This window comes from Erithacus rubecula, assembly GCF_903797595.1.
Source record: "Erithacus rubecula genome assembly, chromosome: 11".
NCBI classification, from domain to species: Eukaryota; Metazoa; Chordata; class Aves; order Passeriformes; family Muscicapidae; genus Erithacus; species Erithacus rubecula.
The window spans coordinates 7,371,313-7,494,828 of NC_136663.1; the positions used below are offsets into that span (position 1 = coordinate 7,371,313).

At 40.3% G+C, this 123,516-nt stretch overlaps 1 protein-coding gene and 1 long non-coding RNA gene across 4 annotated transcripts; both read left to right on the plus strand.

Moving 5' to 3' along the window:
- Positions 1 to 56,373: 56,373 nt before the first annotated feature.
- Positions 56,374 to 57,234, plus strand: LOC306806304. Its single transcript, XR_013775444.1, has 3 exons — positions 56,374 to 56,473; positions 56,577 to 56,676; positions 57,104 to 57,234. It is a non-coding gene; the product is annotated as an uncharacterized lncRNA (long non-coding RNA).
- Positions 57,235 to 59,785: 2,551 nt separating this feature from the next.
- On the plus strand, positions 59,786 to 120,011 carry ATP11B (ATPase phospholipid transporting 11B (putative)). 3 transcript variants are annotated; one of them, XM_079314858.1, is made up of 31 exons: positions 59,786 to 60,048; positions 74,568 to 74,684; positions 75,488 to 75,577; positions 78,543 to 78,623; positions 82,688 to 82,795; positions 82,913 to 83,041; positions 83,166 to 83,269; positions 84,485 to 84,532; positions 86,256 to 86,320; positions 86,875 to 86,956; positions 87,668 to 87,818; positions 89,828 to 90,025; positions 90,301 to 90,459; positions 90,758 to 90,930; positions 91,312 to 91,380; positions 92,306 to 92,379; positions 92,466 to 92,569; positions 92,718 to 92,899; positions 93,615 to 93,818; positions 94,070 to 94,223; positions 96,878 to 96,980; positions 97,218 to 97,363; positions 98,136 to 98,195; positions 98,460 to 98,587; positions 99,439 to 99,577; positions 102,802 to 102,867; positions 103,141 to 103,244; positions 103,889 to 104,054; positions 107,798 to 107,883; positions 115,204 to 115,337; positions 118,923 to 120,011. In XM_079314858.1, exons 1-30 carry the CDS (start codon positions 60,022 to 60,024, stop codon positions 115,304 to 115,306), a joined length of 3,420 nt encoding a protein of 1,139 aa, XP_079170984.1. In that variant the 5' UTR covers positions 59,786 to 60,021; the 3' UTR covers positions 115,307 to 115,337; positions 118,923 to 120,011. The 3 variants fall into 3 exon arrangements, with proteins under 3 accessions (XP_079170984.1, XP_079170983.1, XP_079170982.1); XM_079314857.1 differs by lacking the exon at positions 107,798 to 107,883; XM_079314856.1 differs by lacking the exons at positions 107,798 to 107,883; positions 118,923 to 120,011 and having other exon boundaries at positions 115,204 to 116,763.
- Positions 120,012 to 123,516: the final 3,505 nt, after the last annotated feature.

Genomic DNA, 123,516 nt, shown 5'->3' on the forward strand with positions numbered 1-123,516 from the left:
CAGTTTTGGCTCTTCAGCAGGCAGCATCCTTTCCATCAACATGAAACAGCATGTGTGGGAAATGGGGGAAATGGGGAAAAGGGAGAAAGCAGAGACATTGTAGGAAATGTTTCTTACCTGCTCTGCAGGAAGAGTCACCAGAGGCATAACTTGTCCATGGGAGCTCTCCCTCGTGCACTGCTGGCCGCTACTCCAAGTGCAGGGCACAAAAGGCTGGAGGAATGCAGAGGGCTGGAGTCTCTTTGACTGGGCCCAAAGTATCTAAACTGGGCCAGATGCAAGAATGCAAACTCAATGCATGTGCTTGGGAGTTCAGTGTGAGCACAACTGTGCTTGTAGAAAAACAGGTTGGGAGAAAAACCAGGAGACTGACACCTGAAGAACTGAGAGCATGGACATGGCCTCTGTGAACAGACAGACCCCATAATGGCACAAAATGCTGCTTGCTGAACTGAGACCAGGAACTCTGGCCTTGCTGCAGAACACAGCATCATCCCAAACCACTGTGGTAATGTGAGGGCACAACCTGGTAGTCCAGGGCCAGACTACAAAGGCAGATAGGTCAGTTGTAGATTTTGAGAGAAAAAAGCACTAAAAAATCTCTCAGTTCTATTTAAAGACTTGCTGTTTTGGAGAGCCTGGGTGAGAAGTTGCTTGTACTTTCCCCTGTACTTTACCTGCTGGTACATTCCAGGTCAGAGGAGGTTTGTATTTTTGTCATATTGCAATACTTGCCTTTATGTAAGTGCTGCTAAGAATAAAATTAGCAGTGGGAGAAAAACATCAGTTTGATGTCTAAATTTGGAAAACTTGATGAATAAATCTATTAACTTCGTTGTAGGGAGAAAAAAAGAATAGCAATCTTTTGTTTAAAGAAAAGATAAAATAAATATTAAATAAGGGCTAATTACCCTCTCTGGTTTTCTTAGGTGGGTTCTTAAACACTCTCTTGTACCCTTCAGAGGATAAATACGAATTGGCTCTGATTTGTGGGGCTCTAGTTTGAGAAGATATGGTCAGTTGGTTCTGAGAGGCTTTGGCATGATTATCAAACATTCTCAGTATTTGTGAAGGGAAGGAGCCAAGGGGAAGTAGGGTTTGTCCTGCCAGGTGTTGGGCAGCACTGTGTCCTCACTGGCCCAGGACACCAATTAATCAGCCAGGACAGCACTGGGCAGGGAGAATGCCAGCCTCAAACTGCCCCAAGCACCACCAGTTTGTTCCTGAGCCTGCAGCCCAGGCTGTGTGGGACTGTGTGCTCCAGCCAAGCCCCACGGTGATCACAGCACACCTAAGAGTTTTTTGGCTTTGTCCAGAGCTCTGGGGTCACTGCCATCTGCACCTTGCAAGCACCTCTTTCTACCTGCCCCAAAGTTTAGCACAAGGCAGTCAAGTCCCTGTCACAGACCACAGCATTTTATGGCAAGACCTCTCTCCTATTGCCCAGTGTCTCTGCAGTTGTACCCATCACTTTCTTGACATACCCAGAACAGGTCACTTTTATCTTTATTGGTAAATTAGAGATTATTGATCAAGCAACTGAGGTTGAAAACAAGAGGCTAGAAATTAAAGTATTTATTAGTCAGATACTAGGCTAGTACAGTCGTTGTCAATCTTAAGAGGTGGATAATTTTCTGGTCATCTTGTTTGTTCACTCCTCTAAATCTTTCTGGAGTAAGAAGCTGGCATGTAAACGTGAATGTCCTGTTTAGTTCTTCTTCCCAAGGGGTAGCCTTGGGTGGTTAACAACCATTTCCTTCTCCTCTTTTGTACTTAATTGGCTAGACATGGAGGAGAGACAGTGCATAAACTTAGCAAATACTGTTTATATTCTTCCTGTAGCAGCTCTTTGGACACCTATAGGTCATTAATTCCTTTGTTTCCAGTCATCCTGCCAGGAGCAGCTCTCCTGCCCAGTATGAGCTGTTCCCTCCATGTGCTGACCCATTCCCACTGAGCCACGCCACCAGACATGTTCAGGAGGGCTCAGGACCCCTGGGACATTACTAGCTTTCTGCTGAGACTAGAAGAGATATAGATGATATGGCAATAATACAGACAACCAGAACTCTCTCTGTTTTCCCAACGTACCCTCCATATACTGACAGATTTATCTAAAAGAGTGATATTATTAATTTTGTGGAGACATCAGCCTTGCTAGCAGGTGGATGCTGCTGCTGAAAAGGGAGTGAGAGCTACACTGTGATTATGGTTCTATCACACTAAAGCCCAAAGCTGTTACTGCACCCTCCAAGAAACAGCCTCTGGTGATGGAAAGAAAATCAGTGTCATCCCATGACGCTGCTGTTCCTGTAGGTTGTGAATTTAAAAAGAGGCAGGCTGAGGAAGGGAGTTTGGAAATCCCTGATCAGCAGTGAGACTATTTTTCTCCTTTAAGAACATTTGCTCAGCTTTTTAATTTCCAATGTTTCCAGTTGCCATATCAACCTGAGAAATTCACCTGGCAATTGATGGCATATTTTTCAATGGAAGATTGAAAAACTTAGTTGCACCAGGTTCAGCATTTGTTTGCTAAAATTTCACTTTGTTATTTTACTTCATTCCCAGTATTTGCTTTCCATGTTAGCAGATGATCAAGGATCCCCACACTGCCTTTGCCCAAGCACATCTCAGGTTCAGGAGTCCATGAGCAGAAGTCAGAAGCCGGGTCAAAATGCAGCCCACATCAGTAGCTGGGAGAAAGCCTGTGGGACACATCCTATAGGCTGGGAAAGGCTATAGCATGGGCAGAAACACTCTGGCTGAGGGCAAGTGGCAGTTTCATCTTTTTTGCTGCTCTGGAGAGCAGTTGAAAGGAGGCAGAGTGGAGGGAAGGGAGGCTGCTCCTGGCTTTGCTGTTGAGCAGTGCATTGGTGTTCTGAGAACCTGCATCCAGCACCATCGAGGTGGGGAAGGAGCCTGCACCCACTCCCAGTGGTACCCAGAAATCTCTGTCCCCCCATCTGTTCACCCATGTCCTCTCTCCAGCCCATCCCTGGCCATGCATGGGTCACTCATGCTAATGGGGACTAATCTGCCCCAGTGCAGATGAATCTGCAGGGACTTTTCTGTGGTGAATATATTGTTTGATTTGTTGTGTGGTTTTTGTTTTGTTTGGTTGGGGGGTTTTTTGTTTTTTGGTGGTTTTTGGGGGTTTTTTGGGTTTTTTGTTTTTTTTTTTTTTTTGTTTAAAAGGAATAAGAATGGAAAACAAGAAAGTCAAAAAGCCCTGAATCTTTACCTTTTTAAAGTGGAGACACTGCCACAGCAGGACATAATGGCTCGCTGTGGTGGTGGTGGTTTGCCTGAGAGCCTGGAGATTTATGTAATGAGAAACACAGTTCCTGCAAGGAACATTGTTAAATCTTTTCAAAATTTCAGCTATAAGCCATTTTATTGCTAATAATATGGCTAGATTCTTCTTTTGAAGAATCTGGGAATGTTTGACAAGTGGGGAAAATGGAGAGGACTTGAGGCACCATAATCTGTATTTTCCATTTACCTTGCTTGAAGCTTGAACAACACATGTGCCACAAATGATTTGTTTATTCCTAAGCACCCCCAAGGAGCCCAGTCTCCATTCTCAGGCATATAATGGCTATTCAAATGAAAGCTTTAATAGGTTGTTGCAGAACTGATACCAATGCAGCGAGAGAAAGAGATATGCAAATATTCAAAATTAAACAAACTAGCTCCTGCTCTTTGCCTTCAGAGGTGCAGTCTCAGGTCTGGATGGTGTCACCAGTGCAATGAAACTGCTAGACTCAACTTACTGGACAATGAGTTCCTTCTTCTCCTTTCCCACCCCAATCTCTACTTTGCCTTACAAAGCCTTCACTTGAAAGCAAAAGTTATTTTGCTTGAAATATTTTCTGTCCGTAGCACTCATGGGGAGGGAGAGCCCCAGTGAGGGCTGAAATACACAACACGTTCAGATTTGAGCCTGAGGAACATTGCTGGGAAAAGCTCCTCTGTGCTGGTTAGTTCCTCATCTTAAAACAGGGCCCTCAACCTCATTGTCTTCTCCTGGGCATTTCTTCATGCTGCAGCAACAATTTTGGAAGAGTGATAGACAAAAGTCCCATTAGGGGTTACAGTCTAAATAACATCTGCTTCTGCCCACACCACAACACAAATCAGGAGCTTCACTAGTTCTTCACCCCAGTTCTTCTGTTCCACTTTTGCTCCATGTATTGTGTATATGAGTCAGGCCCCAAAGTCACTTCAAAAAAGTGAAAATAACACATCATCCACCTAACCATTGAAACTGTGCCAGCAGCTACTGTGTGCACTGAACAGCGGTGAAAAATAATAATTTTACATCAAAAACACTATAAAAGTTTTTCAGTGCCTTCCAGGTTCTTGTAAAACTACTATTATCTTGTCCAACCCTCAAGGCTTTTTGCACAATTATCAATTAGTTCTGTGGCTGGTTTTCAAAAAGGCAGTGCTGGAAAGAGGGGCCATGCAGCAAATCACACAGATGGAGGTGGAAGTGCAGCTGTGACTCCTCCACAGGATGTTCATGCACACCTCAATTCTGCTCCTGCTTCAGGGGCACAATCCCTGGAGCATCCTTGCACTTCTCTTGCCCTCCCATCTTCTGTGCTCTGATCACAAGAGCTTTGGAGTAAAGCTTGCATCTTCTTCCATCATTATTGCTGGTGAACCAGACTTTGTCAGCAATAAAATATCTCCAGAGATCTGCAACCATGTAGAAAAGCCCTGAGCTACAGGGGTTCAGCTGAATCAGACATGAGAGGGAGAGCCCCATGCTCAGGAGAAGGCATGAGAGGGATCTTACTTTGGGTGGGGTATTTGGACAGTGTTCTGGCTGTAGCAGGTACCAGAGTGTGTTGGAAGTAGTAGGAAGAGGGTTTGCACCTCAGAGATTTGAACTCTGCCCCACTGATGTTAACCAGGGCTGGACACCTCGGAGTTTCAGGGGGCAGGATCTGATGAAGGCAGATGAGGAAAAGGGCTTCAGAAAATAAACACTCAACTTTGATTTAGCTGGTGCTTTCCTTCAAAACCCAGGAGGGGCAAGCCCAGTAGCCAGAATGACAGGGGAAAGAAGATCTTTCCTTGCAAGTGTTCCCCAAATGTTCCCCAAATCTGTGTCTTGTGAGACTGATTGGAGCTGCAGCCAAAACCTATATTTGAATGTGGCTAGACAGTGGAATTAAAGGTGATCTCTGGCCATGTTTAAACATGAACTGGGCCACAAGCTACTTATGGGCTGTGGTTACAAAAAAATAGAAAGGGCTGACTCACAGTGGGCGAGCGTGAGGTTGGAAGGTTCACATGCAATCAATCCTCCTGTGCTCTGGAGGTGCCCAGCCTGTCCCAGGGATCCCATCCTCCCCAGACACCTCCCTTGACACTTGCAGGTCGTTGGCATTTCTGAAAGCCTGACTTAAAGGCTGAAGATGAGAAGTGTTTCTTTTGGCCTGTCAGCAGGACAAATGAGAAGAAAGAATGGAATTCTCCGAAGTTTTTCCAGAATGTGTGCCCAATTCAAACAGACTCACCCGCCTTCCTTGCAAGTGTGATTCCCAGATCACAGCTAAGTCTAGCACAGACTTCCCTAACACCATCAACACTGACATTAGTGTGAAGAAGCTGATTTGTATTTTCCTAATTAAAAAATATTAATTAAAAGCTGATACATCTTGTGGGAAGCTCTTGATTTTAGCTCGCCTAATTTTCAGTTTGAAACATTTTTACTTGGTCAGCATTTCATCATGAAATACATTATTTTTCAAAGAGAAGCATGTGATTCTATAGGGGAAAATATATTAAGGATAAAATAATTTTTAAGCATTAAACAAATCGGCATCTAACCAGCTGTTGTTTCTTTCAGGCCACCAATTTTCAGAAATTAAGATTACCAATTCTGGTCCTATATATGACTGGGGAGAAAATGCAAAATTCTGAAACGTCTGCAAGGTTAGAGAGCAGTTTTCCACCGAGCTCTCCTCAGATGAGATTGCAGAAATTCTTCTGTTTTCTGCTTCCTGCTTGGCTCTGCCACCAGGCAATTCTGTTCACACTGTTCTCCAAGACAAAATCTGAGCCAGGCTGAGATTTGTGCTGATGGTGAGTGCCTGTCTTTCTTTCTATTTTTCTTTCTTTAAATAAAACAATTTCCTAAGGCTTTGAAATGGGGTTGATAAAAAGCAGCTTTTAAAATGCATTTTAGTAAATAGTTTGAAACCAGACCATAAAGTCTCATAACTGTAGGTTTGCCCTTAATTATACCTCACTGACAGCCCATTTTCCTTCTCCTCTGCAACCAGTCTCCTTTTTCTTTAAGAGCAAAACATATTGTATGCTACTTTTGAAAGATTTGTGGAGTTTCACACAAATTCGACAAGATCTGTAGGTAAACAGTGTCACCTAGTGGATAACTGGCATCGATTTTCCCAAATTGTGGAAGAAGTTTGGCTGTGTGGTTTTTCCATTTTGTCCTAGAAAAAAATATTATCTCAAATTGGAAGAAGCCCTGTACTGAGAAATGGGATTGCTGCCAAATGGCTGCAAATCCAGAGGCTCAGGATTTGATGGCCAGCACTGAGTGGGACATTTGTCATGAGCATGGGCACAGATCCAGTCCCATCACCAGCTATAAAGGGGAAGAACCAAATCTCCAGCTCAGTGCCTGAAGAACAAATGGTTACAGCAGCACATCCTGAACTATTTATTTCCTGCATGTGCAAAGGTGATCAGCTGAGGCTTATGAGCAGTAAAAGTTTAAAAACCCCAAAACTGCAAAGTCCTTGGGGTAGGAGATTTGGCAGAGTGTTGGAAAGCAGGAGAAAGAGTATTAGCTCCATGGAGAAATCTCTCGTCCCGAGAGGGTGGGATGGCAACTTTGGGGATGTGGTGGCAGGTATCTATGAGAAATGATTCCTAGAGAAAGCAAGAGATAAGAGAAGCCTTGGAGAGCTTCTGAGTTAGAAGTAACAGGTTAGAAAATCAGGACATGATATCTTCAACCAAGAGTAAAGTGCTCCAGAAGGAAGAAGCACTGCTGTTCCTGAAAACAAAACTGATGACCACTTGCAGCACTTAGGTTTCTGCTTTCTAACTAACTTTACTGTCAGGATCCCTTGGAGTCAAGATGGATTTGAACCAGAGCACTGGAGGAAGAAATAAATATAAACAGAATTGAGACAAAAATGGAAAAGAGCTCTTCAGAGTCATGTAAACTCCTGGGGGAAATAAAGAGGTAGAGTTTAAGTAGCAAAGGTGAGAACTCAGGTAACTTGGTTTCTAAACAAATGAAAGACCAGCATTCAGCTGGCTTTGTGCAGGTTGGTTGGGAAGTGGAGGGTTTATGTTCCACTCTCACTGCCCATCCCTGGTCTTCCTTCCCCTGTAAAATCATCACTACAGTTTGTTACAATTGCATTTGAGTTGGGTTTTTTTCAGGAAACTTTCTCAGCTGAGCATACACTGTGTGTCCAAAACAAACACTGGCATAACTGTATTTGCTCAGTTTCAAGCAGTTTTCCTCCAAACTATTTCATGTTCCTTTTTTATATCAGTCTTCTTGGGCCAGTTCCCAGTGGCTGAATCTGAGAAGGCACCATCTTCTACTGGTCCCAACTGTGGGCATTGGCAGGTACAAACTTTGTTACATCACTTTGTGTTACTCTTTGTGTGCCTCAGTTTACTCCTCCATTAATCAGTTCTACACTGACTTTCCCACAGTGCCTTGATCCTTGGGACCTCTGAGAAATTCTCTTACCTATCCTCTCTCAGACAGTCAAACCATTACTAAATCAGACAGTTATCACATTTCCCTTCTCAAAGAAAAGGTGATAATGATTCCTTGCTCGATAAAGTATAACTGGAGAGCAATTCTGCTAAGTGATACTATGAGGTGTAATAGCACTGTATGAGGTCAGAATGTTCCCATGTGAGTTACAAGCCCAAAAAACAGTGAGTCAAAAGCTTGACTAGGTCGAAGATCCCACTCCTGGGAACTACAGATGGAAGCAATAAAAGTAGCACCTGGAAAATGCTGCTCTCATCAAGAGTGGCATCCTCCCCTGTAAATATCTGCTAACTCTAATATTAAACAAACCAAAATTTACTTATTCTGTGGAATCTGTTTCTTTTTTATACAGAGACACTTGGAGAAAATTCACAATAATTTTTAAAAGTAGCTCTTGTTCCACCAGGAAATTGTAATTTCTTTATCCAAGAACATCTAGTCTGGAGTTTGAGGAGGGCTAGCATTCTTTGCAACAGTGTGCAATAGCCAAACATCTTAAGATTCCCAGGCTGGAAGCATCCCCGCTGTCAGCAAACCCCTTGGAGGCTCTGCTTGGCCCCCTGGCAGCATGTGCTCCCAAATCCATGTGCCCTGGTGGGCTGCCAGGTCCCAGGGGCTGCAGGTACAACCTAAAGAGAGATTTTTCCAGGCAGCCTGCCTGAAGTGGAGAGTGCTCTTGTCTACATGAGAAATTCCCTTCTTCGAGTGCTCCAATGCCCTGTTTGGATCCCTTTATACAAACGTGCACCAAAAGGTGGGAGAAGGCAACTGTGAGAGCAAATGTTGAGCCAAAAAGGCAAATTGCACTGCCCAAGTAAATGAGGAATCTCTGGCAGCCAGGAAAGGATATAAAAATATAGATATAATCTCTTCAACATACATCCCTCAGGCTGTCCAGGCAAATGAAGATCCAGGGAAAGCAGCAATCTGAGGAAACAAGCTGGTTGTAGAAAACTCTGTGTATGTGCACAATATGCTATATTTCTACTCATTGAAATGATCAACATCATGAACATTTAAAACAAAACTGATAAAGAAAAGCCAAACCCAAGTCTTCCAGTCTCTCTGTCTGCATCCCCTCCTTCAAGGTGGCCACTGAGTAGTCACATTCCTGAGTACTGGGGAAATTTGAAGAGCTAATCATTTCCTCTGACTCAAAAAGGAAAAAACAGAAAAGCAAAAACAAAACAAAGCCCACTCATCATCTTTCTGAAGCTCCCTGTTTAATTCTGCTTTTCACTTGTGCAGTATTCACTTACCTCACAAACTGTTCCTCAGAGTGACTCAGCTTAGGGCATCGGATGGTGTGAGCTTGAGGACCTCAATGAATTTGAATAGAAGGTCTGGAGAAGCTGTGAAAGACTCCATGTTTCCTCAGCTTCCCTCCCAGCTGCTCAGATTTTCAGGAGTGCTATGAAATAAGCTTTTTATTTCTATTACTAGTTCACATCCAGTCCTGGAGGAGTTTGTGCCTTACAGAGAAAACATCTGGAGATTTGGGAGCTGCTGCCTCTCACACAGGGCCCATTAGCAGATCTCAGGTCATTTTCACATGAAACAACCACGTGAAAAGCCATCACTGCTGCTGGCTTTACTGGTTTAACACTGACTGGCTGTAGACTCTAATTTGCCCCCTTGTTCCTTGGGGTGGGCTGGCAGGGTAGGAAATTAATGAGGCAGCCAGGAAGAGGTGGCACCACTTCTGTATGTGTGCAACTTCAGTCTACAATGGTTTCATTCCAGCACCTCTCCCTACAGTAAATGCAGTGAATATTCTTATTCCTGTTCTAAAAGCAGCACTAAATGGGATGGTTAAGCTGAGAATATTTTCCCAGCTCCTGGAAAGGGTTAGACACACAGCCCTGAGGTGGGCAAAGTGTGTGATTGCCATCAAACTAAGCAGCTATGCTCAGCTTGTCTTGGATTTCTTTATATGAGACAAGGGATGAGTCATAAAAGCAAATGCTGAGGCCACACAGTTTGTCAAGGCTCTAGTCTAACCAGGTGTAATGATTGAGGTTTTGCAGACGAGCTGCAGTTAAGGCAAAAAAATAACAGATCGTGGGTCAAATCCATCCCTAGTGTAACTCCAGCATCATCAGGAGGAGTTACCCACGAGTGAATCTGGCCCCATGTTCCTCACTCATACAATGCAGCAAGATCCCTCCTGCAGAAGAATCAATTGGAAGAAGGAGGGAAAAAAATGCTTCTTTCTTGACCACATTAAAAATAATCACTTTTTTTGTTGCACAATGGGGCAGAGAAAACCAGTCCTAGAAACCAGAGTACAATTTCCTCAGCATGTTACAGGAAGGGAGAGAGGAGAAATTGGCATTTTTTTCATCTCTGTTCAGTTCTAAATGATGCAGGGAACAGGGGAAAGCACACCTAGATATCTGTATATCTATACCTATCTATGTTCATCTGTATCTATACAGGTATCTAGATGAGCTTTTTCCTCTTCCCTCTATCTGTAGCTATAATCTATACATAATATATGGATATCTATAGATAATTACATAGCTTCCAGAAACACAGAATTATTTAGGAAAAAAAAAAAAAAAAGGACTATCTTCTTTTTGATGACTAGACTTGATGTTTAAAAATAGTAAAATAAAAAAAGATAAAACATAGTGTTTGGTGTCTCAGCTTTTCCTTTTCATTTGGCAGGTTGTGTGTACTTGTGAGCTCTACAAGAATGCAGAAAAGTCAGAGAGAAAATTGCTAATCACACTAAACAAACACCACTGCAAGGTTTTTGGGTATACAAAGATGAAGTTTTTGTTCTTTCCCCTTTACCCCCTCTCTTCTTCAGCTAATGATACAGATGTGCAAACTGCAGGATATGACATCCTACTAAGAGTTAGGTGCAGTGTTTTGCAGGTGACAGGATCCAGGTCTGAGTCCAAAATAAAACCACAATAGCCTGAAAATTTTCTACTGCACACTTTACAACTTAAATGGCAGGAAAAGCAATTCATACAGTCAGAGAATAATCTTTCCAGCCAAATTTGTATTCCAGCAGCAGTGAGGTTCCTTCTGAGACTGTGGCCTTGGTGCAACTGCCCATTAGAAGAGTATGCAAACTAATCACATGAGCCAGAAAATTGGAAGATATCACTTGATCTGGAATTTTTACAGCTAGGAAACTTTGAGTGCTTGGGACCTCTCTGGTGGAAGTAGAAACTAGAGCCATTCCTGCATCCCAGAGTCCCAGCCAGAGGAGTCTGATGCCTCCCATCTCTCTTCTCCCAGCACCACTCCTCTCAGAAGGTTTTTGCTGATACATCCAGGGAAGGCAGAGCTGTTCTTGTACCCATTGTACTTCAGCAAACCCATTCACACCTAAACCTGTTCATTTGTCTTTGCCAAAGATGCTCCTCACACATTTCACTGGTGAAGTCCCTTTTCCTTGGCACAGCAGCAGCAGAGCACAGGTGGCAGCGAGGGGCTGCAGGTTCTGGTGTTCAGCTCCTTCTGCAGGAGGACACCCCACTCCTCTGCTCCAGCCCCCTTCATGCCATGTGTCCCACTGAGGGGATGGATGAAGGTGACAAACTTACCTTATTTTCAGGTAATGACCAACAACTTTATTGTGATATAGCTATGGATCCTCCACCTCTGAAGAGGGCCCATTTAATTTATGTTCACACATTGGGGTTTAATTCTGTGGACTATATTTAGGCCTTCTTTGCAACAAATTTTTATTTCTGTCCTGTTTCCCTCTGAGTTTTTCCTGCATCTGTGAGTACAGCAGACATCCTCTAAAGCAAGCAGAAGCACAATGTAGTTTTTATGGCTGCTCTAAACTAGCCTGAAATTCATCTTTTTGGGTCAGCTGTGCTCATTCACATTGCAAAACACAAGAGCCTCTCCGGAGCATTTTTACTACACTAAAGAAATAATGGAAAACCAAGAATCATTCCTAGCGATAGGATAGCATGAAGCATGAGCAATGTCTGGCTACAGTTCCACTCCTGATCTCTTCTCTGGACAGAACAAAGTAGGACAGTGCACTTAAAATCCATCTATTTTACGAGACTAGTAGCTGCTTTGCTGCAGTGACAAGCAGTGATATTAAAATTCTGTCACTGAGCTTTAGGATTAACACCTTGTGGGAAGCACCTTGAGTAGCTTGCACTGCTCAGCTCTGTGGCTGCTGGGGAGCCCTGCCCACACCAGGACTGCAAAGGGCTTTGGTTCGTGGCTTCTACATCACTGAGTGTTTTGCCTTGAAATACTTTGCCTGTAGAGAAGACACACTGGAATTTTCTGTAGCAGAACATGGTATTACATAAATCTGATGTTTTGACACACTGATATTTTTAAGCTTGCATAATTCACTGAATTCCACCCAAGTATTTAATTTCATCTTTTTTTGGTCAGTTTTAGGCTTCTTCAGAAAGAATTTTTTTTTTCCATTGCTCCATTCCCCAGGGGTCTCAACAGAGTTTCCATGGAGGATCCTTAGCATGAGAGGCTGGTGATGACATGGGTTTTGTCAAAAGTGATTATAAGGATCATGCTGTAAAGTTGCTGTTTTGTGGCCAAAACATGGCCTTGCAATTATCCACCAGCAATAGCTCCTGGCATCTGTGGGAGAACACAGCCTTGCAATGAGGTAGGTTAGTACTAATTACAAGATGTTTATTCAGTGTAAGTAAAATACACTGTATTTTACTCATTAGCACCCAAAATGGCACATGCAATTGGAGCAACATACTAATCCAAATAGGGGATTACAGCTAAGCAGGGTGCTGAACTGTCTGCAGTTAATTTATAGTTAACCAAGATGCTCATTTAGCCTGGTAAGAGCTCACACCCACCCAGCAGTGCTGGGAGACAAGGATCTCATCATGCTTAGAGAAGTATCTTTTCCTGCAACAAACACATCAATGCCAATAAGGTCAGATAACACAGGAGAAGACCCAGCTTCTTTATTGGTATTAATGTGTTTGCTATAGGAAGAGATACTTTTTCTTTACCCACTTAGGGATACAATGGCCTTTCTCAACTCAGCTTTTCTTCAGCTGATCACCTAATAACTAAAGCACAGTACAAATACAGTCTATTTTCTCATGTCTTGTGTTTGCTGAATCTTTCCCATGTCCATAATCAGGGCTGATCCTCAACTAGTTTATAAGAGATTTATTATGAGATCATAGCCTGGTTTCAGAAAACTCACGCCCAAGTGAATGGACATTTTTATGACTGATGAAGCTTGAAATGATTAGGAAGCAGTCTCAGCTCAACCTGAAATGGTTATTATAATCCAAGATTAAAATGTTTTCTCAGCAGTTTATGCTATTGAAGTTCCTGTGTACATTCATCTGCCAACCCCTTGCTGTGCATTTCACCAAGCTACCTGCAAATCAGATGGAGAGCACTATGAGTTCGCTGAGCCTTTTAATTGCTCTATTGAAAATGACTGAGGAAGAAGAAGACTGATAGAAAAAGAGGGTGCTGGGCTTATTAACCCACAGGTGAGGTCACTTTCTATGTATCAGCATAGAGGAGAGGCTATGAAAGGAGGAGTGGAAGGCATATGTGTCAGAAATGAGCATGAGTAGGAATAATTTGAGACAAAAAGAAATTTAAAAAGGTAAGAGTTATTGAATGGTATTAATTAATTCACTTGGTTTACAGGTGTTTTTGTTTGGGGTTTTTTTTAAGTAGTAGTTATTTGAATTTTAACCTGTTCTTCCCTTTTTTTGACAATAGTTTTACTTGTCTTGGTCTAAGGTATATTTTTGGAGTAAACCACATTTTCTAGGGAGCTGTGGAGCTTTTTTTTTTTTTTTTTGTACTTTTAGCATTTAGAGCCCACTGCTGAGCTTTCTGTTAGATGCTCACCAAGTTACTCTCTTACTGCCTCTCCTGAATGGAGTAGGGGAAGAAAGCATGGTGTAAAAAAAGCTTATGGGTTAAGATAAAGACAAGGGGGACTGCTTGCCAATCAGCATCACCAACAAAACAGAAAGCAGTAGGTTTTAGGGAAAATAGATTAATCTATTTTCAATTTAAAAGTAGAGAAGGAAAGTAAGAAATAAAAACACCCTCTCCACCTCACTTGTGCTCCCCAGCCTCAACCTCACTCCTTCATTACCAACTCTTCCACTCCCTCCACTGTGCCACACAGACCAAATGTCCTAATTCATTCACTATGGTTTTGTGATTGAGGAGGGGGGAGGGAATCCTGAAATCATGCTCATATCTGTTCTATGTTTATGCTTGACTACATTTAGTCTCTTGACTAAACACATGTTCTTGTGCACACTCTGTAAGCTCATTTTAACAGCTGTTTCTTCCTAATAGGTGTTCATACTAACAGGTATTGCTATGCAGTGAAATCTCATCATAGCGTTCTGGGCTTTTTATGTGGCTGGTCACTGTGCCCTAACCCTAGATGTATGTGCTGAATAACCCCATTGTTCATTTATAATGTCCTTGGCTTTTCTATAGCCCTGTCCCTATGATATTACTTGTGGACACAGTGGGCTGGATTGAAGACAGTGAAGTTAAAAGTGGTGATGTATGCAGCTATGTAACTGTGAGAAGAAATGTATTGATTCCCCATACCTCCTTTTCTAACCTGCTGTAAGGTGTTTCATCATGTAGGACATCATGGAGATCTTATATTTGTTACTTAACATACATTGAAAGGTCTGACTTCTCTTCCTTGCTGGCTTTCTGAATGGGAAAAGCTGTTGTTAACATGTCTTGTGTGTCAGAGATCAGGCTGCTCATGATAGCTCATGAAGCTTTGAACGTATATAGTAATAGAGGGGAATGGCAAACTGTTACATTAATGTAGCTGAAGCACAAAAAGTGAAACTATTGACCTTGCCAGCTCTGCATTTGGGGCAAATGTTACTGCAGTGAACAGAGTAACTCTAGCTGATGTCAAATAGAAGTTGTTTTGAATTTTGTTTTGTGTATTTATCATTGGTATAGATAAACATGAATACCTGAGAAGGGCTGAGGAAATTGCTCAAGACAATTGCAATTTTGCACATGTTGAAATTTATTTTTGTGAAAATTTTACTTGTAGACAAAGAGGCCAGTAATGGCCTAGAAACAAAGATTATTTCCATGGGTTCCTAAGTCACTGAAAAAGTGTTTGTTAATCAACTACTTTTTCTGAAATAATGCTCTTTTAAATCAACAAAACAAAAACGCTTTTACTATCACTCTTGCATGGCATAGAATTGGTATTCCCCAAATGGAACCAGCAGGTATCCAGTAGGTCATTCAGCACAGCTCCTGACCTCCCTCAGACAAAAGAGCCTAAGATTTACAGTGGCTGCTACCTGGAGTATATAAAACACACTGCAAAAATATTTGACAAGAGATATTAATAAGGTTGTATTGAGAGGTATGTATGAGCTACAGGGAGAAGCAAAGTGTTTAGCTGCTTTCCATTCCTTTCACCCAAATCCAGTATCAAAATCGGCTTTGCAGGGCAGTGTATAGGGAGACACAGCTTATCAATAGGCTGCTTCCCAGAGGTGTTATTTGCCTGCCCAAGGCCCCTATTTCATGGAAATACCTCCTGCCCCATAGTTGATATCCATGGTCTTTCCACTGTGTGCAGCATCACATTTGCTGAAGCAGGGATGAAGATATCGGGGAGAGAGGTGCCCAGACCCCACACTTGGCCAGCCAGTGGGTTTGTGTGGTTTGCATTGCTGGGGGCAGCCCAGAAGCCCTGTCCCTGCCTCCTGCCCAAGGGAGAGGCTGTGCAGCTGAGCCCTGTGCTGTTTGCCAGCCCAGCCCGGGTCCCTCAGCCGTGTCCAGCAGCCCTGGCTCGCGGATCCGCGGGCGCGGCATAGGCAGCGTTCCGGGGAAGCCCGAGCCGTGGCCATTAGTGCTGTGCTGACAGCAGCCTCTGTGGATAACGAGAAGCCCTTCTGCCTCACTGCTATTAAACTGCTGCCTTTTCACGAGAGGAATCCTGAATCTTTCCTCAAACCTAAACAAAAAAGTCAGTCTTTTATTCGTTTCATCATTATCTAGGGCTGCCACATTCAAATGATGCTCCAGCAGTCCCTTCATTTCCGAGTGCACACGTCGAGAAGGGATTGGAAGCCTTTTGATTAAGAATAAGAGGTGATGACACTACAACCAGTGCAGGGTTGTCATCATTACCATGTACCTGCACTTCCACAGAGCTCTCGCTCTGGGTTGCCTCTGATATAAAGCTGCTGTACTCTGTGCCCTAATTGAATGGAACTATTTTATAAACACGCATTCCCTGAATCCCAGAAAAGATCCTTTTAGAGGGGAAGATATGGGGAGGGTGGTGGGGAGGTGAGGAGCTAGATGGGCTCAGTTCCTGGCAGACCAATTTTGTCTGTGAGAGAGATTTCTTTGTTCTCTGCAAAAGTGCTTGTCGTCTATGAGCAGATATCGTGGGGTTTTATTCCCCTGCAAGTCAAATGAATGATCTGACCACCCACTTTTAATCCTGTGATTTTCTGCTTTTGGCCTGGATTACAAGTCACCTATGGCCACCTTTAGAGCGTAGCAGGCTCTAAGTTTACACAAGGCACCTAAGGGAAAAACATCCCTTCCTCCCTGGCCCTGTTTGTTAAGTTTCATATCTGACAATTTAGCTGAGTGACTTGGTCACAGTAATGACCTTTAGGTAGCAGCACAGGGAGGAAACCTGCTGTCCACCCACCAGGATGCTCCCACATGTTTCGTGAGGTTGTATTCATGTTGCATCCTAAACCCACACTGCTGATTGTGGGAGTGACACTCTGCAGAGACTTGTTAAGCTGTGTCCCTCTTTTCAAGCCCTCTGTGCTCACACTCTGGAATACCCACTGGTGATCTACTGTTTTCCAGGTTAACTTTTAAGTGCTGATTTTGACCCATATTCCTGTCCTGGCTCTTTCTCTGTTCCTGCATGACACAACTGCAGCTGTAGTAGGTACAAGTGTTGTACCTGAGCCTCGAAGGATGCTGGGCCAGTGCCTTGGTGCAAGCTTGTCCCCCACTTGCAGTTCAACAGTTAAACTAATTCTCTGTTATCTGTGTGTTTAAAGGTGAAAGGCTTTTATTGTTAAACAAGCATTCCCTGGAGCCTACATTTTAGTAAAAATACTCTAAAACTGCTGTATGAAATTATATTAATAGACAACAAAATTACAGCCAATTTCTGGTACTATTTCAATAGCTGTGTATGAAATTTACTGCATAAGGGATGTTGAGTTAAAAGTGGTCAGAGGAGCTACTTTTATCTTGGCTTACATATAGCATTACATTTACACCTGAACACAGGGTGAATTATCATCCAGAGGAGTTGAGAAGGAATCTCTTTTCTCTGGGAATGGCAATTATATTTGATTAGGTACATGGGAGCTTTTTCCTCTCCTGGCCAAGGAGCTGAGGGCAGTGCTTTGAAGACACCCAGCCTCATGATCAAGGTGTAAAGCATAATGACAAATGTGAAGTTCCTGCAGGGTCAGAGTCAGCTACAATAGTTCAGGGGAGAGGGCATCGGACTGGGACTTAAGAGGCTTGACTTGACTGCCCTGTTCTTCCACTGGGCTGCAGGACAAATCACTTCCTTTCTGTGCCACAGTTTCCTTATCTGTGAAATGGTGGTAATGAGCCTTTCTTGTTCATTTCTCTTTGTAATCGCTCCAAGAGCTGCAGGTAAAACATACTATACAAGCACTTGGTATTACCGTGTTTGATTTGTGGGATTTTTCTGTGTGATATCCTAACGCAGGCAGTTGTTCCAGATTTGCACACATGAGCTCAAGGGCTGTGGTGTTTGTCATCCTGCTGTTAACAGCTCTTCCCTGAAATCATTTGGATGTAAAGGTAGTATCCTGGGTTTGTTTTTGTTAGGATATCTGCAGCCTGCAATCTTAGTGCAACAGGATTTGTTAGTGAAGCATAGCCCTCAAACAAAAGCACCCAGAGGATGTGCCTTGTCAGATGCTCTCCTTTGCACAACGAACCCCCAGGTCCTTTTGCCTCTGGTGTCTGCTGGTCCCCTGTTGAGAGCCTTCCATGCCTGTGGTCATCAACAGTTTGCCAACATGATGAGGAGGAGGGGGAGGAAAAAAATTCCCCCTGACATGTGTAGTAACCTAAGCCTCATTCCAAATGTGTTTGCTCAAGCATTGCTAAGGTTTCCCTTCTTCCCATCCCCACCACTTCTCCCCTCAACCTGCCTTTGTTTCAAGATGGGAGGAGGCTTCTGGAGGGGTGGGGGGTTTCTGGGCAGTGCCTGCTGTGATTGGGGCACCCTTTGTTTGACAACGTGTGCAGAACCCTGGCAACCTCTTGCTAATGAAATGCCTGGAGAGGCAGAGTCCTAATTGTGAGGCGATACCCAGCGAATGTCAGAGCAGGCAGGGTGTGCATGATGCTCTTTAGTTTGGGTCATTGGAAGTGATGGATGCAGGAGGATGGTAGATTAGTTCCTGCTGAAACCTGAGAACCTGCCTGTGCTGGTGAATGTCATCCATTGCTCAGCAAATGCATTCAGACAAAATCACTGCAATCTTGGGTTTCAGGCCTAAGTGACCACAACAGGCACTCGTAGTTCCTGCCTGTGGAATAAACATGTGCTGCACACATTTCAGCGTAGTAATACTTAGTGCAGCAAGCAATCTCTCACCACCCTCTGTCTCTCCAGTGTTGTGACAATCCAAAGGCTACTCAGAAGACAACTATGTCAATAGCTTCTGGAATTGTTTTATTAATAGGTTGTGTAACTTCCCTTGGCCAGATGTCAGGGTGCAATATTTCCTTGTTGAGTGTATTTTTATTTATTGTGGTGTTTTCCCCTGTCTGTTCTGTGGAGCTGGACAATAGGGCAATAATAGGAGATGCAGGACATGCAGCCTTTCTACTATTGCAATATACAAAAAGCACTTGGTGTTATTGGTGACCTGAAATATAAAAAAATTTGTCCAAGGACACGTTTCCTCTCCTCCACACATCCAGCTCATCTGCTGAGCACTATTTTGGAGTAGGAGCTGTACAACGTTGACTAGTGCTGTGGGGTAAAAGATCTTGCTCTGATGCAAGGAGATTTTTAGTGGTAAATAGAATCTCAGGATGTTCAGCAGAAAGCACTACTTGCAGAGTGAGGTCTGGAACCAAGTCTCTTGACTCCTAGCCCAGTATGTCACCTGCACCTTGTTCCTGGAGCTCCAGCACGCTACTGCACTTTTATGCCAGAGGACTGCTTGGAGCAAGGAGTGTGTTTTGTGAAAATGAAGCTGTGGCTGTAGAATAGTCATAACAAAGTGAGGACAATGGACAGTACTATGGCTTCAGGGTTATGAATAACAGCAAGTGCTTCTTTTGCATCTTTAAGGCCTTTCTGCAGTATTTAACCCTCAAATCAAATTTCCCCTCCCATTTCCAAAATTTACAGAGCCGACCATAAAATTAGGGATGTGTCAACTGGAAATAAGGAAGCATTTGACTTTGACACTAAAATTAATTAAACTGTTATTATATTGATCTCTGCAGCATCTGTTCCACTTGTATGCAGCAATGCTGGTGTGCGCTACGGGGCCATTTCATACTGGTGGAATTGGATGCTGTGATCAGCCATATGCTGATAAAATTATTCTTTTGTCAGCATGTCTGCCTGGAATTGCTTCAGGAGCTGGAAACATTCAAAGCAACAATGCTCAGTGCTGAGTGCTTAAGATTTCTGACGTGAAAGGGACTTTTGGTGTAGTTCCACACTCCACATGCACTTCGTGCCTCACAGGTTGGCAAGCCTGTCCCTGTGTAAGCAGCTAAAAATGGACTTTTAAAACACTTCAGTTTTGATATCAAAATGTTTACTGAATTAGTTATAACTTATGTTTGCAAAGTTCCATTCAAGTCCAGTCCAGTTAAATCTGGTTCTGTTTGAGGGAGATTGGGTTGTACCCCAGAGAAGCTGGGGTAGAAGAAAGCTGATGTAAAAACCCAGGTGGAAGGTGGAAGGTATCAGTAATTAGGTTTATTTGTTGGATGGTCCTTTGTGACCTGTGTTTTGTTTCTGCAGCTTATACAGAGATCAATCCCAGGCAGCAAAATCCATCAGAATATAAGGTTTGTGAGACAAAAAGAGCTGCATTCACACTTTGCCTTCCTCTATGGTTTCCATCCAGAATTTGCAATGAGTCCCTGTTTCTCAGTGCACAAAGAATATGAGATCAATCAGATGCTGGGAGGGGAACTGGAAAGAGGAAAAGTGAACCAGCCACTGCAATGGTTTGTAAAGTAATGACAGAGGAGCTGACTCAGTCCTGAGGTCATCTGCATTCCTCCCAGAGTGGCCAGCATTGCACGTGGAGCCCTGTTGTGATTAAAAAAAATAATAAATTATGTGGCCCAATTCCATCCATGGGCCAAGACACCCTGATGATGAGCAGACCCTCATCTGATTATCTGGGTAATGTCCATATCAGTAATTAATTCTTGAATATGCACCTGAAACACAGCTGTTGCAAGCTTTTTTTTTTTCTTTTAGAAAAAGTGGCCATTTAAAGATGGGTATTGTGCTGGAGAATTTTCATAGTTTCTGTTTACAGTTGAAAGCAATTCTCTTCAAGCCTTGAAAAGGATGTAATTATTTGCTTTTACAATTAAAGCCATACAAGCAGTGAGCTATTGTTGCATGCTCCTTGAAAATGTGCTATCACTTTTGATGACTGTGATATCTTTAATCAGTTAATTATCATCACTGCTCTAGGATAAAAATGCCCAAGTAAACACAAACTCCTGCTCTTTAAGGAATTCATCTGAACACTTCTGGGTGTTTTGCACTTGTTGGGGCTCCAAGTCCTGAAAGGTTGGTGCTTTGTAAAGACTCCATCAGATGTCACCACAAGGTATTTGTCTGCCAGCAGTGGCCAGCTGAGTGATTAGCTGACACAGCTCCTCACTCCATGGGTCACTGGCAAAACAGACAGGCTCAAAAATTTAAGACATTTGTTCCAACTCCTCCTGCATGTCTTGCCTGCTTCATTCAGCTATCAGCTCTCTTGTCTTGTGCAGGAAAAATAACACATGTTGACACTTAAAACAAGCTGCTCAAAAATAGCAACTCAGCCCATGGTGGGCAGAAATACTGAAATTTTTTGAAGGGTTTTTTTATTTTTTTTTTTTTTTGCCTTACTAGGGCTTTTTGCTGTGTCTGGTAGAAGGAATGGAGAGGCAGCTCCATCTTGCATTGTGAGGACTGTGTGTGCCCTCCCTTGCACCAGGGTTACCTAACAACTACATTGACTTCCTGAGTTCTGACTTAAATTTTGTGTCCTGATTTCACAGTGGTAGGAAAACCCACATTAGCCCACAAGGCTGGTTTTAAGAGACTGATATTTTGTGTCCAGAAGTGCAGCTATCTGATTCCACACTGAGATGGGAAATTTGATTTTATGAAATTGCATTTCAGGCTGGTCCCTCCCACCTCTTTTACTCAAGCAGAACCTGTGTGAACAATAGCAAAGGGATTATTTGCTGGTTAAAAAAAAATAGTAATGTTGTAGCCCTGTAGATAAGAAATATAAATGAGTGTTATGATTGTGAGGTGTAACTAGCCATAAAAAGCTAATGCCCAAAGACAGTAATAGCAAATACCAAAGACCTATAATGGAGCTGGTGGCTTAAGAAAGAGCCAGCACAAGAAAAAAGATGATCTGCTTTGCTTAATTAAAGTTGCATTTGGCACTTAGGTTAGAAGTTGCTTTCCATTTAACATTCAGTTTCTTTGAGAATTACCTCCATGATGCTACATTGCATTTCAGGGCTCGTTTTCTTGTACTGCCTCCCCTGCACTCAGTGCATGTTATTCTCTCTTGAAGTATGAATGGCTGGTGATGAAAGCTAAGGGTGGGCCCAAGGTGATCCTGCTGGCCAAAAATCTTGCCTACATGGAGGAAGGTAAAGAGCAGTTTTCATGAAATATGAAAGAGGCAAGTGTGGTTGAAAGTCAGGGGATATATTTAGATAGAACAGGATCGTGTCCTGTGTCTAGTTTCCATGGTGTCAAAGTCTTAGCTAAATCCTCATATCATAAAAATAAAACTAGACAGAAATGCACTGTTTTAATGTGTCAGAGGGGCAGTAGGATTTGAAGATCTTGTCAACAGAAAAAACAGACGAGTATTATTCTTTTGTAGGAATCAGCTCACAAAAGATCCTACTCAGTTGACCACAAATACAAATGTTGAGAGACACAAGTCAAAGAATGTTTTGTGCCATGTGTGTAAAGGACTTTATGTAGCATACACTGGGCTTAAAATACCCTGAGAAAGGCCCACATTCTCCTAATATTAAGGGTTTAACTTTAGGGTGAGAGGGAGCCAAGTTGTTTAGATCCTTAAAGCAAAATGTTCTGCTGTATTGGTTGTGAGAAAAAGACATGCAGCATCCTACTGAGAAGTATGGCAGAGGAAAATACATCTACCACTCCTCCATGCAGAACCCCAGTCAATTTACCACTCTTTTTCATAAATCTTAGCAAATATCAGTGGCTGAATTTCAACATACCCCCTTTTTTTTTCTTTCTTCACATCCAGAAGATGTGAACACCATGAAATGCACAAATACTTTATTCCCCTTCTTTTAAACCTGAAGAAGAGGAGAAAATTAATCACAGGACACATGGTTGCTTATTTCCATGTGTCTGTGAGCACAGTTGAAAGCAAGGATGGCCATATTTTGATGCAACCCTTGTGTGCACACTGCAGTATTTCAGCAGTGCTGTCCTCAAGACTGCTGGAGTTACACAAGTCTGGGGATGCCAGCGACTCTGCAGTAACAAGCCATGGCTTTGCACTGGGGCTAATTACTGCTGGAGTCCAAGGGAGCTGGATTATTTCCTGCCAGAAAGTGCTTGAGCTGCAACAGAAAGAATTCTGTGTGCAAAGCCATTTGTGTGAGTTTTACTGTTTTCCATCCTGAATCCTGAAATTGAGGCAGAGCAGAAATTAAGCAATTTGCCAGAGGCTGAAGAGAGGCTCAGACTACAAGGGGAGAGGGGTGGGGCTGGTGACTCCCAAGACACATTCACCACTTGGCAGATTGTGCTGTCCTACCAGCATGCATTGCAAGGAAAATTAACTACCTAAATGAAATCATTTTGAAAGGACTTTTTTTAGCATCTCCCTCTGCTGTTTTTTCGGTAGATGAAAATATGGGATGTTAGCCAAAACTGTGTTCCTGCAACGGCCAAATGCTATTCAAGCACCATTACTAATGAGAGCAGGATTTGTCCTTCTGTTTGCCCTGTGCTCTTCTCCCTGCTCTATAATATGTGGTGGTGGATCAGGTGTTACTCACCACTGCTCAGAAGAAAACAGGAGAGGCATATTCACAAGAGAAGACCTAAAACTCATTGAATTCACTGCTAATTACAGAGAGGAGAGAGCCCTGTGCCTAACCCTTGCTAAATTCTTGCAAGAAAAAGTCCAGCTTCAGTAGTAAGTAAAGTATATTTAAATTTTTACTGCCAACTTAAACCCTTGCACAAGAAAAAAAAAAAAATCTTACAATGGAAATGCTGACAGGTCCTTAACTATAGTAGCAGTAGCAGTCCCTGTTATAATAAAGATGTTGCATGTTATCAATAATCCTCTTTTTGCCTGAATCCCTGTCTTTCTAAAGAGAAAGGGCTTACTGACTGGGCAAATCTATTTATAAATTTTGTCTTGGCACAAGAGGAGCATATCTCCAATGCAGTGGAGATCTGGGGAGGCAGCTGGCCTGACTGCACGCAAGCAGCAAGCTGAGTGTCAAAGCAGGGCACTTAAATTTTCTCTCATTCCTTTAAAAGAGGGAGCTGGAGGAATTAGGAAAGGGGAAAAAAAAGCTTTCTTTTGAACAAGACAGGGTCAGAGGAGCTACAAAAGATTGAGTAAACTGTCACCCTTGGCTCACTGAAGAGCTTTGAAGGGCTTTCACAAGCTGCTCACCAGTGGATGGAGTCATCTGAACTGGGAGCCAGGGTGTGCCTGCATTTATAGCACAGGCACGTGTGCCACGGCAGCCCTGGCTGATAAGGACAGCTCTTCCTGCAGTTTGCTGACAATTTGCTTTGCATAAAACCATGGAGGAGTGAAGCTGGAAGGGAAAGAGATAAGATCTCAAGAACAACACTTCTTTTCCCTTCTCTTGTCATTTTAAAAGGGTGGGGTTTTTTGGATATGCTGTGATGGGTTTTACATCTGTTCACTCCTAAGCAAAGTCTTGCAGAGAAGATCTATTTAATCAATAGCACAAACTAGCAAATAAAAAAAGAAAGTTGAAGTCCTGTCCTTTACCCTCTTTTCACATTAGTAGTAGTCTAATAAAATTTGACATTTTCCCTTCAAATGGTAAGAAACAGAGATGGCAGTATTCCTTAATGTTCCTGTATACCTGCAGCCATGCAATACCAAATAATTGTCCTATTTTCCCAGGACTTAGGTCCAGTCCAGTGTGATAGAGAATAAAGCCTCGTGGATATTTGCTAAGTGACTGTATTTGTGGGAATCAAAGCTTTGTGAGTTTATTCTTTCTCCTTTCTGTTGTTATGAATGGTTTTGAAAATCCCACTCTGAATGTATATGGCTGTCCTCTATTACATGGATGTCAAATTTCCCTCTTCTTATACCCAAAGGCTAAAGTTTACCCAAAGCAAAGAACAGCAAGGATCACATTGCTCTCTCCAAAATAGCTTACAACATGCACCCAATAAGTAGGTCACTTATCTGAATGGGATGCTGCCTAAGTAGCATGTTTGCCACAAGAGACTTATGAGCAAGTCCCCTATGGTGCACATATAATAGTGTGTCAGTCTGATTCAATTCCCACTGCTGTCTCAACTAGACCTTGGTTTAAATGGGGCTGGATCCAGGGTGTGCATCACGTGTGAACTGTGGATGGGCCTTTTTCCACAAGGCCTTGCTGAAGTCACTGGGGATGTCACAAAAGGCCAGAACTGATTGTATAACTTTTTTCAATCTTCACAAACTACTTGAATGATCCAGACATATTCCTGCAGAAAATGCAGGGGAGGAGAATAATGCACATGGCAGCATTAGCTTGGGGCATTGATGAACTCTTCAAATCTTGAAGATGACCTGACTCTGACCCTTTTAGCAGAAAGAATTTCTTTTAGGTTTGTCTCCATTCTCTGCTGGCTTTGGAAGAATTGCTCAAAGTTAGGAGGAAAACGATAGAGACAAAACTCCCAACTAAAGCAAAGGAATTCTTAAAGTCTTGCTAGAGAAGCTGTAATTTGGGGAATTATCTGCTGGCTGCTTTTGCAAATGGAGCACATTACATCCAAGAGCAATAGTTTGGGGAAGGAGTTGTGATTCCATGCTTGAAGCTGCTGAAATTGTCTTCCAGTGCTGTGTGTTTCAGCAGCATTAGAGGAAAACCTCCCTCCCTCTGCAGTGAAATTCCATGTAGGGAAGAGCATGACCCAACATGTTTAAGTTTAAATTTTGACATGACTTACGTGGAAGATAACCTTTGACTGCAAGGGCCCAGGAAAACACTTGCTGCAGGAATCATCCAGCTGAAATCTCAGCTTCCCTCTGAGTTTTGAAGACTGTGACTATAATTAGGAGGTGCCTCTGATGGATTCCACCAACACCTCTTCTCGAAAAGGACAGAAGTCAGACTTGTGTGGCTAGTGGGAGATCAAGTGTGAAAGCCAAGACTCCAACTTTACTGCACTGAAAAACAACTAAGAAGGGGTCAGCATCATCATTAATTTCAAATTATTTAAAGTGCTGATAACAAGACACAGAGAAAGAATTGACACTGACAAAAGATTGTTCTTCAAAGACAAGTTAGTTCTTCTGCAGTTTTCATTACAGGAATTGTCTTGTTCTTCAGTGGTAGAGTACAACATTTTTGAGTGATTTTAAAAAACACAACAACAGCAAAAAAACCCAGCTTTCTTATCCCTTTTTGTAATTGCACATGTTCAAAGTTTGGTGGGTCAGTCTTGGGTAGAAGAGTTGAGCATTGAACAGAATGGAACAAGAGCAGACTGCTGGACTGGACACTCTACAACCACCAGCTGCTTTATAAGGGAGAGGAGATGCCTCTGGATTCAGTGTATAGTATATATACCCTGGGTGTAGCACCCAGAGCTATCTCATTTCAAGGAACATAGAAAAGAAGAAAAGAGTTGTCCCTTATTAGATGCTCCATAAACACCTTCCTGATTCCACCCTCACCCCTCACATTGATGTTGCTCTCCCTACAGGCAGCACAGGTTTTATGCAGGTCTAGCTTTTGCCCTTGGACTTTGCACAAAATTTCAGTGCTGAAAAATATGTTTAAACCAACTGTTCTGGTTAAAGTGTAAAATTAACTGTGATTGTCACTCAGGCCTGGACCAAGATACTTCACTTCAAGGAGCACACTGTTGTGTGCAGAACTCTCCATCACAAATTAGGTGTATGTGGGTGTCAGAGAGAAGGAACCTGTGACCAGGACCTTCCTTAGATGGCAGATTTCCACATTAAAATGAACATTAGCAATTTCAGTCTCAAAAACACTTCTAAAAACAGTTAAAAGACACTGAGAGCAATAAAATATTAATCATTAGTAAGAAGGTAAAATCATTTCCCAAGGGGCATCTTGTGGTTCTACAGCTTTGCACAGCTCCTATCTCACACTTCCTTCCTCATTAGGTTGGCATTGGGATAAAAGAGCAGAATGGGTCAGGAGGTCCTGTTCCAAGTAATTAGAGAGTTGCTTCTTTTATCTAAGTGTACCTTGTTAAAGTATATCAGTGTCAGACAGGTTAATTGGAACTTTAATACATAATTGATGCTAATTTATGGTCATTTTTGTTCCAGGATGCTGATGCAGACCCCAAAGTTAGGATACAGTTTTCTTGTTATTAATTATATACTGAAAACAAATATCCCATTGGAAAGAGACCTATAATTTATTATATTCTATATATTTTCTGCCCCAAATCCCCTTGGTTCACTTGTTTCATGTTTGTTTTTAAAAAGCTCCTATTTCGCCTCAGGGAAAAAAAAAAAAAAAGTAAATGTTTATTTCTGTTTTCACCCATCAACTTACTCAGTAGAAATGTCCAACTGTGCTGCTGTGAGGAGGGCAGGAGTCCAACTCTGTAGCTGAACTGTCATTCCTAAAAAATGCTTTTCCTCCTCAAATTGATAAAATATCTGTGAAGAAGTAAATGCTCTTGTTGCATTTTAATTAATTTTAAAAGTGGAATCAGAGCTGTGCATTGGTGGATCTATGAGGAAGAAACACCTAAAAAAGGCAAATGAGAGCCAGGTGCCCTGAATCTTGGAAGCACATAGATTTCCCTGCCTGGGATTGGACTGCCCATGGATGGGGGTAGCAGCTTTCCCTGAACAGCTTTATTTAGTGTGCTTGGAGAACTGAGATTTCTATGGTGGTGTTTCATCTGAACCACCTGGGAAGTACAACAGAGGGGGTATGGGTCAGTCTGCAGGTCCCATGTAAGGCAGGAAAATCACAGGAGGTGTAGGATGGCCAGATCATTCATTTGCCTCATAGTTTGAACATCTCAGATTCAATGTCTATGGGCTTTCAGTACTTGTGCAAGCAAAACATGAGGGATGCTTTTCTCTCTTGTCAGTTTAGCTGAGATTTTAGTCTGATTTTCTCTAAAGAGGGTTCTTGTAGCATCTAAGTACAGCAGGGATTGCACAGATGATATGCTGTTATAAGTTGTTCCTGCTTAGACATATCAAAAATAATGCTGTTTCTGGGGTTAATGATGGTCCTACAAGTACACTGGAAGTTCACCTGCTCCTGAATGTTGCCAGATATTTGAACTGGTTAGATCTGAGACATGTACAACTGGTTCCTCCTTTAATTTGCTCCTCAGCTGATTTTGTTCTCTGGAAACCAGATGTGGCATAACATGATAAAATACCTGTACTGGGTTATGCTGGAACATGACACAACATGTGTCAAGTTTCTTTTGAACCTTTCTGAGATCAGGTATCAGTCAAAAGGAGGTCATTTTAATTACCAATGATTAATTAATTAGATGATTGTTGGACAGATGAATCCAAAGATTAAATAGCACTCTTAATCAGTGTCTGTAACCTAGAAGAAAAATGAAGATTTGTTTTTAAGATGAAAGAATGGAAAGATTGTTGCTCAAAATGTCAGTTATTTGTGTGATGTTTGTGTAGCATTTTAAAAGTGAGGAAATAAAGTATCATCTCAGTACAACCTCATGAACAGTGGCAAACAATTAGGAATCACTCTGCATTTCAGAAACTACCTCTTGATTTAAATATATTCCTAGCCTATTTTGGTTTTTAGATGTCCAAACTGAACTATTTTTATTCATGCTGCTATTTAGGGATTTGAGTGCTGTGCAGAGCTGGGCTGCACCAGCAGTCCTTGCCCAGTTATTCCCTGTGGATCTTCCTGCTGCTGCTGGCTGGGATGGCTGGGGACCTGCAGGGTGAAGTGATCCTGATCAAATCAAGTCAATTTAACTGCTTTCAGAATCAGCACTGATCACAGAAGATGAGGTGCAGGCATTGGAATGGGGGTGTTTTAGCTGCAGAAAAATCCTTTTGTTTAGATCTGCTGTTTTCAATGACACCTTGGTGTTCCACAGCTCCATAAATGCTGGTGCTCCTTGCTGAGCAGGGCAGTGGCCAGTTCAGCTCACTCATGTACACAGCTCAAACTTTGGTACAAGAGCAGTTCTTTGACAGGACAGCCTTTTGGAGACCAGTGTACTCAGGGAGGAGCAAAGGGGATTTTAGCACTTGGCTTCCTTCAGTATTTCAGTGATGCAGCATTTGCTTTTGCCACATGTGAAATGTTCACATTAGACAAAGATCCACCAACGCCCCATACATGGTGCAAATCACAATGGGAGGAGCAACAAGAAAGTCTGGAGGGCAGACTTTCATCAGCAACAGGAAAATGCAGAGGCACAACTGAGCTCCAGCTGCTGATGAGTTTGGACCTTTGCAGTAACAAAACTCCATTTGTGAGTGCCCAGTCAGCAGAAACTGTGGCAAAGAGGAAAGAGGATTTGAGAGTTTATTGAGCTCAGTGTTGCCTAGATGGCTCCATAGGCTGGTGTTTAACATGCCAATCTCCATGTGTCTATAACCACTCAAATTTCCTTGCACTCAATACTGTTTGCATGCCAGGCTGTAAGAGGGAAATCTCTTCACAAGGGTTTGGGATCTCGAGTGGTTCTGGTAACTCACATGGTGTTGCACTGTAGTTTTCTGTGTAGTACTTCAAATATGGCACAGACTGGGTGGTCTTGGCAAATTAAAAGTGCAGCTCAGTATTTGAGGTTTTTTATTTAAGGAGCAATTTGAGTATCTAGCAGCATACTTTCCAAAGATGGTGAGACTGAGACAAATACCATTAAAAACTGAAGCAATCTTGAGGCTATAAGGATTGCATAAAAATCTCCCTTGGCTTTTTATCTCCTTATTCTTTCCTGTCTGAGGATTTCACAAGAGAGGACTGAGTGGAATCGATTAACCTCACAGAAACTCCAGCAAGACTTAATATTCTCAAAGGAAGGTCACCAGGTTTCAGTTTGTGCCAGCACTCACTGTCCCGAGGTATTGAAGGCTGGGGAGCTGGAAGTGAACCCTGGTCTCCAGCAAAAGAACTGGAGAAATGTGCCAAGTGATTTGAATAGAAATTGATGTGGCAGTAATTTTTTTTTCCTTCTTTCTTTTTCTTTTTTTTTTTTTTTTTTTTTTTTTTTTTAGATTTTGGAAGTTGCTCCTGTTTTCAGGACTCTGCTCACCTCAGAAAGGAGGCTGGGAAATAAGGGAATAATGCTTCACATGGCTGATTGTCATTGCTTTGGTGGCACAAAATAAACAGAATGGGGAAGGCAGCAAGTGCATTAGGGCAGGGGAAATAAAGAAGCATTTCTAACCTCTCACAGCAATAGGCAGCAGGGCACATAATGAGCTCTGCTGTACTTGTGTGAACTAAGGGAGGTTGTTCTTTCCCACCTCCCTCCTGATGGCACATCTCCTCATGCCCTGTGGAGAGCAGTCAGCCAGGGTTAGCTGCAGGTAATCCTGTTTTATTAAGTGCAGGGTCTGATTTTAGGAGTTTTCTGTTGGATCTGATTGGAGGATTTTATTGTCCCTAATGGCCAAGTAATATTCCAACCATCCACTTGGAGTTGGCTGGGGTTTTTCCAGAGTTGGGATATAAACTGTCCCTTATCTTCATTGTCACTGCAGCTGCTCAGGTGAGGAGCCAGAGCCCTCAAGGAAAACAACCCCCCTTTTTTCCTGTAAATGTTGTCAGTAATTATAAACAAGTGAATCATGAGTTGTCTGGAATACCCATAGCTTTGCCTCTATACAGGCACAGGATTGGCATGGCAGACAGGCTAGTGGTGGGAATTTTCTTCCTCTCAGGCATTTCTCAGCTATTTCTGAGACTGCCTGCTTGCCCCTGCTGCTTTCTGGACCATGTGTATTGCTTTGCATAAACTAAAAAATCATCATGAATATATTATTGACTTGTGAGTCTCTTCGAGACAAATAACATGCAGAAAGTACCTCAATGTCACCTATTCCTAAGCAATCCCCCAAAGAAGTCCATGGGGGTTTGTTGGGTTTTTTTTGATAGGAAAATTCTGTAGAAAACAAAGTATTTCATGTCTTCAAAAACAGTTAACTCCAGCAGTGACTGAACAAAACTGACTAATCAGAGCTCCCTCAGGAGGGCCAGCAGAATTGGAAAAGGTAGCACTGCTCATACCAGAAGAGTAGCTTTTTTAGCTTCATCACCTGCTAGAAACACTTGAAGTGAGAAATATTCTCCTGCCTGGGCCCCAGCCCTGTAAGCAGGGCACTGCCTTTGAAGGTCCTTCCAGGTGTTGATTTTTATCCTCAGGGACACTTGAATTCGGAGGCTGTGCTTGCCATGCAGCAGATGCTGTTCCCTGGGGGGTCCTGCTGCTTGGTGCTTAAATAACACTGCCACTGCAAGACAATCAGGTGTGGGAGTTTTTGGTTTTTTTTCTTTTTTTTTTTTTTTTTTTTTTTTTTTTTTTTTTTTTTTTTTTTTTTTTTTTTTTTTTTTTTCCGTGGTGTTTTCCTGGTCTCAGGAGCCCAGGGATGTTTCTGCTGGACTGCCCTGCTTACCTGTTGCAGCGTTTTGGGTGCTGATTGCAGTGATGATGCTGCAGGGACCCGAAGCTGCTGAGCTCTGCTGTGAAAGGGTGATGTGCTCGGCAAACACTGCCTTTGTGACTGAAATGTTCTGGTGTTATACAGCACCTCTTCAAAGCCAATCACATGAAATAAGTGGAGGTACTTTATTTCAGGCGTGTGTTTCTGTTGTAAGCTGTATGTGATGCGCAGCTATGTTTCTAAAGTCTCAAGCTTCAAAAATTGATGAAGTATTGGGGCTTTATTGAGCCTCTCTTTGCAAGCTTAGGCTGTAAATACTTTTTATAGCAATTACAGAATTCGGCTCGAAAGTACAATATATCTTGAAGACATTCCCAGGAAATACCCAGTGAAATAGTGCATATCTCACGTTTAGCCACGGTGTGCCCAGCTCCCCAAAGCGTTTGTAGCTGCTGTGCTGCAAACCTGAAGCGGAGGAGCAGATTTACGTTTCGCAAATGACCCTGTAAATGCCCCATTAATTCCATGTACCTGGTTAGTGGAGGAGGGAAGAGAACGGGTTTGGTGACATTTGAAGGCGGAGGCAGAGCCGAGCTCTGAGCCTGGAGCTCCCTTTAGCGACAGCGGCGGGCAGTGCATGGCCCCGGCATCCTGCACAGCTGATGTATCCTGCACAGCTCCTGCATCCTGCACAGCTCCTGCATCCTGCACAGCTCCTGAATCCTGCACAGCTCCTGTATCCTGCACAGCTCCTGAATCCTGCACAGCTGATGTATCCTGCACAGCTCCTGCATCCTGCACAGCTCCTGAATCCTGCACAGCTGCTGTATCCTGCACAGCTCCTGCATCCTGCACAGCTCCTGCATCCTGCACAGCTCACGTATCCTGCACGGCTCCTGCATCCTGCACAGCTCCTGAATCCTGCACAGCTCCTGAATCCTGCACAGCTGATGTATCCTGCACAGCTCCTGAATCCTGCACAGTTCCTCAATCCTGCACAGCTCCTGTATCATGCACAGCTCCTGAATCCTGCACAGCTCCTGAATCCTGCACAGCTGATGTATCCTGCACAGCTCCTGAATCCTGCACAGCTGATGTATCCTGCACAGCTCCTGCATCCTGCACAGCTCCTGAATCCTGCACAGCTCCTGCATCCTGCACAGCTGATGTATCCTGCACAGCTCCTGAATCCTGCACAGCTCCTGCATCCTGCACAGCTGATGTATCCTGCACAGCTCCTGAATCCTGCACAGCTCCTGAATCCTGCACAGCTCCCGTATCCTGCACAGCTCCTGCATCCTGCACAGCTCCTGCATCCTGCACAGCTCCTGAATCCTGCACGGCTCCTGAATCCTGCACAGCTCCTCAATCCTGCACAGCTCCTGTATCCTGCACAGCTGCTGTATCCTGCACAGCTCCTGTATCCTGCACTGCTTCTGCATCCTGCACAATCTGGGACTTCAAATGACTTCTTCCTGCTTTGGTCAAGCAGATTACAAAAACAAGTGTGCTGTTGTTAACTGTGGGCTCCAGTCAGGGGCAATGGAAAACCTCAGGACACAAGAATTTAGCTGTGGAGAGTGAAAGAGGCCAAATGACCTCTTCAGCCCATCAAAAGCAAAAGATGGGTGACGGGGAAGAAATAGACTCTTCTCTCCACAGTGTGGCCTGCCACAACGAGGACACCCTGTAGGACTCTCACATCTCAAGTGCTGAGTGTGTCACTCACTGGTTTCACCTTCCCTCTCCCCCACAGCTGGGGTGGATCACCTTGGCCATTTGGAGCACTGTGTCCTATGGTCTCTTTCCCTCTTTTGACCCCCTGGGCAGACTGTGCTGGCTTCTCTGGAAAAGCAGATTATGGTGGTTTTCTCTGGTCTGTGAGCTCTGCTCCCCAGAGCCCCTGCTTTGGGAGTGGGTGCTATCAAACCTCTCCTGTACCCCCTGCCTGTCAGTGTGGTGACATGGGGCAGATAGCAGGTTTGTCTTCCAGCCTGTTCCCAGCAGCTTGTGAGCATTGTCCTCAAATCCTTGATGATGTAGGGTTCTTTTGTTGTTGCACTGCAATCCCTGGCATAATAGATTTTCAAGGAAGTAATCTATAGCTCTGATAACAAATCTTCAGAGGGCACTGATAAGTTTCTTCCCTGAAAATATATCTTTAAGGAGACTTTAAGTCCAGTCTCCATATCCATTCAGTACAGATAAACCAAAACCAGTGCTCCACATTGCTGGCAGCCTATTCTGAACTTAGACTGATGGTCTGGATGTAAAAGGTTTGATTTCAGTATCAACTGGTAATCTGGGCTGCAAAAGCTTTTCTTTGCTATCCTTCACAGTGATGTGATGGAAAAGTCCTGATAACATGCAGAGATGTTAGAGTAAAAATGCAAATTTCAACCCCCTATATTATAGGAATTTGGTGTGTTAGATAAAGAAGTGTGTTAGAAGATAAAGAATGAATGGCTTCCTCAGGAGCAGGAGCTAGTGTCCAGCTTTGGAGCAGAATCTAAATTTCCTAAACTCCAGGAGTGGTCAGATCTCGTGTTGCTCGGCTTCCAGCACACTTCAGGGTAGACAAGTTGCATGAGGCAGCACATCCAGCAAATGGGCAGCAAATCAGCAGCAGCTCTAAGTGACTTTGAAAGATGGGGAGCTGGCAGAAGGGAGCGAGAGATAAGATCTTGACAACATTGCAACTTTCCAAAAACTTGTTTTGTTTCATTCCATGCTTTTGAACATATGGTGCATCAACTTCTCATAAGCATTTAAATTTCATTTCCTAGTGTGACTGAGGGATAGTTATTAATGCAGGGTGGCGGGAGGTGTGTTCAAAAATCCGTTTATCAGATAATGGGATTAATACGAATACCTCCCGAGCCCTGCTTTGGAAACTTACTTCTAAATCTACATATTCAGCCACTACAGCAGCCACATTACAGCACAACAAATGAAAGTGCTGGACAAGCATTTTAAGGCCTTCTCTCACAATTCTGATAATAAAGCTGGAGCCCAAGTGAGGGACAAACTCTCTTCTTACTAAGTGGGTTGGAGGATGTGAGCTCCTCTGCTACTGATAACGTGAAACAAATGCAGAGGAGATTGCAGCTGTGCTTGAAGCAGAAAAGAGCAGCACCCAAACACTGAAGGACACTGTCCTCTGTCCTTCTTATTTCAGCAGGAGACATAATAGGTGCAGGCAGAGAAGAGGAAAGATGCAGATGTTCAAAGATAAGACCCGACCTAAACTGTCCTATGTGTGTCTGGCCATGCCACAGCCTGTCTGTTTGCACACACTAGCATATTAAGACTTTTTGTGGTTTTATATCTTATCCCACACAAATTCTAGGCTTTGGGTTTTTTTCCTACTTTCTCCTATATTCTTTAGTTAATTGCTTTTTTTAATACATACATTGGAGTTTGAGGTGTTTCTTGTCTGCAGAAAAGCCTCATCTTTAGAAACAGTTCTTTGAGTTTCCACTGCATTTTTACTATTGCAAGCATTTTACTTTCCTTTAAAATAAAAATACAGGAAAATGCATCAGAGGTTCTCTATATGAATAAGCAGAAGTATGTTCTGTTCTACAGGGAGAAGGGCCTTACTTAGAGTGAACTTCTGTTTTATATTTGACCTGCCACAAAGCTTCAAAAAATTATTTCCATGCACATATACAGTTTAATTCAAACATTTTCTCTCTTTAAAAGAAATCCTTGAATGGAAAAATACTATTGTGGGGTTTATTCAAGGAAGAAATGGTAAGTTTCTCTTTATGTTTGCTGGCAGAGACTTGAACAAAACTAAAGCTGACACTGTGAACCTGTAAGTGTTGTCAACACAACCTGTGGCTTTGTAGCACTGGCCTTTACAGTTCTCTCTCTGCTTGTTTCATTTTTGCAAAGCAGAGATGAAGGAGCAGTTTCAACGTGCAGAGAGCATTCACCAGTTGCAGAATGAGGTGGTTTCTAAGAGATGCTGGTTTCTACATATGTATCATCCTAGTTTTGGTAAGAAAGCCCTGTTAAAAATTCCCCTTCCCTATACAACCTGCTGCATCTCCCTATGCCCCTGCTGCAGGTGCTGCCCCAGTCCTGTGGTGCTGATGGTGCTGCTGGGGTGGGCATGGGTGGAGGAGACTTGTCTTACCCTGACTTTGCAGCTGGAGGCAGCACATCCAGCATCCCCGAAGTGCAATGCTCACCCAGTGCTTGTGTTTATGTCCACCTACTGAAGAACATGCACAAATTTAAAAGATAAGCAGTAGCACAGAAAAGTATATTGTGAGATAGGAGATGGAGTTTTATGAAGGAAAAGGATTAGTAGATATTGCAAAAAGCTTCTGCAGTAAAAGAAGTGCTGAGATTTTAATAACCTAAGGTATTAAGTTTTTATCTCCATTTTTCTAAAGCTCTGCATCAAGGTTTTTTGAGGCATAGGGAGGATTTACACACATGCATCATCTATTAATGGAACCCTGAAGTCAAGCAGAAACTCCAGGCATCTTGAGACAAATCAGGCTCAAATTTAGTAGCTCTTCTCATTATATGAGTCCAGGGTGCAGTGACAGGGTCACTGTTCTGTTTTGGCTCCTCCAAATGACAAGGTAGGCTGGATCTGTGTGAATCCAGTTTCTCCCTTTGTACAAGTAGAACACTGAAGCTGTTTACTCTTCTTACTCCTAGAAGTAACACTGTCACTGCATGCCAAAGGGGGCTTTCCTGCCCTGCTCTGATAGGGGACCATGGGGCCAAATGAACAAAAGCTGTTCCTTAACTCTGGCATGGTCAGCCTGTGCCAGGCAGCACATGGTCTCTGACAGGGGAGGGCTGTAAACAGCAGTAAGAGCATGTGAGGAGCTCAAGGTGGATATGGCAGGAGCAAGGGAGAGTAAAGTGTATGTGCAGGGAGCCTAAATCCTTAAGTCCCAGTAGGTAGACAGGGCTTTTTTTCCTTTCTTCCTAGCCTTATTTTGTCAGTAATGATTATACCCTAACTCCTTTTGAAAGAGAAAAGAGATCATTCCCTCCCAGGGAATCCAGTCCATACCCCAATTTCTTTTTTCCTTAGTGCATATCACTCTCAACAACCATATGTCCAAATCTGACCTTGCATGGATTTATTTTCCACTAGATGGAGCTTGAGTATTTCCTCACCAAGCATCCCTGCAGCTCCCTACATCCATGCTCTGGCACCAGCATCCAGCAGTGCAGTTCTGGCTCTTGGCCTACACTATTGGTATCATTCTTGCCACATTATATCATTAATGATACATTTCTTTTCCTCTTCTGAAATGCATGAATTATTTCTTAATTGAAAGCCAGAGACCTCACAAGCCAATTCCTTGTAGGAGGACTCCTGAAGTCACACACTTGTTTGCAGAGCAGCACAGTCCTGCAGATAATCTGAGTGCTTTTATTGTGGAAGACTTCAGTGTAGCTGTGTTTCATCATAAGCTTTGGGTTTTGTGCTTTGGGAAAGAAACTTCCAAAATCTGACTGGACTGTGTTCTGGTTCAGTGTGGTTTGATTACAGAATTGTCTGAATCCACAGTGCTGTAGAGATGATGGTGTGTGCAGGAGCAGCCACGTGGGCTGGTCAGGCTGTGCTGTATTTTGGCTCTGAAGGTCAGTCACAGTAGGGTTCATGTCACTACTAAAATTCACTGCAAATGGTTCTAGACAGATATGAAAACTGTTCTGTGAGGGGGTCTGTGAAGACCAGATAATCATTGGTGTTTTGTTGAAGCCTGATAGGAATGAGAAGTTTAATAGTATTTCCTGAAAAAAATCTGATTTCCCAGTCCACAAAGAAAAATTTAAAAAACCCCCAAACATCCCTTTCCTTCTATCTTCTGAAAATCAGCAATAAGCCTACTGGGTAATTTTCTGAGGTTTAATATTGTGTATGTGCCCTTCTCAGCCCACTCATATGCTAATTTCCACTGCTGTTATACTTGTATTCCATGAGCAAAGTCTTTGAGCTCTCTGAATGGGAAGGGAGTTTCTGTTATCGAGGGAGGAGGGAGCTACCAGCTGCAGAAAGAACTCAGTGCTAAGGGCAGTAAAGCCTAAAGTGAAGTTGCTGATTTCCTCAGTCCTGGGACTCTACATCTCTGAGGGGATGATATAAATCAGTCTTTTAAACCAGCTCATATAGGTGAAAAATGGTCCTCTCCTAAGTATTGCTTCCCTAGACAGTTAGGAAAGACTTATTAATCTGTGTCTGTGTTAAATCTGTGACATAAAACTGAGGGCAAGAGATGCGTCTGTAATTTTTATCAATTCTGACTGAACACCTGGAGCAGTATGACTAGACTGAAATGTCTTGGAAATCACAGCAATACCAAAGGGAAGTGTGAATAAACATGAGGTACACTGAGGAAGCAGGATTCCTTAGGGAAACATCAGATAGCAATAATACATTCAGGCTATTTTGTTTAAATTGAGAAATTTTAGCTGCCAGACAATTTATCAACTGAAAAATTCAAGATGCTCCTTAAAATCAAGTTTGCTGATCATCATTAAACTCTGATGAAGAGCCATTTTCTCTCCTCCTGAACAGGAAAATTGGAAGCTTGTTCTTGAAATAGCAGTTATTTGCTACCAGATTTTGGCCAAAAATACACCAGTCATCCCTGAAAGCCCAGGCGGGTCTGGGGTCTGACAAGCTGCTCAGCTCTGAGCCTTCCCCAGGCACTGGCACAGCTCGATGTGGGTGCCAGTTTTCCAACTCCTCCTGCTATTGTGCTTGAGCCCCAAATGATCAGTCAGTTGTGCATCCCAGCAAAGGGTGTTATTGGTTCCTGCTGCACTAGCTCCCCCAAAATACTGATTACAGGGATAAACAGTGTATGCTGGGAACTACCCAAAGTGATGGGTGAGCTTTTTGGAGCCTGCCTCTGTTGCACGTTTCAGTCACAAAAGGCATTGCCTTTTTATCTCCTCTTGTTCTCTGGCTATTTTGAAAGTGTGTTTGGTTTCCAGAGCTAATGGTGACATTGTTTGCTTGCCAGTCAGCTGATTAGCCATTGTACTTTCAAATCAGAGGGATTTAAACTAATGTTCTCTAACTGTTCTGGAAAAAATGTAACTTTACAACTAGACTCCAATAGTGGCAGAGAGCAATTCCACTCACTATTGCAGGAGGGCTGCTTTCAAAATGGGCTGTGGCTGCAGTGGGGAAAATGTTGACTGGCAGCTGGTAATGAAATGATGCAGCTGTTTGGATGATGCTGTTATAGCTGGTTTGTCAAGGGCACCTGAAGAGTCAACTATTGCACTGGGAAAGAAATTGAAAAGTTATCCTTTGAGCACTCAGAAATGAATATATCACCATTTCAGGGTCATCCTTGCAGCATTGCTTTGCATTTCCAAGACTCATTTCTGAAGGCAAGAGCACTTGGGTGATATTGCTTGATTTTGGAGTTCCCAAAGGCCTCTCAGTGGGTTGGGTGCTGTGTCAAAACTGAGGCTGGCTGTATGATTTAAGCCTCTGTAAGTCCTGTCTGAAAATTGGAGAAACAAGTGCAATTAGGGCTGAAATCAGAAAAAGTCCAAGATGTGTTCAAAGGGAGGTAAGAAGTCTGTCACATACCCAGAACACGTCCTCCCTGTGGAGCACAGGAGCTGTCAGACACATCTCTGATCTGATTATTTACAGCATCCTCACACTCCAGGCTTTTTTATTTGTATTCACAGAGAGGGACAGAGAACGATGCTTCTGCTTCCAAATGAGGCTAGAGCAGGAGAGTAGAAAAGTGTTCCTAGTGCTGCTTTTCATCTGCCAACTTTCCACCTGCCTGCCTGCAGTAATCATAATGCCCAGGGGATTTGCACCTCTGAGCTGGAGCAGGAGAAGTCCTTGGAGCCCAGGGAGGAGGGGGAGGCTCACTGTTTCAGAAGACACCAGAAATAAAACTGCCAGGCTCCAGGGGAGCCCAGATCAGAGACATAGATTCGAAGAGTTAGAAGGAGGGGAGCAATTCACCTGTGGGGATTAAGGATCCAGCTGCAGGCCAACAGCAGTGCCAAGGATGAATGTGGAAGTCAGAGAGAGTAGCCACAGCCACATAGCAGGTTCCTGGGCTGTTCTTCAAAGGCTGCCATCTCCTCTGGAGGGGAGCACTTCATCTCGCAGTCGGTGCGTTCCTCTGTCAGCTGCCTTCACACCCAGCCCTCCCACGCTCTGCTGTGACTTCCTGAACCCTCTGATGCTCCTATGCTCAAATGTACTTCCTTATTATTTTCCCCTGAGATGAATCTCTCTTGTCACTGCACTTCAGGCTATGCTCTAAGTTGTTTTTTCTTTTTGTTCTGTTACTCTCTGTAAGTGCTGGTGTATAACTGAGCTGTCACAAGGACAAATCAGCAAAATAATTGTCTCTGACGGGGTGTTCACATCATGTAAATGCCAGTGTCTGGCACAGATATTCAAACTAGCCAGAGAAACTTCTCTGAATCACAGGAAGGCTTTGACTTTTGAATATGTTGTAGGTCTGACTGTTAACTGCCCATCTTATCTCACCCTTGAGGTCCCACTCCTACCTCACCCCACCCCCCAGTTTGGAGGCAGCCTTTGCATTGCCATAATTCCAACCTGGAATATGAATTAAATCTGTGAAAGATTGAGAAAAAAACACAACTGCCTCAAAACAAGCCTCCCCATATCTACTACCCTCAGTCCTGCTTAGTGGCTCCAATTCACACTCAGGAATTGAGGATCTGATTTAGGGGTGGGGCTGGTTGAGCCCAGGATGGCTGGTGGGGTTCCTGCTGGTCCATCCACTCATGCTCCTGGAAGCTGGAATGGTTGTGGGTGAGCTCCAGCCCATCTTCAGCCTCCAGCTCAGCACTGCAAAGCCAGGCAGAACTGATAATACCAGGGAAGAGATGAGAAACACTTCTCACACGGGCATCTCATTTAGGTGCACAAAAAAGGGCTGTTTACATGCTGGATTGTAATTTATCCTGTTTTCCCTTTAGTTTGATCACAGAAGGAACAAAGACTAAATTTTATGAGGTGTGTTCAGGTATTTAATGATGTAATTAGGAAATGCAATTTGAAAGTCACACTAATTGCCTGTCTACACCATTAGCCATTTAAATAGTTTTAAAAAATCTATCCCCTTAGTACTTGACCCTGTTTCATAGAGCAATTCCTTCTACATGTGCACCCAGCCAGTATCCTGGTTGCAAAGACAAGTGAGTGACACGGTGCAGGGGAATCTGCCTTTAAGAAAAGGAGTCTCTCCTGCAGCCTTGGGGTTTCTTTCTCCTCCCATTTCATCTGTATTCTCACTCCACTCCTCGCAGACAGATTGACACTAGCCATGAGCAAGGAAAATACATGGCAGTAAAATAGGGAGGCTAGCTGCAGTGGAAGTGGTGGTGGAGAAATTTAGGAAACTGAAAGCCCTGAGGTTCCTTTGACTCCCACATAGCCAAGATCATTTTCAAAATCACTGACCTGCAGAATACAGTCAACTACAATGTCCAAATATACTGCCTGAAACCAACACCAGATTACCAGGAGGCCTCCCTGAATGTGTCCCTCATTCTTAGTCTCTTTCCCTAATCTGCTGCTGACTATTTTGGAAGACTGATTCAGGCCAGCTGTTCATATGTATGTATTTATACACAGAAATATTTTCATCTGTGCTTGCTTTATGGCTATGCCTGTTAGATTCAAGAAAGCTATCAACTTCAGAAGATGTTTATTAAAGGTTTTAGATTATTGATTTGATTTACATTACATAAACCTTGTTTATAGTACTTATTGATGAGGAGAGAATTGCACCCAAGAGTCATGTATGAAGACATGTAATTTCAGAGTAACTCAAAATTTGTTCTTAATGCCATATATGGAGATAAGATTTTTTTATGTTCTTAGCTAGACTTTAGTACTAGAAAACTGCAAGCTACTAGCTAATTATCACTGTTATTAAATGTCTGTCTTAGTGCAGAATACAGCTTATGAGCTTTAAAGCTTACACTAATCAAGAAGCATGATCAACCAGTGATGTAGGTCACTTACAGCTCAGCTGATACGTAGCTGCTCCTCAATGATGTTACTGCTTAAACATTTATATTGGTGAAATAAAGTTACAGTTCCATGAGGTAAAGTAAAGGAATAATTACATTTTGATTATTAGGAAGTCAGTCACCAATCCCATTTACACAAACACTCTAGCTGATAGAAGGGCAGAAAACTAAATAGATTGAGTAATACAACATCTGAATTTTATCAGTTGTAAAAAGAATTGGAGCTTCCCTGTAAATCTTCGTTGCTATAATATTGTTATTTTAACCACAATTACTGTTTAACATTGCAGAGGTACTTAGAGGCATGTGGTCATTTGGCTGGGGGCTATTGAGAGGGAACCTGTCTAAACCTCTCCCTTGTTTATGTAATGCAGAAATGGTCCAACATGTTTTTTGAAAAAGGACCTGAACACACATCTCAAAGTGCATGTCCTGACCCCAGTGTGATGTAAACCAGTAATTGCTTTCTTCATTCCCTGCAGAACACTTTCAGTTGGCAGGTTGCAGCCCGCAGGACTCTGTTGATAGTCAGAGCTTTTTCCTAGAAGAGAAGTGATGCACATTTGGGTCTGCATTTCACTCCTGGCTCAGGTTGCTCTCTTCTCTTGGTTCCTAAGGATATCTCCTGTAAGCTTAGAAGAAAGATCTTGTATTGATGATTGAAAATGACTAAGAAAGAAATCAGATTATGACAGCAACTCTAAAATAACTCTCTGTCCTGTCAACTACTGAGCTACTAATTCCTACTCACATTGATTTCTGGGGAACACAACTTCAGTGTTTTTATGTATTCATCATATTATAAGAACTTATGCCTGAAAAATTTAGAAACTTTTGTGCACATTAAGCTGTCATGCTGGTACTTATGGCTTGGTTCTCCTTCCTGATTTAACTGAGGAGTTGTTTGGTGAGAGAGGATGGAGAGCAGCACAGCACTGCTGATTCCTAGCCACAGTTCATAGTTCATAGTAACTGTGGCTCTTGCCCAGCAGAGTTACACCAAGGTAAGGCACTACAACTGAGTCCTTGAATCCAATGCCATAACTGACACCTGAATGTTTAAAACTGGAGGCAAGTAGTCCATGGCTGTGAGATCTGGGGCTGCTTAGCACAAGTATAGAAGGAGAATATTCAGGAAAAATTAAAAAGATTGAGAGTTTTTTAAATCTTAGAAAGTCCTTCACACTCTTTCCTTGGATTACTTGGATATATATTTGAATAATGCCTCCTTTCTAGTTTAAGTAACATTGAGGTCAAAAACCAAAGTAGCAAAACCAGGACAGTTCACAGTTCATGGTGACATTGTCGTTAACCAGAACAGGAAATGAGCCTTCATGATGCAGCAGAGGACTCTAAGGACACAGCAGCAAACTGAACTCATGTTTTGCCTCTGGCAGTGTACAGTACAAGTGTAAAACAGCTTAACTAACCTGGTTTCAGTTGACAAACAGTATGGGTGAACAAATGCCTGAAATGGGCTGCTAGGGATACAGCCAGTTTTCATCCTCAGTTCTTCGCTTAGTGGTGCTATTCTCGACTTGTATTTACGAAATAATTTGCCCAGGGATAAAGAATCTGGTAAAGGCTTGGTTTGCCTTGTGCTTACCAATGAGTGGTTTTCCATGGAGTGTGGTGTATACTGGATTAGACCCAAAACTAATTAATTTTCCAATAGCTTGTTCTAGAAGTTATTTTTAGTTTATCCTGACCTAGCTGCATTGTCATTTTGTTAAAAGCACGTTGGTAACGTAATTCAATCGGATGTACTACCACACACAAGAATCCATAAAGAAACATCTTGTGTAACAAGAGAGATGTAACAGGAGTTATCAGGTAGGAGTAAACATTTCCATCAGCTCATGGTATGAGATTCTGTGCAACATTAAACAATCATGGTTTACAAGTTGAAACAATCCATCAATGTGAAACTAAACACTCGCCAAGGATGGTAAACCTTAACTCTTGCTTTTAGCTGTCTCTGGTGTAAGAGTACATCTCTGTCTAGGTGAACCCTGCTCCATTTTCCAAGCCAGGAGGTTTGCAAAGCAGTGGCTGCCTAAACTTCTTAACATGAGGCAAACAGTCTTCTCTTTTCCCCAGCTCCATTCTTGTAATTACCTGCAGTTGTTTAGAGATAGCTTCCCCCCCCACCCCACCTTGAACTTGGCCTGTTGCTGATCCCAGTATAGTCACAGTAAAAATTTCAGAGTGGAAAATTTGGCCTCACTTCTTCAAATAATTTGTTAAGCCACAATTTTCAAATCCAGCTGCCTAGACACAGCTCTCTAACGTGTCCTTTGAAGCCACCTGCAGGGATTTAAGAAGCAATTGCCTATGTGTTGACATGTCCTTTCTGACAGCATTCACCACACGTCAAGGAGGGCATGAGCCTCTAATTCAGAGGGTCCAGTTTCTGCTGTCATACCAACATAGGTCTTTTAAATTGATGATTTCTTTAGGACCAGCAGTGGGAACAACAGAGCTTGAAGTTAAGCATCTACTTGAAGTTGTGCATAATGCCAAACTGGCACCTTAAATCTGTACTCAGCCTCTTAACATAAAGCTGAGTGTCTTGTCAAGCTTATGTCCACATTAATAATAAATCCTGGTGACACAACCTCTTTAAGAAGAACAGTAAGAGCTGAAGCCTTCTTAAGTGGAAGCAATCTGCTTTGTTGCATTTCAGTGTAGTCAGAATACTTGGAAGATCTTTCTGTTTTATTCTGTGCTCTCTCTCATTATCAGAGCTTCCAAAAGCAGCATGGTTTGGTCAATACTGTTTTAACTAGCTTATTCCTTTATCTGATTAGTCATTTTAAGAGCTATCTACTTGCTTAGAGAAGTCTGTATGTTTTGATTTTATTTTTATCCTGAATGACTGCAGTCATCTGGCTGTTTATGTGAATGATTGCAGTTTTTAAAAGCTCTGATGGATTTTTTTACTCTTGCTCCTGTTACATTCCAGATTTTTGCAAATGCAGAAATACGTATGTCATTCTGTAAAAGCAAAGGCTGTTAACAAACAGTAAATAAACTAAACTGGACTTCTGTTGTAATGGCAGACTAATGAGCCGAGTAATTTGAGTGGTATAAATAAGGAATGGCCAGAAGCAAGGGAGGCTGTAAGAGAGTCCATTGTAAGAGGAGACTGGGTTTACTAAAGCCTTTCAGCAGAGTGATTATTTAATAAAGAGCCTTATGAGCAAAGGTCCCAGGCTGGAGCCTGCTCGTAGCTCTGTATTGCTGGTAACAGGGATCTGGATCTCTTGAGTTCCAGTAGAACTGGAGGGGAATCTGGCATCATTGATGATCCAATATGATGCATTTGATATGTGTACATACAACAGATTTTGAAGCATCACAGTATAGGAAATATACAGGCATAGGCCCTGGAAATGACACCAAGATGCAATAACAGATGAGCAGGAAACTTTAGGGATTATCATCAATTATTTGAAGAAAATGAGTGGATATCATTCCACAATGCCAAGTCCTTTATAGACATATTCCTGGACAGAGAAGTGTTTCTATTACCTCCGCTTTCAGAACTGACTTACGGATATCTTTAAGAGAGCTTCTTCCTTGCACAAATCCTGCCAAGGTGTGGATATATCCTTTACTTCTATTTTATAGGGTGAGCTGAATATGTGTTGGTAAAGAGAAATCCCTGCTATCCCATGTGAGCTCTTCCTTAGCGAATATTAAACGTTTTCCCAGTATACTAACTGCCAACAAGTGGCACAGGGTACTACTTTTCATTCCTGTCTCACTTTTCCTATAATTTTTGTCTGTGCTTACTTATGGCTGTGTTGAAAGAAGATGGTGTAAATCAGAGTTTCAGTTGTTCCATCCTTCTGTTCTGTATTCAGGTTTTAAATTATTATAAGTTCATGCCTATAAAAATTTCCTTGTTTCCATCACCTGCATTTGGCTCGAGGCTATATACTGAAATTTATAGATATTGTGTAGCTTACACATGCTTTATGGAGATTTTTGAGGAACTCTGGCTCAAAATCTCCTTAGGCTTTGAAACTGAGATCATATTTGAGTGGAAATGGTGTTCAGGGAACAGAAAAAAAGAACAGGCTGAGCAAACACACTTTCTTATGATCATAATGGGTGGAAGTTTAAAGCCATTCAAAAATGGCTGCGAGGGACTCCTGAATTATTTCAGGCACTCCAGAGTAAATGTTCAGTCCCATTTATACAGTCTATGATGATAAGCAGAGATTCATCACCTTGGTTCTGAGGTGTTGGTTGATGCCAGTAAGATTCAATTAGTTTTTCAGGCTGCCAGGAACCATTCACAGAATGGCCCTCAGAGAAGGACCACTGAATGGCAAACGTCCAACCAGTGTCTCTTTGGGTTTTGCATTCCCCCAAACCTGAATTTTGTGTCATCCTCTTCTATTTAGGTGCTGAATGGCACTTAGCAATGCTCTCTGCAGCACACAGGGAGTTGTTTGTCCTTCCATGGCATTTCTCAGTTCTCAGAAATTCCCAGAGAGCCCTTGGGACATTGTTGGGCCAAGCAGACAGACATCAGTGCTTTTACAAAGATACATATGACTGGCACTGTGCTTTAAATGGAAAAAAAGGACTTGTAATATAGTTAAGATATTTGTAGTGAGAATCTGAAACTGTAGCTTGAGAATGCTGATAAAGCTGATTACTCCAGTTTATAATAAGGAAATATTTGTGCTGTACAAGTAGTGACCACTCTTCTCTGGACTGGTTCGGTTTGCTTTTGATTATCTTTTGAATTTGTGTCATGTTGAGTTTTTCCCAGTAGCAGGTGCAGATGAGCATGAAAACTGAAGCACAGAGCAGCAGTGTGCTGCTTGGGGAAATGACAAGTGACTCTATAATTTACTCAGTGGTGTGTTTCTCCTTATAATTATTGCTAATTCAAAAAAATCACTGCGTATTGCATGAGAGCATTGTGTAAGATGAGTGTAGAGACAAAACATGAATACAACCCATGCCTTATAGGCTGACAAATGAAGTGCAAGGTGCTGTTGTTTGTTTGCTGACTGCCTAAGCATGAGATGAACGATTATCTCTGCCTCAAGAGGTAGCCCAAGGTTTCCAGTCGTATCAGTCTGCCTGTTGGTGATTCATTTGTGCAAACAGTAGAAACCTGAGCATATAACTAAGGCAATTACCCACTTACTGCTCCATTCCCTTTTGAAACTCAGGATTGTATTGGAGCAAGACTGGGATGGGTGAGCCCCACTCCTGGATATGGCAAGGTAAGTTCAGACTCACAGTCCTGCCTGCAAACCTCCCCACTGGGAACTGCTGCTGATGTTTCTAATGAGCTCACGGGGAGGAGCTGGATTCACCGAGGTACATCCAGGGCTGCCAAAATGTGGCAGCAACCTATCACCCCTCCCTGGTGAAGGCTGCACCTCTGCCAGTGTCAGGAGACTGTGGGACAGGGCTGCTTTTAGGGTGTGACATTCTTTCAATGGTTCTTGTGCAGAGGTGTGAGGAAGCTGCAGGGAGAGGTTCCCCAGCAGGATGTGAAACAAGTGGAGTCCTGTGTCTGCTCTGTGCTCTCCATGGCCCAGCTAACAGCAAACTCTATGGGGAAGCTGGCCTGGGCAGTAAAAACCAGATTAATTAGCCAGGTGTGAGCCTGATGACTGTTGGAGTCATCTTCCAACCCCAGTCTTGCCAGGACAGGTAACACTGTTTTCCCACACCAAGCATTAAAGAGTTTGGCCTTCACAGGTGCTTCTTTCTTTCTGGTTTTGATCTGTAATTACTTCATACATTCCACTTCTGGCCATGTCATTCCCCACAAAGCACTGCTTGTCTGCAAATCAGCTGGAGGAGCAAACTGGAAAATGAGCAAAGCTCCCAGTGAAAACTGTAGAAAGCTTACTCCATTTTTAGTGGATTAACACAAAGTAAAGTGGTAACTGGACAGTGGTTTGTAAATATTTACATAACTAAGACGTGATAGTATTGGCCTCTGAAATCCAGTGGATACCTTAAATTAGATTAGGGGTCTTGCCTCCATTTTTAACAAGGATGGGATTGAACACTGCAACAGCTTCATAAGGCAGGGCTAGGCTGCTTTTCATTTGAAGTCATTAAGCAAATAATTGTTTGTTTGGAATTTTTAGATTAAGGACTAAAAATATCTGATTTCACCAAAAAGTAAAGTCTGCATATGGGACATACAGAGTGAAATTCCCTGGCCTGTAGGAAGAGGAAGTTTAAACCAATAGGTTTGACTGGCCTGTGAAACTACACTATCATTAACAGAATAAATGTTTTAAAATTAATTTAGCAGTTCACCAGCAGCTCTTGAAAAGAGTACTAAAAAGTGAATTGTGGAAATGTAATGACAGCAAATGTCAAGACATAGAATCTTAATCTCCCAACTCACCAGGCCATTGAGGACCCTGGAGAGAAACCAGAATCACCTCTTGGTGTGTGAGGGGTACCTCAGAAGAGCACTTCCACACAGCAGATCTGCTCACTGGAGCAAATAAAAGAGCAGTGAGTTAGAAATGCATTCTGCATTGTCTATGTCGAGTGTTGTTACCATTTTTTAGAACCACCTTTCCCATAAGGCAGAGTTGGAAGGATGGGGATTAATTGTCCCTGAGGAAATGCACTGCTGGCACAGCCAGCTCACAGCCCTATGGACTAATTAGGAACAAAAACTGCAAGCAAACACAAATCATTATTTGACCATACCAGCTTCTTCTGGAACTCAGTTTGGGTGCTAAAATAAAGTACACTGCATTAACTGAATGCTCCTGGCTTGCCCAGTCCTTGTTTGTGTAGCTGAGTGCCTGCAGGAGCATCACTGGAAGCTGATGATGATGGAAGAGGTTCATTCCCTGAATCTGTTGGAACTGATCTTGCAGATGATTGACTCTCCCTATCCACACATGATTTATTTTCTTTCCTTGCTCCAGTTCACCACTGTTCAGCTATTGTCAAAATTGGAAAAAAAAATGAAAGTTAAAAAAAAATTTAAAAAAAAAAGAGAGAGAGAAAATTTTCTGCAGGAAATAGGGATCTCCTGAGGGAGTTTTTTCTTTTCATATTTCTCTTAACCTAGCAGCATCACTGCATTGCTATCAGAGTGGAAATGTATACAACAGAGGCTGCAACCTCAGCTATCTGATCTTATATAGCACAGTCTACCCATGTACCAATTTGTAACACGTCCAAAGCCTTGTGAAAGCATCCCCTTGTGTAGAATTACATGTGTCATATTTATTTAATGATAGATTTGCTAATACAGCACCTGCTCAACAGAATTGCAGACTACACTGAAATCAATCACCGTATGCTTCCAGCAAATGGGGTAGGATATCTGCCCAGCTGAACTGTGCAGATCTCTGTGTGTTTGGTCATCTTTTTTAACACAGCTATTAATCTGGACTGTCACTTTTCAGACACATATTAGATGGTTTTCTGTTTCTACTGTATTTAACTAAATGAAAACTGATGCCCTCTCCAGACTTGGAACCAAACTGCTGGAAGTCAGTGGGTGTCAGGACTCAGGGTCTCTGTGTAATTAGGGAGAAAATTCTGTTTGCAGCCTAGAGCCCTCTCTAAAGCTTGAGTCTCCTCTTTGTGTGCATGTCCTGGGAGATGCATTTAGAGAAGTTTGAGCCTGAAAAGGCTGTATTTGGGTTACCACTTTCTGGAGATGCTTTTCTGGGATGCTTGTGGCTGCAGTGAAGTTCCCTTGGGCTCTGACCTGCTGTCACACTCGTATTCTGCTCACCCTCCACATCAGATATGCCTAAGAGATGGAAAATCCTTTTCCACTATGGTATGCTGACCTAAAACAACCCCTGGGGAGGGAGGAATGTCTGGGAGCCCAAGGGTCTCATTCCCATTCCATTTACATGCCCATTGTAATTCCACTGGCTTACCTAGACTCCTTCCTGGAGGACTAGCACTCCTAAATGCCCCCAAAATACAAAAAAAAAAATCCATTTGTCTCTGCATTTCAACAGAGTTTCCTTGCTTTTGTTTTATTTAATTTGTGTTTTCCATATTCACTTGGAAGCTGGAAGTACTTGAGCTATAAAAGGAGTTTTGTGCACTCAATGCAGCTGACTTGATTTCCATCATGAAAAATACATGAATCATCAGCTACAGGAGTATGTCTTGAATGTTTCTGAAAGTGTCTCCAAGAAAGATGAGGTAAATAAAAGAAATCTAGCTAGTTTGTATGTGGTTTTTTTTAAGGCACTAGTACTAATTATAATGTAAATAAAGTCATATTAAATAAATATTACATTAATAATAATTAGTTAATATTTAATTAACATTCACTAAATAAGGTAATTATTCCATATTCTATCAAAGGCTGACATGAGGTTAATTCTGATCATCAGTGGAGGGGAGAGCCAGAATCCTTCCATTATTAATTTAATGTCTTTTATTCACGGTTCTGGATAAAAAAATGAAGTTTGTATAAAAACTGACAATGTTTCTTTAGCTTCAGAGGCAACTTTCACAATGATGTTGCAGGCCCTCACTGTCATAAATCAAACAAGATGGTTCATCACTCCTTTTGAGATACACTTCTCACTTCTTGGTTAAAAGACTATTTTTCAGACCTGCCACAACAGCAAGGTACCCACTCATGTATTGGAGAGCTTTTCCATAACAGGAGACACCAACAGCAAAATTGTTGCTCAACTGTAAGTGTTCCATTATTGTCACTCTAAAGGGCACTGGCAAAGGAAAAATATCTGACAAATTGACAACTTGACAGCGACCGAGATAGTGAATTAATCCACCTTGGCAGAAGGCTGTTGATGAATATTTAAATAGGTTAATAGTTAACATCAGAACCCTGAAACCAAATACAGGCTGGCAGCAGTAGGGAACAGGTAAATCTGATATCTAAATTATACTGTTAGTAGTGTGCTTCAATCTCAGAATGGAAATCAGATCCTCAAATCTGAAATAAAAAAGTTAATAATCTTTCCTTACAGATAGCTCTTTGAGGAGCAGCCCTTTCTATCAAAAGAAGGTGCTTGTTTCTTTAATTTATGTGTGCCTTTACACAGGCAAATCCCCTCTTCTTTATTCAGCTCAAAGATACACACATTCAAGTAAGAAGATGGGTAAGTTCACAAAAGAGAAATATATTAAAAATAAGTGAATCCCATCTGAACTGGCATTGATAAATTTTTAATATATCCACAAGTCTTTAAATTTCTCTGTTCTTTCTCCCCAAACACAATGAAAACTACTCCCTGTTCTGACCAAGTGTGACAGATAGACAGGAACTGATCTCTTTAGGGTGGCTTTCATGGTGTTCTTACAGTGAGGATCTGCTCTCCTGGGGGTGCCATCTGCACCAGAGCTGGAGCTGCAAGAAAATGAGAAGGGAGAAAAGAGCATAAGGATGTGTGGCAGTGCTGTAGATGATCCAACCTCAGCTCTTCCCTGCAGTACTTTCTGGGTCACCTGCAGTATCTCTTTGGCAAAATGCAGAAGGGCAAGCTCAGCTGGCACCACACGCATTTACCTTGCAGAATATCATTAAAAATGTACAAGTTGGACAATGCACTTTGTCCGTATCACTTTCAGGTACTTTGGGATGGCATTCCTCCAAAGGGCTGATGCAGTTCAGTTACAGTGGTTTTCAGCCATCTCTGGGCTCTGCAATGAATTCTTTGACTAAGCCAGAATCCTGTTTGGCTCAAGAAAGGCTCCACAGCAGCCAGGCAAGTTGGGTGCACTGGAATCTATCTGCTGTCTAAGGATAACTCAATTCCATGTTAATAATAAGAGCTACTGCTGGTCAAATCCTTTTCCTTTGTGTAAATCAAATGGTGGTTCTTACAAGAGTCTGCTCTTGGTCCAACACTAATCAGTATTTTCATTAAGCACTGGGATTAGGGGTTATTATATTTGCAGATGATACCAAGATGGGAGGTACTTTGCAGGAGAAAAAGTAAATTAAAAAAAATCTTGGTAAAGTAAATAAATAGTCTGGGTGGCACTAAAATAAAAATGGTCATTTAACAAAATATGAATTATTTAAGAATAAGGAATTGCATGAACATTAGATCTTATGGCCTGCCAAAAAAGTTTCAAATGTTACAGAGCATGCATTTGCCAGTTGTCAAAAGGGTGATAGCTGCAGGGGGAAAAACAACCATTTCTTGTAATGGGTTCTACAAATACATGTGAGATAACTGAAATTATTTTTCCATTGCGTGCAGCACAGATAAGCCCCCAGTTAAAGTACCAGCTCTGTTTGGTACTTGTAAATTTGGAAAAGAAGTGGCCAGGATAATGTCCAGATGAGAGCAACAAAAAGAAAAACAGATTTTATCAGAAAACTTAAGGAAACTGGGTGATCTTCAGGTTAAAGAAGTAGGATTATTTTCATATAGTACACAGGTAGTGCTCAGTATTACACTTCATATTTGGGCCAGGATAAGAGGCAAAAAAATTACTTTTTGGTGAAGAAGATCTAGGCTAGAGGTTCAGAAAAACTGAATGTTTTGGGGGATATTGAACTTTTATGATTGATTTTTAGGAGCAGCTGGATGACCAGGATTGGCTGGTGCAGCAGGAGTGTTGGGCAGGAGTGTGGGACTGGAAACTGCTGCCCATTTTATTTTCTAGAAAACAATTGCTTACTCCCCAACTGATGTCAGTGGCACTGAAATATCTGAATATATTTTTGTGGAACAAGCAAAACTGAGGATAAGAATAAGAGAAGGAAATACAGTAACTTAAAAAACATGGAAGACTATTTTGCTTGCTATGGCTCATCATCTAATGGTTTCTTCCAGATATATTTTAACAAACAGATTCATGAGCAGTAAAATATAAAATATAAAACAGAGATTATTTGTGTCTCATTCACCAATTTATAATTATCATTTTTTTTCTGCTTAAGAATGATTTTTGTTTTAGGAAGCAAGAAGAAGAAAGAATATTATGTCAGATGTGTACTCCCAAAGACTAACTTCAGTAAGATCTACAGAGTAGGGATAAACCCCCTGTGGCCCAGCATTGTTCCCACTCAAGCCAATGAAAAGCCTGTTTTGTTTTTTTTTCAGCTGGACAATCACAGAGTTATTTTAGCAATTAGATTCACATAATGAATTAATTACATAAAATTATAAGCAATTTGTAGACAAATACAAAGAAATTAAATTAACTGGATAAATTATATAGTGTGAACCACTCATCTGTAATACTTATCTTTTGCTATTGTGTACTTCTAGAAATATTTCAAATAAGAAATACAGTTAAATGAAAGTGATTTTAAAAATATGATTGTTACAAGATTGTTTAATTAATATGTGGATTATAATAACTTCTTTTTTGTGAAATTATTAAATAAATTCCAAAACATCTCATGGAAATATATCACAAAACACAATCACTGGCAGAGTCTCTCTTGTTTTTCTGAGTCCAGCATTTAAATCTGCACTGGATCCTGTCCCTCCTGGCTGTTTTTCATAGAGCCAGTGAAATAATTTCAGATTATAGCAGTGGCACAAATCCTAGGGTAAAATCAGGAACAGGGTCAGGTTGCTCACAGGGAATTCAATGTTCCAACACTAGAACTGATTCATTACCAACTAGTTTGTTTATAGCTATCTTTGATATCTTCCGGCTACTTTGAATTATGCATTGTTGACATACCCTCAGCCAACCTCTACTGATATTAATAAAACATTGAAAACAACAGATATTCAACTAAGGACAGAGTAAAAAATAGTTGAAGACCTCTAGATTTGTTTCAACAGGGTGAGGCTTAATATCTTGTAGCAGTAGCATCAGTATTGTGCATTTGCTGTGACCAAACAGTACTGTAAGAAAACTGGCAGAAGGATAAAAATCAAACTTTTCATTCCATCAGAACCATTAGCAACTAAAAATGACTCCTTTCAGTAAGCAGGAGAGTGGGAAACAAAAATAAAAATATGTGAGGAAATTACAAAATATGGGAGATTTATAGATTTACAGCTGCAGCAGGCCTAGATGGAGAAAGTGAGACAGCAGAAAAGGGATTAGGATTAGGATTACTTATGCACTTATGTAACATTTGTTCTAAATTTGATTACAGTACTCAGTAAAATGAGAACTCAGTATTCATCATGCACAGCAAAAAACTTCACGTCAGCATCTCCATTTACACTTGTAAAAATAATTAGGAATCATTTGTAAAATGCTTTAATTATGTTAATCAGCCAATGTTTTGCTACGCTTTGAAGACATAAAAGATTGAAGGAGCTTCAGACAGAGCAACCATATGTTTGTTTGCTTCATGTGGCTGTAGGAACATCATCTGTCATGTTCTCAGCTTTTTTTTTTTTTTTGTCTGCAGAGTCCCCAGTTATCCCTGCATGGTAGATTATTGCACCCTACTTCCAGAATACTAGGCCATGAGGGGATTTTAAAAAAATAATAAATATATGCACACACCCTCTCAAATTTTGAGTATCCAGCTTCATATTTAGAAAGCTTAAGTGCTAAATACTTCCTATGGGTTTATTTATTCTGCAGCTACTTCAGAAATTTGACTGAAATTGTCGACAGGGTTTTGAAACTCTGACCCATGAGACTTCTTAAAGCTTAGCTGGAAAGGAAATGTGAAGGTGGTGTGGAATCAGTGGTACCATGACCTGTCATTAGACTTGACATATACTTTTCCTATATGATATATAACTTGCCTTGAAAGTAATCTCCAACCTAAAGGCCAGGAAAGTCTCACTCCCCAAGAGCAGTGTAAATCAACCCATTTTACTATATTTATGCTGAAATAAAGAGGGGAGGGAAAAACCCCAACCAAAAGCCTTTTTTTGTGATTGCCAATCTAAGCCATCAGTGTGAAGCAATCAGCAGTGCTGTCTGTGTGAGGGAAGCCTGACTGAGGGCACAGCCCAGCCCGTGTGGGGACAGGGAGGGAGGTGACAGCACCTGGGAGCCAGCCTGGCATTCCTGGTGGGGATCAGCCCAGAGACACACAGGCTGTTATTAGCACACGTGAACACACTGGGTTTGGGTGGGAAGGGTACTGTTGAAAGGAAAGCTGGTGGAAAGGCAGGCCCCATCCTATACACCAGCTGGAGAAGTGATTAATTTACAATTTCTGAAGAGCCAAAAACTTCATTGTAAACACTGCGTTGGAAGGAAGAAGTGTTTTTGCCAGCTTATTCTGTTGGGTAGATGCTTTTGTAAAACCCTTTTGCTGTATAAAATGCATCTCTGATAGCAAAAATTGCTTTTACAGCTGCACTAATGAACAGCATCTCCAGTGCTGAGCAAATGAAAGTGATTTTGTCTTCATCTGTGAGACCCTCTCCTACCCACAGATGTATGTGAAACCTGTGTTCATGGCCAGCATTGGCAGAGCTCTTCTGTTTTGTCCTTTGTCACCCAAGGAGGCTGTATCAGTTTTAGATGAGGCACTGAAATTTTCTTCAGCTCTCCAAGGTGTCTGTCTTGCCTCTGCTGTGTTTCCTGAGGCACTGGTGTGACCCAGACAGGCTGGAGCCCTGGGCTTTGTGGACACGCCTGTGCAAGGCAGCAACTCTTTGGGACACCTGTACAAAGCTGCTGGGGCAAAGTCAATCTCTCACCTTTGAGAAAGGAAGGGACTTGCTAATATCCTGCCACTGAAATAATGGGGAATTGATGGAAAGCACTGAATTACAAGGCTCTGTTAAATTGCTTTCCCTTTTCCCCTAGATGAGTGGAGAGAAAGGAAGGCCCTTGAAAAGGAACCTGTATAATCACAGCTCTTTGCTGCTGGGGCAGGTAAGATTCACAAGCATCCAGGTTATGTTTTCAGCATTCAAGCTGGCTACAATCCAGCCAACAGCACAGCCAGGAACACCTTCAAAAATATCCGCTTCATAATTTGAGTGCAGTATAGGAACATGTTAGCTGGCATTATATAAGCTAACTCAAATACCAAAAAATTGAATCCTGGACACAAAAAAATATGTTAGTCATGACAAGCTTACTTCATGCCAAAATCCCAGAGAGATTAATGTGACTTGTAAAGTCTGAACCAGAAGGTGCTCTCAGAAAACCTCTACCCAATCCAGCAGTTTGCCCTCTAAGACTGAAGTTCTACAGGAGGGTGCTTGAAATTCAACTTCCCACTACCTGGAGAATATTCCATATAGTAGATGTTACACTATTTTGAAGCAAGCTATTAAACCAAGAAAGAATGTACAAGCATGAACAGAATCCCCATGTTCCTTTCCCACAAAGATCTCAAACTCCTTTCCAAGGTAACATCCCTTGGTGTGTAACTGTTTTATTACAGTTGTCACGGTAATGTCCCAGGTGACTGGTGCCAAGAGATACCAGGCCCTGTGTTTATTCTCCAGAATTCAATCTTTCTTTATCCACTCAGTGGTCTTAACTGAAGTGCTAAAAAGCAGAAAAAAAAAATCCCTGTAGAATATGATGAGTTTTTTATTGAGATGCATCCTTTCTGCCGAGCAATTTTTTACAAAGGTTAACCATGAGGTGACATATGAATGTCAATAATCACTAGGGCTTATAAATTAGGAAAGAAAATTGTTATAAAAAGATGGGGATAAGAATGAATTAGTGGAAAAGTGTATTTTTATAAAGAATTAAATAAAGAGTCTGGAGAAAAATTCACATTTTATAAGGTTATCCTTGTTCATAATACAGAATTGCAAAATTATGTCACTGTCAAGGATATACTAGAAATTAATTGACTTACCTGAACACATTTTCTAACAGAAGCATTGTTTTGCAAGATTATGAGTCCTCCACTTTCCATCAAGACAGGGCCATTGGAGATGTTCCAAACTTTGAGCCAGGAGTAAAAAAAAAAAAATGTATCTCTTCCCTTAAAAGCAAAAAAAAAAAACCAAAAAAACCCCAAAAAAAACCCCAAATAAACAAAAAAAACAAAAAAGCCCCCAAAAAAAGTATTTTAAAAAGAGCATGAACAAGCATTTTATACTTCATCCTGGTCCTTCATGAAGATAAGGGATAGCTTTTCAGGATTTCAGATTTCTTCTAATCTTGGAGTTCTTCCCCAGGGAAAAAGAAAACAAAACAGCTTTAGAGAAAGCCACGAGCTGAACATTACGACCTACAGGCAACACGTAATTATAAGTTAACAGTGAGGCAGAAAGGGAAGATGAATTTTAATGCTTTCCACATGTTCCTGTTATCCTGGGGCCTTGCAAACTGAGTAGCAGAGTGTAAACTCTCTTGACTTGCATTTAGCAGGGCAGGCCATTCCCCCAGCCAGGGATGAGGTAAGTGCAGAGTGTTTTTGGTGAAGTGTGGTGCAGTGCAAAGTTCTCTGTGCCCACAGGGGACTGACAGGTTTGACCTTCTGTGTGTCACATGGAGCCCCTCACCTGGCACTGGGGATCCACCTCTCTTGAGTTTAATGTGTTGGGTAGAAGTTGAACACTCTCAACAAAACTCTCAAGTGAAAAGAAAAAAACAGTGGAGAGGTGAGGTGAGATCCAGGTTTTAACAACTGAGGGAAAGGGTAAGATAAAATAAAAATACTGCATTATTGTGGAGATCCAGTATGTGTCTTGGAAATGTCACTTTGTTCATCCTGTCATTTAGTCTGATCTTATTTCTTTCAGGGCACAAAAAAGGAGTGACAAACTGCATGCAAGGTTTCCCTTTAAAAAGTTCCATTCCATTTTGAACTCTTACTTTTTTCCTGAAGACTGGTTGCTCCAGGTAAGAATACATGTGTGTCCTTAAATGAAAAGCCTTGTGACTGAAAATCAGCCACTGGTTATCTCAATATAATTGATGCTTCAGTCAGTAAGTGAATGCTTGAGGAATAAAGATGCCTTGAAGAAATCCTCTGTCTCTCAGGCAGCCCTTTCTCTCTATGGATAAGAAACAAAACAGGCATTTTATAGTGTACATTTCTAATTAGCATCATAATGAGCAAGTAAATAATGCATAGATTAAAATACTCATTTAGAGAAATTACAAAATATTTCATTAAAACCGAAGTAATGACTGAGAGGAATTTTCCATCAGGAAAATGATATTGTAAGGAGCATGAATGAGTTTTGCTACACAAACCTACATTCCTACTCTGAACCTACATCCCTACTGTGCACCTCTTTGGTTTTGCTGTTTTTCTGTCCCAAAGGACAAAGGTGTTCTCTAGATGCAACACACGCCCTGGGCTGCTCCAAAGTCAGTGCACCAGATGAGATCACCCCTTTTGCTAGCACCTGCCTTGCCTGCATTGCAGCAGCCCCCTGAGAGCCTGGGATGGGGCAGCTGAAAGGACTCAGCTGCCAAGCACTTCAGTTTTCCAAGGCAGGAATGCTGCAGGCAGCTCACCCTCTAGCATCAGTGCTACACTTCCATCTCCTGTCATCATGCACTGGATGTGGCCACACAGCCTGACAGCATCTCAGCAGCTCCTGCTGGAAAAGGGCTCCAAAGCACCATTCAAAACTAATGGAAATGTGTGAGTGTCTTGCACAGAAAAAGCTCAGGGAGCAGCATCAGCAGCCCCAGTGACAATTTGATGGTTACGTGTTCAGGCAATGATTCTCTGGTTACCAATGTTTAATTTTATCAACCTAAAAGTAGCACCATTGATTATATAAGAATTACTCATGCACACATAAATAAAACTTGCTGGACCGAACATTTAAGTGTGTGTTTTTATGTTTATGTAAATATTTCTTTATCAGACAGGATTTGTGTCTTGATTTTTTAAACAAACATCTGAAATCATTACTCTTACAGAAACACAAGTGGAAAGTTTGTAGTCTAATCAAGAGAGACTAGGCAATGGGTTAAACCTAATCTTGGGAAGGTCACTTTTTTTTGGCAGTTGCTTTTTTTTTCTGTATAAGCCTGCTCTGTGAATTCAGGTGAGACTCTAGGGCACTATTTTAAAGTGAGGTCTCTGATGTGGGAATCTTAATTCTTCATACAGTTGACCTCTGATTTAAGAAGTGCTGGAGTGTTACTGGCTAATCAATATCTGGCTTGGCTGCTCCGCTTCAATTTTCTCTTCTGAAAACTATTTATCTCTCAAGGGTGAGATGAAATTTCATAAGTGTCTAGTGTGGGCTTTTGAGCAATTTAAAAGGTGCAAAGTTTTACTAGGCAGGATGCTAGGAAAGGCTGTTTTTTAGTGAAATTTTTCTGTATATTTGGAAAGCTGAAGTTGGAGCCTTTGCTGCACAGAGCAAACTAAATCCTATCCATCCTATCAATATACTTTCATCCACTAAAATACAAACATCTTAGAGTGAAAAATACAAACTGCAGGTTCAAATCACTTGCAAATTGTTTCCAAGTTTTGTCTGGTGAAACAGTATCATTACAGCAAATGTGGAACAGACAGCGCCAAGCAGCTTTATGTAACACAACTGCAAGCCATGGAAACAGAGGCTTGCAGAAAGTGCAACTCATAGTGGAATTTGGCAGGGACAGAGAGACAAATATTCTTGCACTTCAGAGTAATGGCATATGAATTTTAGTGTGTAGTGGTCAGGACCCTGTTCTACATCTGATGATAAAAGAGGAGCACGAATATTGAGTGTATCAGTTCAGCTTCTGGCTTAAGGCCACTCTCCAGGCACCGTGCCACAGCTATGAAATCACTGTTATTTTCGACTTCACATTAGATGAATAGGGTAGTGCAAGCTGTTTGAAACTCAGCTTTGATGTATTTAAATGTTTTGAAATAATGCCTAGCATTTAATACCGAGTTTTGCTAACATTAGCTTTCCTAAGTGTCTGATAAAAATAGTCTTATTCCCTGCTGTTAAACGCTATTTTTCTAATTAAATGCAGATGCTTAAACCATCAGCATTCACCACAAGATTCCCTTGCTCAGACATTAGATCATCCATCTTAAATCCTGAATTACATTCTAAATTTCTCTATGAACACTAAAAACAATAGTAGATACGATTATGATTCATTGCAAAAAATCCTAATTCCCTGAGAACAAATGGGAGTGGCAAGAACAGCGCTCTTCACTCACAAAAACACTTCTTTTTAATTCAGTGTCAAAATAGACTTCAGTGACAACTGTATTTGGTAGCAAATGCTCAGGTCTTTACTGCTTAAAATAATCTGCTTTAGTTCTTAGTCCCACAGGCGCAGAAGCTGCAGACTTGTATAGGTGTGTCCAATGTTAGGCGCTGAGCGCTGTTTTGTTTCCAGAAGCAGCAGCTGTTTTCAGATTTGTCACGGTAGGGAGGGACCCCTGGGGTCACCCAGCCGAGCTCCAGCCAGGCAGGGTCACCCGCAGCAGGCGACACAGGAACGCGCCCAATGGGAAGATTCCTTCCAGTGGAAGATTTCAGAGAAATCACTGCCTGACATCAGCACGTTTGTACACCCGATTTTAACAAACAGCAGCAGTGACAATGCTGCCAGCAGCAGGCAGATCCCCCAGCGCCTGTTCCCTGCTTTGGGAGACCCACACACCGGGCTTTAACTTCAAACCACTGATTATCTGCTCTCTTTTCAAAGTCTTTATTCCAACACGTGTACGCTCTGCACTTTCTGCAAACAAAACAGTCAAGTTGCGAAGCAGCTTCCCTGGGGTAGAACGGGGCCCTGACAGGCTGAAGCCCCGGCTGAGGGCACTCAGCGCTGCCGGGCTGCGGCCGGAGCCGTGTGAGCAGCTGGAGTTTTGCCCGAGGGTCTCTGGGGCGCTCGCACGGCTCTTGTGCCCCACAAGCCGCACCGCAGGGCGGCGGAGCGGCCGGACGGGGCAGCCGGGCCCGGGGCAGGTCACGGCGACTCCCCCTCACGGCTCCGCCGCTCACCCCGGGCCCTCTCCCCGCCCCGCCACGTCACTTCCCGGGGCGGCCGCCGCCGCCGAGTGTCAGCGGCCGTGCTGTGATGGCGGCGGCAGCCGCGGCTCGGGGCGCCGGCGGGACTGTGCCGCTCCTGACTCGGCGTGGGCCCCGCGCCATGGGGAGCAGCCGCGGCGGGCGGCTCGCCTGAGGCGGCGGCGGTGACGGCGGAGGGAGGGCGCGGCACTGCCGAGGGAGCCCCGCCGCGGGGCCGCGACCCGCGCCGCCGGGGATGCTGCGCTGGGTCCGGCAGCAGCTGGTAGGTGCCTCCCCGCAGCCCCGGGCCGGGCGGGCTCTCGGCTCGGCCCCGTCCCGCCGGCGCTGCCCGGCCGCGGGGGAGCAGGGCCGGGGCCGGGAGGGCGGAGAGTCCCCGCGGGGACTGGGGAGACCCGCAGGCTGCGCTTGGATCGTTATGGACGGGTTTTGAAATTATATTTTTAACCCGAATCCGAGGGTTTGGGGCATCTCGTTTTTCTGGCTTTTGGTTGTTTTTTTTTGTGTTGGGGTTTTTTTGGGTTTTTTGTTTTGTTTTTTTTCCTTGAAACCCCCTTAGCACAGAGGACAGCGCGCTCCCTTTCGTGTGGCCCCCGTTGGGAAAAGCTCCCCAAACTTCCCGGAGAAATGACGGTGCCTTTTTCCCTGGACCGACACTTCAGAGATTCTTCCTCCTTCCCGTTGCGAAATGCTTTAAGGCTTTTTCACCCGACGTGCGTCTCTCTCAAATATTTCCCCGCACCTGAGCGCTTTGCAGCCGCTGCGTGCTGTGGATTTGAAAGTGGAAGAAATGGAAGGAAAACATCCGTGAAATGCTTTTGTCGGGGGAAGCCGCTTGGAAAGGCGGCATGAGGGTGCCTGTCCCCGCTCGCTGTGCTGGGTTAGAGCGAGCAGGGGAACCCGGCCGGCCGTGGCTGTCACGTCTGTGCTGCTCTAGCAGGGAAGTACATCGAGTTTCACTGTTTTAAGTATTGGCCGGCTTCCTGCCCGACCAACGTTATCCTACTTGCATTTTCTCTAAGGGAGAAATTATTTCTAAATTATGTATTTGTAAAATAACTGCCGTTCACTGGAGTTACTTTGCATCACGGATGTTGTCCAGGTTAGTGCAAGACCTTACCTTAGTTAGGTTTTCAGATTTTAGTTGTTAAAGCTTCTGTCTCACTAATGATTTGTTTAATTTGTTGCATCGCTTTTTGCAAAGAAAAGATAAAAATTTTTGTGTTTTCTTTTTTCCTGCTATTCTTGCCTGACCTCGTTTCCCATGGCCCATAGATTTTCCCAGTTCTGTGGCTGAGGCAGAGAGCTTGTGGTGATGGTCTCAGTGCCAGCTTGACAGTGCTCAGGAGTTTGGTCTGACACCAAGAGTTACTGACCTGGAAATTAATTGCTCTGTTTGAGCTCTGACTGCACTCTTCTGTTCTGTTACAGTTGTACATACGTTTTTTAGGAAAAAAACAACTTGTTTGGTGTAACATAGCTATCATTTTTTCCACTTAAAGGTGGCTTGAGGTTTGTATGTGTGGTTTTTGAAGCAGTGTTATACTGCCTTCTGTAGAGTTTAGATTAGGACTGTATCAGTGCTAGCAGTTAATGTATCAAACATGGTTGCTTTTTTCACTGTACAAGTGTACAAGTAGTACACTGACCAGCTTTCCAGAAATCTGTTTGCTCTTAATAGAAAGTAAAAGATTAGTGTAACAGGATGAGCAATAAACTTGGTGCTAGGAGGTTTTAGTGCTTCTTAAAGGAACTGGTGGAAAAAGACTGTTTAAAACTTGCACTAGTTTTGACAGAGAAGAATTAGTGTAGTAGAAAAGCAGGATAATAAAAGGTCAAGACTCTTGGCAAACATCTAAATATGGTACTGATGAGGAAAAAATTATTGTAATGATACATGTTTTGTGAGTTTTTGTCCTGTAGACAGATGTTATTGGCTTTGTTGCTTCACAGCTCATAAAGATGAAAAATGGCCTAAGATAGGTATCACACTGCATGTTTCTTCCTAAAGACACTCAGACAACTCATCCCTATGTGTAATTGCTGATTTTACACAGATCCCACCATGTTTTCTTCTTTGCATGGCTGTGATGTTTAGGTTCTGAAAGAACGTCAGAGGTCTAAAAACATGGGCAAGGATGCTGACAAAATAACCAGAATGAGTGGGAAGAGTGGGGTGACAGAAATATTTGAATCAAAAGGTGCCAGAATCTGTGTCTGAGAGGAATGTGTGGGTTTGGATGCCTTTGGAGCGTGGGTTTGTACCTGTGCTTGATGTGGCAACGGGCTTTAAAAAAGGGTCCTCATCCATACAGGAGGGCTGGAATGTGTGGGAGTGATACAAGTGGGATGTTGTAGTAATACAAAAGAAAAACGTTGGTGTGCAGAAATGCTGGAAAAGTAGTAAGAGATTGGGAAAGGGGGAGGGACTGGCACTTTGCTAAAGGTGCTTTTAGGTAGTTGTTAAGTACTCTATATGAAACCAATGAATTGTTTTGCAACTTCTTGTTTGCTTAAGAGAACAGTATTTCATATACTGGGTGCTCATGAGTGTGTATGCTTTTAAGAACTTGCATTGTTAAGAGGGATGAAGAATGAAGCAGGTAAACTTAAAATAATGAGAGGACCTGGTATGGAATTCAGACTATTTTAGCTAAGTTTTGAAAGTGGTGACTTTGCTCTGAAGAACTGTGCATGCCTGTAGGGCTACAGAAAGGGATAGAAAGGCAAGAACAGTGCTCTGAGGAGATATGCTAAGAATGTAAGACTTCCTCCATCCTTATTATCATCTTACAAGTCTGTAACTGTTTTTTAACTGAGGTGTTAGATGTTTTTTAGTGATTTTTTTATGTCTAAGAAATTCGTGACATTAACTTTCTAGTTAATGGGATATTATAGTATGTAGTTAATAGTTGAAAGTACTTAAGTTTTAGTAAAGAAAAAATATAAAGCCAAATAAATTTACAATTCATGGCTTTGAGTAAAATGCTGTGACAGAGACAAGCTTTGGGCAGGAGAGATGTTTGGGTTCCTGCTCTGTTACCTTGAGATCTCAAAGATCAGTAGGCATGTGGATTTGGAGGGTTGCATAACACCACAGGCACAGCCAACTCTGCTTGAAAAAAGCAGCCGGATAAACAACAGTTGATAGGAATCATCATTAATATTCAGGAAAAGCATGATATGTTTTATTTGCCTTTCCAGACATGATGGGTTAGACCTCATAGCAAATCTGTGTGCAAAGTGCTGTTTCCCGTGGTCGAGTTTGTGCAGTAGCAGCACAAAACGAGAGTGCAGTGACATCTGTGACACCCGGGACTTGGTGTTGTGCTTCTCCTGTGGTGGGTTTAGGGCAGCGTTTGGGCTGTGCTGCTCTCTGAGGGTGCTCATGGAGTGCAGGAGCTGTTGCAGTGCCATTAACACAACCTGCTGACACCTTCTGTTGTCTGGCAAGGAGGCCTCTGAAAATGGTGATAGAATACCCTTGTGTGTGTGATTTTTAGCTGCATGATTTTAAATTATTAGTCATGTCAATTGGAGCAGGGTCTCAGGATTTCCTATTGCTGAGGAGTCTGAGCCTTTTGATCAGCTGAGCAAAGTACAAAGAATACTACATGGAGAAAACCTTAGAGCTGCCTGCCTGGCCCCTCTTTTATAAATAACAATTCAAGACAAGTGTTGTGCAGAGTATCTTAGCAGTTTAAGGACCTGAGTGCTGTAGTGCACAACAGCTTTAATGCTGTGGAGAGCTGGGTATTTGGGCAAATGCAGTTTTCTTATTTAACTGTAAATCAAAGGTAAAATCTATAGATTAACTGTAAAACTTAGCTACCAGACTATTTTATTTATTTTGTGGTTATAAGAAGGTTCAGATTGGGAGGGATGTCAGGAGTTTATCAAGTCCAGAAGTTTTCCATAGGCTGCACTGAGAGGTGATGGCAGGGAATGCTTTTGGCTGTTCTGTGTAGGTAGTGCCTGTCACACCTCACACCTTCCACAGCCAGCACAGTATCTGTAGGAGTGTTCTTCATCTTCTACATGTGTTCTAATGAAAAATTTCTACTAATAAGGGAATGTCCTCAAATAGATTAGCGCTGGAGGATTGTATGTCTGAGATGGGTTTTTTTTTCCTTTCAGATGCTGGTTACTGTTAAGATGTTCTGAGAGGACAGATGGTATTTTGTAATACCTTGCAGTTACTGGCATTCTGAACAAGGTGATCAGCATTTGTCTCATTGGTTGCACTGACAAGTGTGTGTTATTTTCACTTAATCATTTTACTGAATGCAGTTACTCCCCTCCCATTTCCCTCTACTTTCTGAATGCCAAAAGTACTTTAAACTATTCCAGCGACTGACAATGTAGTTTCTGAAATCATCTTGCTATTCTGGGGTACAATTTCCCTCCTCTTATTTGTTAATGAAGCCTCTTCCCCTTTCTGGCTAAAACTAACTGCTTATGTTATTTTATGCTAGAAAAATAAATGCATATTTGCTCATAAGGGTTCCTGGGTTCAGACTGTCCCTGAAATACCTTCTGAATTATCACTGAGGGATCAGCAAGGTGTGTGTTGGAACAGCCCAAAGGTCAAGGACTCCTCTCCTGTAACTTAGCACAGGAGAAAATGTGGCCCTTTTCTTGCTAGAGATATTCTTTGATCTGCTGGACCCATGTGTTTTGGGTCTTTTAACCTTATTTTCTCTTTGTATTCTGTGGCTGCTGAGGGCTGATACATTTGCAGCACAGTGTGTTCCAAAGCGTGCAGAACCTGGCCCTGTCTTCTGCCAGCTGTCTGCTCCAAATGGAGACATCCCTTGTGTCCTGTGTGTAATTCATAAGTCTTACCTTATCAAAATTAAACTCTAAGAATTGAATACCAAAAAACAATCAAACCAGTCCTGACACTGATTCTTTCAAAGACTGTTCTGAAAGTGAGAGGATCAGTGTTGTCTGATGTGCTGGCTTGATGTGAAACTTGGATATTTGACCTGTATCTTGTCCCATCCTCTTTTCTTTCCTATTCATGATCTTTTTAAGCAGCAAATTTTTGTGGTGTCAAAGTTCACTCAATAATAGGACTATTTAATTGATGGTATGATCCCCTGCACAAATGGAGTCCCTTAATAACTTCTGTCTGTTTATGGTTTCTGTATAACTGAGGGAGAAGAATAGAATTTTGTTGACAATGAGCAAAAACTATGTGTGTTCTGGTCAATAGGGAGTATCTGGTAGGATGGGTGAAAGGCTCTGTTTATTGCTAAGAGATTGTTTCTGTACTTTCAGTGGAAGGTAAAATTTGTAATCGAAGGCAAGTAAATATGTGCTGCATTTAGTAACATTCAACATGTGCTTTGAATATAATTGGTATTTGTTTTTCTAATTTTAAATGGGTGCCTGACTTCATTGAAACTGACACTTGTTTTCCTCTGGGATGGAGAGACAGAACTTATAAAAGAAAAATATAACAGTGTGTTTAAATTTCATTAAGAGTCAATGACTTGTGACTTTCACTGACTATCTGCTCTTTCTTTTTCTTGACTGTAATGTGATGTGCTCAGTAGTTATGACTGTTTTTTGTAATTATGTCACCAGGACAAACTTTACCTCTCAAAAGAATCCTTCAATTTCTAGCACAAAATCTGTTTGTTAAACAAGCAGATAAGAAGTGCAGCAAAACAGATGTGACAAAGTGTCTCTGTAAATGCAAGGTCATATCTTCTTGCAAAGCACAGGTGACATATTTGCAGCTAGACATTTTTTTTTTAATACAAACCTCTTTTCCTCTGCTGTTGAGAAAACTACTTAGCATTAGTACATACCATGGTAGAAAAGATAGAAAGTAGAACTGAGAGCTACACTGTGATTTAAGAAACAAACCCCTGCAATTCCTTGGCCTCCCACATGCAGTGACTTAAGAGGAATTTTTTTCATTGTTTATTTTGGGTAAAATTAAGTCTGGGAAAGGAGAAATTTAATGTAAATGGGAAGGAGAGATAATGATGTAGACAAAAGGCAAACTGTTTTTATCCTGAAATGTTTTAGTAGAGGGAGAGGTTTTGTATGGTTTATTCCCCAAAATACATGCTGTCATCTATTGTTGCATTTTGTTACTCCTTTGCACATTTTTGTGCTACTTTGTTGGGCTGTGCACATTTTTGTACATATTTACATTTCAGTTTGGAAAGAGAATTGCAACAAAATGGAAAGGAAGCTTAAGATTTAGCAAGCTTTAAGGATAGACAGGTCTGTACACATCTGAAAGCAGGGCATTAAACTGACATTTAAATCAGAAATCATGTTTGAAATGGAATTACAAGCAAAAATGCTCTTGGGTGGATGCAGTAGACTCAAAACTGTAATGTTTTACAGAGCAGGATTTCTCAGAGAATGGTAAAAGGAAGAGCTAGACAGTTCCAGCTGTGAACGAAATTCTCTTCCTGTGAAATTTGTTGAGCAGCCACTGTCAGCAATTGTCAGTATAATTTTGGCACACATTTTGGAAAATCCTTAAGGTTTATTATTTAATGGTGATTTTGGGGGAAGATGCTTTTGGAAAGGGTTTGTTGGGATTTTTCCGTGCCGAAAGAAAATACGAATTAGACTCACAGTGCAGGAGCTGATTGGCATAAATGGCTATTGCCTACTAGAACAAATCCAAATATTGAAAACAAGGTTTTTCAATAATGGCTGTATGAATAGTCCAGAACAGGAGCCCTTCATGCTTATGTAAAATACTTTTATAAATGATTCTTCAAAGAAGAGGGTAAACAGCATTTCATTTTAAGATAATCGTGTATATAGTATGCCAGTACGTGAAGGAATGTATGATTGCTCTGTATTTTTCTTGTCATGGACTTGACAAATGTCATTTTTTTATGGTAAAATTGCTATCTACAAAATTTGAGCTGCTTTCTAGTCTTAAGGGAAAGTTCATAGCCTGTCACAGATTTGAATGCTTTTTTTGATACTGAAAATCTGCTATAAACCTACTTAACCAATGCAGGATGCACTTGGGGGGGGCTCTTTTTCTGAGATGCTGTGGTCATTTGAGGTATGTAAAGGATTTGTGTGTTAAATGTTTCATTTTTTGCATTGGTTCTGTATTTCTTAGTGTGGCCTGTCTAGTAGTTGCTATTTCTGTGATTGATTATTTGCAGAATTGTAGCACTTTCCATGCTCAGTAGTTTGAGAAGTCTTCTGAAAAAGTAGCTTGTGATTTTTTGAGCTCTCAATTCTTATTTTATAAAATGTGATGCCCTATAGTTTTCTCCTGATGGGTGTCTGAAGTCACCCTTTAGCCTTAAAAATCTTGCCTAAAAATCTGTTCTCCTATTGTGCATGCCTGACAGGAAGATGATACTGCAGATAAAGAAAACTAAATGCTGGAGCCCACAGAGGAAAACTTTTAGTTCTGAAATTAGAACTGTGTAGTTGGAATTTCAAAGGCATCTTCATTTCCATGTTAGAGAATGGGCTGCTTTGGGAACATGTGGCAAAAGACCATGCATTTTGGACTACAGACACTGTCAAGCCTCAATGTCTCTTCAATTGCTTGGATTTTACATAAAGCTTTTATTTTTCAAAGAAAAAAAAATAAAAGTGTATTGACTGGCCTTGAAAGGTAATTTGGGAGAAACTAGCCCTGCCTTTTGGATTGAGGCTTACTTTTTAGAATCTGAATGTTAACTTAGTTTTTTCCTTCATTGGAGCTGAAGACACATTTATTGTAGAGTCTCTTTTCTTCCAGAAAGCATCTGAGCAAAAGTTATTGATGATCTGTGTGTCTGACAGGGAGCATCCTAAAATAAAGTGGACAAGGGATGTATTACAGGCATTTGGTTGGTTAAGCACATTGAGACAAGCAGATAAACCCTGTCCAATCTGGCCTTGAACACTTCCAGGAATGGAGCAGCCACAGCTTCTCTGGGTACCTGTGCCAGGGCCTCTGCACCCTCACAAGGAAGAATTTCTTTTTTTTATCTAATCCAAATCTGCCATCTCTCAGTTTAAAGTCATTCCCCTTTGTCATATCACTACATGAGCTTGTAAACAGACCCTCCCTGGCTTTCTTGTAGGTTCTCTTTGTGTATTGGACTAATAACCCTTTAGGAAAAAAAAGTGAATCTTGGCATTCTATTGAAGACACTCATGAAAGAGCAGCTGTTACAAGGTCTTAGGTTTGTATTACTGTATGAAGTCCAAAATGGATTATACTTTATAAATAATGTGATTTGGATTGTAGGGGAGGATAAGAAAGCCATTTCTTTCATTGTTGCACATTGGACTCTTTTTAAATTAAATAATTTACCTGAATCTCTGTTCAAATCCTTTGCTGGTAACAGGAACTGCACATGCCATAGCAGCCTTTGAGAATGCTGTGGCAGAAAGTTTAACTTGCCTGTTCAGCTCCTTTTTTCCTTTCTGATTTTGTTGATGTTACAAGACCAGTATGTTTGGCATGAGAAACTGGCATGAGGCAGTATGTTAGCAGTGAATGAGACCAGCTTACCTTGCTTGCTGTGTTTGCAGATAAATAGAGAAAATAGGTGTTTTTTTTAAATTCTGATCAGGGATTTTTCCAAGTTATTTTTGGTGGGCATCCTGGCAAAATAGTATGTAAAGTAAGAGCAACTTGAGCTCTGTGTGAGCAGGATTTTTAACTTTGTGAAAGGAAGGGTTATTGCCTCGTGATTTCCCAGGCCTTACTGCCTAGAGGGTGTGTTTTCACAAAATAATGTAATCTGGTTATAGGTCTTTTGGGAAGTTACAACATGATTTATTATCAGGTATTTTACACAGCTGTAGATACAGTAAGAGGGAACAGGATGTTGCACGAATAGTGCATGATTTTCAGTAGTTTTATTTCTTTACTGCAGTGATATTTAAAAGGGAGGTACAAATTGCATGGCACTGTGTACACATCAGGGTGCTTCATCTGATTCACTATTTTAGTTCTTAGAGCAATGTTTAAAATTGCTGTGAGAGGCTGTTTCTTCCTTCATGCTAACCTTTGATAAGGCAAATTCAGTTTGACTATTGCCCAGTTACATGACTGAAAGAATTATTGGCTGACTGTATGGAGTACTAAGTTACACAGACTTCTGAAAATGGGCATGGAGTGTGAACAGATCATCTTATCTGACAGAGAAAAAAGTATTCTATGTATATTCAGAAGAAAATCCAAAGCAAGAAAATCCATTTCCTCAAAACACCTTTAATCAAAATATATCTTGACAGCAGTGTAATAGCAGACTTTTGGGATGTCTGCCAGGAACTGTGGTGTTCTGCTTCTGCAGCCACAATCAGTCGAGTCACTTCCCTTGGAGAAAGGGTTTCTGAGACCAAGTTTGCTTCTGTTCATTAGCTTTATTAAGTAGTATGTGATATTCAGATGAGTTTTAGGGGAACTGCTGCTTTTGTCTGTTGTGTTCACTATGGGTTTTGAAAGGAGGAAGAGGCTCTGAATGAGGCTTCCTTCTTTCAAACCCCTTTCACTTTTCAGTGCTCACATAGCAGAAGTTCTTTCAGCAAATAAAAGTTTCGTTTTTCTTCCCCCTCTGTAAAAGCTGTGAATAATGAATAGGAAACCCTGGGAGATTATATTAAAGTATACTAATTTTATGCAAGTTGTAAGCAAAATTCCCTGGTCAGATCATTTGTGATTATCAATGCATATATTGCAAAGCTTGATAATGAAGTTGATGTGTTGTTTGTGGGTCTCATGTCAGTAATTCTTGCTGAAAAATCTGTGAATTTCTGCTATCTCACCTAACAGGGCTGTAGGTGAGGGGAGGGCATTGGTGCACACACTCATAGTGGCATTGAAGTGTTGAGTGGTGCAGTAGATGTGCATGTTCCAGCAATAAGTTGATTACAAAAGCTTTTTTTTTTCCCTTCCTTTGCACTTGCACGTGTTGAGAGGTTCTTTTTTGTAGTGCTGATCCTCATTTGCTTCCTGTGTGGTTGCCTAGTTTGTTATATGTGTTATTAAGGCTTCCTCAGCAGCAGTGTAAAACTCTTCTTTCAAGGGGAAGCTTTTTATTATACAACCAGACAACTGGCTTGACGTATTAGAAAAACTGAAAAAAACCAAAAAAAACCAAACCCAAGACAAAAGCAAAAACACAAACTAAAGTGGGAAAATGGATGGATGAGTTTTCCTTACCTGATGGCTGATGGGCAGTTTTCCAGGTGGCTGAGATGCAGAAAAAATGTAGGAAAGAGTTGTTTGGGGGTACTTATTGAATCCCATGGCTGCAATGTAAAAATTCCATGAAATTGCAGTTAAATATTTCTCCTCAGTTCCCTGGGATACATTTTTTGTGATGTTTTAAAGGGGCCTAATTTATTGCACAGAGAATATATTTGTCTAACTTTTAGAGCAGTAATGAAATCACTGTTGAAGAAGTTTAGTAAAAATTACTTTGACGAGTCATTTAAATCTATAAGAAGTGAAAACTATGAATCACTTCTTTATTTTTCTTTTTTTAAAGGTTATTTTCATTTGTGCTTTACAAATCAGCTTGACTAGAGTATCTGTGTACTGTATATAAATGGCATGCTTTTAGGCTGTTTTAAAAACCAAAGTTCATCTGGGTGCAGAACTTCTGCTGGGGAAGTGTGTACCAAAGATTAAATGAATGCTGTATTCCAAGGGTAGATAACACCTGGTTTGTTTTGAAAAATCATCTGAAGGATTGAACTTTAGCTAATAAATCTAGATTTAATTTGCAACATGAAGGTGAGAAAATCAGGTCACTTCATCTTATGGTCAAATTTTATGTAAAGGTGATTCATGTAATATATGTGCCTGTAATATACCTGGTCAAGAAGCCTTAAATACCAGGTCCTGTAATATATTCAGCATTATTTGTTATGTAGTCAGTGATCTGTGCATTTGGGTAGAAATCACTTCACTAGATAACTGCAGGAATGCTAACTTTTTTTTTTTTTTTTTTTAAAGAGATTGGCGACAACTTAATCATTTTGCAATTTAGGGTTTCTCTGCTCATGCTGTTTAGCAGCAGAAATCCTTTGACAAGGGCATGTTACCCTACTTTTGCAGCTGAGTTGGGGAATGACGTTAGAAAGAGAGAGAACTGTCTATTAAGTGAAATTAGGAAACAGTGTGCTTTCTGCACTGCTTTGCTGGCTGCACAGAGCTGCTGTGGAAAATCCCTTGCTGGGCAGAAATTTGGGCTACGAATCAGTTTAGTGTCAGGAGCAGGTTCTGTGACCAGCCCCATAGTTAGAGAAGAGTTAAAGAAATTCCAGCTCTTGAACAATGAAGTTCAATACCTGTGTAGAATTTTCCTTGGAGAGATGTGCAATTAAAATTTCTCTGGAAGATCTGCTTGTGGTCTCATCAGCTAATTATGAGATGGCAGAGTCGTTGGCTAATTTCAAGTGATTCTTAGTTGTTATAGTTGCAAAACTTAGGAAATCTGGGGTTTTGTTCCCAGCCCTGACACTCATTTCCTGCTGTGGCTGCAGTCAAGTCACTGAGGTTGTCAGGGATGTCCTTTTCCAGCCACAGCTCTGACAACTGAGGGGTTTTTGTCCCCATCCTGCCTGGTGTGTGCATTGTGATCTGCTGACTGCACAGCTTCTGTGCCATCTCTGTGGCAAATGTCAACAAAACAGAATTAAATCTCTGTAGACTGAAAATTTAAACTGTTTTTAGCTCCACAACTGTAAACCTGCAAACTTGTATGGTCTGAGATTCTGATTTGTTTGGAAAATAAAGTTCTTGCTTTTAATCATCTGAGCCTGCTTCAGGAGAGGTGTTCATTCAGATAGAAGTGTTTTTCCATTGAGACTGGAGTTGTACAGAGGTCTTTACTCTTCATCATAAAATGTCATCAAACCTCCCAACCTTCAGGTGCTCAGATAGTGGCCTAAAAAGGGCACATAAAAAATTCAGTGATATCCTAGTCACTCAGTAATCTTTGATTTATCTTTTAATAGTGTTCAGCAAGTGGCATGCAGGTTAGCATTTATCACTGTCAGAAAGAAGACTGCAACTTGTTTTCTTTGCTCTTTGTGTTTTTTTCCTTGCTTTACATCTGTTTGATTTAGAGTGGAATTTTTTCAGGCTGTAGAGTCTGATTTTCCAAAGTGAGGATGTCTGGCATTTTGTGAGTGCCAGACGTTTTCTGAGATGTAGAAGAGAGCTGTGTATGGAGTCTTACTAATTAGGTGCTTTTTTTTCTTGCTTGCAAAACACTTTCATTTGTGGCATCTTCTGGATTGATTTAGAAATACTGTGTCACTAATGTCAGATATCCAAAATGCTTCTGCTACAAACACTCTTCTCTTTAAATTTTGTGCCAGCAGTTAACAGGTACATTTCTTTTTTCATCTTCCTTTCATGATTGTATTTCTTTTCTTTAAGCTGTGAACAGTTCCTTGCATTTTGCTTTTTGATATCCTGTGTATTTTTTTCCATCCTTCCCTCTATCTACTTTTTGCCTCCCTGCTCCACTCTTATCTTTAAACAAGTTTTCACCCTGGAGCATGTGACTAGCCCAGCCTTCCACTGCTTGTCATCTAAAGTTTATTCTCCTTCAAATCTCTTTGAAAAATCCCCTTTCCTTTCTGTCTCTCCATTATTCTGGACCTCTTTCTGTCTCAAGCAGAATGTTTCTGTAGTAATGATCCCAAAAACAAACATTTGTATGTTTGAGTGGTTTTTTTAATTATTCCTTTACTTTAAAATGACACCATCCTGAATATGAACATACCTAATGACCTGTGTTAGAGATATTAATGGATTTAAAAAATGAATGTTTGGTTATACCAACCATTTTTTATGTCAGTCATTGTGCTCACTGTTTGTCTTCTATAGTTAACTGGTACAGAGATATCTTCTTCTAGAGTTCTGTGTAAGTGTCACTTGTTATTTGACATGGATAAAGCTCTGAGCCTCATTCACAAGTGGAGCAACAGAACTGCAAATGCAGTTTTCTCACCTGCAGTAGTGGAATTGATAATGCCCTTTCTAGCAAAGGACACCATCAGTTGTCCTTGCACTTGGCATCCAAGAACAAGGAGATTGTGTAAACTCTGCAAGTTGGTTCTAAGATTAGGAATGTGTGTGATGCTGATGCTGGAATTCACCACTTTGCAGACAGTCATTGATTCCCAATCAAACAGCAGTTTCAAATTTTATTTCACTAGTTTCTTTCATGTCTAAAAGCTTTTTGCCTTTTTCTTTAGTAGTTTTCTTGGCCTGTTATGTGAATTATTACTGTTTGGTTGTCTTCTGCCATCACCTGCTTCTCCGGGGCAGAACATTATTGCTAGGAAGGGTTCTGGTGAGTCATGTAGCCCCAGGAAAGGCTCAATTAAAGATAGACTTGAATGACCTAGATATAAGCCCTTGTGTTACAGACATTGCAACCTTTCCTCATGACTTATTTTGGTGTTTAATTATTCCTTTCCACAACCAAGGAATTTGTTTGGTTTCCAATACCCAGACATAAGTTTTCTTACCTGCAACTTAAGCCTGCTCACTTCTATTCTTTGGCATTCAAAGCACCCATTTTCTCAATGGAACAGTCTTCTATGTATCAGGAGATTTACTAGGATATCCCAAGTTTCCTCTCCTCCAGGCTAGATGACTCTAATTTGTTTGCTCTTTGCTTTTTAGATTGTTCAGCCTTGCGTTACATGTCATGTTTCCAGGATCTCTTAGGGCTCATGTTGCACTCCTCTGGGTGCTGTCCACTTGGTTCACAGTGCTTCAGCTGTGGCTCCCACTCCTCCTCCAGCCTCCTCTGCACTGAAGGCCTTTTTCTCAGTGGGGTGATGTGGATGACTCATGTCTAGCCTGTGATCTGTTATAGCCTTTGACATTTTTCTTCAAAATTCCTTTATGGGCTTTTATTCTCTTTTTCTAGATGCAGTTTCTTTGTGCTGGATCTTTGTGTTCTGTGCATCTGATTGGTCAAGAATTTTCTCTTATTTGGTGTTCTTGCAGTCCCAGGGTGGTGTCATCTCCAGGTTTAACACTTGTGTTCCACTTCCTCTTGAAGAAGCAGATGATGAAAACACTGACCATTAGAACTGAAACATGGCTTTGATTCCCAGGGACTTCACTCAGATCATCTGTTTTGGCAGGAAATTATTGATAAGTATTTCTGAATATGCTTTTTTTTTCCCCATGAGTTTGCTTTCACTATTGCACCATTCATGTGTGAATTGGTAGTAATGGCAGGAAATCACCTTTGAAATGAGACAAAAATCTTAGTTCTTGGAGATAGAACTTGTGTGGAAAATGCTGCTGTCTGGTCAGATGCATTTTTGGCTTTTCTCTGGCAAGAATCTTTTCAAAATCCAGTTATCACAGCATACTAGTATAGCTTTTATGTTTTGACCTTTTATTTTTCTCAATTATCTGTTTTATTAGGGTTACCACGAGCATGGCTGTGAGGTTTTGTAAATTATTTCTGTTTTCATCTGCATTTCTGTTTCTTCCTTTTGAAGTTTCGCAGGGCTTCAAGTTTGCACAGTAGCAAGTGTTCTCTATCCTTAAGACAGGGGTTTTTTCTTTTTTTTTTTTCAGAATGAGTACACAACCCCAGAATTGAGATTTTGGGGGTTTTTCCCATATTCTTTGAAAGTTGTCTGGATACAGCAGACTTCAATTTTATACAGTAATTTTCTTTACTGTTTGAAACCTGCTGCTTGACTTCTGAATGTCCTTTTCCACAGAATTTTACAAAACAGCTGTTAATATAATCTACTTTCTTGATTACCTGTTTTTTTTATTTTATGTTCTAGGGTTTTGACCCACCGCATCAAAGCGACACAAGAACTATTTATATAGCAAATCGTTTTCCCCAGCATGGCCATTATGTTCCTCAGAAGTTTGCAGACAACAGAATCATATCATCCAAGGTAAGGAATCAATTTGTCGTGGTAAAACCATTTGATATGTTACTTAAGAAGTTGTATGGCAGATGTGCATAATACAGATGTGTCTGTTATGTCTAGTGGTGCTTATGCAGTGTTCAAAATGAAACAAACTCTGAACTGTTTTGAGGAAATAGCTGGGTTGCTTCATGTGTAGTTTGTTTCATTCTCCCACCCTTCTTTCCTCAAACCTCAAGTACAGAGCAATTAAGCAAGCTGGTCAGGCTTTCTGATGAAAAGTAGTATTTCAACCAGTGTTGCCCAAACTACTTAAAAGGCAGGATGAAGCTGGTTATGAGGGTTTTTAAAGCAGCCAAATTGAAAGCCAGTACTCTGCATAAAATAAATCAGCAGTGGACTGCAGTTGCGGATTCCCTCCCGGTGTGTCCTTGGATTGAAATCAATAGAGCTGGTGGTGGGGATGTGCCTCATCACTGTAGTGTTGGAGGGAATGTTACAGCTGCAGGAATTAATTTCCTTCCTCCTACCCAGGACACAAGCAGCCAAATGACTCCAGCTGCCCCTGTCCCGGTTGGAGGAAAACATTTTAAACTTGGCCTGTAGAGGAAATGCAGTTGTTGCCCCTGCTTCCCTGCTAGCTGTACTTAAAATGAACAAAAATTGGATGCAGCAGTGCTGTGTGGGGAAAGAGCAAGGTCTGGGGGAAGGGACCTGGGGAATGACAAGATTTAAGTTAGGAGAGTTCAATGGCAGCAGAACTGAATTTCACTGAAAAATTGTGCATTGTGTTGTAAGAATTCATCTCTCTCTCCTTTTTTTCCCTTCAGTATACAGTGTGGAATTTTGTTCCAAAAAACTTATTTGAGCAGTTCAGAAGAGTAGCCAACTTTTATTTTCTCATTATATTTTTGGTTCAGGTAAGTTGAATAATACTCAGGAAATCGCATTTTTTGTTGCAAATTCTGCCACTGATTTTTGTTCTATTAATTTAACTTTTCTACTTATATATTCTGTCTATTAAAAAAACCCAAAACATTTCTAGTTTCTCTAGGAAAAGAACATAACTTTAAAAATAATTATGTCCAAATTTAAGTGTTATTGTTAGATTTCATCTTCATGAATGCTAATGTATTTAAGTGTGCAGCTTCAAAGTCCATTGCACAGTCAGCAGAGAGATTCAATTGTCTGCCTCAAATACAACTTTAAATCTCTTAAGGGAGTAATGAAATTCCAGATATGTTTCTTGGTTTTGTGGCATTGGTGGTGTTTAAATATTTGTATATTTTCATGTAGGTGGTTGAAAATCAACAGACTATTGTGATATAGTTCTGAGATCCTCAGGTTCAATTTGTTCAGATAAAATGAACACACAGATGTTACAGTTAAAATCAATAGTTTGGCTGTTTTGAAGACCTCAGTGCTGTTATTGTTACAGTTTATGTCAGAAATATTGCCATGATGTGGTAGCAGACTGTATTTCTTTTAATTTAGAGCACCCACAAGTCGATTAGGACAGTCTGTACATTTTCTGTGATCTTTGCCTCTCCAGCTCTGCAATGTACCTGAATTCTGTGGAGCTATTGCAGGCTTAGTAGGGGAAGGATAAGTGGGAGAAGGGTTCAGAGGAGAGATAGTAACTTTTGAAAGACTAATTAATATCTGAAGCAGAGACAATATTTTGGGGTACACAAACTTTTCTTTCATTATAATATAGAACTATTTGAACATGTACAGCCGTCCACAGTGGTAAACCAACATAGAGAGTGTGCATCTGAAAAAGATGGCACCTCATTTGTCAAAGAATGGGGATAGTGAAGAGTAGATAAAATTGTCTGTGGTTGTGTAAAGTGTCAGTATCAGGGCCAGGTCTGCAGCTTTTAATCCATTGCCTCCTGTGTCCCTTGATCTTGTTCTTTCACATTTTGAAAGAAGGACATTTCTGGGCTGAAAATTCCTGTGCTGGACTGAAGTCATTCAGTTCTAGCTTGGCCTAACAAAATGTGTTGTCCATCACATCTTCCTAGTTAAGAATATTGACTGTGTCATTCCTGTTGCAATGTTTCATGCTGTTTTACATATTGTAGCATGAGGAAGACAGGGAGGTGCTGAAGATGGAACATAAATGTTATTAAAGTCATCACAGACAGCATGGCTTTTATTTCTTTTCAATGTAGATTTATCTCTTCAGTTCAATGTTGTGTCTCAGTTTTTTCAAACTGTTGCTTTTCAGTAGTATCTAAATGTGACATCCATGAGCAAATAAGGATCTGAGGGCAGAAATTCTGTTCTGAGTGTAATCCTGTTCTCTTGTTTGTGTCAAGTGGATGCCCTCACGTGTATGGGAAGTGTCTTCTTATCTGTGTGTCTGCGTTCTTTGAAACAACAGCAGAAAAGTTCAAGTCATTTTTGTTCATTTGTTTGAATGGAATTCTGTCTTTATTCAAATCCCTTTTGGAAGGTCATTAATATCTAATTTTTTTTTTTGCTTTTTATGAGGCAAATCTGCCTTTTAAAGCTGACCACCATGGCACCTTCCCTGTGCTATGAATCTCGTGTGGCCAAGATGCAGTGTCTGTCATTACCACCTTTTCCACTGGGGATGGCAGAGCTGGGGCAGGGTCTTGTGTGATTTCAACTTGCAGCACAGTCCAGTCCACGTTGTTCACCACACTTGTGCATGCCCAAAACAAGGTGACAGACTGCATTTTGGTGACACGAGGTGTGTCAAGGATATGTGTCCAGCTGCATGGCAGGCAGAAGGCCATGGTGTCCTGGTGAAACATGACAATTCCACCAGCACAAAACCTGCTTGATTTTCATATATGAGCCTGTCTTGAGAAAGCATGAGTAATTATAGATGGCAGAAATGCCATGATTAACCCTATCCAGCCAAAAATCAGATGCATTCAGTAAGGATTTTCTTGGTCAAAATGCTGCCAAGCTGAAATTGTAGTGCTACAGTTCAAGAACAGACAGTATTGCAGGCTAGATCTCATTTATGTTGTCTTCTATAAATCGTCTGTTTCAGTGAAAGAAAACAACCAAAAACCTCATGAGTGCATTGTAAAGTAGCATGATCTGTTTTCTCTGTGAGGTTCTTCCCCCATAATAGAGTAAACTTCATGTATGACTTTTTTTTCTTCTTCAATGATTCCCAAAGCAATGCCATAAGTCACAGGTAAAGTGGATGAAATCAGTGTCTGTGGTTTTGAGTAGTTCTTGTGTATATTTCCCTTACAGCACTTGACTGTGTTGATTTTTTCCTGCAGCAGAGGAGAACCACTAACATCCCCCCACGTACAGAACCTTAGTGTGTCCACTGCACTTTTGGCATGCCAGCAATAATAGCACAAATTGTAAAAACTGCATGTTAACTTGGGGCAACCAGAAAGGTGCAGTCTCAAAAAAGTGTTCTGTAATATCTAAACCATGGAAAATTACTGTTCTTAACTTTATTTTCACTTCTAAAGTGGATGATGTTATACTCTACATTGCTGGTAAGCAGTAGATCATATAGAGTGTTGAAACAGCTTAATGAAGTGTAGATTTCCTTCCTTTTTAATATGCTTTTGAATTAATTTTTATGGATGAAATGATATCTTTGTTTTAGTAAGGACTCTTAAAATTGTCACATGCTTTACAAATGTGACTAAGGCTGCTCCATACCTTAAAACATTTGTTTGCATCATTATTGATGTATTATTTAGTTGTCAGAAACCAAGTTTTGTTTGAGAAATTTTGCAGGAAATGGAGTAAAAATACTCATAGGTTATAATAAAGAGTTTGGAAAATAGTGGTCATCTTGCTTCACTTGTTGTTTTTTTGAAAGTGAAATTATAAAAATAAAATTTGGACTAATTTTTGTATTTTCTTTTCTTTTAGCTCATGATAGATACCCCTACCAGTCCTATTACCAGTGGATTGCCATTATTCTTTGTCATAACTGTGACAGCCATAAAACAGGTAAAGGGGAAAAATCTTGCAGCATGAAGTCCTAGTGAAGTGAAGTTACTTAATGAAGTCTGACCAGGATAGTGCTTAGATACTAAAAATACATAAAAATGATGTCATTTTTAGAAACTGTTTTTGATTTAATGTTTCTAGTTAGATGCTTGAGCTTCAGTTTTTGGTTGATTGTCAAGCACTGAGTGACTCACTGCAGTACCCTAAAATGGACAGTGGATGACTGTCAGGCAGCATTTTTGTCTAAACATTACATGTCACTTGTTATCAGACCTTTTCTGAAAGCTCCTCACTTATTCCTTTGGCACACCTCACAGCCTGTTAGAACAAGTCCTCCCACATCACACCCTGAGAAAGGAGCTTGGGCAGATGAAGCAGTGGTGCAGTCTGTGTTTGTCAGTAGTTGAAAGGCAAATTTTACCCCAAGGGGTATGTTTTATGGTGTAAAATGTGTATTAGCTGTGATCCTGTACCAGGTAAAAGCTCTGGTTTAGAAAGCTCCTGATCTTAATTGCATAAACAGTTTGGAGTGTTTCATAGCAATTGAAATAAGTCTTCTGAGTTTAATAGAAATTTTGTTTCAATTACATCCTACTGAGACCTAGAGCCTCTGGAATCAGAATGTAAAAAGAGAAGAAAAAGAAAGAAAAAAAAGTCTTCTGTTTTCTTTATGCTTTAAAGCAAGAGGAGAAAGAAGCAAACTCATAAATAAAGAAGTGATGTGGATAAAAATTATAATGTCTTCTGCAGGGAGGTAATTTTCAGGAACTGTCCTCTTCAAGAGATTTGACAGTGCTGTTGGGAATACATGCAGCCTTGAAGCTGAAAAATAAGCAGGAGACTGTTTCAGAGCTGTAACCAGAATTTCAATTTGCCTTCTGTGCCAGAAAGACCCAAAGCCACCCAGAAATAGGGCAAAAGTAAAAATAGTTCTAGCTTTCAAGCAGATAGAAAGGTGTTTGGGACAAAGTGGTTCTTAATGCTGGACTGACATTTGTACTAATATTTCATCTAGTTGCTGTGCAATTTGTATATGTAGAATGCCCTAATCCTGTTTAATTGCAGTTGTTAATATCACCCTCCAAAAAATCACATATTCAAAAGCCATAATTGTCAGTAGGCAATGGATAATATACTCTGTGAACTAAAAGAGATTATGAAAGAGTTATAAATATTACATCACTTTTTCCAGAAAGAAACTTGTACAAGTCTAAAATAGTCCAAAATAACCTTTACACCACCTTGCTTACAGATGTCCAATCTTACATTGGGAAATTTAACTCTCTTTCAAAGAACAGAGATTCTGTCATTCCTTCTGGAAGCTTCAAATCATTCATGAGTTGCCAGGCATCTAGAGATTTTCTGTCTGTCTCAATATGTCTACAAGGACTATTGGAACCACCTAAATGAATTTAATGGACTCTCATGTTTCTCCTACCTGCTGCAAAGGAGGCAAGCAATATTCCCAGGCTGTTATCTTGAAGGGACAATGAATTTTGCTATTTTCAACAGGGTGCCCTCAGACAAGGGAGAAAGATAAATCTGTTGGAGTGCAGAGGGAAAAATCCCCAGTATTGCCTCAAAATCAGTTTCCATTTTCTCTAAACCAGAAGTGTAATAGGAAGCAGGTTTTAAGGAAAGAACCCGTTTCTGAAAGCTGTGGGGCACTGGTTCTATTTAAAGTTATATCAGGATAAATGTTAAACTATAATTTAGTATTCTGTCAAAATGTGAAAGGGTAAAATAGAAGCATTAATCATTGGAAGATTTGAGAAGTTTAGCAGTGGATAGAACAAGTCTCTTGCCTTCCAGAAGACTGGTGAATGTGGCACCTCTTGCAAACCTCAGAACTCAGCCTTATTTCAGTCTCAGCCAAGGAGACAGAACTTTTTCTACTTGGAAGTGTAATTTCACCTAGGTCAGAAGAAGGGCATACAAAACTGCAAAGTGATGCAGCTCATGCTGTGTCATTTTGTCTGTCTTGTTAGCCAGAGCACTTTGCTCCTTATGCCTCTGAAGATCTGTATGCAGTCCTCCAAGGAGTTCAAAGTTAGCAAATAAATAAAAACAGAACAAAAAGTTAAAAAAAACCCAAACCCAAATACAACAAAATAAAGGTATTTCCCAAGGAACTTAGGAAACAGTGCATTTTAATAAGTTCATAGGTATTTAGCTGATGGAACACAGATGTTTACTTGACTGCCAGGTAAATTATAAACAACTGCTTTGCTGGTTTTGATTAACTATAGACCTAAACTGAGAATGAAAAACTTGGTAATAAAAAAATGCAGATATTTTCTCAAATTACATTGATGCAGTTATTTAAGCAGGACTTAAGAATAAAATTTAATTGAGGGATTTTGATCTTTATTTTCTTGCAAGTAGGCAACATTCCCTGTATTCCTCTTGCATATTTCTTTTGACTGTATTTTTCCTGTGTTTTCAAGTGAGGATAAGGACCTCTCAAAAATGCTGCAGTAGGTAAATTTGGGGGGAATGTGAACTGACCACACTAAGTTGGCTCTTAAGAATTCCCTGGTGTGAGGTGTCACCCTCGTGTTGGAGGCAGGAGGTGTCAGATGGAGAAAGCGCTGAAATCTGTACTTTTTAAAGAAGGTCAATTTCAGTTCTTTGCCAAATGCCCACATTGCTCAGCTGTTCAGGTTTGTGAGACAAATGCCCCAAGGTTACTGAATGTTAGTTAAATCCTTGTTTTCTTCTGTCAGTCACCTTTAACAAGGAGCTGTAGGTACTGACTCTTGCTTTTTCATACTGCTCAGGAAAGATTCTTGGACGAGTCGTACTTAGGGACTTCAGGATTCTGATGTCCCAGTATCTCTCTGCATGGCTGCTGTTACTGCACACTTCTTAATTATTGTTTTTGTAACATTTGACATATAAAGCTCTTTTCTTTTCCCCATTCCTCCTCTCTTTCATCTTTCTTTTCAAAGACAGGTACTGCGGTTGTGCTGTCCTTATTCATTTGTGCTAGTAACAGTGGAGATGGGTGAAGGTAGAACTACAAAACTACTTTTAACATGCAAATTTCATCATATAACTTTTCCTACAAACTCCAGTCAACCACAGTACACTCTAAACTGCATCTGTATTAGTACTTCTTGTACTATGACATTGATATAATGTTTGTAGGATGAGTTGGGATTATGCCTGCTGTTTCACATTGCTGCCTTTTTCTGTCTGCAGACTTCCAAGGAAACATTTTTATTTCTTTCACAGTTCTTGTACCTACAGAAAGGCATTTTAGGAAGTCTCTATTATTGCAGATTAGTTGCAGGAGGCATACCAAGTTGTGAGAGACAGTTGAACTTCCTGCATGATTGATACATTTCCTGTGCTTACTAGTGGAGCTTTCCAAACAGTACCCAGACTTGGGGATCAGAGATTATTATCCTACTATGATCTAATGCTATTAGATTAAATAAGCAGTGGATTCATGCTTTAGAAAATAGGAGGGGAATTCACAATCTTGAGTGTTTGCACATGTGTATGCATGGGATAAAGGGTGCCTAAGTATCAGGTAAAGGAAAGCTGTTTAGTTTGTCAGTTTAAAGCTCAGTTGCTGCAGACTTCCATTAGGACTCAAAAAGAGTGAAAATCTTCTCAGTCATCTTCTCTTGCTGAACAGAGCTGATGTGTCAACAGCATGTCACACAGAATTAAATCTTAAGATTTCATGCATGAGCCTGAGGACTGACTGTCCCCAGTTTTGTGGTGCATTAATCCATATAGATCAAAGATTTATTGAGTGCTTGGCCATCTGATCTGCAGAAAATGTCATTGCCTGTTTGTTTTAAGAGAACATGGAGCTGTTAAGTTTCTTCACCACTTCTGCTACTTTATTTGCCTTTACATGTTTATATAAAATGACAAAATTAAGAAGTTCACAGGTTCTTGAGTAACAGCTGGAGCAGAAACTCCAGAGAAGTTAGTAACTGTATTCAGACAATGCAGGAAGTAGTTTGAACACATTTGTTTAGTAGATTAAATTTAGCCTATTTTTTAGTTTTCTTGCTTAAAAGTAGATTTCTGTGTGTTTTCCACAGGGCTATGAGGACTGGTTACGACATAAAGCAGACAATGAAGTCAATGGTGCTCCCGTTTATGTTGTTCGAAGTGGTGGCCTTGTGAAAACCAGATCTAAAAACATTCGGGTAAAGGACACATTGAAAATTGTATTACACAGCTAAAACTCCTGTTTTGTTGCTAATCATTGTGGTTTGGTAACAATGCTGAAATGAATTCTTTGTGGTCTGTGTTCACTTTGTTAGGTGGGGGACATTGTCAGAGTAGCCAAAGATGAGACTTTCCCTGTTGATCTGGTGCTGCTGTCGTCTGACCGAGTGGACGGTTCATGCCACGTTACCACTGCAAGTTTGGATGGAGAGACCAATCTTAAGGTCTGATTTATCTCTGTGAAATAGAATGTAGTTAGTTTGTGGTGCCGTTTTTCATTCAGCCTGTTGGAATCCCTGCCCTGCTGCCTGGTAGTGCTGCAGTAACCCGATGGGTGCTGTTTTACAGACACACGTTGCAGTCCCAGAAACAGCAGTGCTGCAGTCTGTTGCCAACCTGGACAAACTGGTAGCTGTTATAGAATGTCAGCAGCCAGAAGCAGATCTATACAGGTATCACTTTATTAGTAAATATTTTGAAATTACATCAAAATGAGATGTTTAATACTCAGAACGTTACAGGTCTTGCTAGGATTAAAATAGCTTCAGCCATCTGCTTCAGTTTTAGGTTTTAATAATCAGGTTGTGTTTATACATATGTACTTACTGAAAGTTGCAAATAACAAGTGAAATTTGAGTACTTGAATAGTAACCCAGACATTATAATATTTGTGTTTTTTTTATTCTAATTATGTACATTTCAGTTCTAATCAGTTAACTTGTTTCTAGATTTTGAAGAATTAAGTGGTCTACAGTCTGATCAGGCTGAAGAAAGTTCTAATGTTCTGCCAGGAGATTTCAATATTGTATAGGATATGCTGAAGTGGGATTGACTCAAGTCTAATTCTAAGCATATGTGTTGCTCATATTTATTTTGCATATGCTGCAGAGAAGATTTGAACTCCATTCTTCAGCAGCAAAACCTTAGATTAAAAACAGAGATACCAAGTGTGCTTTAACATCAGCAGGCAAGGTCATAGACTCTGTAAAGCAGCATCATGGGTAGCAAAAGTTATGTTCCCTTCCAAGTTTCTTCTGAATTGTATAATGAAAAATGATAGCTATGAATTAGTAGTTTTTAAAATCGAAGTATATTATCACAGCTGTTCTTAAGTAAGCTGGGAGATCTTTGAGAAATACTGAGTTTTTTAAAACTAAGATACTCAGTTGGAACAGATGTTCAAATATTTGATATTTAGCAATTTAAGGTACAGTCACTATAGAAGTTTGTGTCCTTATTGTGACTGGAGTTGTGCTAAATATGTGCATGTCAGATTTTTAATTATGTAGTTGATTGTCTTTATTAAATGAAAAGTTACTATTTCTGGTGGATAGTGTGCAAACTTATATTTGTTGAGGAATTATTTCCTACTGAATCATCAGGAAGTCACAATCTGTTTTAAATGGATAGAAATATAATATTTTGTGGTAATTAATCAGAGTTAATGAGCTTTCTCAAATGCCTATTCCTTTGAGGGATAAATGTTTCTGTTGCTAAATGTCTTTGTAAAATTATTGCCAGTTTTGCCATATTGGTTTAGTTTGATTGTTAATAAAAGTTGATTTATTTTTTGCTTGTGAACCATTAATGACATTTTTGTAGATAGAAGGGTTTTACATTTTTGAGTCTTTATGTAGATACTTCTAAGACATATCCTTCTTTCATAGATTTGTTGGAAGAATAACTGTAAGTCAACAAGCTGAAGAAATAGTACGGTGAGTAAAATTGTATAAGATGATTATTTAGAACATGTGAAGGTGGTTGAATATGTGAAAAGGGGAGGTATTTTTTGTAAAAGTATTAACTACAGCTGCATACCTCAGATGGAGATGATTAAAAAAAAAGTGAAAGAAGTTCATTACTACCCAGTTTTACAGATTTAATACAAGAGTTCTGAAAAGCTTGGCTGTTGCAAAGTGGGTAATTTTTTGGTGCTGGTAATCAGGTGATAACTTTGTTGTTATTTATTAATTAAAACTTTTATTGATCTGAAACAATTTCCACTGACATATTCTCTATACTACAACAGATCCCCTTTCATCAGAGGCACTGAGAAGGAGTTTCTGCAGTTGAAATCCCTAGAAATTCCTGGTATAACAAAGCCTCTGCTACAGATTTGTAACTTTTAGTATCTATTTCAAAGTACAGCTGGACTGGGCAGATATGTGCTTACATCTGTCACAGGCAACCTTTCCTTGTGCAGTCACAGCAAGTAACAAACACGTGCAAATGAAAAAATAAATATGTGAAGCCATTTACAGACTTCCATTTCTGCTTCCTGGAGAGATTTCTAATTGCTGTGGGTTAGTCCCTGCTACCAGCAAGACATCCAAACAGCTGCTTATTCAGTTCCCCCACCACAAGAGCCCATCATAATCTGTGTGTATGATTGGTACACATGGTATTTGTGATGGTGACTTTTACATTTGCAGTAACAAGTTAAATTTTTGACTGTGGGAGGTGGGTTTTGGGTTTGGCTTTGGTTGTTTTGAATAACTTCACATTATATTTTCAAAAGGAGTTCAAGTTTAAGAGCTTTGTTTATATAACAGTGATCATGGCCTGCATGTGGCACAGCTAAAGGAAAAGTAGGGTAAACCCAAGGGCTTGCATGCCAAAGCACTTAGCATCTGAACTTTTAATTATTTTCTTTCTATCCAGTATGTCAGTCTGGCTACTGCAGTTGTTGAATTTCTGCTTTGATTTGAAGTACTGGGAAAAATACCTTTTTTTAAATTTGAAACCAGACCTGCTGGCAGTTTCTAAAGATGATACAGCTGCTGCAGTAGAACATATGGTTCTAACCTTATATTAACCTTGTTTCTAACTAGACCCTTATTTTCACAACCCTGCTTGCAGTGAACTTAGCCAAAAAAATGAATGTATTATTATATTGTGATAGATGTGAGGAAAACATATCTATTTTACATCCCAAAATTTTACCTTCTGTGTTAGGAAACAAAAGTGCCACTGCTGTGGTGGTGTCCATCTAATTGTTTGTTTCTTTGGTATGAATAGCTTTTGAACTCTCTAGATCAATTCAGTCTGACAGAGGAGTAGAGGATTGGTAAATTAGCCAAACCTAAACCAGCACTTTGGGCGCACTGTCAGCTCAACTGGTTTCTTGCCTGCTTCCTTCCCAAGTACCTTTTGGGTCTCCCTGAACCAGCCATTTGGAATATTTAGCTCAGTCAGTAGTTATGGGATATGGAACAGTGGTGGAGGAGTATGGCAGTGACCAAAGGAGATGTGAAAGGAAACAGCTCTGTGGGGACGTGTGGGAGGTGTGGTGGAAGGGGTAAGATCACTGATTGAGTTGCTGCATTGGGAATTTATATGGGATATAGGACAGCTTTGCATAGGAAACTGGATTTCAGGACTTCTGCAGAATACAGAACAGCTGATGTTTTACATGCTGATATGTCTATTTCTTTTTAGACCTCTTGGGCCTGAAAGTCTCTTACTTCGTGGAGCAAGATTAAAAAACACTAAAGAAATATTTGGTTTGTAGACATCTAAATATTTAAAGAGTATTCTCTTCTTAAAGCATGTTGATGAACTGGGTTTTAATTCTACATGCACTGAAGAAATTGTAATAATCTTGCTGACTATTACCTGAGGGGATATGATTATAGATGAAAGTAATGATATTATGCTGAAGACCCTCTAAGGATATAAAGTTCCAACTCTGCTCTGTGAAAATATTTGAAGTGGTTTGATAAAGGAATAACTTAACTTCAATGGATAAATGACTGTTCTTACTGTTACCTATTGTTCAAGGCTTTCTCCTGAGATTTACCATACTGATTTCCATAAAATACATATTGAAGAGAAATACAGTCATAATAATGAATGGTGTTAAAGTAGGTGTTAAAATTACTTCAGTAGCACTCTTTTACTATAAAAGAGTCTTGCAAATAGTACAAAATACTGTCTTGTAGTAAACACAGGAGTAGTGCCACCTTTTGCTTTTATCCTATATCTCTCAAAATGAAAAATTCCACAAACTGTATTTATGCAGAAAAAGAAGTCTGACTCTTGCCCCCTTCCTTCCCAGGTGTTGCTGTGTATACAGGTATGGAGACAAAGATGGCATTAAATTACAAGAGTAAATCTCAGAAACGGTCAGCAGTAGAAAAGTATGTTTATTTTCTAATATCTCTCTTATTTGTAGAGCTTTAACTTAGTTTTTCCTGTGTAACCTTAAAACCCCAGTGGTCTCATCATTGAGTTATAGGCAAAAGGAAGAGAGTGTTAATTGCTCTGCCTTCAGTAGGAAGCTATAAAGATAAAATTCATTTCTTGGTATCTCACCCTTTAGTAGTGTACAAATATTCAAGCTTGCTCTGATTGCAGGATAGGTGTTAATATGATAGATACTTATATTGAATCTCATTATTTATTTTAAAAGAGAAAGGAGTTCTGGTATGTTGTCTTTATTCCAATTACTAAAAACTTGAGAGAGCCCCCAGCATTCTTGTGCAAATATATAGCTATATACAAACAACTGTATGTAGCACAAGAGCAGTTCAGTCATCAAAGCAGACTCCTTGGGGAGAAAAAGGACCAGTGTGGGACTGCAGTTGTGACACAAGTCAGCTGTTGGGGTGTTCCTGCACCCTAATCTAGTTTTAATATTGTTATAGATAGACTTAATCTTAGTGAGATGTAGAATCTCTTTCCATTCTATTGCCTGCTTTTCACATGAAAACTTTATATCTGTATCAAGCACAGGATACACTTTTTTAAAAAGGTCCAACAAGTTTTTGATCAATTCATGTAACCACACAGTCAACAGATGAAGTGAAATAAACTGGTTTCTTGCTTTATTTTTTTTTGCCTCTTTATAGGTCCATGAATTCCTTTTTGATTATTTATCTAATAATCCTCCTCTTCGAAGCCATTCTGAGCACTATTTTAAAGTATGCATGGCAAGCTGAAGAGAAATGGGATGAGCCTTGGTATAATGAAAAAACAGAGCATGAAAGGAACAGCAGTAAGGTAACATAGTTCTGCCCAGTTGCATATCTGAGGAGCACTCAACCAATACACACTCAATGTCATATATATTATGTCTCTATTCTAAGTGTAACTACCACATGGTCCACTTGCAAGTCTCTGTGCTATTGTCTCAGTGATTTCTGAGTTAGTCCCATGTAGCCTCTCCACTGTGTAGAAATATTTCTACCTCTGTTACTGGCTGGACTTTTTCTTTCTTTATGAAAAGACCAGACTTTTGGAAAACTTTTGAAAAGGTTTTGTTAGGACATATTTCTGATGGTTTATGTTCTAATTATTGTTCTTTAGGATGTCTTTTGTCATTCCATAAAGGAAAAGAGTAGGAGGATGGCTGTTCTTGTGTATGTTCTATTGCAGATTTCACAGTTCAGGAATTTAGTACCTTCTGTGATGTTGAAATGGTTTGGGAAATTTCATAAGGGTATATTTTTGCTCAAGCTCCTTCTTGCCTGCTCAGTTCTCTTTAAAGATTGAAGGGATACTTTAAAGTGTCCCTGAAATCTGTGGTTCTGAGAAGTATCTTTTTTTTCAATTAGTCTGTATTTTTCTGTGTTCTCTTTAATCTCTGATTTCTGTATGAGTCTGCCTTTGTCTAAAGCAGTTCAGGAGCTTAATTTGAAATAATTCTATGCAAGTTAGTTTAGCCTGTGGAGCGTTTCAGTTCTGAATAGAGCAGGGATAAGTATTTCCTCAATCTTTCCATTCCTTTGCCATCAGGAACTTTGAGAGCCATGTGTTTTTCTGCAGTGTCATTCTCCTTCTGTCGTGTCTTTGTTTTTCTGTGTCCCATGTTGACTTCCACAATCTGCTTTGCATTTCTCAGCATGCTGCTATCCTTACTCAGAGTGCTTTCCCTTGTCCAGCTCCTCCTGTGTGTGCAGATTGTTATTTCATTGCCATTGCTTGAAGAAACTCTCTAACTTAAGTAATTGTCACTATTTGTCTTAGATTAATTAGTGCTCTCACTTTCTATCTGTGTTTTCTGGTTTAGTTTGGAAGATCTCTTTAGGCACAGAAATTGCTGAGTTTTTGTCAGCTACTTTAATTATTTAGAAAATACATACAGCAATGCTCCCCAAAGAGGAAGAATAGACATTATTTACCTTTGCAAATTGTTGACTGCTTTTATGCTTCCTTTATTTAAAATGTTTTCCTGCACCAATATCTGGTGGAGTTAAAAGAGGTGGCCTGGTTTTTGTCATCTCTAATCTCCCTTCCTCAGTATTCAAGTGTTGGTAGGAGTTTTTCCAAAGTTCAGTTCAGATACTGAGTTTGTTGTGTAGATGAAAAAGAGACCATTGCATTTCAGGGTTTTTTAAAATTATCATACCTGGTAAAAAGAGGTTTCTCTCCTCTGGGATAGGTGTTTGCCTGGAATATATGTGTGGAATTCAATGATTTGAAGAGTCATAGAAGAAATCCACAGGGTCCCTTTCTTTTCATGTAGTCTGGATCCCCAAATCACTGGAGAATGCCAGCAGACAGGAACCCTCCTGACACTTTGCTGTTCTGAAACAGCAGAGTGCTTGCAGATTCCTCTGACAACATGGAAAATCACTTGTTTGCTGCACAGTTTAGGGTTTCTTAGAAAAGCTTACATGAATGATGCTGTTTGTTGGAATGGGGAATACATTAGTTTTCTCAGACCAAACTCTTTCAGAGCTGGAAAACAGAATTGTCACGACAGTTAATATTTATTGGCATCCCTCCTGACAGATTCAGTAGAGAGACAAAAAATTAATGAACTTGTGAATTGAAACCTCCAGTCACATCTGAAGGCAGACTTGCCTCAGTGTGAAGGCGTGTTACTGGGGCAACCTGCAGATGCCTGCATTGTCACTGGAGTGTTGTCTCTCTGCTGTGAACGTGGGACTTGGGCTTCTCTGGCTCTCCCAGTTTGTCATTTTTCATGCATATTGAAGCATAATTAAGTCACCATGTTTCACCTGATCACTGTGGTAATCTTTACGTTTTCTTTTTTTGCCTTGTAGATCCTGAGATTTATTTCAGATTTTCTTGCTTTTCTGGTACTTTACAATTTTATCATACCCATTTCACTCTATGTGACTGTTGAGATGCAGAAATTTCTTGGGTCTTTTTTTATTGGCTGGGATCTTGACCTCTATCATGAAGAAACAAACCAGAGAGCACAAGTAAATACTTCAGACCTCAATGAGGAATTGGGACAGGTAAAAATACATTGTCTTGGGCTTTTTAAAATCTATTTTCTACTTAGTTTTTAATATTAAAATTAAAAGTTGCTGCAGGCTTTTTACTACTTGTGATACGATTTCTGATTAATTTTAAAATAAGGTATAAAGATGTGATGGCAGAAGTTAAAGTTCTTATATGATTAAAAAATGTGTGTAATAGAAAGTGTGAGTGGAGATTATTGTAACATTTTTCTTCTTATGAGTACCATGTAATGCCAAGTTTGGTTTTTTTTTGTTTTATTTTCCAAAAGGTAGAATATGTGTTTACAGACAAAACTGGTACGTTAACTGAAAATGAGATGCAGTTTCGGGAGTGCTCCATTAATGGCATAAAGTACCAAGAGGTCAATGGTAAACTAACTCCAGAGGGATTTTCTGAAGATTCTCCAGATGGAAATAGGCGTGGTTTGGTAAGGCTCTTTGGTTTTCCCACCATTAGTTATCCTAGATGGAAAGTGTTTTATTTCAGAGAAATATTCTTGTACCATTAGCATAAAAAAACCCAAAAAAACCCCAACCCAAACATAAATCAGAATTTCAGAATGGTTTGAAGCTTTCAAGTGTCACTGAACAAATAATATTTATTAAACATGTTGGGATGTGACTAACATGAAATGCTTGGCAGATTTGTAAGTAAAAACACTTTAAATGTGTTCAAAACTGGGTTGATATGTAAATGTTACAAATCAAATCTTTTCTTTCTTCTAGGTGAAAGAGGAAGAGCTCTTCTTGAAAGCAGTTTGTCTGTGTCATACAGTGCAGATCAATGCAGATCAGACAGATGGTGCTGATGGTCCCTGGCATGCCAATGGAATCACATCCCCTCTGGAATATTATGCTTCCTCTCCAGATGAGAAGGCTTTAGTGGAAGCTGCGAGCCGGTGAGCAGCACTGCCAGGACTGTCTGGCACAGGAGTTGCCTGCAAGGGGAGCCTTGGAAATGGCTCAGGACACTGGTGAAGCCCAGGGTCTGGCACTGTCACCTTACTGGGAAAATACTCAAATGTAAAAAACACAACCCTCTAGGTTTAGTATAAAGTGAGGATTTAAAATATTTATGAAAATACTTGAGTAATTACAGTGGTCAGAGTATGATGTGAATAAAATACTGCAGAAGTGGGTGTTCTTAATTTTCCCTAGAAGCAGAGTACAGTAATGGGGTGTAAGAGTTTCTCCTTTTCTTCCCTTCCATCTTCCTCTCCCTCCTTTAGTAGGTATTTTGTTTAAAGTGGTGATTAAATGTATATTTTCTTTACTTTTAGGGTTGGAGTAGTGTTTACTGGAATTAGTGGAGACAGTATGGAAGTAAAAAGTCTTGGAAAACCAGAGAGGTATTTGTTTTTTTTCCTTGATTATTTAGAAGCACAGTAGTGAAGATTAATGTAATATTTTCCTCTTAATCCTCTGTGTTCATAAGCAAACCTTGCCTTTCCACAGCGTGCTCTGTTTAATGCTTTTCCCTTGATGTCTTCAAGACAGCTTGCATCTTATTCCTTACCAATTGTAGCTGAGATGCAAGAATTTTGTGTGAGTTACTCTGTGTAGGTGTGTGTTGTAACAGTTTGTATCTTTGCCCATTCCTCAAAGGTTGAGACTGTAGCAGAGTTGGAAAACTGAATTGCTTATTCAAGCTCTAGAAGTTCCCAGAATCAGTCTCATCTGTGCATAATCTAATTAGATATTTTAAACTTTCCCAAAATGAGAACAAATTATTAATAACTGTATATCTGCAGTATGCCATAACTCCTTTTACTGATTTGATTTGTGTCAGCTAGTTGGCAGTACTTGGAATTTAAACATCTAAAATTAATTTTCTTAGCTAGTGGTAACATAGCAAATACTAATCCACTTACGAGGGCACACACACTTTTTTGACAATCTAGATTTTTTACAAGTTTGTCAGAAACAAAATGTAATTTTCAAAGTTAAACTTGAAGTAATGACAGAAGGATGAGGAAGTGGATATGAGCTGCATGTAATCTCCAAATGTCAAGTTAGTATTCAGAAAGCTATTCCTGAAGATTAGAAGAACCTTGTATCCTTACAGAATGGAATTAAGCATATATACACTGATAAAAAGCAATGAACAGTGATTGTTGTTCAGCATTGGTAGCATTGCTTTCAGTGTTTCTATACAAAAATGACACTTTGAGGAAAGGTCTGTGGTGTAAGAGTCTATTTATAAGTAATTGCCTTTGGAAACTTACTTCTAAAAATGTTTTCTTCCCATTTCCTCTTCTAAAACACAAAATACAGGTATAAATTGCTTCATGTTTTGGAGTTTGATCCAAATCGCAGGCGAATGAGTGTCATTGTGGAGAGTCCCTCAGGTAGGTGATCAGAAACTGCACAAGCATCACTTGAGAACTTCTTAAAATGGCATTTTTTTAAATTTCAGTTTTATTTGACTTTCTAGGGGAGAAGCTTTTATTCACAAAGGGAGCAGAATCTTCCATTCTGCCTCGTAGTAAGAGTGGAGAAATAGATAAAACAAGGATACATGTGGATGAATTTGCTTTGGTGAGTGCTTGCCCAACTCCCAACCTCAGCTGATCAGAAGAAAATTCGTGCAGTAAAAATTGTGACTTGAAATGAAAAAATCACTGGTGACACCTTGTTAGATCAGAATCTTGTCTGCTCTGAATGTAGCATTTTTTTTTTCTTGCAGAAAGGCCTAAGAACTTTGTGTGTGGCTTACAGAAGATTCACACCTGAGGAGTACCAAGAAATCAGCAAACGCCTTCATGAGGCCAGGACTGCCTTACAGCAGCGGGAGGAGAGATTGGCAGATGTGTTCAACTTCATAGAAAGGGATCTGGAGTTACTGGGGGCTACAGGAGTAGAAGACAAGTATGCCATGGAGTTACTGCTATCTGTGCTCTAACCCAGCAAGTTTGGGATTTGCACTTGAAATATGAAGTGTGAAAAGCTCTCCCACTATGACCAAAAATTCTGTGCTATTCTTGTGTAGTATATTTACCTTTGGATTGAGATACATGCAAAACAAACCTTGTACCAGCTGATTCTGTCTTAATAACGATCATGTACAATGTGTTTCATCAGGAGAGGTTTCATGTATGTGAAATGGAATAGTTGCAGCAAATGCTTAGTGTAACAGCAAATTCATTGGGAAAGCTTCTACAAATGGCTCCTTGCAAAGCATTCTGCTTCTGTTTGTGCTCTGTAGGTCACAAGGGTGTGTTGTGAGCACATGGAGCATGAGAAGCTTTTCATGCACCACAATAGCCAGGAATTACTGTGGACGGTTTTAAAGCTTCTCAAATGCAGTGGTGGTACCTAGTTTAAATCAAGATATGCTTAAAAATTTTTTTGATCCCATGACAGGATTGAAGTTTAGTTTTTGTTTCATCAAGGATGTTGTTTTGTTGCTGGTAACAGAATATCATCTGCCTGGCTTCCAGTTCTCTGAAAATACATGTAACATTGGAAAAGCAGATTTAACTCAGCGTGGCAGTGGGGTTACAGTGGTAACATGGAGTTACACTATGAGCTCTTTTGTTTGTAAAGTGTTCAGTTGGTTATTTAATATTTTTCTTGTTCCTAGACTGCAGGAGAAAGTCCAGGAAACTATAGAAGCCCTCAGGCTGGCTGGTATCAAAGTGTGGGTGCTCACTGGAGACAAGCACGAAACAGCTGTTAGTGTCAGTTTATCCTGTGGACACTTTCACAGAACCATGAACATCCTTGAGCTTGTGCAGCACAAGTCAGACAGTACCTGTGCAGAACAGCTGAGGCAGCTAGCCAAGAGGTAAAATACCTGAGATGTCACTATCTCAGTGATAGTGGGTTGCTTTCATTTTTAATTTTTATGGCATGTGCCAAACAAAGAAGTTGTCTTTCAATAAACTTTATTTGTTAATATCATAACAGACTGGAAGAAGTAGTCTGTCTGACAGATTAACTCCTTTGCCTGTTGTCTGGCCAACAAGCCAGTTTATAGCAAAATTGGAATTTTACCATTAATACTGGTACAAAGTTAACATTTTTGTCCCCAAATAGAATAAAGGAAGACCATGTTATCCAGCATGGACTGGTTGTGGATGGGACCAGCCTCTCTCTTGCACTCAGGGAACATGAAAAACTGTTCATGGAAGTTTGCAAAAACTGTTCTGCAGTGTTGTGCTGTCGTATGGCACCCCTTCAGAAAGCAAAGGTAAGTGAAGAATATAGTCAGGATTGCCTTTGAAGTATTTTTATCATACTTTGAGGTAGCAAGGATTTCTGAAAATGCTTTGTTTGTTTGTCTGACCCTTTTTGTGACCTCTGAATCCTTGTTAAATTCAGATCTAGAGTAGTTTGCTCAGAAGTTTCTACGTGTGTGTTTGTAAATTTGCAAGTGGATGGCAAAATCAAAATACTGCCACCAAGCCCATCTTTATCCTGCCTCCTGAGTAAGGAGCAAGGCAGCAGCTCTCCCAGTCTCCTGCATGCTTTTGCCTTAGCTGCTCCATCACTACTCCAAACCAAAAAAGCTGATTTTAAAATTCATGAACCTGTAAGGCGAAACTGTCCTTCTCTAAATACTTTAAAAATACCCAGGTTTGAGGAAGAAGTAAAAGGTAGGGGAAGCCAAGGCCTAGTCTCCAGGAAAGCCTTAATACTCTTTTCTAATACCATTTTTCCTTCACTTGTAATGATTTTTACCCAAATACATGTTGGATAAGAGTCAAATTCAGATTTTGTGATTTTTTTTTTCTTTTTTTTTTTGGACTCCAGAAAGCTAAGCTCTGAAGGACTATTATATTCTTTCCTTTTGAAATTTTCTCTTCATGAAAAGACATCTCTTTACCTTAAGGTACTAGGAAACCCTTCTGTGAGGTATTAGATGTTCAAGAGGCAGGCTGTTTTTCTGTAACAGGAGTGACCTGTTTGAAAGTCACCCTTCCAGAGTTCTCATCAGTCTTTAGAATCACTTCAGTATAGAATTGTCCACCTGGGGTTTTTTTTCACCTATGTTTAAGTTTCAGTAAAATATTGAAAGGAAGTTGTAGCTACACTGAGTAAACCAAGCTGTTGGATATGTCCACTCTGTGCATTCTTTTAGCTGAAATATTCACCATCCTCTCTCTTTGAAGTGCAGTTATTTGTCAGTGTCATGTCCTTGTTCTTATTTTGTCATTTAACTTGATCTATAATGTTTTGTACTGCTTTCCTTAATTCCTTTCCTCACCAGTAGATAATGGAGATTATTTCCTGTCTTGAGTCATGAAGTAAAGTAAAATGCAATTTTGATTGCAGTGAATTTTTAATTTCAAACAGTGAAATATATAAATCACCAAGACAAATGCCATATAACATGAGGGGTAGTAAGAAAGGCAGTGAGGGGCAGTTCAATCTAGTCTTGCACATTATTTTTTGCTGTAGGCAACCTTTTGTGAGGTTTATTCCAAGATTAAGCTGCAACTCAGCTTAATATTTCCTGCACATTTAATTACAATCTGTGTTAATGTATGGTTAGCAGTCCCACCACTAATTTTGGTATATTTTATGACTCAAAACCTTTTTTAAACATCATCATGTCAGTCATTTGGAGCTGCTGCTGATTGCTGCTGTTAAAATTTGCCAGAGGATTTTTCTTGACCTTTTCACATAGATGTTGTCTGTTCAAATTACCCAGGCCTTGGGGATTTCAAGAGGACTGATCTGGGTGACTTTCTGCAGTCTTGTTACCTCTCTAAGGCTCCTCCTCCTAGGATCTAATGCTAAATGTACTTGAAATAATTACCCCTTAGGAATGGGGAACCTTTAAACTTGAATATTCATACCTGCAATTAGGGAATGTATTCCCACAATCAGGTGGATTTCTGTGAGCTGTGGACTGTTTTTAATCACTGTTGCATTCCTCTTGGAAGTGAATTCCCACTCATGTGAATCAATGTCCTGACACTGCCAGCTACAATTCAGTTATTCCCATGCAATTTTTTATGTCTGCTTAACAACATGCAGTTGCTCTCTTGATGTTTCCACTTTAGGGTTTCTGGAACTTGAGGGGGGAAATGGTTTTTCACACATACTTATTTTCTTGGTTTTGGAAAACCTCTTGAGATCTGTGTTCTTACCTTTACCTGCAACCCATTTACAACTGAATTAGTGAAGCTTCTATCTTAATCCAGAGCTCTGTGGGAGGTTAATGAATCACTGATTCTCCTTAGCCAAAAGCCTCATCTAACTCCTCTGTATCCAGAGTATTATTGACACTTTCTCCTCTTCTGAGTATTTTAGGGCCTTGCATGTCAACAATTTTTTTTCTTCATTCTGTCATATTTTCTTCTGTTTCTTTGTCAGTTGAGAATACCCCTTGATAATGAAGTTGCTTTAGAAAGAAACTACTTTCCTTAATAACAGCATATTGATCTTTTAGCTAATGCATTTGCTGTTTCAAATTATTCTTTCACCTGGATTAGTTCCATTAATTATAAATAGGAGGAATCTGGGCTTATTAAAGGGCATTAAACCTGTATTACTTTGTAAGTAAATTTTCAGTTCCAAATTTTACTTGACTTTGCTGTGTATGATAAAGCACCAAACTAAGAGTTGAAAAAGAACATTGTAATAAGAACAGGAAAGTAGGCTCAAGGCAGATATAATATTTAAATCAAGCTTGTGCTCCAAAGCAGGCAGCTTTTCTAAAGAAGGAATTAACGTATGCATGTGACATGCCAAACTTGTTTTTTACCCAAACATGCATGTTCATATAACATATTAATTATATCTACAAATAGGCAAATAACTGAGATACTTGGGAATTGGTGTCATGGTTAGTAGGTAGACTGTGTAATGTGGAAGTGTTTGATTTTCTCTCTCCAGGTGGTTCGACTGTTAAAAACCTCTCCAGAGAAGCCCATAACGTTAGCGATCGGGGACGGTGCTAACGATGTGAGCATGATCCAGGAGGCTCATGTTGGCATAGGTAACTTCCTCCTGTCCCCAGCAGCTGGGGCTTCTTGATTTGAATCTGCATCACATGAGCAGCTTCTTTTAGTAAGTGAGAAATACCCCCCTTTGCAACAGAAAGCTGCTGGAATCCTTACACTGTTGAAGTGCAGGAAAACAGAACTGTAGCATCAGATGTATGTTGTTGGGTTTTTTAAACTTCAGTTTTTGTTATAATTAACTTGGTTTGTGTTTTGTTTCCCAAATATTACAGGAATCATGGGCAAGGAAGGAAGGCAAGCTGTAAGAAACAGTGACTATGCAATAGCACGGTTTAAATTCCTCTCCAAGTTGCTTTTTGTTCATGGGCACTTTTACTATATTAGAATAGCAACCCTTGTACAGTACTTTTTTTATAAGGTGAGTTTATTTCCCGGCAAGAAATTTATTTCAGATCTGAGATTTTTGTTGCAATCAGATTAAATATCTCTTTTTTTATTTTCTATTTTACAACCAAATGCAGTAGTTTAACTGTGAAATGGTTTAGTCTTTTCATCTAGAAGTAGGCCTTAAATGCCACAGTGAGTTTGTCTAGGCTGAGAGGCTGATGTGTTTGTTTTCTCAAGGCAGGGTGGTTGGTTGGTTGATTAGGGTGTTTTGGGGTTTTTTTCACTTGTTCCTTAGTTTTCATGACAAGTCCAAACTGGTGTCTTTACTGAATTTTATCTGGGATTTCAGCTTTGGCTCCCAAGTCCCTTTTGAAGTTGTTTTCTTTCATTTAAAGGCAATAGCATGGTTTTATATTTTGGTTTCTGCTTTGCTTCCATGCAACAAACTCACATGAGCAGGGCCCAGCTTTATTGAATAAAATGTGGAATCTGTTCTGCAAAGAAATTCTTGAAAAGAAACTGAAGGGGAAAATGAATGGATTTCTTCTACTTATGCTCCTGTAGTGAAATGTGCTCATCAAGCACATATAGTTATGTTCATACTTTTCAGGTTCATTTTCCCAAAGGACAAATAAAATACCCTCTCAAGCAAAGCATCTTGCTTGACTTTGCCAAGTGAAATGCTGAAAGCCTTCATGCTCTCCCTGTGTGATTTTACCAGCTTGTAAGAGTTAGCAATTTCTCTTAGGGCTACAAGACATGGACTGAGGATTAACTATTTCTTTCACTTCTCTTTATTTCAGAATGTGTGCTTTATTACACCACAATTTTTATATCAGTTCTTCTGTTTGTTTTCACAACAAGTAAGTATTGCATGCCTGACATCTTGTCTGCAAAGCATTTCATGTATTTTTTAATTAAGAAGATAGGAAAGAATGACACAAGGGGAAGTAAAGATGTTAAACTTAGCAAATACCCAGCTTCATTTTCTGTATTTGATAGCTGATTGTTATGTGAGTGCAGCTGTTTTCCTAATTAGTAAATTCATATAACTCAGCAATTGTTGCTGCTATGTGCTGATAAATTTTTATAAATCACTTTAAAATGCTTTTTGCTTTTCTTTGCAGACGCTCTATGACAGTGTATACCTGACTTTGTACAATATTTGTTTCACTTCCCTGCCTGTCCTCATCTACAGTCTTTTTGAGCAGCATGTGCACCCCCATGTATTGCAGAGTAAACCTGTGCTTTACAGGTATGTATGTCCTGCACCAGTTCCCACAGGGGCACCTCTTGTACAGCAGCAGTGGCATTTGCACAGCTCTGAACTTGCTGTGAGGCATTTGGACAACAATTATCTGTGGTTCAGACATTTTTAGTAACTATCTTGATGAAGAAGAGTTGAAGCATCATAGTTCTCATCCTAAAAGTTAATTAAAAGGAGTATTTTTAGAGAAGTGTCTTTTTATGTCAACCATGTTACAAGTGAAGAGAATTTATTTAGCACTTGGTCAGCTTACATGACTGGCAGCCTTCTCCTCCTTTACATGTGGGAGGTAAAAATCACTCTGACAGGAGAGTGAAAAACTAGGACACCATGGTTAGGGGAATCACCACAAAAAAATCCTTTAAGAGGATTGATTTCCTGTAGAATAAGATGTCCTCCCAGTGGTAGCATGTTGCACTGCATACTACTTTTTGGAGAAAAAAGTAGGTATTTTTGTATAAAAAAGATGTCTCTCAGATGTTTCTCTTTCTGTAAAGGTCTTTTAAGCAGAGCAATGGGTAATTATCAGGAGATCTGGCTTTTTCCTTCCTCTTGCAGTTCCACTTACAGGGACAAGAATTCTAGTTTGTGCTATTCTGAATTTGACCCATTAGAGGCACTGGGCATTGGTGATCACTCCTTAAAGCAGAGCCAGATCATGAGAGCTCAGAGTTCTTTTTTTGCCCATAATTTACATATTTTTTTCATATGTCAGCATTTGTTAAATTTATCTCAGTGCAATTGAAAATTACATTTATTTGAAGCAGTAGCAGTCATGCAGTGTGGATAGCTGATGATTCTGGACTGTATGAAATCCAAAATCTGTTTTATTTCTGCAGAGACATCAGTAAAAATGCCCATCTGGGGTTTAAACCATTTCTTTACTGGACCATCTTGGGCTTCTTTCATGCATTTGTTTTCTTTTATGGTTCGTATCTTCTAATGGGAGAAGACACTTCTCTGCTGGGAAATGGCCAGGTACAGTATCATAGGTGTTATTCCACCACTGTGTTTTTGGCACTATTTCTTAATGCTTTTTTGAAAAATCTTTCTGTGTCCAAAAAATTTTGTTTTTATGAACAGTTATCAAAGATTCATTGTCAGGATTAGTGTGTTCTCTCAAGAGTAACATTTCTTAGCATGGAAATTGTTAGGGTGTTGTAAGAAAGCATATGTCCCTGAAGAACATATCTTTCAAGATAATAGATGTATCATGGTTGTCTTAAACTTTGTTGTATTTTGTAAACTGTTTTTGTGAAAACCCTATTTCATAATATCAGCAAATGAGAATTTATATTCATTCATTCAAAACTCGTTTTGAATTGGACTTAATTGCAATGTCAAGCAATTGCTTCTCTTCAGTAACTGTTATAAAGTTAGGCTGAAAGTTGTCTAAAGTCTTAAAGCTTCTTCTGAAAACATATTATTTTAATTACTCCTATTTTTTTTTAATTTAGTAGTGCAAGCTGCTTTTAAACTATGCTTTTATTCAATAATTTTTTTTAAGGCCATAACATAATGAAATCATTAAATACTAGTTTGACACTTTCTGATTTAAAGATGTTGAAGTTCACAGGAAGAAAAGAAACTCTAAAGCTTGAAGGAAACATTTGAAAGTCTGTTTCCTTATTTCCCCTCATTCTGAGTTAGTTAACTCAATTTAGAACAATTAAATACCGATTTTTCCCTCGTTAAATGTGGGTAGTCATGGAAAAATACATTTGCTGCTCATTATGCCATTCTTAATAGTGGCACAAAGAACTTGCCAATTCTCATAATGTTTGGCAGAGTTGCAGGTTGTGGCACAAGGGACAAAAGCAGCATCCTGCTGAATTCCCAATGTCACCTGGTGCCAGGGAGTGGGCGTGAGCTCAGGAAGTGTAGTCAGAAATGCAGTGATGTGCAGTGAGCAGAATGGTCCTGGGGGCTGCAGGCAGAGCTGGTGCTGGCAGAGTCCCTGCAGAGGGAGCAGCAGGGCAGGGTGGAGCACCTGGAGCACTCCTTCCATCATCAGGTGTTTGATAAGAATGTTAAAATAGTTGTGCTTTAGACTAAATTACCTCTTTCCAGCTGAGGCATGAGTGTGTCCTTTCTTGTCATTTGTTACAAGCTGTGAGATTTGAAATTTTTGTGAGCTGGTAAAGGTCCTTTGGGGCTCTTGTAATGAAGTAATTTTAGACTATGAATCAGTGTGTGGTGCATCCATCTTCAGTTGTCAAAGCACCTCGCTTCAAAATTGCTTAGTAAATGTCCACGGGGCAGGAAGAGACTTCTTCCATTGCATTTAGTAACAACTGTTTGGTTTGGTGAATTGCCAGCTGTCCTTTAGCTTCTTATGTGATATGACTTTAAATAAATTCTAAGACTGTTTTGGGTTTTAGTTACTCTGCCTCTCTGTGTTTGCTAAAAGAGGGTGATTAGAACTGGTAAGACTGTGTTGCAGTGAAATATCTGCATTGCATAGTCTCTGCAAATTTAATGTTTGTCTGGAAAAACCAAAATTAAGGGTAAAAGGATTTTGTGCACTGCTGGAGTGTTTTCTTATAAGTGTTCAAGAAGTGCTCACCTGTGCAGATCTGTGGTAGTGTTAGTGCAAGGCCTCACGTTTCCATTCCAAGGTCTCAGTTCAGAGCACAGCAGAATAGAAGAGATTGTAAAGAATTTATTAATGCTGGTGCTTTGTTAGGCTTACCTCAACACATTGTGCAACTACTTGATCTTTTAGTTCTTTTTTCTCCCCCCTTTTCCATGCTGTGCATGTCGTCAGATATTGAAACCTAACAGGCAAATGGTAAGAGTTTAGAAGAGCAGGAGATACAATATTTTGTATCTGTTACTTCATAGGATTAAAGGATGCAGCATCCGCAGTGTAAATGTGTTCAAAAATAAAATGGTGGCAAGACCCTGTTTATGTTTTGCATTCTAACTCTATGACCATTGAGAGCAGTGTTAGCAAAGACACTTTCTTTCACAGGTCACTCAGAAGTTTAATTTTACTTTTAAGGTGAATATTGCAGCAGTTAACGCGCTCATTACTTGTTAACCATTACTGTTAGTGGGACAAGTAAGTCCAAGGCTTCAAGAAGGCACATTTTCACAAAGATCGTTAAAATTATCAATAAATCCAGACTCATGGCTGCTTCAGTTTTGTATCTTGTGTATAAATGAGAGAAGCAGCTATGCAATCTGTCCTCAGGGTGTTGGGATGCTTTTGTCAGAGCTCTGCAACAAGAACTACAACTGTGTGAATCCCAGTTCCGTGCCCCTGTGCCCTACTGAGACATCAGCCCTAGGAAGACCCTGGGATGCCTGTTTGCATGTGGTACCTCCCTCCTTGCTTGCTTAGTCTGCTACCAGTGAGAACAGAGTTGAGGATTTGGTCATTGTTTAGTTTGTCAATGGCAAAACCAGCTGTGAAGCAGTAACATCTTCCCTGTAATTCCCCAGCCAATTCCAAGCTGGACCTGGTGTAGAATGGCAGCCCTGAGTAGCATGTGTGTAGATAGATACAACCTCAGCATCCCAGCTTGGTTGTCAGAGCTGAGATTTTATTGTTGTAGACCTTGTTCAGAGTTTTGATAGTTTAATTTATGTGCATAAGAAAATACAAAAGTGACAGATATCAGTGTTTCAGATTAGAGCTTAATTTTGTGTTTATTAGCCTTGAAACAAAGTGTCTTTACCTTAGAATTTTCTTTGTAAAATACAATGGCACCATTATTTTTGAATTGTATAATTGTGCTTGGGGTTAAAAGTGAACCTTCATTTGATGCTGCATGTTTAAAATTAATTGGAAGTGTTTAAACTCAAAAGTGTTTTGCTCTTGAAGTGAATACCTTCCACCCAATATTTCCTTTCTATTGGACGCTTATAGTTAATTGATCAAATTGGTATCATCATTTTCCTATCATTTCATATTACTGTTTTGGCCTTTTATTTCATATTTCATGTAGCCTTTGTGGTGATTTGTTTTGAACCAAGAAGAAAGATGACTTGGGGTTGTTAATTATGCTCTTAACATAACCTGTATTTATTCTAGTAGTTTGTGTTGTATCCCCCTTGCTTTTTTCATGATGATTACTTGTCACAAGCTTATGTCTAATTTCTTTAGTGTAGCTGACTTGAGAAAGATTTAACTTACTGTGAATGCTCTTAACTGTTGTTTTTTTTCTTCCATGATTTTTGCCTTGCCACTTTCTTAGATGTTTGGGAACTGGACATTTGGTACTTTGGTCTTCACCGTTATGGTTATAACTGTTACGATGAAGGTATGACATCACCCTGGCTGCTCTCTGGCTTTGGATGGATAGGCAAATAAAGCAGTAATTTAAAATTGATTCCAAAATTGCTCATTCTTGAGAGTTCCAGATAGGTGAATTTTATGTTTAGTTTCAACAGTTGAAATTTTTCTTTAGTTTTTGTGTATTACAGCAGTATTTAGTGTTTGGGCTGGAATTTCATAAGTGTGTTCTAACTAGTATTTATCATTTTCTGTGAAGTGGGTAGAAAACAAAAGCTCACTGAACCTATCTCTGTTTTAGATGGCACTAGAAACTCACTTCTGGACATGGATAAACCATTTTGTTACTTGGGGATCCATTGTGTTTTATTTCATATTCTCCTTGTTTTATGGGGGAATTATCTGGTAAGTAATTTTTTTTCTCTCTCTTTTTATCAGGTGTAGTATTGATGAAGCAAAAAAAAAAGCCCTGGAATAATATATTCTACCATCTTGTTCTGAATTTTGTGACAGATTTTTGGAAAAAAAGTTGTAAATCTAGACTGGCCACTTGATTTTGGTGATTCTTTGAAAAATTTAAGAAGTGCTTCTGTGCTGTCCTGTGCTCAAGGACACACAGTACCTGTCTCTGACAGCCTGTAACTACAAGGGCATTTTTAAGAAGTAAATAGGTTCCCAGAGCTGCTATGTAATAGGTAAATAATTGCAACAGAGGTAAAGATGCTGGGGTTTGAATCAGTAAAGTGAAGTAGTTTTTCTTGTGGTTTGGAGTTTGGAGAGATAGGATGGTGATTGATCCTCTACAACATAATTTAAAACTAAATCAGAACCTTTTCCTCCAAAGTTCAGGAGGAACTGAACTTTCCCTGGAGCTCATTTGAGATCAGTCCCATCAGGTTGCTGGACTTCACATGGACATGGTGCAGTTGTGACTCTGCATCCTGGATCTCAGTGCTTGATGTAAAATAAGATAAATTTGAGACAGCCTGTGCTGTACTTTTGTTCCTAGAAGTTCCTTTTAGTAATTACCACTTCTTTTAACTTTTCAGGCCATTTTTACATACCCAGGACATGTACTTTGTATTTGTTCAACTGTTGTCAAGTGGTTCTGCTTGGTTTGCCATAATCCTCATAGTAGTTGCTTGTTTGTTTATTGATGTTGTGAAGAAAGTGCTGTACAGACATCTGCAACCAACAAGTACTGAAAAAGCTCAGGTAATGTTATGCTTTTGTATCCATCTTCACCAATAGTTACCCTCTTACATTGCTGTCATGTTTAATGCAGAGAAATGTTCTCATTTTGAAACACACTTGTTAATTTAAAATTACAAAAGTGAGGACACCATTTAACAAGACAGTAATGTTTATGTTTAGTAATTGCTAATAAAAAGAATAGAATTATTTATGAAGGGGGCACTCAGTCTTTTGCATCTCAGCTTGTAGCTATATGAAAGGATCATACTGTGCATTTTTATACTGCTTTATAGATGGTAACTTACTTTTTGTCCAAATATTAGAAGTACTAGAAGCTACTGCTGTAATTGGCACTGAATAGTTCTTAAAATGTGATGGAAACAATAATTTTAAAAATTACTTCAGTAAAACTTGGTTTAATTAGTATTTCTTAAATCTCAGTAATTTCTGTAATTAAAGCTAATTGCCCATGTGGCAGTTTCACAGATTCATGGACAAGGTCTAAAGTTATGCTGGGGTAATGGAATCTCCCTTCTGCCTGACACAGCTACAGGAAAATCCTTTAAATCATTCTAGTGAGATTAGACTGTCTTTTAGGTAAATATCTCATCTCTGAGTGTTTTCTTCTTTTTAGAGACAGTTGTGGAGAGGTCATCCTGACCCATTTTTCTAGTGACTGTCTCTCTGGTTTCAGTTTTCAGTGTTTTATCTCTTTATACTTCAGCTAAACTGAGAAGGTTTCTATTACAGTTTTTGTCTTATTCACAGTTAGCTTTGTGATCAAGTTAATTTTAGCACTGATAGGTAGATTGGACTTGCATCTTCAGACAAAAAGGTTGTTTTAGAATCTTCTCATCATTCTTGTGTTTCTCCTGTAATTTTCACCCTTCAACCTCATCTTGCATTTTGGATTTCACCAGTGAGTACAATATTCCAGCACAGCAAACCTCAGTGCCAAGTATGGAAATAATGAGTCCCCAGCTACATTCAGATTATGGAATAACATATATCAATAACTGTCTTCTGCACATCTACAGGTGGTGATCTTGGTTTCTTTCAGGTCATTGATGAGAGGTCAATTAGCATAGGGCCAGAAATAATAAAAGTGAAAGAGGAACCCAGCTGAAAGAGATCCCATGCACTGTTATAGTCTGAAACCTCTTAGCAGCTTTCTGTCCACCTGTGTGCCCAATCAATTTTGTGGTGTCCTAATTGCTTAATGCAAGTGGCAGTGAGCTCTGTGCCAGAGCTCCTGACTGCACTGCATCAGTGCTGATATCTTCAGCATCTAACCTTGTAATTACTTTGATGTAAGTGCATGTTGCTTTACTGAAATTATATTCCCCTTCTAATTTGAGTGTTTAAAAAAATCGATGGGAGACATTCTCTTAATTTGCCTAGGATCCACACCATGCTGAGAAGCCTACTGCTAGCCAAAATACCCCACTAGTCCCTTTCCAAAACTGGAACATTGGCTGCCTTTCCTGGGATAGAATTTAGTAGTTACAAGTCAAGGTGAATAACCACTGGCTTTCACAAGACTGCTCAGATAGACCTGTAACACTCTGGATTGCACATTACTGCACTTCTTGGATTAGGTGTCTGTAGGTGATGATACTTAACCTGTCTTCTTTTCTCCCTTCAAAAACTATTTACTTGCTGTACAGCACCTGTTGCTGTGTCTGGCATAGTATTGGAGTGGTTCTTGAGATTTCTCATATTCTTGAAGTGCTTGAATTAAAACCCAAAAAGCCACATGGATTTTCTTGCCTTTATCCATATACTTCCTGCTGCATTCTCTTGCTTTAGGTGTCTTCTAAAGAATTTTTTAGTTCAATTTAATGCCATTACAGATGTGCAGTCGAGGACACAGTAGGACTTTCTATTTTTAAGAAGGAGTCTTGATGAATATCTATCACATTTTCTGTGCCTACAGTTTGATTCCTGACCATGGGGATTTTGCTTTGTGCATCTCTATTAGTTGTCTTTTTCTTTTTCCTTATTTGCTTTCTACTTTGCATTTGCCAGAGTCAGCACTGGGGTCTCTGTTTACCAAAATACTGTCTTTTCTCTGAAAATTCTTAATTCCTGGTGTTGCAAAGTCAAAGTATCTGAAATGGGATTTGACCAGAAATTCTTTACCAGCCATCCAGTGATTTCTCTTTGTATGTCTGATAGTGAAATTATAGCTACAAATGTATTTGCAAAAAGAAGGCACCTCTTTGTTCCTTTCTTGATTTTTAATCTGTTGAGATTTTCCTGTTCTTACTTTAATGGGACAATCACCTCCACTGGATTTCATTCACTGTTCTTGCAGTGAAAAAGTGGATATGTCTGAAGAGGAGCAGATGATCATCTTAGCACATTTGTTGTCAGGAAGTGACAGAATGCTTCTTCTATGATCATACCTCATAATTTGTGTTTAAAATTCCTAGTAAATATTTTTCTTTCCATTTCCAAGCAGAGGAAGAGACTCTGACTTTCAAATAGAAAGGGTTTGCAGAATATCTTTGTCCTAAACACTAAAGGTGATGACTGATGCTAATGAATTCTGTGGAAGTCATTGAAGGAGTAAATATGGAACTCTGTATATTATCCTTTTAAGTTTTTTTTTCATAGTGTGGGTGCATCCTCTGTATAACTGAACATGTTTAATCATTCATTTTTAATTGCAGGACAACATTAGTATATTTTTATATTGGGGGAAAGAAAAAGCTTGGTTTATAGTTACTATCATGGCAAGATAAATTGTACATGACCTAGTTCCTTGTTTATAAATTGCAGCTTTTTAGGTTATTTGTTTCTGTCTGCCATCATTTAAATTCTAAAGTAATCCCAGGTGCAGTGAGCAGAACATACATTTCTCAGCTGAAAATGCTTGCCCTGTTGTTTTAAGTTTTCAGAAATATTGTGTGTAGCTTTCTTGACTTAGTGCTCTGAATTCACTGTACCTGTAGGAATCTGCCTTACCTTGGTTTTATATCTTTTTTGTTAGCATAAGGTGATAGCATCAAGTGTGAGTTTGCCTCTGATTTGTTAGATGTTACATGTAGCTAAGTTATTCATAAGAGAGCAGAGAAATTTAATTGATATGAGAGAGAAATTTTATAAGCTTTTAAATGTAAATATTGTTCTTTCACAGCAACTTAAATCTCATTCATTTTGGAAAACTAAAAATTGAAAATTTGACAGACCAACATAAGTTGACTTTTACAGAGGATGAGCTTGGTTAACTTTATGTTCTTTAATGCACTTAAGGTGAATGTGTGTTACTGTATTTTATTTTAGTTTCACTGTGTTTCAAGGGCTTTTTGCTGGCCTAAAGAAAAGCCATTTTATGTTTGTCTGAGGTCAGATGCCCTGAAGTACCTTGTGGGCAATTACTCAATATAGGTCTGTTACAGAGTCATACAGGAGGAACTGGACAGTAAGATAAATGTAAATCAAAATCTTTGGATAAAGATAAATCACAGCACTATTGAGGGGAGAAAGGAATACAAAGTAAGGTGTCTGGTAAAGCACAGATGTAACAGTTGTAGGCCTTTTCTCTCAGTATGAAAGCAAAGGTACTTTAAGAATGGTCCTGCCAAACAGTGAGGGGCTGTGATGGTCCCAGGAGCTGTCTTGAAGGTACCAGGCATGTGTTCTGTATATGATGTGTATTCCTCTTAAATAACAATGTGTTGTCCTGTGTCTTTCTCTTAGAAAATTACTGCTGCTACTTACTGACATGTGTGTTCCATCCCTTCTCTGTCCAATTGTAGATGTACTCCAACAGAGTTGCTTTAAGTGACGAGTTCATCGCACTGCAGCCATTGTCCAGGGCAAGGAATCAGCTGAGCAAAATTAGGTAGAGTAGGAGGGACAGTTCCTCATCAACTCTTATGCATGCTCAAGGTGAACTAACCAGTGCTGAGAGAGATGGGAAGAGGCATGAATATATATTAGTGGGGTGAGAGGGCAATAACTATAGTGCAGAAACATTCAGTTGGGTGATTTCTTGGCTTTGCTCTGTGTTTCTGAGCCAAATGCTTCTCCTAAGTAGCATGTGTTGGACGTGCTTTTTGTTGTTTTTTTTTAAGGAAACAACATTCCTAGCATGATGCTCAACTTCCAGAATAAAGATCAGCTGTTCTTGCATCCATTTTTAAATAATCATAGTTTCTAGCATGATTATAATGCTTTTAGTTTCTTTATGATAAAAATTAACAATGCATTTTGCATGCTGGATAATTTCAGCTTTATAAGGCTGTGACAGGAAGATCCATGTACTTCAGGCAGCAATTTCTTGCAAGTTATTTGCCCATTTTAATTTGCTTTGAATTGTGTCAAAAGAGCAGAAAATGTTTGAAGCTTGGGTGTGTCTATACCCTTGTGCAGCTGAGGCTTTTTGTGTCTGTTTTGTGCAGCTAAAAAGTGAGTGTTGTTTGTTTTCAATGTGTATAGATACATATTCCTAAAGGCATTTGGCTACAAAGTCCCAGAAAATCATTCAAAACAAGATCAAAGCATACATGTGTCTGTGTAGGTAAAACATGATTCTGCAACTCTTCAAACACAGAGTTCAGCACATGAAATGCTGTCAAATGCTGATTCTCTTTTTAAGACTTAAGCATTCATAATGTCTCAATCTGTTCAATTCCACCAATATCTGCTTCTAAATCCTACAGCAAGAATTTATGCAAAGATCTGATTCCTTTTTAATATTTTTCAAGGTGACTTTGTTGTTAAAAATGTGTAAATAGGTGCCTGGAAGAACCAACTAACCTACATTTTAGGGGCTTAATTGCTGTTTGTTTAACCAAAAAAGAAAAGTTTTGTATTTCCTCTGAGAGTGCACTACAACTTTACAAGGTGAAACATGAAATGGCCCTTGTGTTGTGTTCTTAGTGACCCCAGTGTGAAACACAACACCTTGGATTTCCAAACACCTAGGGGATAGTGGTGGGCTGGTTTTATTTTGTTTTGTTTTGAATTCAGCACTTAATAGCTTTAAAAAAGGCAAAATATGGTATAGCTTTTGAAAGCTGTTAAACTTAGCAACATATTGGGGAGGTTACTCTGCAAAAACCTTTCCAAGCTACCTTTTCAAATTCTTAGTTTACCAGATATCTTGGTTTATCAGGTTACCTTTTAGAAACTTTGGATAAGTGTATCTAAGTCTCTGTTTTCTTAATGAATTATTAAAGTGAATAGCATCACACATTGTATCTACACCAAAGGTTTTAGAGCAGAAGATTCTGTTAAAATTTCAAGAACTAAACACATCTTGATTGTTATACAGCTGGATAATCAAAGGAAAAGAAAGCTGTCTAGGAATGCATCACTGTAGCCAAATGCTCAAAACCAGGAGAATCTTTGCTAATGTGAGGCAATTTTCTTCATATTTAACTTAGGGAAGAGTTGAAAAAAAGGGGAAATCTGTTTTGTCCGTGAGTAACAAATGATTATGCAAATTAAATTCTCTTGTAAGTCAGAATTTTTGTGCTTGAGTATCTGATAGTACCTGAAGTACAAGCACTGGCTGCTTTCTAATATGCAGTTGAACTTGTAAAGTGCAACAAGAAGCAAACATGGGTTCAGGTTTCTCTAGTTCTTTATTCTTTGTCTTTGGACAAAGTTCAGAAGTTATCCTGTGGATCCTTGCCTAAAACAGTGAAAAGGAAAATCAATTGATAGACAGAAATTATGCACTTCACTGTATTAAATAAAATGTAATTTGGAGTGAAGAGCATGAGTAGGTTTTTGTGATTTTCCCAAAGCAATAGGGCAAAGAAGGCAAAGAAAACTGCAGGAGCATGAAACAAAACAGCTGCCTGGTGAATATGTAGCTGTAAAGCAGCTAATCTGTCACACCTCATTTGTACATGCCCACCCAGGAATTGCATCCTTTGTGACTGCAGAATGCATGGAGGTTGATGAACAGACTTTGGCAGGTTTTGTTGTTTGTAAATATGTATTAAAAGTCTCAAAAGGAGCATAATTCCAGGTTTAACTGCATTATTCCTTGTTCTGCCAAGATGCTTACTGTTCCCTTGAGATCAAAAGAAGACTTCCTTTATGAATGCAAGTTAAAAGAGGAGTATGATGTTACAATAATTTTTTTTATTTCTGTAGGCTTCACAGTGTGCAAAAAATGAGTTGGAGTTTATATTGAGTACATTGGTGATGTACAGTTAAGATCTTTGAGGGGATCATCTAACTGTCCAGATGATTCCTGTAAGTCAGAATTGCAGTCTTGTGTGTGCCTGTTAAAGTCTTGCTCTGAACCTTACTGTCCCTTTTGGAATGTGGGATGAAGAGGAAATGAGACAGCACAGGCAGGTGCAGGTGTTGTGCTTAGCTGGAGTCTGGCTGATCACTGCTTTCCTCCACAGCTGCCTCTCCTGGTCTTGGAATGTGTGAAATATGTATCTTAGGGTACTAACTGGGTCCCACTGTATCTAATTCCATGTTTTATCTGTAAAGGAAATGTTCTGTGTGCATGTGTGTCTACATGTCCTGTGCTTTGTAAGAACTGTCAGAAATCTTAAGCCACATTTGGTTGGGAAGTGTTGCTTGGACAGATGTTTTAATTCTACTTACTGATGGGATTAACTGTGTTTACAGAGTTTCTACCTTTGGACCATGTGTTATGAACTATACCCAGGATGGGGAAATGTAAGACACCAGGAAGGGTTTTATTTACAGAGAGCTGTCAGTGCACAGTGTTATATCCAGGGCTCTGGAGCATTTACCTTGTCACAGCTAAACCCTGTTCTTTCCCCATCTCCAGCCCCATGAGTCTGTTGTTGCCTGGTTTTCCCTTCATCTCAGTCCAGATCTGCTCCTTAGCTGTCTCCAGAACTCCAGGCTCCAGGCCCTGGCTTTATGGCCTTCATTCCTTGACTATAGTTTTAATTCTAGCTCCTGTTCCACAGGATTCCCCCCCTAAAGCTTTCAGGTCTGACCCAGCCCAGCTGTGTCAAGTTTGGAGCAGAGAGGTCTCTGTTCCTTTTACAGCTTATGTTTTCTGTAAGGAACATGCAATTTCTGAGAAAACTGCCTAAGTGGAAGCATGAATTCCCATTGGTGAGGTGTGCTAGAACACCCTGATGGGCTGCACTTGGGTCAAGGGTAACCTCTTCCTTTGCAGACCTGTTCATTGTGTTAGCATAGCTTGGTGTTGATCTGTTGGCTAATCCACAGAATCTATCACAGATGAGGAAGTGAGAGGAGAATGCACCATTCTGGATTTGCCTTTGGTCACTAAAGTGAAGAAACTTTTGTCTAATGTCTTGGAAATAATGAAATAATTTGGCACTTGTAGGTTCGTTCTACAAAAAGTAGAAAAAGAAGGGATGAGAATATCATGGCAGTGAAGTTGTTGGATGTCAACATTCCTATATATTTTCTTTTAAAATTTTAATTGTTTGGTATTTTGGTATACAGTATATTAAGGGTTAAAGATGGCGAGATTTCCAGTAGGGAGCAAGTTTTAACTTAATTGTGGAGTAGTAATAACCATCTCCATATCAATTTTATAAAACAATCATGTAGCATCAGAATGTTGGCAGCTGGGACCTGGGCTCAGGAAAATGCCCTACAGTGCTCTTAACTCAGATTAAACACATTCCTCATTCCTCAAAGTCCCAACTTTTCAGTGTGACTGAATCTTGGGTTGAAATGTCTGTCTTGTGGCATATGGAATAAGACAAACTGAAATGGTCCTTTCTGTTAGAAGGGGAAAACAGAACACCTACATCTAAATTTTAGATAGATTCCAAATTTGCTGTTGTAGTCTGTAGAGCACAAAAAGGCCAAACACTTTTAACACTTGGGCACTGAGAAACTGCATTTGATCCACCAAAAATGAAAACTGCCTCTTGACCTTGTAAATATGCCTTGTTCTCTCAAGACCAGACCTGTGAAATTTCTTGTAACAATGGTAACTGTTTTAAAGCAATGCAAGCATGGTGCTTTTTAAGATCTGTTGCTTTTCTGTCCTTCCAGATGGAAGAAAAGGGTTCAGTCAGCTCAGCATGTGACTTTGCTGAAAGCAGGCACAGAGGGGAGGACAATAGGCAGCTGCTAGACCCATCTTGCCTCCACTAGGTAGTACTCCCTCTGTACCCTAATGTGTGTGTATTTATTGCATCTCTCATACTGAGACACTCACTGAGCCATCTCCAAAATACCCATATTTTTGGTATCGGCAAGAAAAATTGCATCATAAAATGTTGGTTTGATTTTATTTTTTTTTTAATCAAGCTGAATCATTTTTTAATTCTGCACCTTAGTTGCTTTTTGATTTATTACATCCAATGGGCCATTCTCATATGAAGTATTATGCTTATTGAGATTCCAGATCTTGCCTTATGAACATACTTTATTTGTCCCCCAAATATTAATAGTATCTGGTATTTCTCTGTACTCATTCATTGTCTTTCCTACCTTATGTTTCCTGAGGGTTTGTTTCAGGTCTCCAGGAAACATTATGCCTTCCTGCCTTGCCATGCTAGTTGTTACTTTGGTATAAAGCTGTGACCATAACTGTCCCCCACAAAGAGAAAGTGAGAAGAGGGACTCTCTATCATATGTATCTTCCTTTCCAGGTAGTGGATGTAAATACAAAAATCCATGTTCACCAGGCAATGATAAACATTGTATCTACATACAAAATTTAGTTGGGCTCTTTTGTCCTTAATGTTCTCACGGTATTTCTTTACATGTAACTGTGAGTTTGACTGAACAGAATTATTGCTTCCAGGCTTGTGTATGGTCTCATGTGCCATTTTATGAGATATTAACTTTTTCATAAGTTGTGGTTCAAGCATGATCCTAGCTTTTTGTATCTAAGTTGTGAAGAATAGAGGAGATTCTCCAGAAAAAGAGACATTAGGCCTCCAAAATCCAGAGTTGAGGGTTTACTCCATGGAAGCTCATTTGGGTTACTCTTGGTTCCTCTTTCTGACAATCTTTGGATAATATCCAGGACTGCTGGCTCTCAGGGTAACAGATTCTAAGGAAAAAAATGCTCTGGTTCATCTGATCCAGCAGAGCCACTTTCTGCAGTAACTCTAAAGGTCTGCTTGAGGATAATGGATGGACTAAGCACTCTGTTTGAAATCCTGAGTGTAGGAATGTTACAGTTCTGTATTGCTGTGATCATAACTGTGAAGGTCACTCCATCTGCAGCAGGGGGTTTCCTGCTGACCTCCAAATGGGAATTCCTTCTGCTCTGTCACAGCTCTGGGAGCACAGTCTGAGGTGTCTCTGAAGGTCATTTTGCTGGTACTGCAGTGCTGCAAAATGTGCAGTTCCTGATTCTTGTATCTTCTGTGGCATCTTATTGTGTCTGCAGTTGGGACCAGTTGTGGTGGTCATCACATGAGGGTGTTCAGGAACTCAGGCTCTGTTGAGGTGTGTTTTGTTTTGTTTTGTTTGTCTTTTAACCAGAATCCCTTTCAGACTTGTCACTTGAAAATCATCTGCTTCTCCCTCTCAGATACAGAAGTTCATTGTTACAGTAAATATTCCTTTTGTGTCCCAAAGACCCCCCAGATGAGTGTGTGAGTTAAAGTGTGTTCTCCTGTACTCAGCCACAGCCTCTGAGCTGATCCACAGGATCAGGGGGCTGTTTGTAGAGAATCCTGTACATTGCAGCAGCTGCTGAGTACAGTTCTGTGAGCATCACAATGAGTGGTGTGGTGGGAAGGACTGGAGGGGCTGTGGAGAATGTGGCACAGGGCTGAGGAAGGGGCAGCCACAAGAAAAGGTGAATGGAAACAAACACCAGCTCTGCGTGTGTTCTTCCTTGTGCCATCAGTTGAGATTTTTCTTTGGTATTTCCAAAAGTCTCTTGTTTCTGTTAGATGCCTCTTTGTTGTGTAGGATGTTCTTCTGTTGTGAAGCTGTAAGTGTGTCCAGCTGCCTGTTTGGGGGAATTGAAAAAGAGAGTGTGTCTACTCATAGTAAACCATTACTCATAGTAAACCATTCCCATAGGAAACTCTTGAGGTTCTTTGCATTTCTTGCAGTGTTTGGCAACTGTGGGTGGCGTGGAAGAAACTGGGGCTCAAAAACAGAATCTTAGACAACAGTCAGTGACCTTTGGTGTCACAGTGACAAATTTTGGGAAGGTCTTAAGTGAGTTGTGTCCTGTCATGGACTAAGATGCCTCCTCCCAGAATTCTTCTTTCACTGGTGTGTGGAGAGAGTAGTGGATGCTTAACTTCAGCCTCTGTGTTCAGTATTTGTTTGATAGGATGCTATCATGAAGAGTTTAAAATTAAATAAAAAAGCATCCCCACACTTCACATTTTTATTTCTCTTTGAAATGGTTACTGAAGTCAGTTTAGGATATTCTCTCTGCAGAAGTAGGAGATTCCAGTTGTGCTGCAGTTGGTGCAGCAGTGCTGTAGAGGATCACACTGGTAGGTGGCACACCCATACATCTGTTACTGCTTTATTTTCATTATATTTCTTTTATCCCTTTTTTTTCTCACCTATGAAACATGAGCTGTTGAAAGATTTTATTATGCTAATGTGGAATTATTCTTCATGCTGGCATGAACATGACTGAACCTTTCTGACATCAGCTTTGTTTGCTTTTGAATAAACCATGTTCACACAATCAGGAATGTGCTTTTGTTCTGTACCAAGCCAAGGGTATCTATGGTAGTAATATAATGTCAATTATTCTAGGAAGTTGCATTGTGCACTTGAGGAACAATTATGTGGGATCAGGTTGCTGTGTTGTATTCTGCAGCTTGAAGCTTTGTCTTGATAAATTTCCCTTAAAATAGGGCTGAGCTGGTATAACCTGTAGAGGAGGTAAATCAAGGCATCCCAGCTGGAAGTGCATGTGCTCTGCTGTGGGGCTTGTTGGAGGGAATTCCTGACCAGTTCATTTCCAGTGTTAGGCAGATGTGGTGCTAGACCATTTCTGTGCTCAATAAGGCTGCACTCAAACCTTGGGAAGAACTAATCTTAGTGTATGTAGACCTTAGGAAGTGGTAATATTATTACTGTAGATCACCTATAAAATTGAAAAATATTCAACTCTCTAGCTTTAAGAAAACCTGCTTTTCCTAAGTATTTTCTGCTAACATCTTTATTGCTCGAATTTGTGAGTACTCATTCTTCTTTTTTTCTTTTTTTTTTTTTTTATTTTATTTTTTCTTTCCAGCTTACTGAGGCAGGTTCAGGTATCAACTGCTTGGACTCCATGTGCTGCTTCTCAGATGGGGAAACAGCATGCACATCTGTTAGAAGAATGCTGGAACGACTAATGGGGAGGTGTAGCCCAGCCCGGGTCAACAGGTGTGGCTTTTCTCTCAATAGCCTTTGCTGCAGACGATTCTCCTATAAACTGGAACCTGATGAGCCTGCAGCAATAGATGTCTAGAAATTAGCTGCAGGTTTTGCTTATCTAAGTAGAAAATGCACCTCTTTATTGTACTTTTTTCATCCTAAAAGATTAGCTTCTTGTTTCTTTTTGAGTGGTTTCTTTTGGGATGGGGATGGGAAAAATGGTTTTTGAAAGATTTCTGTTAAGGTGTTTAGTTTGGCTTTACAAGCTCTTGTGTTGTACCTATCGTAATTTCTCTTGATTTGTACATTCTTTTCTTTAGAAAATCAAGCCTTGCTGCTGTTTTTGTTCTCTTTTTTATGATTACTTTTTTGCCTTCACAAATCAGGAGTTGTTTGTAAAGTCGAAAGACTTTTCCCTTCGGTTCTTGATGTACAACCTCCAAATATTTACCTTGGAGCTTGCATTACTCCTGAAGGTGTACAAAAGGCTCACATTCTCCCCCTTAAATCTAACTTCATTGTTAGGAGGAGAGCCTTTAAATCTTTCAGCCATTGATTGATATGAAGATGAAATATTTTTGTAGTAGAACTTTTATAATCTATTTCTAAAATCAGAGTGATTGACAGAACAGAGTCTTCAGGTTCTAAGAATTTTCAATGTTTTTTGGGTTCCAGAAGGTATATTGTCAAAATCATGTGTGCCATTCCAAAGTATGTGCTAAATAAATCTTTCCTTCACAAACCACATGTGAAACAAACATCAGTGGGATTAAAGCATGTTGAGTAATTGAAGATGTCTGAGGAGCAGCACTGCTCTTGCAGTCAGCCCAACTTGGAGAGGAGCTCTCACTGAATCCTTCATGAGCCACCTCCCCATTTCCAAACAAAGAAGGATAGCAAACAAATATGGAAATATTTGGGGGTAGAAATAAAAATAGTCTTTTGTACATCATAATATCTGTCCCTGAATGATATCATGGTCCTTCATTGGTCAAAAGGCAAACCTGAAAACACTTCACAAAATGTGAACTTCACGCATTTTCAAGGAAACTCATTTTGTATTTGAAGAACTTTGTCTCTTTCAGTTAAAGGTTGTGATATCATTCATTGGGTATCAAATCTTGTGTGGGTAATTTTCCCTGACAGCTTTGTCAGCTCTGATTCTGCCTTTAGGTATTGCCTGGTCTGTAGCTCATCTCTGTTGGAACTCTTGTGTTGAACACAGTGTCTGTGCTTTCAGTCAGTCTCTCTCTTCTGGCTTGCTTGTGAAATTTATTCAATGTTTCTACAAATCTAGGGTATGAGTATGCAAGAAGTTTCATTCCATATGAAAAATGAACTGTTACAATTAAGTACATTTTTAATTCAAACTTGCTGTGTAGAAAGCAGGCATGATGTGTAAAATAAACAGTTTAATAGAATTTTTAATCTACAAGGTGAGCATTTAATTGGTCCAAAATCAACATTTTGGTAGCAGTTGCTCTAACTTTTCTGGGGGTTTTTTTCACTTTTCTGTAAAACTGTGCTTTCCAAATGAGGAATTTCTCATGCTACTTCTTTTCACTTATTGTTATCTGATTAGGGCAGATTGTTAGTTAACAATTGCCTTAGTAACCTGTAGTATTATAAGGTAGGTATTTTGTGTTTTGCTTTCTGCAATATATTTGCAGTTTTACAATTTTCTGTTTGTTTCTTTTCTTGAGAACTTAAAAACACTTACTGGAGCTAACTCGTATTTGACAGAATATTAAACACTTTTTTCAAGGCTGCTTTTTCTCAGGTTTCTTTTCTGCTTACCTCATGTAGTTCTCAGATGAAGTTCCATCTAGCCAAATAATTTTGGAGTTCTTAAAATACAGATTTTAGGATTGAGTTCAATGAATATGCAAAACTATCTTGGTGCTACACTAAGGGCATGAAGTTCTGTTGGTTTTGCTTCTGCCTCTGGTTGAAATTGCTCTGAACAATCTTCTAGTTTCACTTAAATTTACATACAGTAAAAATAGAAAAGAGACTTAAAAAAAAAAGTCAGTCATATTTATTTTCTCCAATTATTTCAGCTCCTTCCACTCAATATTGACACCTGATCTAAAAGTCAAGGGACCATTCTCTCCCTTATACTTTTTTGGTAATATGAGAAAATCTTTATTCATTTTTTAAATTACTAATTGCTTAAATCACATGAAGCAGTTACAAGCTGCGAAATGCTGAAGGTGCAATTAAGAAATCTTGGGTGATTTTAAAATTGTTTAGGCTTTGTTCACAAGCTTGAGCTGCTTTGTTTTTCATCTAAATCTCTAGAAGATTGTGCAGTTCCAAACAGGATGGTCTTTTGAGTACTTGTACTCTATAAAGCAGCTAAGTGTTCAACCAGGAGGTAGCTGCAAATTATTTCTGTTGATTGAAGTGATGCTGATGAATATGTTGTTTGTCCGAGTGCTGTAGAATGAAAAGCACTATTTTAAATAATGTTGCTGTAGCCAGCTTGTGTTGTATTCTCTGCTTCTGATATTCTGTCAAATATGATATTCTGTCAAATATGATAACATGAAATCAAACATCATATGAAATTTTGATAAAAACTTTGATGAATCAAAGTTGTACAAATGCTTGGAGTAGTGGGCCACAGGAATATAGTCTCTTGTGCTTAATTTACTGCTTGTAAAATGTATTTGAGAAGTATTTTCTATAGCTTCATTCACTAGCTAGAATATAAAATGTGTGCTGTGGTATGTTAAAATGCATTTTTGTCTGTCTGTTCCATTAAATTGTCTGTCGACTTGTCAGTCACTAAAGTGTTAAGAATGCTGGATCACATACATCACTTGTACAGTAGGAATCATGCTGAATTGTTGGGTCTCCCATTAGTGGTTCTTGTGTCAAGGCACTGGATGGAACAGTTCTAAAGAAACAGCAGATTTCTGACAGAGCCTCATTTGGAGGATAAGCTCATTATGTTTTGATTTCCTGCCTTTCAACCTTCTTCACCTTTTCCCATGCAGTCCTATAATGCTGTCCAGCCAAGAGCAGCATTTCTTCCCAAGCTGTAACAAGTGAAAGACACTGTGAGACGCCTCTGAGTCAGCAGCTGTGACGTCTGGGGTGGTTCCCTGATGTTACAAGTGTTACAGGAAGGGATGAAACAGATTCCTGGCTGTAGATAAGTTTTGGCTCCCCCAGGCTCGGGCAGTGTGGATGTTTCCTGTGCTGGGTTTCCAGTGCTGGCTCTGTGCTCCACAGGGCTCTGCTGGAACAGCCTCATGGTGCCTCTGGGCACAGGCAGCATTCACAGCCTCCCGAGGCACAGCACTAAAACTTCAGCTGCAAAAGAGGCATAAAACCCTCTGCTTGTTTTAATTCCTAGATGGAAATAGCTGTAGCTGTGTGCTGATTACACACAAACTGGCCTCTGTTTGCAAAGGTCTGAATGAACTGCAGGTGTCCACATGAAATGAGTAGAGTAGTCCCTTCAAGAGGTACATTGGCCTGCTCTCATAACACTTCTATCTTTTGCTCTCATAGACTTCTCTCCTCACCTCCCAGTACAAGTACAAGTTCCCAGTCAGCCAAACTTTTCTTTTATTGTTACTTTAGATCATGGAGTTCATCGGATCCCTTCTATGCCAACGACAGGAGCATCTTGACTCTCTCCACAATGGACTCAAGCACTTGCTGACAGGGGCATTTTTGAAAGCCTTGGAAGCCGTGTGGTCTCACACACCTGCAGCAGGTGCTGAGGCGAGCTCAGTGTCCAGCGCTGCCCCAGGAAAGCCCAGAGGACTCCTGAGTCCAGGCAGGGCTGCTCTGGCCTGCCAAAATCTGCACAGCAATCGCTTCCAGGATTTTTTCTAATTATATCTACAAATTGCTAAATAAGTTGGTTTTGTTTTTTTGGTCTTTTTTTTTTTTTTTTTAAGGAATGATTTTTACCTCTGACCATTTGATCCTTTTTGTTGCTGTATGAGCAGATTGGAATCCTGCATTTAATGCTTAAGATGTCAGTGACAGAAATCTTTCTCCTCCCAAATCTGAGTGATCCAATTTGAATCAATTTGATTCTCCACAATGAAACTTTTAAAAGTTGCATTTTTCACTGTGACCCTTCCCTTTAAACACACATTCATTTTGAGCTGTCTTGCAGATGCTATCTTAGCAGTTTGCAAATCAATTTTGTTACTTCTGTGGACAGTTACTGTATTCTATAAGCAATCAGTTTAGTAATTTTTGAGAGTTAAACAAAATTCAAATATTTATGCTGGTGTATGAGTGGCAATATATTAGCCATTGCTTTGAAAAACACTTAACTGTGACAAATGAGTAATTTGGAATAATAAGGGATATAACGGTTCACTGTTCTCCTAAAGTACAATTCAGAAACCAGTCATCTTTTATTATGCCCTGTGTGTTTTCTTAACAGTTCTGGATCCTGACATGGAAAAATTAGTTAAGAATTGTTGGATTGAGCAGAAGTCTCACTAGCATAAATTTCTTGAATTATTAATCCTTTTAAAGTTGGGGAATTTTTGCATGTTTTGTTCTTTTACATGTATTTATATTTGGTCATGTTGTACTTTGAAGATACAATTAATGCTGAATTACCTTCGTCTATCAGAAGGATCCGAGACCTTGGTGGCAATGTTTTGATACCTGAGTATGCCAATAAAAACAAATTGCACAGCTGGAGCTCTGGTGGTGCATCCTGCAGGTGCCTCCCCTGCCCCATGCAGATGTGTCTGCACGGTGGGGGCTGGGGAGCAGCAACATTGCACTGTTCCCTCAGCCAGGGTGGCTGAAGCCACTGCTTGTCCTGGGATCTGGAGGCTGCAAGGGTGCCTCAGAACGGGGCTGCTCATGGCTGGGGAAAGGGCTGCTGCTCTGGACACCCCCTTTTGCCATCTCTGACCATGACATCCCATCAGTAACTGAATACTTGTCCTGTCAGACAGTTAAAATTAACTCTGGTAAAAGCTGTAAATCTGGGCTGCTGCAAACCTGGCTGACTGTAACTGGGCTGCTGCCAGGGGAGTGTATCCCTCTTGGCATCCCAAATTTTCCCAAGCTCAGTGAGCAAAGGAGCAGGTTCCACTTCCCTGGGATCCTTCAGTTGCTCCTGACCTGTAAACAGCTCTGCTGTTCATTTTCCTGCCCAGGACTTCAGCTGGGATTATTGCAGCTCTCCTGGTGGAGCTTTGTATTTGCATTAGTGTCTGGCAGCTTCACTCAGACCTGAAGGCTGCAGTTATGGTGGAGTTTACAAGATCCCAGTGCCCAAAGCAGCATCTGTGTAGGGAAGAAATTGTCATTGCAGCTTTGTTGTTAAATTTGTAGCGACTTGAACATGCAGCACACAAGGGATTTTTCCCACCCTTAAAGGTGAAGATCAGTTCAGAAATAAGGAAGCTTTAAAAATAAATTACAAGATGGGAAGAAGAAATTAAATGCAGCAAACTTTCCTTTTAAATAAGTGTTTAATTCAGTGTTCATAGTGCATTTCTGTATCATGTCTTCAGATACCTGAGTGCAGGGAAGCTTGAGGTTGAAAATGTCAGTGTGCACTAGATCCCCCAGCGAGTGCCCAGGGGATGAAGAAACCTAAAGCTGAGCCTTGTCTTTTCATGCAGTAGGTATGAACATGTGACTAATCCACTGCATAGGGCTGAAAACCTGGATCCGGCTGGAGAGGGAATAACCTGGTTGTCATCCATCCAGTCCTCCAGATCTGCACTGGGAGCAAAATACACTTAAATTTCACTGACTCCTATAACTTCCTTTATATTTCATATCTACATAAAACCTGGGTTTAAAATAGTAATTTTCTTCCTAGTATTTTCTCCTCCTAGGACTTTTGATGCTGCCATGGTTACCTAGGAAATACAGAATTTTTTTCCTACTCTAATCAGATATCTGCTGTTTAGCTGTATTTTACACCTTAACCAGAACGTTTCACTTTTCAGCAGTGCTTGTTTGTCCACGTCAGGCACAGCATTGTCTGTCAGTGTGTGATCATGTTCCCTCATCCATCCATGTGGTCCATGTGTCGTGCCCTGGGACCCAGGCAGGTTCATTGTGTCAGGGGAGGCAGAGGCTTTGCCACAAACCCCACTCCAAGCATTTCCACTGGCCCAGCTCTGTAGGTGATGTATTTTGGCTTTTAGCACAACAGTGTGTTGAGTAGGTTTGTACAAAAGCAGCACAGTTGTGTATTTGAAGAATAATTTGCACTCATTATGTGTTTCTTTAAAACCTTCCATCTCCTCTCCTCCCTTTCCCCCTGCTTTCCCTTTTCCCAGTGTTTGTAAGGTTACCGAAGAAACTTGCATTTAAACAATTCAGGAAGGACTTAAGAATCCATCCCTCGGCCAAGGTATCTTTTTCTATTTGCAGTAAATCTAAGTCAGTAATGTCTCACTGAGTAAGAGCATGGATGTGGTTTTCTTAAGGGCAGATCTTTTGGTGTGACAAATATTTTGTGTGGAAGTCACTGGGATTTTGTGGTGGTGTCACAGATCTTAAAAATGCTCCAAGGAACAAAGACTCTGTGTATTTCTTTGATAGCTGAAGTGTAGGAGCCAGTTCACTGTGCCCTGGGCATGGTGCAGTCCTTCATGAGGGAAACTGAAATATGCAGCTGAAAAAATTCAGTGTAATGCAGGCTGGCATTCACCTCCCAGTGTGAGTGTGAAGGGGTGGGGGAGGCTTTGCCGTGGGGAAGAAAGGTTTTATTATTTACCTTTTAGCCTTGAAATCCATCAAAGCCCTGTAGAAAATGTTTGTGGTTCAAAGCAAGAGTGGTGCACACTCACTTTACTGTGCAGCATCCCTGAGGAAACACCTTCTCCACAGCTGCTCCCAAATGGGGTCGTGTTCTCTGCAGGTCAGTTCTGCCTCTGGGAAAAACAGGGTTTGGTTTTCTTAGGAAAATAATTTTAGTTGCAAACTCTTGCTTTTAAGAGGATGCAGCAGAAAAAACCCTTAGATGTTCTGAATTGCTTCAGAAACTAAAGTGTAAATATTCTGTTTAAAAATAGTCTGTATTTTTTAAGAATACAGCATGGAAGGGGGACAGAAGCTTCAAAGGAAGGAATGCTATAAGAACTTTGGTTTTTCCTTTTCAGAATGATTTAAGAAAAGCTTATGAAACTTAGAATGCCTATTTAAGCACCTATAATTTCCTATTAAAAATATTTGGTAATACTTTCAAACGTTTTCTTATGATAGTGTAACTCCTATATTGGAATAAAATACCATTTTCTAGTGCTAGAAGTGTCTCAAAGCTGCAGCCTAAATTATTTTTCATAGTTCTATCTGCTATTGCTGTATTTCTAAATACTTGTGATTTTTGTGAAATTCCATGTTCCAAAGTGCTCAAGCAAAATATGCTTTTGAACCACTTATTTCGAGGTTCTCTCTCTTTTATTTTTTTCTGGGTTTTTTGTTTGTTTGTTTGTTTGTTTGGGGTTTTTTTGTTTGATTGTTCGTTGGTTTAGAATTCCTAATAACTCACTATTGTCACTGCCCTTGCCACTGCTTTTTTTTGCACAGATCGTTATCCAGATGTCCCTGCTTAAAAGAGCCATTCCTAGAGCTGGGCAAATCTTTCACCAGGGACTCATTTTAGCCTTTATGCTGTTCCTAAATTATTTCCCAGCCAGATTCTCTCCTTTGCAGCTCTGGCTGGGATTTTTTTCTTGTTGATTGTTTTGATGCTGTGGTTTGTTTCGCGTGGTTTCTGCTGCGGGCGCGGCTGGGTCTGGCAGGTTGGGGTGCTGGGGGTGCTGGCGGCTCTGTGGGCTGCAGATGGGATGTGCCAGGCTCCCGCTCTCTCTGGGTTTCTCTCTCCCTTCAGCTCAGCGCTGCTCGGCAGGGCCGGGTCTGGCCGGGAGCCGCTGCCGTCCCGCCGCTCCCGGGGCCGGGAGCGAGAGACCCCGGCTCGCCTGGGCTCCTTCTGCCCCGCGCCTGCAAGGAAACCCCTTCAAACAGGAGTGTGATCGGCATCAGAGAGATCTGGAGCGTGCCGTTGAAAATGGTTAAAAACGAGGCGCACCTTGCTGCGGGAGGATCTTATTTGTATCTCGAAGAATATATTTTTACAATTCCTAGTTGCAGTCCCCGTGACAGATTTCAGGTTTTATGATACAAAAATAAATCATCATCTAGGCTCCTGTTTTTTCACTGAAGTGGGACTGAT

Excerpts from the sequence above, each read along its gene's own strand:
- ATP11B (XM_079314856.1), top strand. The coding sequence starts at position 60,022 with ATGCTGCGCTGGGTCCGGCAGCAGCTG. Across the intron at positions 86,321-86,874 it reads AAACACTAAAGAAATATTTG|GTGTTGCTGTGTATACAGGT; the intron begins GTTTGTAGACAT and ends CTTCCTTCCCAG. Across the intron at positions 104,055-115,203 it reads CAAGTACTGAAAAAGCTCAG|CTTACTGAGGCAGGTTCAGG; the intron begins GTAATGTTATGC and ends TTTTCTTTCCAG.